A 144,179-nucleotide genomic window follows, 5' to 3' on the forward strand; every position below is an offset into this window, starting at 1 on the left:
GTAAGTGGAAGCAGATATTTGAAGGCAAGTCTGTCTGACACTAGAGCCTTTTGTCTTCTCTCCAGACCAAGTAGCCTCCTTATTTCACTAGCTATGCAGAAATTTAAAAATGTATTAGGATGTTTCCATAATAACTTGGGAAATACCATGTTGTAATGTTTCAAAAAATTAGGATGCAAACATGTATGTATGCTTTTTTAATATTTACATTTTTTAATGTAAATAGGAAAAAGTATTAATCTAAACCAAAATGATACAGTGGTTACGCCAAGTAACAGACTTTTAAGTAACATTTTTTTAAATTTTTTTTAACGTTTATTTATTTTTGAGACAGAGAGAGACAGAACATGAACAGGGGAGGGGCAGAGAGAGAGGGAGACACAGAATCTGAAACAGGCTCCAGGCTCTGAGCTGTCAGCACAGAGCCCGACGCAGGGCTCGAACTCACAGACCGTGAGATCATGACCTGAGCCGAAGTCGGACACTTAGCCGACTGAGCCACCCAGGTGCCCCTTAAGTAACATTTAAAATAGTTTCCAAATATGTGGTAATTTTTTTTTAATGTGGTTATTCAAATGGGAAGTTGCTGACACCTTGTTTATCTGTCATGAGGTGGGAGGAGAGCTCTGGAGATGTCTGATCTGTAATCTCATTTGGTTCTTCAATGGCTGGAAGGCAAGAGGAGGCTAGAGAATGAAAGTAGTTTTTCAAGCAAGAAGTTGGACATGGAGTGAGAAAGGTGGCGGGGGGGGGGGGTGGCTGGACAGTATCATGGATGACATCAAAATTAAGGCAGGGTCTCACTGGCAAGGGCCAAAGACCCATGTGGTCTGACCAACCTGAGTTAGTGTCCCAGGTTGAGGCTATTAGCAGGCAAGTGTCCCAAACCAAGATCATTCCAGAGGGAAAGTGGAGAATAAACTTGGTGCTCAGCCCCCTTTCACTCACAGGGCAAAATATTAGGCATGATTTCCTTCTGTCTTAGGTACTTTGGATCTGATGAGTTACCTGAGAAGCTCTCAATATGGCTCAGCCTTTAGATGCTCAACCATGAACAAGCTTTGTGTGCACTTTCAACAAAGTCTACTTTTCAAAGGCAAAAATTGGGAAATAGAGAAAGAAGGACTCGTCTTCAAGGGGAAATTTTATTGCTTAGGATTTTTAAATAGATTCTATGAAACAGAGTTCTATGGAACCCAGGACCACATATGATAGGTGGACTTCTATGGATGGCAGAATTATTGATTGCGGATTACCTTTTTTCAAAGGAAGGGAATTAGAAGTCTCTTTTTGAACACCATCTTTATGACAAGTTTAAAGACCAAAAACTATCCCAAGAATATTAGAGATAGGGAAGCTTGCATGTGCTTTGTCATGAGTTATTTTACCACTATTGCATGATATGTTAGCATAATAATGGCCTAGTGGAATCATAGATCATCCTGGAGAGATGGCAGGGTACACTGGAATGAATATGGGTGCTCCAGTCAAACAGACATAGGTTGAAATCCAGTGTCACAGTCAGCTCAGGCTTCCATAAAAAATATGGCATAAACTTGGTGGCTTCAACAATAGACATTTATTTTCTCATGGTGCTGAAGGCTGGAAGGCACAGATCAAGGTGCAGCATGATTAAGTTCTGATCAAAACTCTTTTCCCTCATTTGCAGATGGCCACCTTCTCATTGTGTCCTTATATGGAGAAGAGAAAGAGCAAACTCTGTGATGTCCTTTCTTATAGAAGTACTAAGCCCATCATGAAGGTCCCCACCCTCATGACTTCCTCTAAACCTAATTATTTCCCAAAAGCCTCATTGCCAAATACTATTTTATTGGGGGTTGGGATTTCAACATATGAATTTGGGGGAGGTAGAAACATTCAGTCAATAACACTCAAGCACACCACTTACTAGCTAGGGGGTCTTAGGAAGCCCATGAGACTTTCTGAGTCTCAATTTTGTCACCTGCAAAACTGGGAGACCTGGACAATTCCTCAAGTTAAATGAGCTAAAGTACATGAAAACCGCAACATAGTCCGTGGCACATGGGAAGCATCCCACATATGTTATTGATGCAGAACACTTTTCTTCATACAGAAGCACCATCTACACAGATAATAAGGGAAGAGCTGATTCTGTTAAGGCAGCCCTCACATTTGGGTCTCACTTCTCTCTGGAATCAACAGTAGCACCAAGGACTTCAGAGAACATCATTTAAAAATCACTCATCTGGCATAAGTCCACCACACCTACTGAGTAGTCATCCCACCCTCACTTCCAGGGGTCCTAAATGCAAAATGCACACTCACATGAAGACACTGTCATAGCTCAGGCAAGCCTGGACTCCTGGTGACACATCCACACCCTCAGCACGGGTGTCTTTCTCTGTACAACCATCTTATCCCAATGCCCTATGTTCTCTCTTCGATGTCCGTAGCATGCCTCCCACTCCAAGCATGGACTTAGATTCTCAGCCTCTTCCCACTTGTGTTTAACCCTACCCCCCCCCCGCACACACACACAAAAAGGAAAAGGAATCCAAAAGATTTATTTCTTTCACACTCCAGGTTAAAAATTTTGGAAGGGTACAGTGTGTGTATGTACCATGGGTCTTGGTATAGACAAACTTACTAGATTTAGGAGTCTTATTTTCTCTTAAGGAGTTGTACAGCAGGTTAAAAAGTGCATGATTCATAAGTTTTGCATTCATTAGCATCATTTCTGTGTTGCTGAATGCATAATTCTGACTCATAGTTCCCACTGAACCTATAAGGAAGAGGATTTATTTTATCCTTTCCTTTTATTCATTGCTTTTTCTTCATTTTCAGTGTTTCCCTAGGACTGTGTCATGGGCAAAATTTTGCCTGTGGTTAGAGATGGAATTATAGCAGTGGGAGTTGGGAATCCGGTTACCAGTCTCTGGTTGGCTGGTACTTAGACCTGGGTGGCATGAGGTTGTTTTGAGAAGAGTTGTGGCCTCAGCCAAAATGTTTCTTGCCAACGCAGAAGAAGACTTGACCCTAAGGTATTAGGACCTACTCCTTAATATTTTATATTTTTGATAAGCTGCTTAGACAATGTATCTTCCTTTCAATCCAACTATCCTAAAATTCATAACTAGTTTCCATCATGAATAGCAGTTCACAGAAGAAACATAAGATGTTCACTCACACATATAATGAAATGATTTTCATTTAAAACAACAAAATACCAATTTCTTTCCACCTAGCAGATGGCAAAGATCAACAAGTTTGATATAATGTTATTTTAACAGGTGTGGAGAAACATTTTGATGGAAGAGGATATTTGCATAGCTCTTTGGCAATGGCCGCCAAAATGTAAAGTGAATATGATCCCTGATTCAGCAACTCTGCTCCTGGGACTTCTCAGAGCTACAATGGCCCATGTGAACATGGCTGGAGAAAATCCCATGCCTGTGCAGATTGGACTCCTTTTAATTTTAGCTTCAAATCTCAAACAGCCTCACTGACCCTGCTCAGGGATTCTACCACTCTTTCCTAGTCTCATGACTTCCTGTTTCTCTAGATGACCCCATCATACAGGTGCCTCACTTCTTACCTTGAACCTCTCAGCTAGAGATCCCTCCTCAGTCTTCATGGAGAAAGAGATGCAGATACAAACTTGTTCTCCCAATTTCAAAATTATGGCAGGTCTATCATGGGAAAGGCAAACAGCCTAGGATTTGCTAGTCAGCTTTAGAGGTAAATAGGTTTAAATGTCACCTATTAGCATGAGATTTTGGCCAAGTCATGTAAACTCTCTGAAATTCTTCTTCTTTACCTAAATAGCCTAGGTAGATCCTGGACATCATACCCTTGAAGGAAAGAGAAGAATCAAGAATAACCAAGAATGACCAAAGTCTCATACAAATAGGTGGCATTTAAACCCATTTACCCCTGAGGCCAACCAATCACCAAATCCTGTGCTGTCTTCCATGCACAGACAAACCCTCCACCATCTTTCAGTATGTTTTCTTCCTCTGGGTTTTTTTGCCTACAGTTATAAGAAATAAACTAAATTCTCTAGTTATCCTCCAAAGCCTCTTGTCAGGAAGGGACTTTTCTTATCAGAAAAGAGATCTTATTAGGAGAAGCAGGGATGAGGCCCCAGGCAGGTCTTTGTACCTTCAAAAGCAAAGGTCTTCTACTAATTTCCTCCCATAAGTACTTTCACAGAAGGGAAACATTCAAAGATATAACGGGGAGAAAACAAAAAGATCCACACTCCCTCCCCTTGATTGTTTCAGGTTAATTAGCCAGAATTTGTGCAAATGGATTGACTATGATGGCCACATGAATCTGAGCCTGCCAAAAAAGATTACTCCAAAAATGAGCACAAAATGGACAAGTCAATGCCACACTCAAATGGGGTCATGATCTGCCTGTCACTCACTGTCTTCCTAAAGACATCAGATGGCATTACCTCCCAGGGTCTGGGCCATCAGATGGGCTGTTAAATCTGAATTCATTCTGTATGGATGCAAAATGTACTTGATTTAGTCAACTCAAGAGAGGCTGGAAGCCAGCAGTGGGTTCCACAAAGGTTTTAAAATTATTTGCTGATCAAGGAAACTGTGAGCCCCAGCCAGCATGCACCTGCAGAAGCTGGGGAAATATTCATGGGTGCTTGATCAAGGGATCCAGATGTAAGATTGGATTGGGCAGGACTGTGGGAGTCATTAATGTGTATGCATGTCATAGTGTAGGGTCCTTCCTCCTGGGACTCAGGCACCTCTTCAATCAAAAATTGGCTGAAACCAAGAATATGGGAAAGGAGATGTAATATTTTATGGAGGTGATTGCCCCCAGTCTTCTTCTCATCCATCCTTGATTTCTTCTGGTTTCACAGCTGAGCAGTAAGTACCCTTGTCGGATGCCATATATTTCATCTCTAGTGCCATTGTGTTCTATTACTTGTCTCCAGAACATTCTGAATTTTCTGTGGGTCAAGCCTCTTGGATTCCACTCCTGCCCTGGTCCTCATCATGATAAATGTGCCCACATGGCCTTCATTGTTCCAGTGCCCTCTCATCCCTATTGCTCTCAGTGTGCCCAGCTCAGTAACAGCTTCTCCTATCACCAGCTCTGGCTTATAGAGGAGTAAAAACCAGTGAACTTTTTGGTGATTCTGGTGCTCCCGAACCACTGGTCTTAGAAAATGGTATCTTTGAGACTTCCTTAGATAATTTGTTGAGTCTCCTGGCTTTACATGACATATCCACTTCCTAAGGGACCTACAGCCATTAATTTGCATAGGTGTACACCTAGAGAAGGGAATACTCAAATGTTTGGAGGACTGTTGGACACAGGTCTGAATTAACACAGATACTTACAAACCTAAAGCATCACTATCCTCTCCTGCTCTGTTAGGGAAGGGATCAGATGGGGTCCAGGTAATAAGTGGAAGCCTGGCCAAGTCATGGCTTACAGTAGATCCTCTGGGTCCATAGGTCCACCTACTAGTCACTTCAGGGCCCCAAATGCATATTTATGGTTAACATACGTGGGAGTTGATGCAACCCCCATATTGGGTTCTTGATCTGTGAGATGAGAACTATAACAATAGGGAAGACCAAGTGGAAGCCTCTGGAATGGTATTCACATTTGGAGGTAATTCCCATAATTCTGACATTTCTGTTCATCTTTCAAGCCAAAGGCCGTGCAGGAATGTTTCTATAACAGATAGCCTTAGAAGCTAGAAAGAGTGTTTTCCCTAAAGATAGAAACTGCAGGAGACATTCCAAGATGATAAAATCTCCCTCCTCCCAGGAGAGGATTTTCTTACCTTCCAGAGTAATGAGCCTAATCTGGAGAAGAGGATGGGCATGTTTGCCAGCAACCCTTATAAGATTCAGCATTTCCTAAGCTTAATGTTTCTTGGCTGTGACACAGACCTGTGTGTGTAGCATCTATCCATTCCACAACACCCATGGTATTTGGTGGGGGGGGGGGGGGGTGGGCAATGGGAATCCATGCAAATACATTGTGCCATGACTAATGAATTATCTAAATTTATTTTTCCTCATTTTTCTCTTACCAAATTTATGGAAATGTAGAAACCAAATTTTAGGAACTGCTTGGTTTAACACACCCTCCTCCAAAACAAGATAGTAAAATTTCTTTAGGATGGTAGAAATTAGTGACACTCTTAAAGACCTAAAGCTGGGGTTGGCAAATTAAAGTCCATAGGCCAAGCCCATTCTACCACCTGTTTCTCTAAATAAAGTTTTATTGGAACACAGCCATGTTCATTTGCTTATATATTGTCTATGGCTGTTTTTGCACTACAGTAGTAGTGTCAAACATTTATAACAGAGATCGTGTGGCCACAAAGCCTAAAATATTTATTATCTTGTACTTTAAAGGTTTGCTAAAATCTAAAGATTGCAGGGTATGAAATCCACATCATACCTCAAATGAATTCATCAATATGGCTCCTGGCAGAAACCAAATGGATCCTGAAAAATGACAATAAAGTGACACAAACTCAACAATAGTACCCCTAATAGCAGCTGTCATGTCAAATACATTGACGTTGTTAGGGCAAATTAACATGGGCTCAGGTACATGGTATGAAAAGAGGATCTGAAACAGTATTCATTCACACGGAATGGGCAACACTATATATTCACCATTTTGTCCCAGAGATATAGGAACCCTCCTGATAAAAGAGATAGGGATGATTTGGACATCCCACAAAGCCTCACATCTTCTACATTGATTACATTATGATAATTGGGCCAGATAAGAAAGAGTTGGCTAGCACACTGGATGCTTTGGTATGACACATGGTCCTGATGGTGGAAGGTAAACTGTGCCTATGCAGGGCCTGCTACATCAATACAATGTTTAGGGTTACAGTGGTTGGGGGCATGCCAAGACATCTCCTTCCATCCTTCCAAGTAAAAGATAAAGTATTACATTTATATCTCCAGCCATGAAGAAGGAAGGAAACATAGTGCCTGGTAGGCTTCATCGAGTTCTGGAGGTATCATATGCCACACCTGACATTACTGTTCCAGCCTACAGACTGGGTAAATTGAAACACTGTATACTTTGAGTGGATCCAGAACTTTCCATCATGATCTAAGTCTCTCAGACCCACCATGTCCTAAGGTTGGGCTGGCCCGGCAGCAGCCCATCATAAAACGGAAAAGAAGTGTGCCCAGAGGGCACAAGGAAGCTGCAGGAACAGATTGCCCAGGTGTCTATGACTCCTCCCTTAGCTCATGTTTGCAGCTGTATTGGAACCACGTATAACTGGTTAAAGGAAGAAAACAACAAACCTTGGTTTATAGATGGATCAGTACCATGGACTGCATGCTTACATACCCTCAGAATTCATACGTTGAAGACTTACCCCCAGTGTGATGGTATTCAAGGTAGGGTCGTTGGGAAGTAATTAGGTTTAGATGAGGTCATGAGGGTGTGTCCCTTGTGATGGGATAAGTGCCCTTATAAAAAAGGAAGAAGCACCAAAACTCCTCTCTCTACCATGTGAGGATACAGAGCGAAGGCAGCTGTCTGAAAGCCTCGTAAAGAGCCCTCACCAAGAACTGAACCTGTGAAAAATAAATGTCTATTGTTTAAGCCACACAGTTTCTGATATTTTGTTATAGTAGTCTGAGCTGACTAAGACAGCTTGGTACATAGATGTGAGCAAAAACTGGATGATGGTTGCTCTAGAGCCTCACTCCAGGGAGTCTTGAAAGACAGTGGTGAGGAAAATTCTCCTGACAAGTAGCATTTCCAGCAGCATGCTTCATTGTCCTCTTTGTACAGAAGGATAAGTGGCCAAAGGTGAGAATATATATGGCTCGTAGTTAGTGTGATTAGCCTGACTGAGTGGTCGGGAGCCTGGACACAAAGATTTGGAGATTGAGAACAAAGAGATTTTGGTAGTGGCATGTGGATGGGCATACGGCAGTGGACACAAGGTGTGAAGATCTTTACATCAAATGTTAACATCTACCAATGAGCACCCACCATGAATGAGGCACAAAACAACCAACAAGACAAAATGACTCAGCCATTTGAATCATCCACCCTGAGTTATTGGTCACCCCAGTGCTCATACAATAGGCACATGAATAGAGTGGCCACAGAGGGAGGGGTGAATGCTATTCACGGTCCCAACAGCATGGGATCCCACTTACCAAGGTTGGTAAGCTACTGCTGCTACCGAGGGTCCATTTTCCAGCCACCGAGAAAACCCTGAGTGCCTAATATGGCAATATAGTTTAAAGAATATACAGCTGGCCACTTAAATTCTTCCATTCTGGAAGAGCTAGAGATCCTTTTTAAGAGGAATAGACGTATATTCCAAGTATAGTTTTGCCTTTCTTGTCCACATGGCCTCAGCTAGCACCACTCTCCAAGGGCTTAAAATGTTTGATCCACCAACGAGGGATCTTACATAACATTGCATCATAAGAGGCACACTTTGCAGCAAAGGAGGTGTGGAAGTTGGCTCATATGGAATCCACTGGTCATATTACATAATGCACCACCCAGAAGCTGCCAGCCTTATAGAGCAACGGAATGGCTTGTTGAATATTCAGTTGAAACACCGCTTAAACACAATACTTCATGAGGATGGGGTACCATTCTCCAGGATGCAGTATACACATTAAATTAAAGACCTTTATATGGCATTGTGTGCCCAATGAGAAGAATGCATGGGTCTGGGAACCAAGAGGTGGAAGGAGGAATGATCTTACTTAACATCCCTCTCAGTGACCTGCTGGAGAACTTTGTGCTTCCCATCCCTGCAACTGTGTTCTTCAGAGTTAGAGGTCCTTTTTGCCAATAGGGGCACACTTTTGCCAGAGGCAGAGCAAGAATGCTATTGAATTGTAAGTTATGATTGCCACATGGGCACTTCAAACTCCTTCAGTCCAGAGACAAAGAAGAAAAGCAAGGAATCTCCATTTTGACAGAGAAAACTGTCCCTGAGTGTGAGGAGAGGTAGAGCTCCAGGTTATCTACTCAGTGCCTGTCAGCTGGTCTTCCCTTCCAAGTGTGAAGGTGAAGGGATGGTGCACAACCCTGGCCTAAGAAGGAACGGCGACAAGGGACTCAGACCTCTGGATCACTTTATCAGGTAAGCCACTGAGACCAGCAGAGGTACTAACTTATGGTGGGGGAAATCTAGAGAACAATGAGTTCCAGGTGGGGCCCCAAGACCAGCTGTCATAGGCCCTTCTAATCTTTTTCTCCTAAATTTTCCACAGGACGGGAGCAGCACTCTGGGATCTCGGCAGAGCTGCTTGGGAATGTACGTGAAGAAGTGAGTCTGGTGGTGCAAATAGTGGACTGTGGACACAGAGACATCCACTAAGATCCCTATGGAAGAGAAGGCTTGTTCCTGCAGCTGTGACGATTGCTCTCAGAGGACAACTTCCAGCTGTCAACTCCTCCAGGTTTTCTCAGCTGCAGAGAGTGACCTCACCCAAGGGCATGTCTTTCCTAGGGTACTACAACCAATGACCCATTGTGAGGAGTATAATATCTGTCATTTTCCACTCAATGGGGAAAAATCTCTGGTTGGCCAAACATAGTCAAGAGTTCCCCATGTAGTTGGCCAAGCTTTTGTTAGGTCCACATAGCACCACTCCCCCACTCCCAACCCCCAACCCAGCCTTGCTCCCTTTATCTCTTTTTTACTGTGGTTCACAGAGAAATGAGCTGCCCCAAGCCCTATTCAAGGAAAGATATGGTGTCCAGAAGATGCAGTTAGCAGCTCCAGTGTCAGCTCCTCCCTGCTCTGTGTCAGGGACAGATAGCCCCCAAGCAGAGGTCACTCCCCTCTTGGGGGCAGCTTGCATCCAGTGGCCCAGAAAGCTCGGCTATAGAGGCTCTGCCATTTCAGTCCCATTCCAGACATGTCTGATGGACAATATTTGCTCCAGAGTCCTCCCAGCCCCAATTAGATGAAGCTGTATTAGTGGACACTGTGATTCAGTTCTCTTTTCTGCCCAATCCTGTTCCCTTCCCTTCCTTTCACAGGTGTTGAACCCTGATGAACATCTTGCAAACCAAACTCTGTTTCAGAGAACCCAACCTACAATGAAGAGAAGGGAGGAAATGTGAATTAAAGTCACCCCAAATCACAATTTCCACCATAAATATAGAGTGTGTCTCAGACACATGATAGCTCTGTCATAAGTATATGAAATCAGCCAAGTAAATTGTAAACTGTTAAGTCACCCTTCTGTTTACTCAATGACAATGTCAAAATCTCAATGTTTTCATCAGAATAAAATATAAAAGCCTGTCAGTGCTGCATCTAAGTGATGTGTAGCCCCCAAACGTTTTAAGAATGCTGGATTTATGCCATCCAGACACATTGACGTCTACTATTTTCCTATATATACCTCTAGATCTCTTACCTGGGGTGTTAGTTATCTATTGCTACATAACAAATTACCACAAGCTTAGCAGCTCAAAACAACACACATTTATTATTTCAGTTTCTGTGAATCAGGAATCTAGACACAGCTAAGTTGGATCCTCTTTTTAAGAGTCTCCCAAAATCTGCAATCAAAATGTTGTCCAGAGTAGGGTCTCATCTGGAGGCTCAATAGGGGAAGCTCACTCAATGGTTATTTGCAAGATTCAGTTCCCTATGGGCTACTGGCTGAAGGCCTCAGTTCCTCACTGGCTGCTGGCTAGAAGCCACCACCTCCACCCTCACCCCCCCCCCACCCCCATTCCCTGCCAGGTGGGCCTTTCTGACATAATGGCTGTCTTCACCAATGTGAACAAGCCAAAAAGGCAGCATAGAGAGCCCAAATGCAAGACAAAAGTCACAATCTTTTGTAGCCTAATCACGGAACTGACATCCCCTCAGTGTTGCTGTATTCTATTGGTTAGAAACAAGTTTCTCACAGGAAGAGGGTTATACAAGGCTGCAACACCAGGAGGCAGACATCCCTGGGCACCATTTTGAAGGATGCTCACCACACCATGCATCTATGTGCATGTTAATAGTTGCAAAACTGGGGTCATATTGTTCTATAATCTTCAACTTACTAAAATGAAAAACAACTTCGATATATCACCTATTTATGATGATATAAATATCACCTATTTATGACTGCTAATGACAACATTGTATTCCACTGGATAGCTGTCACATGATTTGTTCATGAAGGCTTATTGCCAGCCATTAGGTTATTCTCAATATTTCATTTCTATAAATGACATTGTCATAAACATCATGTGTCTAGACGTGTCCACATTCAATTATGTACTTCCTAAGGAAAAAAATTTCTAGAGATGGGTGGGATTGTTAGGTTGAGGGAATTCTCTCTTTAAACACTTCTGTTATGTTATGGGATGTTTTCAACTCCAATTAATGGACTTGTTTGGTTAACGACAGGCCTCCACTCCTCTCTGTAAATCATACTGCTAACCACTTCCAGGGCATGCAGACTGTGCAGGAGGTGCAGACCTCCTTCCTGGTGGGTCTGCACACTTGTATTCTCACTGATCATCAATTCTCGTATAAGTGCCTCGTATAACAGGGCTTCCATATATCGCCAAATTGGCCTCCAGAGGTGCTGCTCCAATTTACCCTCTCTGAACAGTATAGGGGATTCTCCCCCACTTAATATCTATTATGTGAGAAGGTGCTAACCCATCCTTAGTGAGGTACACACTTTCTAGGTTCTTTTTCCTAATGATGCAGGTTTCATGTTGATCCAGTTCCCAGATGGCCCTGGAACCAGGCAGAGATCACAGTGTGTGAATCAGACTAGATGTAAAACAACAGGGAGTGGTGGAGCCTATTGAGAGCTGGGAAGCCTGTGGTCCCCTCGAGGTTTTCAGTCTCAAAAACATTTTCAAACACTTGGCTAGTCCAAGAAAATATTTGGGAGGCTCGATTAAACTTGGGCTATGAGTTTATGACCCATGATTTACACTTCAGAGAAAGACAGTGGAGAACAGTTATTGCCTCTGAACATGGAAAAAAGGAAAGAAAAAAAAAAAAAAAAAAAAAGCATTGCCTAAGCAAAGCCAACTGCCTCAGACAGGTGACCCAAAAGCAACACATCCTTACTACAAAAAAAAAAAAAAAAAAAGTCATACAAAATGGGCCAGCAGGAACTCCAAGATGGACAAAATGCAAAAATCAATAAGCCTTCTCTTCTTGGGAAGCAAAACGAGGTGTCATAAAAAGCATAAATGAATGAACAAACAGTGACAGCTTGTGGGAACAGTGTTCACTTCCTCCTTATCTGCCACAGGACCAGAGCTCTCCTGCTTTCAGAACCTGGGAGCAGTGGGAGACACACTTATAAATACTCTGCACTCGCCATGAATTGCAGTAGCTTCAATTCTACATCCCTGGGGGACTGACTATAGGAATCCATTAAGTTAATGAGGGGTTGGGTGCAGCTATATCTGTGCAACATGTGACAAGCGTCACCCCATAATTGAATCAGGGATCTTTTCCAAAGACTCTGGGGGAAGAGTTCTGGTTTCTATTTCTTAATACCATAGCACTGGGCACAGTGGTGGGCACATAAAGGGATGATACCAAATAGTGCCTCATGGCCAGTGCATGAGCTGTAAGGACATGGATGCCGTATTAATATCACCCCCGTCCTCCGTTCCCTAGGAAGCGAGCAGATTTGCAGTTTTATGTACCTTCCTTGGGGGAGGGGGGAAAGGCACCAAGAGGAAGGCTGATTCTTGGTCTAATTATATGTCGGGATAACTGGGAAAGTGGAAACATTTCATATCTTCTAACTCTTCAATTTGAATAGCTGGAAATGCACATCTACTGTTGTTGTGCCCAAATCAGGGACACTGCATTGATTTTCACCGATAGTGCAAAGTGTCCATCTATTATTGATTTCCATTATGGATTATCTGAAGAACTGCTCAAACTTACTTCCTCCACCAAGGCTGGAAGGGGCATTAATAAAAGGACCCCGCTGCAGAGATAACTTGGATCTTCCAACCAGTTTTAGGTGATCCATGGTCATCTCCTGTTTTGCTTGTCTTGAATACTGATTGCTGGAGATGCTATGTCTACTTCTCATCTCAATCCCAGTTACAAGCTTGAAAACTGGCTGATGGAAACTGGCTTCCGTGAGTCGAACACAGGTCAATAAGCAAAATGCAAGATTCTTGTCCCTCGGGTGCTCCTGTGCTCTCTCTGTTCACATTCCCTCAATCTCTCTTTTTGACCCTCCCTGGCCCAGGATCCACCCCGCACAGGCTCAGCCCTGTAATTCCATTTCATTTTTGGAGACCCTTGTCTAGCACGGCGCCACCTGGTGGCCCCTCTCAGCGATTGCAAAAGCCCAGAAAAGTCAACCAAATGAGTGAGGATGAGAACATCCTGGATTGATCGCATGAAAGAAATCAAATGAGGGATAAAGAGAGATAAATTCCTCCTTTTGCGGAATGGCCCATAAATCCCCAACCTGTATGACAGCACAGGAAGGACTGATTCTGCAGAGACTATTTTACAAATATCAAAACTATTCTCTTCTCCACGTCTTCTCTCAAAATACCTTTTACATCGTGTTTTGTCAGTGGACAAGGATCACTTTCGAGTGGTTAACCACTCCCAACGGAAGCCTTCTCTTTACTGGCTTCTGAAAGCAAAACTGTAAAATGGTTTTCTACTATCTAGCAAATTATGATGAATCATCAATATTATTGATACTTAATTCCTGCTTTGCACAAAGCGTCTGGCTCTCACGAAGGCTAGCTGCGTGCTATAGTCCTGGATCCCAGCAGGTACTCTGCTGTGAGAAGAAAAAAGGAACAAAGTGGCAGTTATCTTTTTAAGCAATTATCTGGTTTTTTTTTTTTTAGCTACGCTTTGGAAATGACAATGAAAATGTTTGTTGGATATGATTTTTACATTTCTCTACCTTTTAAAGTGGATGCTGCTTAGTGATTTCCACCAAATCATTATTTGTGGTCAATTACATTCTAGAAACAGAGAAAAAGAAGTTCTTTTCCATCAGCTTCCTCTTTCCCATTGGTTTCCTCGCCCAATGCATGCCCCTAATGGATCTTGAAATGAATATAGTGCTGCTGTTATTTTCTTCCTTTGTGCACACACCTCTGCCAGGGCCAGCCTCCATCTAAGCCATGAGGACACTCATCCTGCAAGGAGGACGCCTGCCCCTGGGGCAAGCAAACAGGAAGTAAGAAAGAGGAGGGGAAGATGTGTCCCCCCTTTGCTGGGCCTGGAACCATAAGAGAACGTTTTCTTTTGAAATGAGCCTCACTACAGAAAATAAAAGAGAACCAAGAAGTTGGCAATTCAGGTGGAAAGGTAGGGTGGCAATACTAGAAATGTGGGAGCTCCTTAGAAAAAGCCAGATGGGGACGCCTGGGTGGCTCAGTCGGTTGAGCGTCTGACTCTTGGTTTTGGCTCAGGTCATAATCTCATGGCTTAGTGGGTTTGAGCCCCACATCGGGCTCTGCACTGGCAGCACGGAGCCTGCTTAGGATTCTCTCTCTCTCTCTCTCTCTCTCTCTCTGCCCCTGCCCCACTCTCTCTCACTTTCAAAATACAGATAAACTTTACAAAAAGTAAAAGAAAAAGCCAGATGAAGCCCTTTATACCTTTTAAGTACAAAATTAAGTGCCAAATAAGTACTACAAGACTCATCTTAAATGGTCCACAGTAGGGATTATTCACACAGAGAACAAGGCAAAAGGAAGGATATTGTAAAGAAAGCGTTCTGAATCCAGCTGTCAGTGGTTCGTCGTCCGTTTTGCCCGCCCCCGAGCACTCAAGAACCACAATCCACACAAACAGCTGAATCCATGGACGTGAGCCAGTGTGTCCCTCTGGTAAAATTTAGAGACTTTGGCCAAGGATCTTATGGGCATTTAGAGAAGTATAATAAGCCTCTCTGGGGCCTTTCTGGATCTGAGACCCTGGCATTTTCCTTTTAGAATAAAACTGAAAGATCAAGCTGGCCTTCCTAATCTCTCTTGGATGTACGTTCTGCTGTACTGGGAAAATCACATAGCATTTTTCTGACTCAGTATGTGAGTAACTTAAATGCTCACAGGGACTGCTGTTATGTGCCCAATTTACCTCTGGTGATGTCAGGTGGCTGGAGGCCATGGCTGCTCCCAGGGCCACTCAGGAAAATTTACGAACCTGTTTTCAGAAGAAAGAATGACCCAGAACTTACTTGTCATGTCAGTGAATTTCCAGAAACCTGCAAAATGGACCATATTTCTTCCATTGGATCAAGGCTATCACTGGGGTTCTGTTACTGACCAGTGGGCTTGGAAGCAAATAAATGCTAGCTATTACCAATAATACGTGCATATAAAGGCAGATACACAGCTACAAATCTCCATAATCATTTAAAATTATCAAAATCATCTCCCTGTTGGTGAACATCTGCTCTTAAGCTTTAGTTATACACGGGATCCCAAAGCACTCTGAAGGATATTTGTAACAACAACAAGAACAAAACAAAACAAAACAAAACAAAACATGCAACACTACTAAGCCGTAAAGATAATCTTTCTCCCCAAAATGTCAACGATAATAAATGTTACGTAGTAATAATGCCTTTAGAATTTGGAAGAGTTTGAGACAATTTGGATTTTACTGTTCAGATTAAAAAAAAAAGTCTGGGGGATCTTAAATTATTGCCTTCTTTTTTCATCTCAATAAATTTCTTCCCACCAAAAAAAAAAAAAAAAAAAAAAGTGGGGAGGGGTTAGATATTCCAAAATAGGAAGTGGTCACATAGCTGCATTCAAAGTGAGGGTCATTCTTCTCAAAGAGAGCTGTGTACAATGAGATGCAAGGACTTTATGTGTGTGGATTTGAAAAGGAAGGATGTCTTGATTATGTCCCTCGTGTTTGTCTTTCCCCCTCTGCCCCTCATTTTAATACATCTTCAGTAGAGTCGCCTGCACAAAACCTTCAGTGGCAGAGTGTGAGCTATGGTGAGAATGGAGAGGAGAGTCAGTCCCTTCAGCCCCAGGAGCTGGGTGATTTGAAGCATCGTGTGGGTGGGAGGCTACTTCCTTCTCTCCCTGCACACCAGTCACCCCTTTGGTCCAGAAGCTGGGACTTGGCTGTGACACAGAGCCACAGAGAAGTCCGGATTCCATGCTGAGCAGGTGGCATCAGGTGAGAACGAGAGGAAAGCATCTCCAGGGCTCCCAATGACGGTGGGCAAAGTTTTATGGATTGTGTTTTCCTTCACCAGAATCGGCAGTATGAATATTAGGCAGCTGCTCACAAAACATCAAAGAAAGAAATTGCAAAACCAATTTTCTTTACTAAATACGTGTGTTTCTATTGGGTTATTAAGAAAGAATATTAAATTCTGGCAGAAAAAAATTCAAGGCAGAGAAAATAGGCGCAACAAATTGTAATGACTTTTTTTTTTTTCCTGATCACAGAGTAATTTATGGTCATTGTAGAAAACGTATAAAGTGGAAAAAAGTGTGGAGAAAATAAAAAGCAACCCAAATTTCACCACCCGGAGATAACCACGCCTTGCATTTTACATACTGTGTATCTTTTCTCTTTTTGCATTATCCTAAATAATAAACAAAAGCCCGGCTGTAACGAACACTTACTTTATGCAGGCATCCTCCTAAGTACTTGAGTTACCTTCTTACCAAAACTCATGAGCTAAGTAAGTGTTATTATCTCCCCCATTTAATATCAAGAAGACAGGAACTTAGATCAATATCACGGAAAAAGTGAAGTTCCAAACAGGAATCGGTGTGATCTCAAAATCAGCTCCTGTCAGGACCTTTCAAGGTGTGGCACAGGGGCCAGCGCCGGTGTGTGAACTGTACCTTCCTGGTCCATGCTGAGACAAGCACAGAAACCGAAGACAAACGTTTAGAAACATTCACAGCAGTTCCACGTTTTGCAGCATCTGTGTGTGCGATCAGGGACTCCCCTCGATGAAGAGGGTTTAGCGGTGCTCGACAGGCATGGTGAGCGGCGCTCAGTGTGAAATGCCCACTAGTGGGTGCTTTGCAATCAATGACACTTAAGAGCGAATAAAAACCCCGGTCCGGTTCCACTAATAGTTTGAGAAGCTCTACGCCAAGCCATGTCTTTAAATGTAGGTGTTATTATAATTCAGCTGTGGTGAAGCCAGTGATCAGGAGACCGTGACCATCGGAAAGATGCTTTACAGCTCCCGCGAGGAGAGCACAGGCCGTGCCACACAGGGCCACAGCGTCCCTCAGGAGGCAAAGGAGTGGGAAGAAAACGTGGGCAAGAGCCTTTATTGTGGTTTTCACGGGAAGGAACAGGTGGGTCAGGCTTAGGATTCACTTGTTTGTGTAATTTCAGGGGACTCTGGGGCACAGGGGCTGTTTCTGGCTGTCGGGTATGAGGCCTTGGGGTGATGAGGGCACAGAAATAGTGGCCCAGAGAATGAGAGTCCACAGAGGAGGTGGATGGGCTCTGGGCTCTGGATTGGCTGGTTTGCATACGAAAGGCATACTCCCAGGCAGAACCCTTACTATCTCTAGGAATTGACTAGTCCTCGGAGGGTACTTTCCAGGGTCAGGGAAGCCGTAGATGTCAAAGCATTAGAATAGAAAGATCTGCTTAATTCAGATCACTGTGCTGCCTCCCTAGGGCGATAACAAAGAGATAAATGTGGCAAACTAGGGAGCGGAGAAACCGGAAGACATCAACAACGTGGCACTCAGCTTCAGAAACAGCTCTGTTGCCACGGACTCGGGCATTTCTGGTCAGTCCGCACAATTATCTGAAGGCAGGGCTAATGAGGACTGGTGTGCAGAGCTGAAGACGGGAGAGAAAAACCCTGCGGTGAGTGGTCTCTTCCATTCCCTTTGCGGCAGATCCCGCCACTTACCCCTCACATCTGCGCTGCCCTTGTTCCATAATGGACTATTGAGCTGAGCGCCCAGAGAGCCAGAATCAAGGTCTGCTTCATGCTTGCCCTGCAGCTGGGTGAGGTCGTGTGACAGCATTCTTCTGGCTGAAGGGGACTAAGCAGAAGCACCAGCACCGTGTGGTAGGTTTCAGGAAGTTTCCTTGCTTTTTTATCTCTTCCTCCACTCTACTGCTTGGAATCTGGATGCGATGAGCCATGAGGAAGAGCCTCATCAAAGGGAAAGCTGGAAGGACCTGAATCCTAAGGACGTCAGGAGCACCCTGGCCTAAAGCCAGCCCTGCCTGCCTCCTTGGGCATTTGCACAGGAGAGAGAAATAAACTTGTTTCGAATAAGCCATTGGCATTTAGGGTTCACTGTTGCTTGCCGCTTAACCTAATCCAAATACACTCATGCAGCCCAAAAAAACCACTGTCTCTAGATCTTCCTGCAGTTTCCCAGTCTGCTTTGTCCAACCAGACTGGGGGAACTGGGGAGACAGGATGTGCAACCACAAAGACTCTGAGGCAGGGAGAGGTAGAAGACGACACCCAAAGGGACATTTTGCAAGAAATGCATTTGGGTCCCAGGGCACTCTCCTTTGGCCACTGCTTTATGCCAAGATCCTGGCAGGTCGATATACCACTGAATGCTGCCACCGCTTTGAAGACTATCCCATCTGGAGTTTGCTGTAGAGATGTTATTTCACCGGGGCGCCTGGGTGGCTCAGTCAGTTAAGTGTCCAACTTTGGCTCAGGTCATGATCTCCCGGTCTGTGAGTTCAAGCCCCACGTTGGGCTCTGTGCTGACAGCTCAGAGCCTGGAGCCTGCTTAGGATTCTGTGTCTCCCTCTCTCTGCCCCCCCCCCCCCCATCACTCTCTCTCATTCTCTCTCTCTCTCTCAAAAATAAAATAAACACTTTAAAAATTTTTCTTTAAATGATATTTCACCAGGGCACCTGGGTGGCTCAGTCGGTTGAGCATCCGACTTTAGCTCAGGTCATGATCTCACAGTTTGTGAGTTCAAGCCCTGCGTCGGGCTCTGTGCTGACAGCTCAGAGCCTGGAGCCTGCTTTGGATTCTGTGTCTCATTCTCTCTCTGCCCCTCCCCCACTTGTGCTCTGTCTCTCTCTGACTCTCAAAAATAAGTAAAAATGTAAAAAAAAATTAATAAAAAAATGGTATTTCACCAAGCATGCTCACCAAGTTCATTGTTGCCACTGGTCACAGGTGTGCTGATGGTGACCCATGCTGATTGCTAAACAGAGCCATGTAAACTCCCACTACATAAACTTATTAAACACAAAAGCCATACGTACTCAGAACTCATCACTTCCTAATTTTATTTTCTACCTTTTACTACTACCTATGCCCTTGAAATGATTTCATTTATCACACGTATGTGATGGACATACCATACCATGGTGTGCCACTGCCCACTCTTCCCAACATTGCCTTCAATGACATGATGTTGGTGGCTTGAAATTGGCCATGGGGGAAACCGGTATTCATTGGGTTTCTACAGCACTAGACAATGTGGGACCAGAAGAGGAATAAAGCTCTCTACCCCTTGGGAGTTTACAATCTCCTCGAAATGTCATGAAAAACGAGGTGAAATTGTGCATGTGTGGGACACCTGGCATGGAGTTTAGCTAGGGGACAAGACAGAGAGGATCCTGTTCTCAGCTCTAAAACTCTAAAACTAGCAATGGGCCTGTGGGTTGTCCCTTGATCTCTGGGTCCCAGCATTCTCTATCTGTAAAATCCCATGGGACCCCGAGCTCCACAAGGGCAGAAACTGTGCCTGCAGTTCACCACTGCCGCGCGGGCTTCTAGCATAATTCCAGACACACCATAGGTGATGCAGCAATATTTGTTGAGTGAGTGAATGGACAGGGGGCATGCTCTCCACCCAACTTTCCAGCTCTGACAATGGAGAGGTCTGTGATCCAAACAGAGGCTAGGAAAAGTGATACAAGAGGGAGAGCCAGGGATGGCTGACAAGGGCCAGCTTCCTTGGATGCTCATGGGGAGGGAGTCATGCTGGCATTTGGGCAAAGTTGGACGAGCTGATTCAGACATCCCAGTTGTAATTTTGCTCAAGCACTGTTGAGAATCATGAGAGCACATTCCTTTTCATTTATCTCTGCCATCTGGTCCTTGACTTCATGTTTTGGTTCAAAACCACCTTTAATCCTGACTGAAGACTTTGGAAAAATCCCAGCAAAATACTGAACCACCGCCCTCCCCCACCCCCCACCTTCTGCTATTACCTCCAGCTCCCCTGTGGAGCCCATTCCAAGTCCCTCCCAAGGTCTCTAGCAGATAATCCCAGAAACATTTACAGCACTTGCCTGGGTATATTTCTTTTCTTTCTTTAGCTAATATACAATTTTGCTATTTACAAAAGCCACAAATGGAATGCAAATGTGCCCATTTATTTTCCCATATTGTTATCAACGGGTTCTGATTTTGAAGGGGGAAATGTTGCATTTGTGAGAACATTCAAATTTGGTGTAAATTTCAAAAGAGAAGGCAGGTTCTCTCCTTATAGGAGGTGCAGAAATACAATAGCCTATTAGTCTGTTCCAACTATGATATTCTAAACTCTTTACCCCCTCCTAAACAGCCCCCTCCCCTCTACTAGGCTATTCATAGCTCCTCCTTCAGAGATGTGAAAACACAAGGCTATTACCACTCTAATTTTTCCTTATGCGTTCTAAACTGCTTTCTGAATGAGTTCAAGGGTGTTCAGGACTGGGTCAGAATTCTGGATAAGAAAATTATTATTTATCATTGAGGGGTTTGGGGTGTTTTTTTCTGTTTTGTTTTGTTTTTTGAGATTGGATTAAGGGGCACCTGGGTGGCTCAGTCAGTGAAGCATCCAACTCTTGGTTTCAGCTCAGAACATGATCTCAGAGTTCATGAGATCGAGCCCCGCATCAGGCTCTGTGCTGACAACGTGGAGCCTGCTTGGGATTCTCTTTCTCCCTCCCTCTCTCCCCCCACCTCTCTCTCAAAATAAATAAAAGGTTTTTTTTTTTAAAGATTAGATTAAAAGGACTGGTTTCTTCTGTGTGGACAGATAAAAATTGAGATTTATGATTACAGTCTCACCAGTGATGGAGGGTGTACTGTGAGTGAAGATAAATTTGTTCCCTGAATCCTGATATACCCAGGCCGAAGGGGATTCCATTAGAATCAAAGATGCTGCCTACTTATACATCCATTTAGAGCTGCCCAAAGTGCTGAGAGGACCTTGGCATTCCCACAATCCCAGAAGTCAATGAAGCCCAGAGGAGGCCAACTGCATTGCAATTCCCTCTCTGCCAACTGAGCTATCTTGGGCCATCGAGCCTCCTTTAAGCCTCAGTTTCCTCAAGTGTAAAATGAAGATGATGGCACCTGTGCAAAACGATTGCCAAGAGGTGTTTTTTTTGCCCCCAGGAAGTAGTTCAGATGGAAACTCGCCATATCTGGGGTGAGCGGTATAGAGAGTTTGTTGATGTGTCAGTGATACATACGGTTTTGGGGTTTTCATGAACTTCAGCTCTGGATGGGGGTCCCCACTGTTGAGGTCAGCAGCTGGAAAGAGAAGCACGCCCTTAGCCAGAGTCAGAGACAAGGAAGGGCTGCCTAACTGCTACGTGTGAATCCACTAGGTGCCTTGGGGGCTCTGCAGAACCTCCTGTTACTCTATCCCTCATTAATATGAACTTCTTAGGGCCTTATCAGTTGCCCAGATAACGAATATACTACCATTAATGTGAGTTAAAATGTTAATGTGTGGTAAAGACTTTTAATTTGCTGTCACTCCCATCTAACACCTGTGTTTTAACCCAAATACTAACTTAACCTAAAGATGTGATCACTGTGGGTTTTCCCAGTTTCTTGGAAAGACCAAGGCAGGAAAAGGGACATGTTTAAACGGAGGGGTCGGAAAGAGGGGAGCGGTCAGGATGGCTGAGCCAAGTATGTGTGCGTGTGGCAGTTAACTCAGCATCAGCAGCGATGACACTTACTGCCAATGCAATCATGTTCCCTCTTTCCAGGCTCCAGGAAAAACTCAGTGTTCAGAGACAGCTATGAGGCAGCGAGTGTGCACAGGGCCATGCAGATTCAAACTGCCTCCAGACAGCATTGCGGTCAACTGTCATGAGGGTTCCCTATCACCCTCCAAATAAAATCCCGTCCCAGTAACTCTCAGTGCAAGGATAGCCTCAATAACAAGGATAGCCAGTTTTTTCCCAGCAGGTGTAGTTGAAGATGTTGCTCTGTGGGTCTAGTTACAAGCATTTCTCTATAAGGGATGGAACTGTCCAACAGTGTCCACGTTTCCTGTCCGGTCCTAATGACTCGTCTCAAGTGAGTCCAAAGAAGGAAGGCCCTGATTTGGATGAATTTAGGATCACAATAATCTCTCCATGCTGTTCAGCATAGTAAGAGTGTAGCTGGTAGAGAAGCAGGGAGCAGAGAAGAGAGAGGCCAGCCAGTTTCTTCTTGCTCTCTTGTGTGATCTTATTAATTAGTTATAAGCTATGCAGGAGACCATAGCTATAGTGCAGCTCACTCACATCCCATACCATAATTACATCTGTCTTCCTCCTAAACCATGAGCCACTAGAGGGCAGGAAATGTCTCTCTCTCTCTCTCTCTCTCTCTCACACTCTCGCTCTCGCTCTCTCTTCCTCCCTCCTTCCCTCCCTCCCTCTCTCCTTCTCCCTCTCTCTCTCCTCTTCATAGCTCTAGCCTGAAGCACAGAGTTGCTAGCACTGGGTAGGTGCTCAATAAACATTGCTGAGTAATGAAGTGAATTAATAAGTGATTGAAATATTGAGTAGCGTAGCAGGTACAACCTGTTCTTTCTTACCTCTCCCTGTTCAGATGTCACAACCATTCATCTCAGAAAAATAAAACAACAACAAATGCGATTCAACAACCCCTTAACCACCCATCAAGCAAGACAGAGGGAAAGATCAAGGCGATCAGAAGATGTGGAGACACGATGGTTAGACCATGTGGCCAGCCACACACACAGATGGTAAGCCCTCTTTTGATGCATGTTACCACCTCTAATGGACTGGGAGATGGACATCCAACATTGTACCTCAACAGCACACTCCAAGAAAAATATGGGGTATTCTGGAGAAGCTCACTGTACGAATGGAGGTGCAAGAGGCTGGGAAAGAAATTAAATGCTGCCACGGGCATTGGTACACCCCTCCGATGGGGACAAGACGTCTGCTCCCCACAACCAAAGCTCTCCCCCTTTCTAAGGGCTGCTTCCCTTTCCTGCAGAACCGAACTTATCTCCACTTCCAGGATCAACAACAGCTGTCCAGCAGCCTCCTAGCTTGGAAGCCTTGGTCCTGTCCCTCCTTCCTAACACAAAGAGGCAGGATTCTGGCCAAAAGCAGTGCTTTAAAGGCCCTCTTACCTCCCCAAGGTGACCCTGAAAGGACTTAGCCACTGCCAGCCTCTCCCCAAACCCTCTGAGAATGGGCTCTGTATTGGTGGCACTGAAGAAATAGCCAATCTGCACCCCCCCCCCTTCATTCTTCAGTCCTTTCCAGGCAGTTAAGATATTCCACACAGCTTCTTGAACAGGACCCTTTTCCCCAAACTCAGACCTCAAAGACCCTTTCATAAACCCGACCATCACTTCTGGGAAGTTACATTTCCTGGTTTCAGGATTGTTACAATTAGTGCAAGAAAAAAAAATTAGGTAATTATCTAATTCCAGTAAAACTTAATGGGGTCCTTCCCAGGCTAATGGTTGGTGCAAAATGTAATTTGAGTTAAATTGTCTAAGGCTGGGGAAGCGAAAAATATTCGGCATGGGGGGCATTACCCCTTTGTGGGAGCCATATTTTCTAGGAGGCCTTTAGATCAAGGTAGGACTGGGTGGCGGGGGTGGGGGTGTTGATTTTGCAAGGAGAGGGTAAGAGCTGGGGAGAGGAAGCCCAGCCCAGAGTTAGAAGGGCGAGGGCCAAGGCAGGGTGGGCGCTGAGTCCGCCATTGTGGGTAGAGCCGCCACTCCGGCAAGAGCCCAGAGTTCTAGCCAAGGCTGTGTGACCTCAGGCAACTCGGGGAGCCTCTCCGGATCCACTCTCGGCTGTATCAGTGGTGACCAAGATGACCGCCCTGAGGGGGTGGTTTCTCACGGGCTGAGAACCTGGCCCTCAAATTGCAATCTGCATCTCCGCCGAAGTTGGCCTATCTTAGGTATCTTTTCTCTCCTCCCCTTCCCCCACCACCCCTCCTAATTCGTCAACTGCTGAAACATCTGCCTGGTTGAAACCGCCTCCTCGCCGAGCGCTGGGGGCAGTCCCCAGGTGTAGGTCTTTGTGTCGCCAAAACTTTGCAAGGAAGCGAGGGCGCTGGACAAAGAGCGAGCGCGGGAGGGCGTCTGCCAGCCGTCTAGGGACGCCGGGCGGTGCGCGCTCTTCCCTGGGCTCAGCGCGGTACCCGGACGCCCGCGGTGCCCCGAGCCCAGCCTCCCTAGGCGGGGAGTGGCAGGTTCTGGCCACATCCCAGCGCCCTCGGGAGCTGAGAGAAGAACCAGGCGGGAGAAGCAAAGGCGGATGGCTGGACATTGGAGTTGACTAGGGTGGGAGGAGGCGAGCTGAGGCGCGGAGCAAAGCTGTCAAACTGCACTCAGAGCCCCGCGCGGGGCGGAGGAGGGAGGGGAGGGGAAGGGGAGGGAGGAGAAGGGAGGGGAGAGGAGGGGCGGGCAGGAGCGGAGAGGGAGCGAGCGGGCTCGCCGCGCCTGAGCAACCCCTGTCTGCCGCTGTCGCCGCCGCCGCCGCTGGCCCGCACTCGCCCGGAGCGCAGGGTGTCTGCCCCGCTGCGCGCCGCGCGCGGAGGCTCCGGCGCCCGCCGCTGCGCCCTCCAGCCCCCGCTCCTCGCGCCGGCCCGCGCGGGTCCCGGCGGGCGCGAACCCACCATGCAGCTGCAGTTCCGGAGCTGGATGCTGGCTGCGCTCACGCTGCTCGTGGTCTTCCTCATCTTCGCGGACATCTCGGAGATCGAAGAAGAAATCGGGTAAATAGCTGCGCCCAGGCCCGTGCGGAGCCCTGGCGGGATCTCTCCCACCCCGGTACTCCGCCCCCCACACCCGCTTTGTGTGCGCCGCGCCCCCCTAACGCTCAGCTGGAGAAGTGGGGGGGAGGTTTCGGCCCGGGGAGGCGGTGCCGGGGGACCGGGACGGTTTGGGGAGCGGAGGATGGGGGGCGCGGCTGCCGTGGGGTGTCCCCAAGCGGGGAGCACGGGCAGCCTCCAGCTGGCCCGCGTCAGGGAGCAGACTCGCCCACCCTACCCCCCTTCCCTAGCTTGTCCGCGGGCGCTGTCGCCGGGTCGAGGGAGGGCGCCGGGGAGTGTCTGGGGTGGGCGGAGGGGCCGAGAGTGGAGGAGGCAGGAGTTTCTTTGTCTCCAGCTCGGCCGCTTTCTCGCCTTGGCAAAGTGGGCAGGGGGCGCGCGGGGATCTCTGCGCTGGGGGAGGGGATCCCCGGGTCGGAGCGGAGGGCGGGGGCTCTGCACTGGCTCCCGGGAAGGGGAGTGTCCCCAGTACCCACGGACTGGCACACGATCTTCCCGCCGGCCCGGGAGCCCGGCGTTGGGGCGCCGGCTGGTACCGCTAGAGGCGGAGCGCTTGGGGCTGCGCTGAGACTCTCGCTGTCGCCTGGCTTTGGACGCTCAGCTAACCCGGCGGCGCCCCCTGCGCCCCCGGGTTCCCGTGCGCTCCCCGCGCCGATACCGAGACCGAGACCTTTCGAGAAAGTCTGTACCGTCGCCGGGGGGTCTTCGGGGGCCCCCAGGCGCGCTGTCTCGCCCCGGCTTTTCTGGGATCTCTCCAGAGGTGGGGAGGGACCGCGAGCCCCTGCCCTTGGCGCGGGACTTCCAGGAGTGCGCACTTGCGGCTCGGGACGCACCCGCCGTGGGTCCGGGAGGCTGAGACTCGCGCCCCGCCCGGCCACCTCCCGCACGCTCCTCGCGGTCTCTCTGCTTCAGCGCCACAAAGAGCGTCCAACCCGCGGCGGGCAGGTGGGGAGGCAGCTAGGGTTCTGAGGGGCCCTGTGGAGAGCTTCCTGGCCCAGGACAGGGAAAAGGTGAGGTCGCCGAGTGGGCAAAAGGTCCCCTCTTCCTTGGGGCTACGGCCGAGCCGGAGCCCTACTCGAGTCTGCGCCGCGCGCGCCCCCTCCTTTGTCCCATTTGTTGCCTTCATTATCACAGCGAGTTTAGGGCCCGCTACGCCGACACGTCCCTCAAAAGGGGAATGCCAGGATCCCAAGGCCCTAAGGACCCAGACCCCAGACCCGGGGGGAGGCGCCCACCTCCTACTCTCTCCTTTTCTCCCTGCCCCTTCCCATCTCAGGAACCCAAGAATTCCTTCTGTGAACTCCACAGCACTTCAAGAACCCCTCTGTCTGCCTCTTCTTCGTCCTCGGTTTCCCCAAGAGCTCCGCAAACTTTCACAAATACTGTTTAGTTAATACATGACGTGCTCCCAAGCGGAGATAGAGGAACACGCTACTTTCCGGAGCTGTTCGCCTCAAAAACCAGGGTCGGAAAGGAAATCAGGCAAGCCAAGTCTTGGGGTGATGGATGACCCGGTGGGGAGGGCCTTCCTCCCAGTTCTCCCTCTCTCCTCCCAGATGTGGGCTTGCGTGGCCCAAACCACTTGCTGGCCTTGCCAGGTGAGAGGGACGGATCAGCAGCTGCCCATTGTTCTACTATAAAAACCTAAGGAGTGCTGCACTCATTCAGGCATCCCTGGCTTATCCATTCCCCAAACTTTTACTGAATAGCTTCTACATGCCAGGGACTTTTAATTTTTAAAACACAGTCAGGAAATCACTTTGTGCATAATGCTGCACTTTCCTGCCAAATGCATTATAGAGCCCCCACACCCCACATCAGGTTACTCCAACAGTGTATCCAGGAATAAGCCAGAAGGCCTGAGCTAAGGACATTTGCATATATATTTAAAACCCAGGGCTTTTCTGCTATGCGTGTGCCCCTGGAGACCTGTTTCATTGGGAGGTTCCCTGTTTAGGCTGACCCTGGGGAAAATTGTCAGACAGGTCAAATGTGTTATCTTCTGTGGCATTACCCTTCCTTCTTGGTGCCCCTGTCCTCAGGGTGACCCCTGGCTAGACCACTTGTGACCCAAGCTTGAGAATATCCTCCCACTTCAATCCCTCCCCCCAGGCTGCCCCACAAGTGTTTAAGTGGAGTGGAGCCGTATCTAGGATTCGCCGTGACTGGAGGAAGAAGGACATGGGGCAGAAGACTAGAATCCCAACAGGTCTGATATCTGCTTCAAAGCCAGGTTTCAAGCTCAGTCGTGTATATAACCCTTGGAACCAGCCCATCTTTGAGTAGCCAGTAGGGGCTCAGTGGGTTAAGAGCCCTGGCACAGTGGCCAGTAAGGGGCGCCAGGAGTAGGGTTCTGTCTTCCTTATCATAGTCCTTCCTGGGGGACCTGGAATCACACTGAAGACCATGGTGCTATTATACCAGGCATGCCCACCCTTCCCCAACTTGACCTCCCCTATGCTAGGGGAGATGGAAAATTACCTGCTGGAGAAGACGATGGTTCTGTAAAAGGATGGCTGTTTCTGGAAGGCAGTGAAGAGTGGGGACCTTGTGATTTTGGTAGGAAGGAAAGAAGGAAGGAAGGGGAAGGGGAAGGGGAAGGGAAGGGAAGGGAAGGGAGGGAAGGGAAGGAAGGGAAGGAAGGGAAGGAAGGGAAAGAAGGGAAGAAGGAAGGGAGGGAGGAAGCAAGGGAGGAAGGGAGGGAAGGAAGGAAAGAGGGAAGGAAGGAAGGAAGAGAGGGAGGGAAGGAGGAAGGGAAGGAAAGAGTGAAGGAAGGAAGGAAGGGGAAAAAAGGAAGGAAAAAAAGGAAGGAAAGGAAGGAAGGAAGGGAGGAAGGGGAAAAAAGGAAGAAAGGAAGGAAGGAAGAGAAAAAGGAAAGAAGGAAGAGAGGGAGGGAAGGAGGAAGGGAAGGAAAGAGGGAAGGAAGGGGGAAAAAGGAAGGAAGGAAGGAAGGGAGGGAGGGAGGGAGGGAGGGAGAAGAAAAAAAGGAAGAAAAGAAGGAAGGAAGACTTGTCTTTCTGGAGTAAATATTCAAAGGATTAAGGAATGAGAAGTGAACAAGGAAAGAGAATTGTATATGCATATCAGCTTGAAAAAACTGAGATACACTTTTCTTAAGTTCTCCATCCGCTTTCTTGTAAAATGAAGCTTCTGGTATGGTAGTCTCAGAGGTCCTGTCCTGCCCAAGTAATCATATGATGGGTTATGAGGGGCAGGATTTTCTTTCCGAAGCTTTTTCTGAGAGACTCGTTTCTTTTCCTCGGTGATGGTTTTCAACTTCTAACTTGCGCACTTGTGAAAATGCCTCCCTGGGGCTGGAAGAGAAAAGGAAATGTAGAAAGATGAATTCTCTGCAAAGCACTCAAACAAAGAGCAAATTCAAATTCTACATCCAACGTTGGATGGGGCTTTGATAAAACAGCCCCCATGGATTCATGCCATGCCCCAATTTTTAGACCCAGTTGTAAGCTACAATGTTTTTCTGATTGTCCCCTGAGCTTTAGTCTTACATGTAACCCACAAGAGAGGAGCGTGAGGCACGGCTGTCTTGCCCACCATGGTGTCCCCAGAACCCAACACACAGAGCATTCAATACACATCTATTGCACTGGCCCAGTGATGGCCGTGCATGGCATCCTTGGGCAAAGCAGACACCCACACAGCCTTAGGATGGAAAGGAAGTGTGAGTTTCCCCCTAGGAAACCTCCTCCCTTTTTACAGTTAGGGTAAATTTGACCCTGAGAAGCAACTTCACCTATCCAACATCACACCCTGACCTGGTAAAGAGAGGCCAGGCCCGCACAGATCTCCATATTTGCAACCCAATCCCCTCCTCCCCAGAGGATCTCCATGAACATAAAAGAGTCTCTGGTTTCAAAGGAGGTAACTGGCAATAATAATAGTCATCGTGATAATGGTGAAGATGAAGGTGATGACGATCATTAGCATTTATTGATTTACTGAGTGCTTGCTAGGAGCCAAAGGCCATTCCAAGTGCTTCATAGATGTTAATACATGTTATCCTCATGGCCACCCAATGGTCACCTCCCACTGGCAACAAGAGCTACTATTTGTTGAGTTCTGTTGTGTCAAACATGGGCTAATTGCTTTAAAGTACCACTTCACTCAATCCTTACTGAACCTCCTTAGGCTAGGTACTTGTGGCTGTCTCCAAATTATCAATGAGGAAACTGAGGCTGAGAGGTTTGGTGATCAAGCAAGTGACCCTAGTTCTGTGAGAAGCCAAAGCCTGTGCCTTTTTTTTTTTTTTAATTTTTATTTATTTTTGAGAGAGAGCGAGTGGGGGAAGGGCAGAGAAAGAAGGAGAGAGAGAGAGAGAGAGAGAGAGAGAGAGAGAGAATCCCAAGCAGGGTCTACACTGTCAGCACAGAGCCCCACGTGGGGCTCAACCTCAGAAACTATGAGATCAGGACCTGAGCCAAAATCAAGAGTCGGATGCTTAACCGACTGAGCCACCCAGACACCCCACAGCCTGTGCTCTTGCTAGACTGCCCTGCCCTGTGGGTTCTTTCCCCCTGTGCCAATAGTAGGGAGTGGGTCTCAGAACTTAACCCATTCCCCAGGGATCTTCCACAGGCCCAGAGATTTCCTGAGAGACTGGTCTGGCCTCAGAACCTTATAAAGAGGGAAGGTGAATAAAGAAGACTGTGGAAGCACTGAGCGCCTGTCTCCCCAAAATGCCCCATTGGTCCAGTCAAGTTCAGTAATGGCGCCATCCCCCTGGCTTGCCAGACAAGCTCCCATGCCATAGGCACGGGCATCCTAGGCTCACAGCTGGGGCCTTGGCTAAAGCTTCCGGAGGGAAAACTCTCATCCCTCTGCAAATCTGATTCAGATGTCAATTGAAAGAGAATGCTGGCATCTATGTGCCATATGATTGGGCATCCAGGGGCCTGGAGCAGGAGTGATAGTAAAGATATTTAACAACGGGTCTATTGGAAGAGACATCCAACTGGTCAGAATGGATGCCATCCAGTCACCCTGGCCAGGGGTCCCAGTGCACCTCAGGGAGACATCAGACCATGTCTGGGGAAAGTAAAGGCAAGTTGGGGGGCAGAGGTGGGGTTCTACCTCTGGTCCTTGGCTGTGACCAGATCTGGGAGCAGACAGCAACTGTGGCCGTCAGCCAAGAGTGAGGTGAGGTGCACCTTTTGGTGGTGGATGAGTCCAGGCTGATGTGAAAGAAAACAAGCTCTCCTCTTTGAACATTTGAAGTGCAGGCACTTTGTAAGAAGCATACATATTTGCTCAAGACGATACGATCTTTTTTTTCATTCTTTTTTTTTTTTTTTTTTTTTTTTTTGGAAGAAGCTCATTCTTCTCCCCAGTCATGGTGTACTTCCCTCACCTCGCGTAGAAATATGACTGGAGGGTAAAATAAGAGAGAAAGCTCTGGTTTTTAAGTCACTTGCTCCAAGTCCTCTTGCCAACTGTTCCTAGCATCAAATTTAAATTGTAAATACAGATCCGTCTTAGAAACCAATTCACCACTCAGGGCCTCTTTCCCCTTATAAAGCAGGGTTGCTAGGTTTTTAAAAATTATTTAGGTTTTACAAATTGGGGATGTTGTGAGTTGCCAATTATAAATACTTCTCAGAGAGAGTGGAATTCCAGAAGGGCTCTCATGGCTTTTAGCACGGTGTACAAGGTAATACATAATCTGGCCCCTGCCTCCTGTTTCAGCCTCCCTGGGTTCCAGCCATTCTGTTTTGCTTACAATTTCCCGGGATGAGCCATGCCTCCATGCCTCCATGCTTTTGCACATGTTCTTTCTCCTTTCTGGAAAAGCCTTCTTGCACATCCTATCCCTCCTGAGTCCCACCCCACCCTATCCTTCCTTCCCCTGCCTCCGCTTTCAAGGCTGAGGTCTGGTATCAGTTCCTTTGTAAAGCATTTCCAGACCCCAGACCCTCCTTGGACAGTCCGCGGTAGCTGCCCCTCCTGTGTGTTCCCTTAGCATGCTGTCACGCCAGTATCCACGCCAATGAAGAGAGACTTGATTCTGTTTTAGTTCTCCCTGCCCCCAGGCCCCTGGTGATAAGCATATGGTCTAGTGCATAAAGCCCATAATATATTTTTTTGGATGAGCAAGTTCAGGCCTAGGACATGGCGAAAATAAGCTTTCAGTCTTTCTGCCCCCAAAGGTCTATACTAGTCTAATAACAAGTAAACACCCTCCACTTAGTCAGAAGGCCCTGCTTTTTCCGCCATATGCATCCAACATGGAGAGCACAGCCCTGTTAAGGGCATTGTTCATCATCTTAGAATGTTGGAGGCGGGCCAATGGAAAAGCCTTTCTAGTTTGTAAAAGAAGGAGACCTGGTGGTACGTTCAGAACTGCCAGTTCAGATAAAAACCATAGCTGTAGAGACCCACCTCCAAGCCTCTGTTTAGCTCTTTATCCTCCACTGAGCCCCTTCCAGCCCTGCCACTGCCCAGAGTGCCAGTGCCCCCAGACGTCGTCCTTTTGCCCGGAGAGAAAGTGCCAGCCCTTGTGCACCTGCATCATCTTAATGCTCCCATACGGGTGCTAAGAGCAGACTTCACTTAGAGCCAACTATTTCCTTCCAAGGGCTGATCCCCAGAGAGGATGCTGGAAGTTGCATGTTTGAAACACTGGGAGGGTAAGAGACGTGAGGTCAGGTCAATGTGTGTGATCTCCAAGACTTTTGTTATTAAGCATTTTTAACTGGTGTTCTGATTTTCAAACACTGAGCAAACCAGGGAATCGTGATGGATGGGTCAAGACTTGTGGCAGCTGTGTGGACCCTAGAGAAGCTCCAGAGATTCTGGAGGAAGTTCTGGAGACAGATGGAAAGACAGAATGAACATAAATGCCATGGTGGGGGGGAGGGGGGCGCAGGAGGGGTGGACACATCAGGTGGCCATCTCCTACCAGGGGATGGGGTAAGTCCATTTGTCCAAGAGAAGCCCCAGGGTGAGACACTTGGGTGCCATCTGGGTCCAGGAAAACTGTCTCCTGTGTCTGAATGACTGCCGGTCTGGGGCTTCTCCTTAAGTGTTGAGATTACTCACTCTCCTGGGTGGCAGCTGGGTTGGTTTTAAATTCTCCCCAGTCGCCTGCAATTCGTCACTAGGCTAGGAAGCTGCCCGGTGTCCTGACGGGACCTGTTTGTCCCCGCGTTTTCTCGGCTTCAGCTGTCACAGACTTCACAGTGGCAAGGGGAACTGCTCCATCTGGGGAGAGAGCAGTGGCTGTGACGAGACATGTATCCTGGTGACATGCCAGCAGGAGCGGCCCTTCCGGACACTTGTCCACTTGGAATCCTGATTCGCTGCTCTTGGAAATCCAGCGTCTGCCTTGCGGGGTGGGTGTGGGTGTGAGGTCCTAAATTGCTTTGCTCTGCAAACAAGGAGGCTCTTGCTTTGATGCAGACTTTCCCCCAACACTTTTGTGTTCTTATTGGAGGAACATGGAGGCCCTCAGCCCTGCCTCTAGCCCCTTTTTGAGGCTTAAAGTTTTTCCTTCCCCTCTAGCCTCTTAGTCAATGACTAGGGGGTCGAAATGATCCTTAGATCAGTGGTCCCGAAGGCTGATCTGCAGACGGGTGGTGATCTGAAAGGGAGAAGAGAAAGAAAAAAGAGAAAAAGCACAATGCATCCATGACAGTTATGTTCTTTTCAAGTTGCTCGTCACCATTGCTGACAATGACTCTTCTTTGTTCAGAGATGACGTCCTTTTTTTCTTTGGGGTATTCCTCCCTGAGAGAGGGTGTCAGTAGATAGTGATTGTGACAGTCTTCCTTAGCCAAAGAGGTTGATAACCCTATGACTCCCCAAATCCCAATCTGGGGGAAACATTACCCATCCCTGAAATCAAACATACTGGGGTCCGAGTTTGCCTTGAAAGGTAAAGGGAGGTGGTTGCTTCTGGAAGCATGGCTTCACTACTCACACATCTTTTCTGCTCAGAGGCTGAAGCCAACAGAGAATAACGCATCACCTGTGGGTGTCTGCTCTGCGCTGAATGATACTCTAGACCCGTGAGCCTTCTTCACCCCTGTAGCCTTCCCAGAAGTCCTGTGAGGGCTGTGTTACTGCCTCATCCACAGACGAGGAAACTGAGGCACAGAGCAGTTAAACAACTTGGCCAAAGTCACACAGCCAGTAAACTGTGCAGAGCTGGGATTTGAACCCAGGCTCCGGGAAACAAGGAGAACTATCCAGAAACGATGTGCTAAATAGCATCCAGTAGGGAAGCAGGCATGCTCCTGCTCCAAAGGCTAAAGCTGGGAAACACAAAGGTCTGTGGGAAGCACCAGTGCCAAAAGAGACCCGCGGGGCGGCGGGCCAGTGCCGAGGCCGGGATAGCATCCTGCAGCCTAAGGACCACTGCCGCGTCGAATCACCCTGTGGCACGACGGTGCTCCCGCTCTGCCTTCCGTCTTTCTGCCTCCCCCAGCCACCTGCTTGCCCCGCCAAGTCTCATCACATCGGCTCTGGAGCACGGCATTTGTTTGCCTGTCTCATTACCAGACAGACAGATACACACTGAAGGAAGAGAGAAACAACACAAATGATTAAGGCCTGGAGGAATTTTCTTCTGGGGAAAGACAGAAGGGCTGGGGCTTTCAGCTTCCTCAGGCCGCGGGGGGGGGGGGGGGGGGGCTGGCGAGAGAGGAAGGAAGCTGCCAGGGAAGGGGACAGGCTTCTGCCGGGAGGAGGTACCCACCCAAGGAGCCCTGTGGCCTGGGGACTGCCTCTGGGCCCCCCGTTCTGCCAAGAGCCCCACGGGTCACCCGCTGAAGCCTCACAACCACCCTCTTTGCCCATTTGCAGAGGAGGAAGTGGAGGACCGGAGAGGTTCCAGGATTTACTGAGGTCACGCAGGTGGGGAAACTGAGGAGCTGGGGTTCCAGGCCGGTTTGCCTGATTCCACGGCCCACGCAGGCTGTAGCCGCTTTTGTGCACGGCAACTACAAGGCGGCTGGTCCTGGTCTTCCAGCTCCCGAGGCCTCCTCCATACGCTCTGCGCCACACAGTTTGTACAGGGGACTGGGGACATCTGACACTGCACACTAGACTCACGGCAGGGCAGGTGAGCCTCCGAAACGCAGCGATGGCCTTTGCCCTTGGGCGCGCCGTTTCGGCAGATGCTGGGGGAAGGGGCAGCCGCGCTCAGACTCTGCCCGGTGAGGCGTGGGTGTGTGTCGCTGGTTACCCATCTCCGATTTCAAGAACAAGAACATTGGCTGGCTGCACTCGGAGGAGCGATACCCAGGATTAATTCACACCTTCTCTCTCGGTAAATGCCACCGTGGCTTAAATAATGAAGGGAGGAGGCAGAAGATATCCAGAGAAAATGAGTTGGTAAATTCATCAGGCCAGTGGCTTTCATTTGCCGTTCTCCTGTGAGAAGCAAATCCTCTCCTATTGAACCTCTGCAGTTCCCAAAATTTGGGAATTGGTGCTAAGAGGACCCTGGGTGATGTCTGACTATACCCTGATGGGTAGATTTAGTTCCAAGGAGAAGCAAAGAGAAGGGTAAGAAAGAAACCTGCAATGGTGCCTCTATCCCGGCCCTGGGCAGGATGCCTCTTGTGCTGCTGTGCATGAGCACGGCATGCTGACAAACGGCCTTGCATGGGCCCACGTGGTCCAGCCTTGGGGGTAGAACCAGCCAAAGCGCCATGGCCCCTTCTCCAGCCTGCCTGGTGCTGCCCACCAAAGCTCCGACCTCTAGCAGTGTCAGAATAACTCATTTAGGTCTTCCCTGCAAATTTCTCTCAGCTGCCAACCTGAGGGTTACTGTGAGAACATTGAGGCTCTGGTCTCTTGAGAAATACTTATTGCCTGTGTGACCGCAGGCGGGTGCCCTCACCTCTCTGAGCCCCACTTTCCTAATCTAAATAATGGGGCCAATAATATCCAACTCACCGTGTTGTGAGGATTAAATAAAACACGGACTATGGGAATGAAAAATAGTGCAGCCGTTATGGAAATCGGGACGGTGGTTCCTCAAAAAATTAAAAATGGAATTATCGTATGATCCAGCCATTCCACATCTGGGCGTCTACCCCAAAGAATTGAAAGCAGGGGCCTGGACAGGTGTTTATATTCCTATGTTCACAGCAGTATTATTTACGGTAGCCAAAAGATGTCCATGGGTGGATGATAGGATAAGTAAAATGTGGCATATACAACGGGATATTACTCCACCTTAAAAAGGAAGAAAACAACGTGGATGAGCTTTGAGGACATGATGCTCAGTGAAATAAGCCAGTCACAAAAAGACAAACAGTGTATGATTCCACTTACAGGAGGGGCCTAGAGTCGTCAAACACATCCAGACAGGAAGTAGCAAGGTGGTGGCCTGCGGCTGGGGGAGGAGGGAGCTCCTATTTAATGGGTACAGAGTTTCAGTTTTGCAAGACGAGGAGAACTCTGGAGACTGGTTTTACAACCACGAGAATGTACTTAGCGCTACTGAACTGTGCAGTTAAAAATGGTTAACATGGTGAATTGTATGTTATGCGCACTTTACCACAATTAAAAACACACATACAGATGCGAGCCGCCGGAAGAGTGTCTGGCAGGTGCTCAACACCCATTGATTTATTTTAAGAGGGTAGTTACGATATTAACCGAGCAACATCAATGGGCACGTGCTTTAGTTCAAAAAATAATATAGTGACTAAAAGCGTGGTGCGGAGGAAGTAGGGGGAGAAAAAGAAGAAGGGATGTAGACGTAGATTTTACAGAAATACAAACTGGTGTTTGTTATATTTGGACACACTTGCTGCAGGTGAGCAAATACCCAACACCTGGGATTTAGGATTGTGGAAAGTGCAAACGCATAATTTGTGTGTGTGTGTGGCGTTCTGTAAATACTTGTTGGTCTGCCTGCCTGTCTCCATTCAGTGGAGGAGCCCATGAGGTCTCGTAAAAGCCCAAGCCACATGGAAGGCACCAAATGGTGGGGGAAGACAGTAGGGCGGTGGACAGCCAGCTCATCCTCCCTAGCAGAACGAGGTCCCTAGCTGCCCCTTTCCTTACCACCTGCATTGGGGTCGCCTGATCTAGTGTTTGGGGGTCAACAGTGAATCTGAAAACAGAAAAGAGCCCCCACATGCTAATGCCCAGAGATTTGGCTCTTTCTGGCCTAGGAAGGGCTGAGACACAGCTGTCTCTTCCCTTTTAGGCTCAGGCCACATGGTTCCCATAGCACAAGAGGAATGAGCAAGTGCGGTGGGTGGATTCCAGGGACGGGAAGTGCCAGAGCTGTGGCTCAGCATCACATGAGGGTGTAAGAACACACACACATTGCTAGCCCCACCCCGGAGGTTCTGATTCAGCAGGTCCCGAGTGGGGTCTGAGAATCCAAATCTCGAACAAGTCCCAAGGATCCTTGGTCCTTCCAGGCACCATCCTTTGAGAACCACTGGGCTAGAGCCTTGTCACTCAAAGGGCAGTCCTCAGACCAGCCACATGGCATCCTCTGGAGTTTTGGTGAAAATGAAAAATCTCAGGCCTCACCCCAGACCCAGACTTAATGAAATGGAATCTGCATTGTAACAAGACCCCAGGTAACTTGTGTATACACTCTCTCCATTGGTGGGAATAGTTGGTTTCTGCAGAGTCCCAGCCCAAGGCAGTGATGTAGGCCCATGAGACAAGGGGAAACCTATCTGAGTATCCCTGTTACCCATCACAAAGTTGGCCTAGAGTTATGTTCAAATGGATGTCAAAAGACATTAATCATAATTATAGCCACTTGCTGGAGGCCTGTGTATGCACCAGGAGCCTTTCATACATTATTTCACACATTGATCATAAAGCCCCTGCAAAACCCACTTTATGGAGAGGTAAACTGAGACTGAGATAAAGTAACTACTTACTAAACACAAAAAAAAAGAACTGAATTTTCTCAAGGTCTAGCTGGCCATTTCCCAGGTGCTGGCAATTTAGCCCTAGAGATTAACCTGCTTCTCTCTCTTTGCCCCTCTCCCAGATGAGGCAAGGCAAGGAGAAATCCTAATCAAGTATTTAACTGACTTACTAAATCAGTTTTTAAGGAGGCTGCGGCCGGTCTGTACCAGAAACAACTTTGACCCAGGCCTAGAGCACGTGAATGAAATTTCTGGAGAAGCTGGACAGCAGAGCACTCCTCGACTGGATCATTAAGCCCCCTCATGAGCTTGACTGAGAGGTGGTCATTCACACAGCAAATGGCACTCCCTTTACAGTTGGCACATACAATAACACTCCCCTAGAGTTCTTGGGGTTCCCGAGTGTTTTTGGTGACCTGCCCAGCCTACAGTCTCATTCCAAACTGTGCTCTGTTCTGGAAAGCAGAAGATTTGAGGGAGGAAGCCTCTGGGGGCGATCTAAGACAAGTATAATGGAGCCTTTTAGAACCAACCTGCTCCTTCAGGTAAAGACAGCCTCTGGGCAGGTCGGTAGCAGAGAATTTAACTGCGTTTATTTTTGCCGTTACTTTCTACTCGGGGCAAGGGATATTGGTATTCTATTTATGGCAGTGATATAAAGATTCCTTTTATGATAAATTCATTTAAATTTTTAAGTGAGTCACTGCAAAGTAAAGTATTAAGTCAATAATGTGGAGCTGGCAGAACACGTGAAGGTGGATCCAGAAAACAATTGACGTCTATGCAGCGACCACGTGCTAGCCTTACTTCTTCCCCCTGGTCACTATCTGCCCCTTTGGTAGCAAACCTTCGACAACTCCTTGCAAAATTCCTATAGAGAAGAAGTGAGTTAATCTTCCCCGAAAAGTACCTAGTGACGGATACATTTTCTCACTGTACCTGGGAAATTGCCCAGCGTACAGATAAGGAATGGTCCGATGAAATAATCTTGTGAATGACTCAAAAGACAAGGACAATTTCGACTCGAGAGACCTCCCCACCCCCAGCAATGCCACTAGGTTAGACCCCTATCTTGCCGTCTTAGGGCATGCTCTCCTGCTTTTTTGCACGATTCCTTGGGCTTTATGGGTCTTGTGTGTTTTGCATGGTATCTTTCTTGCCTGCTAGATAGTAGCCCGAGGAAGGCTGGGACCATTGCAGACCTGGGCTCCATTGTACTTCCAGCTCCCTGCAGGGTGCCTGGCAGAGAGTAAGTGCTGGGTTGGAGAAAAAAAGACGGAAAGGAGGGAATTAGCTCCTTGGGGTTCAGAAAGGCCCCTGACATCGACATCCTGAGATCATGTATATGTTTCTCTCCATGGCCAGAGGTGAGAAATGTATTGAGTTATATGAGCCCCTGCCATAGAACTGTCTTCTGTGGAATCCTTAGAGTTCTATCTTATTTATAGATGAAGCCCCACTTTCCTTCTTCCTGATTCCATGAAGAAAGACCAGCCCCCTGCTAAAGTATTCCTTGCAGGGTAATTCACGGTTCTATACCGGCTCCGTGGCCTGGTACACAGAAGCCAGAGGACTGGAGGGATGTGGCCAGAATCGGGAATCAGACAGGCTGGCTCCTGGCAGGCTGAGATGAAGCTGATAAAGAAGGAGATTAATAAGGGTCTGCAACCTCTTCCATCCTGTAGCATCAAGGAGGGATTTTAAATCAATGCTGGTCTGACTGGCTTAATGGTACCTAATCTTACCTTTTGAAGCTGGAACATTTGGGAGTTGAGATCAATTGAGAGAAAATAAAGTAAAACGTGTTGACTTTTGGATTTCTTAGTCTTCATCAGAGTCCCATTGTGTAGCGTTGTTTTTATTTTCTGTCTTGGAAGCAGGCGGAGATTAGCCACAGAGAGGGTCATTCAGCCTGGACGAGGCAGTGGTCTGTTTACTTTTGTTCTTACTGTTTTCATCTGCCACAAGATGATCTCCGTGAGGGACGGATCCGTTTCTGTCCCGTTCACCAGTGTGTCTCCAGTGCAGGGCACGCGGTACAGGCTCGAGTGTCAGTTTCTCACATGCAACATTTCAGCGTAACCAGGGCATGCTATGCACCACGGGCCAGTCAGCTGGAAAAGTCCATCCGTTCCCGATGCGGGGCCGGGGCAGAAACAGCAGCCTTACTAGGCATTCACGGTGCCCCTGGAGAAAAGCCCCGGGAGGCTCCTTGGTGCCTACTTTTCTGTGACAGTGACCATGAGCTCCGTGCAGTCATCACAAAGCTGTGTGAGTAAAATGCATCCGACTCGGTGTATACAGGTGCTCACAAGCCCTCTGTTGGATGCTGGCGCCGTGCAAGGCTGAACCCAGTACAGAGAAAGGACTCAAGGCGTTTGTGGTGTGACGGGGCAGAGAATCCTTAGGGGTTGATGACAGGCGTGTCTGGAGTGAGCAACAATTTGGAGACAGGGCTTTGGTTGTGGATTCGCCACCACCGGGCCGTTACCTTAACGGCAGGCCCTAAGCTTTCTGGGCCTCAGTTTCCCCATCTGTACAATGACCATTCGATGAACTCACACATCACAACTGGGTGCCTCCCTGGATGAGCTTCCCTGCTGGATGGAGTCCAGACTCCCTGGAAACAGCAAATCCTCTTGCTATGCCTCTGAATTCCTTGCCCTGAAATTTTAGAGCGGGGCAGTAATAGGTGCTGGTCTATTTTCACCCACCATCTGCTCTCTCCGTTAAATAGAATAAAAGGGCCACTGTCAGAGCAGGCAAGCTAACACACGGAGCACCTGCCACATGCCAGGCATTACAGTAGACACTTTCACATGTCAACAAAGCGCCTTGATAAACTTGCAAGAAAGGTGCAGTAGCACTGTTGTTTCCCACCTTCCAGCACCACTTGGAGACTCGTTCTATTACGGCAGGATTGGCGTTCCAGATAAATTATGCTCAATATTCCATGTTTCAGAAAAGCACCTGAGTGTGTGCAATAAAATACGAAAAAGCTATTATCGAACATAGCTAGGTTGGCGGATTTGGAAAGCCTTCTTCCTTTGGTTTTCAGGAAGATTCATCGTCACCAACCAACCTCTCGGGTGTGCAACGGCAGAGCCTGTCCTCAGCGGTGAGCCCTGCCTTGTAATAAAAATGAAAGTGACATTATTATGCTAACGGTACTGATGATTCATACTATAGGAGTTCCAAAGAGGGAGTCCCCACCAAGGGCTGGGGACAAGGTAGACATTTTCTAGAGGAGACAGGATCAGGGTGGGACTTACAGGAAGGGTCCAAGGACTTAGCTGGAAAAAAAAATGAAGGTGGTGATCCAGATGGGGAGAATGGCCCAGGGCAAAGAAGGTATGAGTGACAGCAAGGGGCTTGGCTGGAGTGAAGGCTTCTGGGTGCCTGGAGGTGGAGGGAAATATGCCAGGTCAGAGGGCTCAGAGCCAAGCTGTCTGTGCTGAGGAACTCACACTTGGTTCTTTGGGGAGTCACTTCAGCTTAAGCTGGGGTCCAAAGACCTCTAAAGAGTCCGTGATGGATCTCAAGAGATCTGTGAACCTCCTGAAATTGTAGGCATTTTTCTGGGCAAAGGATACATGTATTTTAAAGGATTCTCAAAGGGATCCACAAAACTGAAGACAAGATGCCATGGACAGTGGGGACCCCTGAAAGGTTTTGAACAGGAGTGTGCAGAGAATATGTGAGTTGCTCAGAAGGGGACAGGCTGGGGAGACCACTCAGGTCGTCTACAGGAGCAGCTTGGAGGGTGTGGGGTGTGGTCATGTCAATGGAAAGGAAGACAGAGTTAGGGCGTCTTGGTACAGAGAAGAAGTGACAGCACTTTGGGGACCATCAGTGGTGGCCGGGACAATGGCTTGGTCTTAAACATGATGGTTTTAACAAGATGGAGTTTATCTATGTGGGAATGAAGACATTTAAAAATAACTGAATCACCAATTATTGGAGCTCAGGGACAAAAGGCCAGGTGGTCCATTCTCCTTTATGTTTCAAGTATGGCCACAAAGGCGCTGAGATGGTGAGAGATTGTCCATGGTCACCAAGATGGTGAGCAACAGGGGACCAATCCATGAGAGAATTATATTCAGGAGGGAGGTCATGGAAGATGGAGATGGAAATTGGAAGCCATTTGTAGGGAGACATTGACTGAAGCCACGAGTAGAGATGAAATTCCTAAAGTAGCAGAGACCCTAGGATTAAGCCTTGGCCATTGCCCTCATTTAGAGGGTGGGAAGGAGAGGCCAAGACAGCAAAGGCCATGGAGAAGGATGGCCAGAAAGATGGGAGGGGAACCAAAGGAAAGGCAGTGAGCACGAGAGGTGAGTGCTCCTGGCAGGAGGACCACAGGAATGAGTGTCTCGGCTGTTGTCAGGCCCCTGGTGACCTGTGAGACAATGATGAGGTAGAAGGAGAGTTCGAATCACGGGAATCTACCCCCAAAACCAACAGCACACTGTACGCACTGTATGTCAGCCAATTTGACAATAAATTATATTCCAAACAAAACAAAACAAAAAGAGGTCCCTGATCAAAGGAGCAGTGATCACAGTCTGGCCGCGCCAGAGGTTTGAGAAGGAAGGAGAAGCAGGTCAGGGGCGGGGAGACCAGGCAGGAGGACACTATTTTACAAAGGGAAGAATGCGTTTGTAAAAATAAGGCAGAGAAACCAGGAGTGGAAGGAGAAATGGGAGGTTCTACGATAAAGCCACAATGTTGAGGTGAAAACAGGCTCAGTATCAGAGGTGGGGAGGAGGAGGGGAATGGGAATGAAGGTTCAGAGACCATATTCTGGAGTGGGGAGGGTCCAGAAACATGAATTTTAAAGGAGAGAAGGGGCGCCTGGGCAGCTCAGTCGGTTAAGCGTCCGACTTCGGCTCAGGTCATGATCTCACGGTTCGCGAGTTTGAGCCCCGCGTCGGGCTCTGTGCTGATGGCTCAGAGCCTGGAGCCTGCTTCGGATTCTGTGTCTCCCTCTCTCTCTGCCCCTCCCCCACTCGCACTCTGCCTCTCTCTCTCTCTCTCTCAAAAATAAATAAAGATTTAAAAAAAATTAAAGGAGGGAAGATTCGGGATCCACTGACCCATCAGGAGCTTCTTGCCTGCATGCTCTGGCCTCAGCTGACCCCTCTGCCTGGGGCTCTTCCCACAGTCCTTGGCAAGGCTGGCTCCTCATCAGATTCTAGGATTCTGACAAAATGTGGCTCCTTTAATAGCTCTTCCCCGACCAGTGCCGAGTCTCCCCCCAGTCCACAGGCTCACCACTCCCCCTGTTTTGTTCTCAGGGCCACTCTTCCTTTGCTGGGACATTTGCTTTCCTCGGGTGTGTATGTGTGCACTTCCCGTCTCCAAATGGAGATGCTAAGCACCTTCAAACGGGGAGCTCCCTGTCTATCCCCACTGTGCCCCCAGGGCCCAGCTCAGGAGCCTGTCACATAGTAGGTGCTCAGTAAGTGCGTGCTCATTGGCACAAAATGACAGGAAGGCAGAGGAATTCAGCCGTGACCAACCTCTCCTCTCCGAAAAGTTTTAACCAGAACAAAATAAAACAAAGCATCTGCCAAGCTGTTTGTATGTATTCACCATCTCAGTGACTCTTCAGAGTTTACTCCCTTAAAGGAGTGAGGAGGCTCAGTTTTAAATACTCTGCTTGTGAAGGCGAAGCTAGGGAATCACCCTAAAGCCTGTGTTCTTTTGCTATTCATTTTTTGACAGCATTGGATCAAAGACGCCTTTCTGTCAAAAAAAAAAAAAAAAAATGCCAGGCAGTGGTAGGTGCCCTGTCCCCACTCCTCCCCACTCCGAACATGCCATGCAAAACCCTTCACATGCCGGGGTGTTTTACCAGAGCATGAAAAGGGTTACATTCCCCATCCACTTGTCAGTCCGCTCTGGTCACATGGAGAGGAATTCTCTTTGCCTGTGGATTATTCTCAACTCCAGGGAGGGGCAGACTAGCCCTTCCCCCTCCACTTCACCCTAGCTTCTTCCCTGGCATATTCCATGGGAATTTGGTGGCAGGAGAAGTGGGGAGAGGGTAGTGCTCTCAAGCAGCCCCAGTACAAAGCCCAAAATTGTACCTTGAACCACTGTTCCCAGAGCACCATGCAGAGCCACCAGCCCAGACGCTGGAGGCAGACAGGCCTGTGACTGTGATGCTCCCAGGCCCCAATCTCCCCCTCTGGGAGTCTGGACTGAAGCTCAGGGCAAGAGGAAAAGCAAAGGAGGGGCTAGTTTCCAGTCCAGCGTTGCACCTTTCATTTGTGCATATTCACAACAGACACCAGGCACAGCCTGAACTCCCTGAAAAGCTGCTAGAAACATTCCATGCATGAGGGCCAAAGCCTTCTAGAATGAAAGGGGAGGAATCCAGTCGGATGGACAGTCCCAGACCCCTGCGCGCACACCCGTTATAGGACTTGGCTTCATGCTTCCTCCTCTCCACTCTGCCCGGTGACGTTTTTTGGGCATCTGTCTGCAGTCAGGTGTAGTGTCCCAGGTACAACGACTGCCTGGCCCTGCTCTCTGGATTCTCTTCTGGGTTTGTTCCAGTCACACTAAGCCCCAGTTTGGACTCCACTCAGGCTTTGCCAGGCTTTACCTGCCCCCTCACCCCAACCCTTTACACCACGTTCCTGATTTGGAGACAATCTGTCAGACAAAGCCGGGTTCAGATCCTGCCTCCAGCCCCTCCTTGCTGTAAATCCTTGGATTCAATGCTTACCATCTCTAACTGAATGGGAATACTAAAAATGTCCAGCTCACGGGGCTGTGATAGAGATGGAAGGAGAAAATCCTCAGCGAGGGCATGGCCTGTGAGTGCTGCATGCTAGGTGCCCAGCAGTAGTAACTCTGCATGATCACTCCTCTGGGCTCTGTCCACCCACACAAAGTTCTTCTTAAGCCCCCATCCAGACACCTGTTTCTAGATCAACCTGACACCCCCTCTGTTGCCACCATCCTCCCTACGCCTATCCCTACCCCACCCCCACCTGCTACAAGCTTCAGTGATCTTTGTTGAGTGGACTCATTTTTCCATGCCCTAACTCAGCATGGCTGGAGGTCGTGTTTTCCACCCTGAGCACCATCTCTGGGCTTTTCTCTAAGGCAATCAAGAGTGGGCTCACAGAGAGGACCGAAGGAGCAGAACCCCACCGCAATCCCTCCCCAGAGCCCCAGACTCCTGCAGAACACAGGGCAGGGTTGACGATGGAGGCCACGACTGTCACCTGAAGACAGTGGGGCTAAGTATCCTTCCGGAGCGTGGGCTGGCTTCCTCTTACTGTTCTATCAGTTGGCGATTCAATCAGTGAGCCTCAGGGAGCAGCCTTGCACTGTACTGTAGGAAGAACAAGGCTCCCAGATATTCCTTTCCAGCAGCTTCGTCTTCTACACGTTGCAGGGGGCAAAGGGCTGGGGTCCTGGGTGTTCCTCTTCTGTCTATGGTTGACTTGGTCAATAAGCATCTTGTCAGTTGTCCCTGAGGAGCAAGAAATTAGTACCCCCCAGCCACTCCCTGCACATCATCAGGTCCGGCAGGCTTACTCTGCCTGGCATAAGATGGGCTTCTGCATCAGGGGAGTTAATGGAGAAGGTGACGTGCACGTTGCTACCTGAGTAACAAAGAGTCAGTCCAGGGATCTCAAACTTCAGAGTCAGGTGGGACACATACATAAGTGAGGCAGCTCAGTGTAATACAATGGGGAGTGGAGAGGACTGTGGCATATCCCCTGCCCCAGCTCCAGCCAGTGTGAGGCATGGCTGCTTCTCCTGTGTGTCCAGTACATGTCACTGCAGTCCCACAAAAAGACCCCACTTTATCAAGAAGGGCATCAAGACCTACAGAGGTCTAGAGCTGCAAAGGTAGAACCATCAGGAGCCAGAACCCCTAGTCCCCTAACTGATGGTCCTGGCTGGCCTCCTTCTTTCTTTTTTTTTATTTTATTTATGTATTTTGAGAGAGACAGAGTGTGCAAGTGGAGGAGGGGCATAGAGACAGGGGGAGAGAGAATCCCAAGCAGGCTCCATGCTGTCAGTGCACAGCCCGACATAGGGCTCGAACTCACGAAGCCACGAGATCACGACCTGAGCCAAAACCAAGAGTTGGACGCTTAACCAACAGAGCCACCCAGGTGCCCCGTGGCTGTCCTCCTTCTGTATGACACAAACACTCCCTGCTGTTGACCACTGGGCAGGCAGGGTGGGGACACATCTGACACCCAGAAAAAAACGTGACTTCAAAGTCCTCTGTGACACTGGTGCCCTCGGGGGGGTTTCCTCGGGAAAAGGCCACAGCTGGCATTAATGGGAATGCTGTTTCTGAATGTGGCTCTATCAAGAAGTGAACAAAAGACGGGGAAGAAAGGCCGGCTTAAGGTAGAGGCCTTTCAAGTGCTGGCGAGGTGGGTTCAAGAGCAAAGCACGGCACGGTGGACGGGCATTCTGCTTCTCTTTAAAGAGCACGGATTTATCCACAGCAGGCCACATGAATGAAATGAGAAGTCTTCAGAGCTGCCAACCTCTTGCCTCAGGTTTTGCAGGAGTATATTTCCAACACAATGCGAAAGGGAAAAATGACGGCCAAGTTTAACGCTGCGTCTGCAGCAGGAGGCCCAGGGACTGCCGATGATGGACGCTAAGTAACTGGCCAGGGGAGGCACTACCATCTGAGTGCGTGTGTCCTCCCCCAAATTCACAGGTCACAATCCTAACCCTCAATGTGATGCTGTTAGGAAGTGGCACCTTTGGGAGGTGATCAGGTCACAAGGGTGGGGCCCCCAGGATGGGATGAGTGCCCTCCCCGTAAACCCCATGGAGCACCCTCACTTTCCCCACCACGCAAGGCTAGAACAAAGAAGGGGCCTCACCTAACTGTGCTGGCTCCCTGATCTCAATCTTCCAACCTCCAGGACAGTGAGCAATAAATTTCTGTTTATAAGTTCTGTTTATAAGTTCTGTTCCAGCAGCCCAAACGGACTCAGACAGTAGGATCGAATGAATTTTCATATAAAACCATTCCTGACCGTAGCTTCCAATGGCTGGATCATGTTTTGTCTTTACTGGGGCGGTGTGGGTAAAGAATCCAACTTGAGTATTTCCCCAGTTAGCTCACCAGCTGCCTCAAGACTACTTGTTGAGCTAACCTTTGCTTCCTCTTAACCCCCTGGAGCCCCCTTGACAATATATTAAATCCTTACTTGCAGCTGGTGAAGGGTGGGGGTCAGGGACTGGCTTCTGTGGTCACAGGAGATCCCAATGCCTGCTCTGTCAGTGTTTGCACTGGGCCAAATCTTTTGGGGCCCAGTGGATCTTATTTTTAAAACCAAAATATGGAAATTAATATGTCTCTTGTACCCAGCCTGGCACATGGTGGGCTCAGGCAGATGAGGTTACTAATATTTTGCACTGATCTCTTGGAATCTGCATCCCCGTCCCAGGAATATGTTTGTTTGTTTTTTAAGTTTATTTACTTATTTTGAGAGAGACAGCGTGAGCAGGAGAGGGGCAAAGAGACAGGGAGAGAGAATCCCAAGCAGGATCTACCCTGTCAGCGCTGAGTCCAACACAGGGCGCAAACCCATGAACCATGAGATCAGGACCTGAGCCGAAACCAAGAGTCAGACACTTAACCAACTGAGCCACCTAGGCGCCCCAGGAATACGTTTTATTAATGTGTCCACCTGGGACAGGGATTATCACCTGGATTGGAGAAAGCATCACTCTTAGGAAGTAAATTTTGGTGGGAAAAGAGACTTTTTCATTTGGGAAAAAAAAAAACATATTCTGCTATACTGTGTATTTGAAAATTTTACATAACTCATATTTTGTGAGAAAAACCATAGAAAACACTGCTGGACAAAACCTTGCTGAGTTTGAATATAGAGAAAAATCAAGACTTTTAATTGGGGGCACCCTGTCAGGGGAGCAGTGAGAATCAAGGAGGGATTTTATGTCAGTGTAAAGTGGAACCTTAAAGTGTTCAGAGGAGATGATTTAATATAATAATGGATTTTCTGAGCCAGAAGGAATCTTAACGATGCCCTGAGGACTCTAACCCATCTCTTCATTGGGGATCATTCATCATGTCATTATCTAGTAGCATATTTCCTCCAGAGGGAGAAGGTCTGTCCCATGGCCAGACCCAGGAAGCCCTGACTTTACCTCTTTACCTCTCCAGGAAGGACGCGGCCACTGGCGTCACACAATGACGGGGTTCAAATAAGACGGGGAATGAGTAACGTCCATTGCGAGATATTCACACAAGAGCTCTTCTGATGGTGTGATGAGGACGTAGACCAGATGGGAATGATGCCAGGAGGGGATGGAATGAGGAACACAGATGGTTAGCATAGACAGTGCATTAAGAAGTTTGCAAAGTGCTGGCAAGACACAGAGAAAGAACTGAGGGGAAATGTCAAATTAAGGTTGGGGTGTTTATTTCAGAAAAGCAAACATAAGTATATAAATGTTAGTGGGTATGAGCCAGTAACTTGGCAGAGTAATCAGGAGCTGGGCTCCTGAGCCAGTCTACTGGGATCAAATCCTAGTGTCCCTACTTTGTCCCTGTGCTACCGGAAAAAAGTGTTTCAACTTCTCTGTGCCTGGGTGTCGTCTTATATAGAATGGATAAGATAAATATCAGAAGTATTACAGAGCTGAAAGGAGGCTGTTGAATATAAGGAAGGGAAAAGAAATAGTAGAACAAGAGTCTCAAAAGGCAGGAAGCAATGCAATTCAGAGCCCAGGTGGAAGCAGTGGGTTTGGATAAGAGATCAGCTAGCTTCTCTGTTTTAACAAAGGAAGGGAGGGGGCAGGCTCCTTCTATTTACAAATATTCATTGGGCCCTGATGACGTCCTGGCACTGTGCCCAACACTGGGGGCGCAGCAGTCAACAAGACAGACACAACACTTCCATCACAAAGCTTACATTCCAGGGGCAGAAGCAGACAGGGCGCTTAATACACAAACATGGTGATAAGAAGACAAAAGGAGATAGGAGTGAGAAGGGCCAAAATGGGGGAGGGGGGTGGGAAGAGCAGAGCAGATGCTATTTTATGGGATGGATGGAGAGGTCTCTCTGAGAAGGTGACATATGAGCCAAGGTTTGAACTAGCAGGGAGAGAGCCATGGAGATATCTGTAAAAAGAGTGTTCTAGGGAGAGGGCACAGCCAGTGCAAAGGCCCTGGGACTGTAGCACCCCTGGGGGAACATGGGTAGGTGGGCAGTAGTATTGGAGGTGAGGCTGGGATTTCCCTTCTTCTTCCCCAAGCCATGCTTCTGGGAGGCTGAATCCTCTTCTCTACAGCAGAGGGACACTTTTAGCTTTTCTGACTCATCTATTCATTCAGCAGCACTCTCCAGAGCATGTTTGATGTGCAGGAGAAACACACCCCACCCCTCGCAATATGGAGATGAGCAGGACCTTGTCCTATGCTTGGCCGCGTTCTGGCAAAGCCACATGCTAGGCGACACTGCAAGTGGTAGGGAACACTTGGGTACAGATACAACCAGGACACTGAGTAGGACCAGTGCACTGGCTCGCTGTAAAGTGGGGTCTTCAGAATGGGGACAGGAGTCCGGGGGACTTAGAAAAGCCTCCATAGCCATGAGCAACTTACAGAAGTCTTTTCTGCCAACAGCTTTACTATTTCCAGCTCAAGCAACACAATAAATATGTCTCCTCTCTGACTTACAGCTGCTTTGGTTTCTGGGTTTTTGAGTGCTCAGGATTTTGGAATGAAGCATTCTCTTAGAAGTCTTTCTATTATAAAGTCCATCGCCTTTATAACATGGGTGTGGATTGGACCATCGATGAGTCCCACATGGATTGGTAATCGGTGCCTCAGTGTACTCTGAAAAGGATCTGGTTTGGATGATAAGTCATATGGCCCCCCTCTCCCCCACCCCATTACAAGGGACAGTTCGACGATGAGAAAGGATCAGGAATAAACATGGTACAAAATGTTTGGCGTCCGAGTGACTTGTTTACTTGAATTTTGATGTGCAGATGCCTCGCCGCACCTTTATATAAAGATGAGGGAAATTGGCTGGCACATAATCAAAGCCCTAAGTTCACACAGATGTTTTCTGAAGTTGAGCAAAGGGAAGAGCCATGAGCTGGTTGCTTTTTGTACACCGACAGAAGCTGAGTAACAAGCAAAAGTTTGCTGAAATCAAAGCAAATGGATAAAATTTAATAATTTAATCATAAGCTAATATGTAAAGTGAGGACAGCAGAGAAGGGAGCTGAGTAGCCAACAGGGAGAGCGCAGGGGCATAAGAGAGACACCCACAGGGGTGTAAGAGCGACACCTGCGAGCTTGCTGACATAACCCTCCTCCCTGGCATCTACAGCAGATATCTCAATCGCCATGGCAACACCATGATCAAGGTGGAACCCCACACAGGTGTCTTCAGAGCTCTGTGCCCAGGGTGTTTCAGTATCTGTGAGGTTCAAGAGCTTCTGTACAGTAAGACTTGCTGTACAGGAAAAGGTGTATCAGAGACTGTTGGGCACATCAGTAAAATTTTAGGCTTACCTGATGAGCAAGAAGCTGAGTTTATGGAACCAGAGGGGAGGGACAAACTGGTGACAGACATGGGTGGCATGGAAAATAAGTCTAAATTTGATGGAAATACCATACCCAAAGCGTCACCTGCTGCCTATAAAGTCAGAGCTGCTGTGACCTTTACCGTGACACGCAGTCCTGGCTGGCAATCCAGAAGTGATTGGTCAGTTCCTGCTTTCTATGTGATCCACGGTAGTTGTCATGGTGGGGAAGAGCTGGCAGTGCAGGAGGACATAGTCCTCCTGGTTGGAGCTGTGCCCAATCAGAAGGACATCATCAAAAACAAATATGGCAAAGACATCTCCCATGTGCAGGATGAGGGGCATTTTGCTCTTGACTTCCTAGAGCAGAGGTCAGCAAAGTGTGGCTCACAGGCCATAATCCAGCCAACTACCTGTTATCACGTGGCCCTCAAGCCAAGAATATTTGGACATTTTTTAAAAGCCAGGGTAAACTCCAAAAAAAAAAAAAATAAATAAATAAAATAAATAAATAAAAGCCAGGGTAAAAAAAAATCAAAGGAAGTCTAACACTAATATCAAGTGCTTTATAATATTCTGCAGTGTTCTAAAGCCTTGCATTCATTAGCACATGCAATCTTTACAAAAACCCCATGAAGTAGGTAGTGTTACTCATTTTGTAGACGGGGAACCCAACGGAAGCTTCTAGATAGGTTAAATAATAGTCAAAGGTCGCACCACTAACGATTAGTCCAGCTAGAAGTCAGACCCAGGGAGTCATCCCAGAGCCTGTGTTCTCAACCCGCATCCCCATACAGAGTAAGGGTAGGTAGAGTAGAAGTCTGAGAGATTCGAGTCTCATGTTCCAGTGGGTTCATGGGAGGGAAGATAACAGTGTGGTGGAGAAGCAAGAGAAGGTTTTGTGGAGGAATGATACAGGAAGACTATTAACTCTGAACCTCAATTAGGCAAATTCTAATCTCCCCCAAAAAGAACTATATTCTTCTCATTGACAGACCTATACCAAAAAAAAAAAAAAAAAAAAAAAAGTAATTACTTTTTCTATTTCATCAATGAGAAATATGTGGACATTTGTTTTTTTCTCTTGTTTAAGTTCTTCAATTTTCCCTCTTGGACCACAAAGCCTAAAATATTTTCTGTCTGACCCTTCAAAGGAAAAGTTCGCTGACTCATATCCTGGAGAATATAGAACCTTGGAGCTGCAATGAAATGTGACTAGAAAGGCTGGCTCCATTGGGGCACCTGGGTGGTCCAAGCAGTTAAGCATCTGACTCTTGATCTCAGCGTTGTGAATTCAGGCCCCACATTATGAAGGGAAAGAAAGGGAAGGGGAGGGGAGGGGAGGGGAGAGAGGGGGAGAGAGGGAGAGAGAGAGAGAGGGAGAGAGGGAGAGAGAAAGAGAAAGAAAGAAAGAAAGAAAGAAAGAAGAAAAGAAAAAAGAAAAGAAAGAAGGAAGGAAAGAAGAAAGAAAGAAAAGAAAGAAAGATAGAAAGAAAGAGAAAGAAAGAAAGAAAGAAAGAAAGAAAGAAAGAAAGAAAGAAAGAAAGAAAGAAAGAAAGAAAAGGGGGCTACATTTACATGGTGGTGAATGATGTGAATGCAATAGCCTCTAGTTCTTAGAGTTTGGAAAATATGACCTTTAACTTCAGGTTTCTTGATGACCCCAGCCATTGCCTCACTCCTGACTAGCTGGTGACTGGGTGCAAGTACTTCATCAAGGACTACCCAGTGGTGTCTACTGAAGATGCCTTAGACCAAGATGACCAGAAAGCTTGCAGGTAGTATACAGGTTGTAGGGGATGGTCTCACAGCAACCAACCCAAAACGGATTACTAAGCCTATGGACAAGAAGGCCTGCAACTACCTTCTGCTTAGAGTGAATCAGAGACCAGTGACAGAGAATCTTCAGGAATGCAAATTGGCTTAGTCCAAAGGATGGGGTGCCATGTTTCCCACTGTGCTAGGGCAACTGAAGATACTTTTATTGCCAGACTCATAGTGATGATCTGCACTGGATCAACAAGGCCGAGCCCCTTGCCCATCTGAGCACTTGGCCAAGAACAACGAGCTCCATGGAGGAGGAGATGGACAGCAAAGCTTAATTTTCTGGCAACAAACTCAGGAAGCTCCTGGGCAAGAGAGCCCCCGAGCCATTCAAACACTGGTCAACCAGTAGAACCCCTGCTCCTATTCTAATCACAGGTGCTCAAGGATCAAGACATGAACGCTTTGGAGGGAACTTTTCTTCTCTGGTCTCGATAACGTTCTGCCTCCTTACAACTGCCACATCAAAAGCCAGGCTTCTGATACATGCAAGTACATGGAGGAATCTTGAAAACATTATACTAATTGAAAGAAGCCAGATACAAAGGACAAATATTATATGATTCCATGCATATAAAATATCTAGAATGGACAAATTCACAAAGATAGGAAGTAGAGGGGCGCCTGGGTGGCTCAGTCGGTTAAGCGACTAACTTCAGCTCAGGTCATGATCTCACAGTTTGTGAGTTCGAGCCCCATGTCGGGCTCTGTGCTGACAGTTCAGAGCCTGAAGCCTGCTTCGGGTTCTGTGTCCACCTCTGTCTCTGTTCCTCCCCTGCTTGCGCTCTGTTTCTCTCTCTCTCTCTCTCTCTCTCTCTCTCTCTCTCTCTCTCAAAAATAAATAAACATTAAAAGAATATTTGGGGAAAAAAAAAGGAAGTAGAATAGAGGTTGCCAAGGGCTGGGAGGAGGAGGGATTGGGGAGATATTGTTTCATGGGTACGGAGTTTCTGTTTGAGGTGATAAAAAAACAAACAAAAACCTGTTTCTGTGTGAGGAGAAAAATAGTGCTGATGGCTACAGGATTTTGTGAATATACTAAGGCCACTGAATTGTACACTTTAAAAGGGTTAAAATGGGAATTTTATGGGAGCACATTTTAGCACAATAAAAATATTTTTTAAGAAACCTGCTCTTGAACTCTGTAGGGAAGCCCTAGCTCGGTCCATGTGATTGATCCCAAATGATTCATCCCTTTCATGACTGTCCTCCCAACCATGCGTCTGTGGAGCCATATACTTATAGTGTGTCCCTTGGATGTCAACAAGTAGGAACCCCAAGTGGTTTTAAGGAAAAATTAAAAAACAACAACAACAACACATTTAATATCCTCCCAAAACTCTGAAGGAAGAACCATCTGCAGATTCATGAATTATGCTTTAGTTTAATCTTTTATTCTCAAGACTAGTCAATTGCTTAAGTTGGGTCTAGACTCTTAATTAAAGCTGACAGTTTGTTTACTGAGCCTGACTCTCCAGTGAAAAACAGAGAACACAGGAGATTCTCACACAGCTACAAGACCCCAACGTGCCGGGTGTTACCTTACCCATAAACAACTGGGCTTGGGTGAAGAGGCAACACAGAAGTGCAGTGTTCAGGTTTGCTAATTGCTTTTCACTAAAAACAGAGCTAACTGTGCATGATGTATTTTTTTAATATGTCATTTTTATGTATTGTCTTAGTTGACCACATACACTATACTCAGAGGAAGTATTAGGTCAGTGGTGGAAGGGAGATCACTGTGCTAAAATGTAGAGCTTTAAAGCAGTCAATCTCTATTGTCGCTGTGGCTGAGAATATTTAGCAGGGTCAAATGAACAGTGGTTATTACTAGTATTATACCTTGTTTTATAGGGTTCTTTATGTGTGCGGAGTGTTTTCCCATATATTTTCTCCTTTGCATGATCTAAGCGCCTTTGTTTCTATGACTTAAGGACACTGTGAATTATCTTTAGCAAACCTTTCCCACTTGATCACCTTCTTATGTCACTCACCCAAGCAGATATCAGCATTCCCCTAGCATAAGGAAGGTAAGCTTATTTTAATAACATTGAAGGCAAAACCTAATGAGGAAAAAAAAAAATCCCTTCTTAATTCATGTGATTCTTGTTGAGCCAAAAATCTGCAGTCTGTTTCTTTGAATGTCTGTCTGCCCCATTCTATGGACATGTGAGAGGTAAAACTATGTCTGGTACAGGTGGAAATAATATGCAGGAAAACAGTGTGCACACTGAAGAGAAGACTTTGGAAGAAAAGTCCCACTAAATCTTGAAGTCAGATTTGATTCACTGAGCCCCAGTTGGGTAAGGCTATGAAGGTGAACAAGGCAGGATCCCCCCGTTTTAATATAGGTTTTATTATTATTTAGATATGGTCAGGCCAACAGATCAGGGGACAACTGCCATTAAAAAGATACTGGTTATACTCCTAGACCCCAAGAGGAGAGGACATGGTGCACCATGCAGGGCCACATGGACGAGTGCCAGGTCACTCAGGAGGCAGGAAAATGGGGAAAACTGTGGACAAGAGCCTTTACTGTCATTCTCACCAGAAGGAAGAGTGAGGCAGGGCAAGCAGGCTGAGGGTTGGCTAATTTGAATAATTTCAGCAAGCTCTGGGACATAAGGGCTGTCCTTAGAATCTGACACCTAGCTCTGGGGTAATTAGGGCAGGGGAATAGTAGCCCAGAGTATGAGACTCCAGTAAGGGAGGTGGCAGGGGTGTGGGCTCCAGATTGGTTGGTTTGCACTCCCAGGTGAGTTGTTTACTGTCCCTAGGAATTGGCTAACCCTGGGAGGGGCAGTCCCTCCAGAGTCTACAAGACCTCAGACATCAAAGCATCAGAATACAGAAAATAAAAGATGTGGTTAATGCATGCCCTCCAGGGGCTTACATTCTAGTGTGGTGAGCAGCCAAGAAAGCTGCAACCAGGACCAAATCTCTAGTCCCTGATTTCAACTCTAAGAAGAGGAGTTTAGATGATACAAATGAGATTTTTTTTTTAAAGCCTCCCATCTGTGAGTCCATGATATAATTAAATACGGAACTAAGGTGACAAATGCTATAAGAGAATTGAATGCTCTGGGAGAAGGAAAAGATGGTGGAGAAATGAAAATGGAGATGGTTCAGAAGGAAGGTGCAGGCATTGGCTTGGGGTTTAGCATGGGAAGGTGATGTGGATGGGCTGGCTGGTGGGGGATTCATCTTCCCAGGGGCACCAGGCAGAAAACAGGAGTTAGAGCAGAGATCCTGAAATGGAGACAATTTGGCCCCACGGCCCCAGGGGACATTTGGTGATGTCCAGAGACATTTGGGGTTGTCACAGCTTAAGGGGAGGGAGGCCTGCTACTTGCCGAAAGTGATGGAGGCCAGGATGCTGCTGAACACCCTACCCCAGAACCCGCCAACAAAGAAATATCCCAACCAAATGTCAACAGTGCTAAAGCTAGGAAGACCTGAGGTAGAGGAAGCCTTGGTAGAAAGAATGCATGGAGGTGTGGTGCCACGTTGGCAAATCTGGGTGCCACTCAGCACCTGGCCTGGAGGCAGGTGAAGAGAAAGACCAGGGGCAGCTGTTGTCTGGCATATGGTCCTCTCTAAACTCGGGTCACATTAAACCAGAGGGTTCATACAGACAGTGCTCTCTCACCTGGTGCCTGCTTCCATTTCATGAAAGACACTGTGCATGGAGTTTGTTGAGGACTGTTTTTTGTACAAGCAGAGTTTTACATTTTTATGAAGTCAAATCTGCTTGTATTTCCTCTCATGATTTCTTCTTACCCTTCTGAATGTAAAAAGTCCTTCATATACACTCTTCATACCTCAACAAGTATATGATAAATATTCTCTTCCATTTTCTTACCAATTTCTTATGGGATACCCTCCTTAAATATGTAACTATTCAATTCAGTCTTTCCCAGAGGGTGCTATAAGTATTCCTGGGGATAATATAAGATGCTTCTAGGAATTCTGTTGATAAATACTTTTGTGTTAATGATTTTGTGTTGTCAAATAGATATATAACCATCATATCAAACCTGTATTTTCACAGATGGCATTGCTTAGGACAAGGAGTTTTTAAAGATGAGTCCATTTTAAAACTTATGTAGATAATGGTGTGAGTGATAAACAAAATCCAGCAAACTGGTGATAGGGGTATGAGAATGGCTGAAGTTTAGGAAACACTAGTTAAATCACTTGAAATTTATTTCACGGTGTAGAAGAGAGCAACACTCAACTGACTTCCCTCCACCTCACCTCCTGGTTGTTAACCAACTACTCTGAACCATTTATTGAATTTCTCATTGATCATGATTTTTTAAAGTCGTAAATCAATTCTTATATGTAGCCTTTTGGATGATCTTTTTTGTTCCATTAACATTTCACTAGTCTTGAGCTATTACCACAGTTTGAATTACTCCATTTTACTTAATATCTGGCCATGCAGGTCTCCTCTCCCCACAAGGAGTACTGATTTTGAGGACAGGGGTCAGGGTAGGGGTGTGAAAGGTCAGTGACATGTGGACAGCAGTACACCCAGGAAAGCCCTTGGGGTTTGACCTGAGTAGCTATAGTTACAGGGCCAGAGCCCTGAGTTACAAGGACCAAAGATCTGTCATCCCAGGGAGAAACCAGGAGGAATAAAAAGGAAATATGAGAAATTGATTTAAAATGTGAAGAACAAATGATATTCCATGTAATCAAGAACCAGACAGGAAGTGATGAAATCTGAGATCTGAGGGAAGAGCTGGGAGGAGGCTCTGGGTAGGACATAGCATGCTTCCTCTTGTCTGGCTGGCTGTGAAGTAGGAGGACATTGCCATTGCCAAATAATGATAAAAAGACATTTCAGTCCATCAGGAAAAGCCATGTATGTTTTCACAGATACACACACACACACACACACACACACACACACACACACACACAGACTTATACCTATAGATATGCTAACCCTAAAGAAAGTAGACAGAAAAATTCAGATATAAAGCCAGCATAGAGATAGGCATTAACATCCCCTGAAGAGTTCTCATTAAATCATAGGATCCCTCAAAACACAGAGCTTTGCTAGTAATTTAATCATTTCTTTGGATTGTACCAACACCCTGACCAAAAAGCTAGATGGAATTTTAAAAAAATGAGAAAAGTATGAAGAAATAGCTCTTCAAACCACATAGCCTATATAGATCAGTGGGGAAAAATTGTTCAATTTAATAAAAATAACTCATCTCACAACTTTTCAAAAACACACACAGAGCGCAAAGTGGACTAGGTACCGGGGATGGATGGATTCATCTGTTCCCTGGCCCATTATGATCGCAAAGCGGGGTGAAACTTCATGGCCTGAGAGTCCCCTGAGAATGGAATTTTCCAGAACCGAAGGGATCATGGGGCTAGAAAGGGCCTTAGAAAGCTTTTATTCCAAAACTTGATATGCCAGAAGCAGCAAAGGACTCCATTATTCCCCCAGCTCCTGCTCCCCCCACAAAGTGACACCACTTAGTATTTTTTCTGCCACCAAAAAGCAAATCATTATTACATTCGGTTGGAGGCAATGACTGAGTCGATCACTGCTGCCTCTGTTGAACTTCTGGTGTCTCAGTTTTGGAAAGAATGCGATGGACCACATCCTAACACATTTGAGTGAGAGCAAGAGAAGACTAGGGGCAGAGGCTGAATCATGCTAGCGTGAATGCCAAGCCATGCTGAGTCATACTAGAGCACATGCTGAGTCATGATGAGTCATGCTAGAAAGATGCTGAGTCATGATGAGTCATGCTAGAAAGATGCTGAGTCATGATGAGTCATGCTAGAACAGATACTGAGTCATACTAGAGCACATGCTGAGTCATGACGAGTCATGATAGAGCACATGCTGAGGTGTACCTGTCCTGTGGGATTAACTACCGGAGATTAATCTCAGAGGAGTTTGTCTCAAGAGTCAAATGAGAGTCTCAAGTGGAAATCTTTGTGCGGATTCAAACAGTGTTCAAGTGGGAGGCAGGGAGGATCTGGGAGGCCTCGTTCCCTGAAAAATGCTTGGGTCTGTAGCTGGGCCAGGATGTTACCCATTCTGGAGAAGCCAAAGTAAGATCTCCTTCTCCCTCTGTAGTTCTCCAGGCGGGCTGCAGGATCTCCTGGTGATTGAAGAGGGCTTTACAAAGAAGAGCTGGGTTTATAAATAATGCATTTCCTTTGTCTTGCAGGGATTCTGGAGGCAGAGGTACAATCAGATCAGCTGTGAACAGCTTACATAGCAAATCTAATAGGTTTGTAAATTAGATTTTGTGTTCATTTGTTTTTGCTGTAAGGCAGCTATTAATCTGCTTCTCCTCTTTGCTGGATGGTGCCCTTCTTCCTTAGCAAATAGATCTGTTTTGTTTCACTTTGGCTTTGCATTTCCCTAATCACTTTTGGGGAGGAGCTGTCGATAGAAGAGCCCATGAAATGGCCCAAGGTCTAGAGGCTTCAGAGGTGGAAAACTGAGATGGGTAAGCGGTGCTTTCTGGAAAAGAGCCCACACTCTTTGGAGCACTTGAGCCGTCAATGTGCTTATTCAGAAACTTGGCATTTTTGCTGAACAGTGGAGGCTCTGAAGAGAATCCGGACTTTCACTCCATTTCATTGTGGTAGGTGGCTTGTCCAAGAGATTAAGACAGAAAATAAAACATTCGGGAACTTCACAAAGATCTCTTAACATTTTTAGGGAGCCCACCCAGTAATGTTAACCTTGATTATTGAATGCACAATCTAAACTCTCAAAAAAGCATTTTCTCCTGTGATGATCCCTGGCCAGGGGCAGCTGGGTATGGAGGCGTGAGCACATGTTTTGTAAGCCAACAGACTCACACCTGCCACTGGCTATGGTTGGACCATGCCTCTGAGTCCTCATTCTCCATTAATGACAACTGCTCCATAGCTCTGACTTACAGTCTTAGGAGCTCCAGCTAAAGGAACGGTAGAAGGGAGAAAAGAATGCCAAGTTACTTAACATAGACAACCACTACTGAAAATGAAGGTCTTGCTTTACTTCCTGGTGGTCAGTCTTGGAATGAGAGACCTAAATTATTTAGAGCAGGGTCTGTTATTTGCTCTTCCGTAATTTTTTTTAGGTCTCTTCACCCTATTAGACCTATCAGTTGTGTCCCTCCCTGACCCCACATGATTCAGGAAACTGACCCTCTCTCCCTGATGTCATTGCTTCTGGATATCTAATGACCCCTTAACCACCTGGGAGCTACAGATGAAGCTTATACTGTGCCTGGTAAAACGCAGAAATAAAAAAGGAGGCCATGCGACCCTAAGTTCCTCTCTCTTCTACTGTGGAAAGATGTCCCCCATTGGAGAAAAAAGATCTTGCCCCCCGAGGGGGAACCCTGTGCCCCATGGTAACTTCAGGGTGGAAGAACCTTTCTTGAAATAGCGTGAGAAGCGGGAAGAAAAGTCTTGGGAGCCAAGCAGACCTGGATTCAGTCCCCATGCTTGTTAGCTGGGGCTGTGGGCAAATGATCTCTCCCCTCTGAGCCTCAGTTTCCTCACTCAATTAGAACAACCCACCAATCCAGGTGTGTTGGTGCAACATACAGCACGTAAACCAGTGAGCTGAAGTGGCTCCTGGGGTCACCTAGTCCATCCCCTCGATGTTATAGAGAAGAAGGCAGAGGCGACAGACCCGAGGTGACTTGACCGAGTTCCCCAGCTCAATAGCCACAGAGCCAGGTTTAGTCCAGGAAGACCATGGCCGGTGGTGGTAGATGATGTCCCCTCTGAAGTTTCACTTGGAAGTGGAGACAGAAACAGAACATTACCCCCAGCCACGCCAGTGTTTATCTCCTTCCCTTTATTGCCTCCACCACACTGTGTCCCAGAGAAGCCTGGAAACTCCTTCTGGAGTGTTCCAAGCAAATCCCCAGGGCAAGCAGCCATGACAGATCCCTCTGCAGATCCCTCTTGCCTGAGATAGCCTGGGGTCACCCAATGTGCCCCAGTTTCTGAGGAGCTTCACCTTAGACTGAATCCACTTTAGGCCACAAATACCAGGTTCTAGTCACCTGTTACTGATGAGAACATCAGCTAGCCTCTTAAGAAGACAACTCCCCATCACAAGTAGTCAAGTGTTTCTATCATAGATACCGTCTGATGTAAGCTGCAGTGAAGTTTGGGCTCTTGGGGTGTGACAGCTAAAGCTGTGGTCCCAAGTGTCATTGCTCCTGCCTGTGCCCCGTGCAGAAGTAGGCTGTACCAAAGGTTGACAGCCACAAGCAGCTCCTGCTGGAACCTCATGAGAGTGCAGTCAGTGACAGGTGCAGGTGACACCATGGTCCTCACTGAATTCCAGAACCTTAGAGGTGGATATCTGCCTCTTCCACACCTTCTTTCTATAAGTGGGCAAACTGAAGCTCAGAGAGGTAAAGTGGTTTACCCACAGTCACACAGCCTGTGAAATCTTTTCACTACGCCTTCTGCTCCCTTTCATGAAAACAGCAAAATTTCCAAGGGTCCGGTCTTTGGTTCCCTTTTCTAGTCCTCTGCAAAAGTTACATATGTTTGAATCCAGGGCCAGCTGTATCATCCAGAGGAGTCAGGAATATAGAGAAATGGAGGTGTGTGGAGAGAACGTGCAGAGAAAATTTGCACCCCCAACTTCTCTACCTACAAAAAGAAAAATAGAGCATTGACTGTATACCTCCTTAAAAGGCCTGCAGCTCTTTTTAACTTAGGTGCTCTGAGATAAACGCCGAGGACATAGATGTTTGGTTTGAATTCTTTTTTTTTTTTTTTTAATTTATTTATTTTGAGAGAGAGCGTGCACGAGCACAAGTGCAAGTGAGGCAGGGCAGAAAGAGAGGGAGGGAAGGAGAGAGAGACAGAGAGAGAGAGAGAGAGCAGGTGAGGGGCAGATAGGGAGGAAGAGAGAGAATCCCAGGCAGAGTCTGGGCTGTCAGCATGGAGCCCAACATGAGGCTCAATCCCACAACCGTGAGATCATGACGTGAACTAAAATCAAGAGTCGGATGCCTAACCGATTGAGCCACCCAGGCACCCCTGGTTTGAATTTTTTAGAGCTCCAAAATTTGGCATCACAAACCCACTTATTCTAAGTGGGAGAATCCACTTAAGTGGGAGAACCCACAGCAAAGGAAATTCTGCATCTGTACATATCCGACAGAGGCAGGGTGGCTACCACACTGCCTTTAGAGATGTAATTGTAACCTAGTTTCTTAGAAACCTACTAGCATAGATTGCAACCCTCAGAATTCAAGTGGGCCCGAAATGCCTGGCGTTCCAGCATCAGGCGGAAAGACCGTGCGCAGCCAGAATTGTGATTTGCCCCGAGGCAGGCAGGGCCAACCAGCTCCTTCACACATCCAGGCTCCCCCCAGGGTGAAATTCAAACTCAAATTCAACAAATGGTTATTTATTGAGCACCTGCTATGTTAGACCATCGGGGAATAAAGAAATGAATGAGGGAGCTCCCCTGCTCACAGCCTAGTGGGAGAGACAGACCCAACACCGATAACTCTGGAACAAGGCGGATGTGTGAGGTGGCATCAGAGAGTACAAATGAGGCAGTGATAAGATAAGGGGGAGGTGGGGGAAGCCACAGGCTGCATCTCATTCCCCTGGCATGAGCTTTTGTTTTCTCTTTATTAAGTTTGCAGACCGTCGTATAACACCCAGCTGCTAATGCAACTGCGGAGTTTCACAAAAGTAACTCGAGAGAAGACGTATTACCATTCTGACAGTGACAGCTAGATCTCCCTGGGAGGAGACGGTGGGGCGGAGGGTGGGGAGAAAGATAGTTTTAATACCCCCTCCCTGTCTCCAAAGCGTAAGGAGCTTATACCTAAGGGAGAGAGCTCGGGCATTCCAGAGGATAAATAGACTTCCTTCTCTTCTCAGGTAATAACCTCAATTTTGCTCTCCCGAAGTTTACATCCAAGCCCGTGCAAAAACAAAACTATTAGACTTGTCGTCGGCATGCTAACACATCATGTCTACCCTCTTCCTCTTTTTTCCCCCCCATCCAGAGCTGAAGTTGTAATAAATGGTTCCTCGTCGCCAGCTGTTGTTGACAGAAGTAACGAAAGCATTAAGCACAACATCCAGCCCGCCTCGGCCAAGTGGAGGCACAACCAGACGCTGTCTCTAAGGATCAGGTAGTGGTAATTACCAATAGGACAAGAGACAGACCTGGCCTTCTTCAGCACAAGCCAGCAAATTGCCACTCTCCATCATCTAAAGAAGTCAGGATAGAAATAAAATGTTTACCTCCCACCGAGGCAGGTGTCATCTGTAAGCGATCAATTGGAAATAAAAACCCGAGACAAGCCGAGCCGGCCAGCACGTGTATGCAGCGACCGGGGCCTGAGAGGGGGCAGGAGCACCCAGCTAGGGTCCTGGGTCTGGAAGGAGTGAGGCTCTTGGGCCAGCAGCAGCAGGAGCCTGGGGGCTAGAGACCACAGGCGGCTTCTCCCAGAGGATCCAAAGGCAGGAGTCCTTCTCTGGCAGGATATGTCTCCTGCTTGGGCCAGTCTGGCACCCATGGCCCCCTTTCTGTGCATGACCCAGAGTGACGCGACACCTGTTTGCCAAGGGAGAAGGCTGCTTAGCCAGAGAGCAGCTCTTGTCCAGCACTTGGACCGCGTGACTTTGACGTAGCCATGACTGACCCAGCAGAGGGTGGTCAGTATAACCCAGCATCGTGCTGGGGGCCCAGGGTGCTAACGTGAATCAGACATGCTAGCAGGGAGACACAAATGTCAGACAGGAGGGGGCCACGTGACGTACACAGATGGTGTGGCTTCTCATCAATAGGTGGAAATACAGAGATCGTGCTGAGAAGAGAGCACACTTCATTTTGTAAGGGAGCTGAGAGGGATAGCAGAGAAAGGAGCAATGTGTTTTGAGCGGTAATTAGGGGTTTGCCAGGCATGCCAAGCTGCGTCCCGCTTGCACACAGGCTGACTTCCGCTATTCGCGCTCAGTGCCTCTGGAGCTCTAAGTAGGAGGTAGGGGATACGGGTGGTGAGGTGGGCACAGTCGCCTGGACCAGACGGGGAAAGCCTCAACTATGGTGGCCAACCTTCCCAGGCCTTCCACCATGGGGAGGGAGAACAGGGGGCCCAGCTACCCAAAGTGTCACCACACAGAGAGGGGGGCCCCTTCCAGGTAGGCTCATTGTCAAAATGGAAATGCCCCCACCCCGTAGCTCTCAAGGTTTTGTGTGGGGACATGAGAGGGTGTCGGGGCTGGAGAGGCCTGAGACCCAGATGGCAGCTGAGAAGCCATCTGAAGGAACGGACTTCTGCTGCCCCCAATCTGCCACCCTCACCAGTGCCCCTCCTGGGGCCCCCTGGGTGGACCAGCTGCAGGCCTTCCTCACTCGCCCTTGGATCAGTCAGTGAGAACAGCTGTGGCAGTAACCAGTTCCCACCCACTTGGGGGCTTCAAACAATGGGAATGTATTCTCTCTGAGCTCTGGGGCTAGAGTTCCAAATGCTCCCTCTGCAGGCCCTGGGGAGATCCTTCTTTGTCCCTTCCAGATGCTGGGGGGGTGGGGCAGGTGAAGGTTCCAGCCCTTTCTCACCCTGTGGCCTCATCACTCCAATCCCTGCCTCCATGTCACATGGTCTTCTTCTCTGTGTCTGCGTATTTCCCTAGGCTGCCTCTCGTACAGACACTTATCACTGGATTTAGGGCCAGGTAATCCAGGACTATCTCAAGATCCTTAATTTCATTACATCTGCAAAGATGCTCTTTGCAAATAAAGCCACATCACAGGTTCTGAGGGTTAGGGATCAGAAATATATTTAGCAGGTGGGCACTGTTCACCCACTGCACCACCTATGAGTGAAATCCTTTCCCTGGCCCTTTCTCGGCCACTGTGTAGAGAAATGGACACTACACACACACACACACACACACACACACACACTCACTTTCAGAGAAGACCAGCCCATGGGAGCCTACACACAGCCACCCTGGCAGGAGCAATGTGCCTTCACCAAGGGGGAAAAGAATTTCCTTTAACTTCCTTCAATTAATCACCAAAATTATTCTTAATAAAAGATGCTGGGAGTGATTTGGAATGATGTTTAATAATTGATAGTAATTTCTCATAATTAGTTATAAATTAATTCACTCACAGAGGTGTTTATTTATGGACTTTCTGGGGGGCTCTCCTTAGTTTTAAATACTATGGGGTAAGTGCCTGCAGAGGCTGTAGCAATTTCCATACTGTGTCAGTTTGCCAAATTGTATAATCCCTGGTAAAGGGCAGGGTGGTAAATAAAATTAACGCTTCTGTTTCCTATCAAGAGATACAAATTATTCAGCAAAGGGTGTCTCCCCTGCATGATGGCAAGAGTTCCCAGTCATTCATCAGGAAAGACTAGCAGAGAGGTGGTGCCCTGCCAAGCATTCTAGTTACTCCTTGGCTATTCCAGAGGCTCCCAACCCTGGGCACATGCTGGAGTCACCTGCTGAGCTTTGGGAAGCATGCTGGGACCTGGGCCACTCTTGGAGTTGGGATTTCTCAGGTGGGATCCCAGAACTTCTGAATTCTTTATAGTCCCCTGAGTGACTGAGTGGGCACCCTCCTGGGATGCACTGCAGGTTGTAAATATCTCACATCTCACAGGCTCTCAGGCATCAGTGTTACCATCTGCACAATGGGGCAACCATCTTGCAAATTCTCACCTTTGCCAAGTGCAGGAAGGTTCTATCCCTCCAGTGTTCTGTGGAAAAGAAGACTGCCATCATTGTATCTATTCTAGATAGGGGTTTGCTGTAGGAAATGAAGTGCACTTAGGCTAGTGTGGGTACCAAGTTTCTTTCTATTACTTGAATCATTTCTTTTTTTTAATGTTTATTTATTTTTGAAAGAGAGAGAGAGAGCACAAGCAGGGGAGGGGCAGAGAGAGGGAGACAAAGAATCTGAAGCAGGCTCTAGGCTCTGAGCTGTCAGCCCAACGTGGGGCTCAAACTCACAAACCACGAGATCATGAGCTGAGCTGAAGCCAGACAATTAACCGACAGAGCCACGCAGGTACCCCGACTTGAATCATTTCTAAAGATCTTTTGGGAGATTTAGACAGTTCTTCATGTCACTGCAGCCGCCCCCCCCCCCGCCCCCGACTAGGATCCCCTACCTTGGCCTGAGTGGTTGGAGTAAATCTCCCCAGGTGATTCTAAGAGGACATCTATCCTTTTTCTGACCATCCCCCGTTCCAACTGTGTACTTTACCAGATGATTCTAGAACTTTCATCCTAGAGCCTAGAGAGCTGTCATTTGCTCACCTTTGTTCTGAAACAGCACAAAGGAACTTGCTCAGAGGGACCAGACAGGTATCAATATTTACAAACTCCAAACTAGACAGCAGTGGGTTCAGGCAGCACACTGCATGGAATGGACCGGCTCAGGGACACCAGGCGGCATGCTCAGTCTCTCAAAGGGAGAGCAGTTGACGCACCTCACAGTATCCATTCCCATTCACCCCATAGGAAACCCTTTGCGCAGAGAAGAAAACAGACCACTGAGGAGGGAGGGACAGGTGCCATCCTGGTTCAGGACCTCCCGTCAGATGATGGCCCCGAATCCTACTGAGAGGAGAGTGTGATGTATGCTGACCGCTGTCTGGGTTTATCCGAGACACGGGTTCCCTGCCACGTGGGATTTTCAGTGATAAACGCAGGTCCTGGGCAAACCAGAGCAGTAGGTCACCCTTCCTTCCAGGGCCTTCTGTGATGAGCTCACAGTGTGTCCTAATGGAGTCATTTCTCTGGGCAGTTATCACCTCTCACAGGAAGAGGGCGTAACCACAGCAACCAGACTGGCCACGCCCGTTGTTGCCTCTGGGTCATTTCTGATACTCCCCACCTGGAACCCATTCTCAGAGGGCCTCCGAACTCAGCTTCACCCGGGGGCTGGCTGCAGCAGGCCACAGGGTGACACAGGACTGGGAAAGCCGGGTTGCAGGGCAGAGGGCAACTGGCAACAGGACAACAGGAAGACCTTTTCTTCATGTGTATTTGGTGTTTGTAGGAAGCAGATCTTGAAGTTCTTGGACGCTGAAAAGGACATTTCTGTCCTCAAGGGGACCCTGAAGCCCGGAGATATTATTCATTACATCTTCGACCGTGACAGCACAATGAACGTGTCCCAGAACCTCTACGATCTGCTCCCCAGAACGTCTCCACTGAAGAACAAGCACTTCCAGACTTGTGCCATCGTGGGCAACTCGGGGGTCTTGCTGAACAGCGGCTGCGGGCAGGAGATTGACACACACAGCTTTGTCATAAGGTAACGGCTGCAGGGGCTCTGGGCCCAGAGCGACAGGCAGGTTGAAGTTGAGCCTGGCCACTTGTCCCAGTGTCTCTGCAACCAGAGACACTGTTTGGGTTTGTCCCCATTCTCAACCTTGTGCATTAGAATTTCTTCAGGTGCCTTTAAAAGTCCTGGTGTCCAGACTGCACCCCAGTCCGATTAAATCAACCTGAGGGGTCAGGGGCATGTGGCCTAGAATGCTTTTGGTGAACAGCCAAGGTTGAGAATCTCTAATCTGACACAGAGGTAGGCAGACTATGGCCCACAGACTGCTTTTGTCAATAAAGTTTTACTGGAACACAGTCATGCCCATTCATTTTCATATCCTCAATGGCTGCTTTCTCTCTGCAAAGTAAAGTTAGATTAGTTGGGCAGGGTTGAAGAGTTGCAACAGAGAGAGCATATACCAGAAGCCTTTATATCAGGTCCTTACAGAAAAAGTTTGCTGAGCCTTAGATAAAGCCCGGGCTGACCAGTTAGTTGGTTCAAGTTTGCAAACCTCTTTTAAGCATTCGTGAAGGTGGTGCTCCGCTCGTAACTATTATCCTGCAGTCAAAATCTGGAAAGTGAAGGGGCGACAGAGAAACTTGGGCTTGAACTTGACCATCATTCTGCTGAAATATCAGCTCTCATTGTTCAGGCTCCAGGGACACATTTGGACACAGTTGCCAATGGCCCTGATACCTGACCCCCAACCCAGACAGACTTGGAAACAAGGCCTTGCTGTCCTCTGGTCAGAAGTAGGGCACACAGAGCCTCGAGTTTCGTCCCCAAACAGTGCCCCAGCCCTGGCAGAAGTGCATACGGCATCTCACGTTTCCATCGGGGCTGTCCTGATGCAAAGAGAGCCTTGTCCTGAGGCTTTGGGAAATGGCCTTTATCACAGAATTCCCTGGGCCTCGGGACATGGGATTTTAGAAGGTGTGTTTACTCCTGTGTCCACTCTCATGGAAGAGCCACCGCAACCTAGCAGCCGAACTTGTGTTAGTGTCCCAGGCTTTGTCTGTGCCTGGCATAGCCAGTGGCTCAGTCCTTCCGGTCTAAAGACTCAGGGACAGAGGGGGAGAAGAAGGCGGGCAGAAAGCGGAGCAAATGTCTGACAGAAGCCAAAGGAGGGTCAGGGGGAGGGAAGGGGACAGAGGTGTTAAAGGTGCAGGCGGAGGGTAAAAGCAGGGGTGCCAGGCAGCATGGAGGGAGGCCTTTCTGATTTGGTGTCACACATATAAGCCATGCCTTTGTCACTAGTTTTGATGACGAGGTTTCCCTCTCTGAACTAGCCCTGCCCTAGCAATTTCCAAAGGCAACAGCTGATTCCAGCCAGAACTTTCCCTTGTGGGCACTGACACAGCAAGATGAGCAGTGTGGCGTCAGAGTCCCATCTTGGCTCTGTGGCTCATTTTTGTCACACGACTCGGGAGTGTGTCACTGCCCTTTCTGGACCTCTGCTTCACCCTCTGTAAATGGAGCGGGTTGGACTGGTTGTCTTTGAGGTCCTTCCGTTAGGAATACCGGCTGTGCTCTGGGCCAGACCCGGCAAACTTTGACCTTCACAGGAGCCCCCTGAGCTTATCCAAGGGCAGAGTCATCCAGTCTGGGGCGGGGCCTAAGACCATGCATATCTAATGCCCTCCCTGCTGCTGTGCGGGCTGTACTTGGAAAGCCATGCTTTGCCTCTCCCGGGGGTCCTGTCCACACCTGTCCACACGTGCTTAGAAAAGAGGGAGCTGAAGCACCAAGGAGAGAGCGCCTCAGAACCTTCGAGCTTTACACTCTGCACGTGGCTCTCACACACCTGTGTGTTTGGGGGGTGGACTTGAGTGGTCTTTTAGGACAAGATCACAAAGCTGTTCCGGGTACAGACCCCTGCTGGTGCCGAGTGGCAGCACTGGCTCCTCCGCCCCAGCGGGGCCATTCCTCTGGGCTCTTCCCATCTGGAGGATCATCCGTGTCCTCCCCCGGGGGGATCCCACAGGCCAAAGGCCCCATAAAGAGTAAACGGGGTGTGATGCTGTGGCCACTGCCTGAGTTGGCATGTGTGAGTGTGCCTGGGCCATGTCTCCCACAACAAAGCACAAGTGTTCATCTCCCCGCTGCCTTTCCCTCGGGGTGCAGGGAGGTCACCCCACAATTCCACACCATCTCTCCTGTACCATTTGCCTCTGCAAATGAGAGCTCTCCGTGGACCCTGTGTCTCCACCCCACCTGCCTCACACTGACCATGAGCTCCCCTAAAGCGGACTGCTTGTGTCCATCGCTGAACGCCAGCCCAAGCCTGTGCCTGGCATAGATGAGGGGCTCGGGGCTCAGGCTCGGAGCAGCTTCGCTGAGAGAACAGGTGCCCGGAGGGTTCTGATGGGATGTTCTTAGTCTCCATCAATTGAAGTCTTCAATCGCTTTGCCTTGCTCTGTGTCATTTGGGCCCCTCTTCTGCATGGGAGACAACAAGACCTTGCCCCCTCTCAGAAAAGTCAACACTGAACCATGGGAAGACACCCCCATGCAAAATGCAATGAGGTTGCAAAATACTCAGCCTCCTGGGGGACCTGAGGGCAGGCTTCTGGAAGAAGGTGGCTGAGTTTAGCACATGAAAATGGTGAGCATGAGGATGTAGCGTGAGGAAAGCCATGGAAGCAAGAAGCTAGACTCATGGATCCTGGAAGCTGGTGCCTGAGTGAGCCTACGTTGTCTCGGGTGTGGCTGGGAAATGGGGCCAGACAGGAGGGCTGGTCCCCACAGGGTCCCCATGAGCCTGCAATGGCAGGTTGAAGAGACTACCTAACTCAGGGTCATATATGTACAGAGTATATTCCCAGATGTTTAGGGATCAAAACTTCACTGTTTGCTCACATTCACATGTGTGCGCATGGACACACACACACACACACACACTTTCAGTAGGGAGAGTCTTACGAACAAACGCCCTTTCACAGATAAATCCCCATCATTATCATCATGCTCATTAGTTACTTAGCATACACCAGGTGCAAATCTATGCACTTCGTGTTTATTAGCTTATTTTATTCTTGCAACAACCCTGTCAGGAATGTTCTATCTTGCGCTGGCTTTTGCAGGGAGGAAATCGAGGCTGAGAGAACCAGAGGTCCATGGCTCAGGCTGTGGGCCTCACCCTGTGCCTGTGGACATGCCTGTTTCTGGAATGGATGGACTCTTGTCCGGCCCACCCACAGCCCACCCAGAATTTGCTTTGGGAGGCCGGGCCTGCTGTGGGATAAGATAGAGCTGAGCAGACTTACTCTAATGTCTCCATCATCCTCACTCAAGACGTGGCCCTGAGACATGGTCATGGGAAAATCCTGGCCTTTGCAGCCTTCCCCTGCCTGGAATACCTTCCATTAGCCGGGTCCCATGTTGAATGAGGTTGGGAGCCTGCCCCAGGGAGGTTGAAGCCCCAGGGCTCCCCAGAGTCTATCGCACCTTACTTGGACGATATCCCGAGTGACCAGTATTGTAGCTGGGTAAGGACTTCCGTGGTTTCTCTCCCCTAGCCACCCAGAAGCCTCCTGGGGTCAGGCTCCACATCAGTTCCTCCTTTGCCTCTCCCACAGCCCTCACTGGCCCACGATAGACTCAGTACACCTGAACTGCACTGAGGCCCCTGCTCTCGGGGCCTGGTGGTTGGCCTGGAAGAGGCCCCAGGCCTTCAGGAAGCCCTTAGAAGCCTGGTTCAGCTGGGCTATAGCACAATAGGAGTAACTGTCTGTAACTGGTGGACATGATGAGATGCTCTGTTCCTCTAAGGTCTGCAGCAGGGGCCCCTGAAGGTGTCTCAAGTCAGTTCTGCCCCCTTGCAATGTGTAACCACAGTCAGCGATAGCAAGGCCAGGGTGGGAATGGGGAGAGCGGGCATTTTAGGGGGTCTAGTCTGAGCAGCAAACAGGATTTTGAGCCCGACACACCAGAGACTGAATCCTGGAGATTCCCTTACTAGCTCTGGGACTCTGGGCAAGTTACTTGGCACATTCTGGGCCTTGGTTTCCACATCCATAAAGTGAGGGTGATTAATACTGAGCCAGAATAAGATGAGCAGACCTGTGTTAAAGGACCAGGGGCTGGCACACACCCGGAGCCCCAGGATGTTAGTTTTCTTTCTGATGATCCTACTTTTTCTCCCCAATCGTTGAAGGAAGAAAGTCCTGGCTTGAAAGGAGGGTAAGTGGTGTCTCTCTGGATCTCATCATTTGGCAATGACCTGTGACCCTGGTCTTCATGTCTCCAGCCTCTGTTCTATAAATACTTACTCTAATTTCTCAGACTTAACTCCACTGGTCAAAGGGCTCCTCCACCAACAAATCTTCCAGGCAGACAGCAGCAAGGCCTCCCCAGCAGTGCCCTTGGCCACCCTAGTCTGATCAGCTTGCATCACAGGCAAGAAGCCCCAGTGTGCACATGCAAGCTGGACCCGTGAAGGTGGGAGAGTTCCCCGCAAAGCAGGCCTCTGGTGAGATATCAGAGGCCACCCACCCAGAGTCCCAGGCTTGTTCAGCAAGAGATTGCAATGGCCTTTTAGTTTGTCCTCCTAGATACAATTCCATCCACTCTAAATACCTGTACAACTTCATCTTATTGTTGTCTAGCTATTGCCTAAAATGCAAATCTGTTACTGCCCTGCTCGGGAATCTTCAGTGACTCCCTATCGCCCTTGGAGCCACATCCCTGACATATAGGCCCTGCTGACCTCTCTAGATTCATCTCCTCCACACAATATGCCCCAGAAGGCATATCGCTTGCCTTCCCTTAATACCCACACTGCTCCACACCTCTATGCCCTTACATACATTTCTTGTGCCTACAATGCCAGAGCCTGATGTTTCCCAAACTGCCTGGTTATAAGAATCACCTGAAGAGCTTGTAAAACTAAGTATCAATTCCTAGGCTCACCTGCTGAACCTGGATGCCCAGGTGAGAGACACAGTGAATCTGTATTTTTAACTACTGCCTGAAGTGATTCCTCTGCTTGGGCAAGCTGGAAAAACACTCTTCTAACTGCCTCACCCACAAATGGACTAATGCTCACCCATCCTTCTAGATTTCTCTCAGTGGTCACCACCTCTGGGAACACGACCAAACATTCCTCCTTCCCATACCAATATGGGAATATTAATAGGCCAATAGTTTGCATTTACTGAGATCTTGGTGTGGTCCAACAGGGTCCTAAGTACTCGATATGCAATGACTCCTTTAATCCCTGGCATGGGGTGCTGTTGCAATCTCTATCATAGCTAAAGAAACCATTGGGCATATTCCTTAGCTGTAGGGAAAGCTCTTAGGAAGCACAGAGAGGTTGAGCAGGTTGCCCAGAATCACACAGGTAAGAAGTAGGAGTGTGCCTTCAGAGCCCTCACTGTTACCTAACGTGGCCAGGTCACACCTGCAATAGCATGGTCATCTTGTGAGCTGAGGGTGGCTTACTTGCCTCCTTCCTCTGCTACATCCTCAACTCCAGAAGGCAGGCACTGTACAGCCCCAGGGACCAGCAAAGTTGTATGTGTGTGGTAAGAGCCTAGCAAATACGTGTGGCAGGGAAGAAGGAGCACGGGTGACAGGAGGGGCGGGTGGGTGCTGGAAGATGCCCTGGGTCTTTGGGGATGAGGAAGAGGTGAGGGGAGGCAAAGGTTGGACAAAATGAAATACAAGCAACAGCGTCTCATCTTGCCCCAAAAGGACCATGATGCTTTTCTCCCTGGCAGGTGCAACCTGGCCCCCGTACAGGAATATGCCCGGGATGTGGGGCTCAAGACAGACCTGGTGACCATGAACCCCTCCGTCATCCAACGGGCCTTTGAGGACTTGGTCAACGCCACTTGGCGGGAGAAGTTGCTGCAGCGACTGCACAGTCTCAACGGCAGCATCCTGTGGATTCCCGCCTTCATGGCCAGGGGCGGCAAGGAGCGCGTTGAGTGGGTCAACGAGCTCATCCTGAAGCACCGCGTCAACGTGCGAACTGCATACCCCTCTCTGCGCCTGCTGCACGCCGTCCGCGGGTGAGCGGCCTCTCCCTGGGGGTGGGGGCCGTCACCAAGTATGACAGGTGCTTGGTGGGCAATACTCCTTTCCCAGATGCATTTCCATTCCAGCTTACCCCCCTCACTGGTTGTATGACCTCAGCACGTCCCCGGCCTTTCTGAGCCTTCCCACCTGGAGGAAGGAGGGGCGCTGGCAGGTGGGTTCCATCTGGCATGCCAGTTTTGACCAATCCGTAGTTGCCAGCCTGGAGAGCTGTGTTGAGAACAGTCCTCCCCTTGCTGCTGCACGAGTGATAAACCATGAAGGGCAAGGATGGAAGGAGGAACATGTGTTGGAAGCTCTTGCAATAGTTTGGGTTGGGGCTGACTGTGGCTTTGACTGGGACAGTGGTGGCAGATAGGCAACAGTTGGCTCAGATTTGCTGAATACTTTGGAGGAGAGGCAGCAGGATTTTCTGGTGGGTTCTGCTTAAGGACCTCCAGGGTGTGAGAAAGAGAAACATCCAGGATGGCAGTTAGGATTAGAGCTTGAGCAGGTGGATGGACAGTGGCACCATTTTCTGTGAGTGGAGAGCTGGGGAGAACCCCATGCATGCCTGGGGGTATTGAGGAAGAAGGATTTAGGGCATATTAAGCTTGAGATGCCTGTTACAAACATGCCCCTGCACACTCCTGACCTTGCAGCTTGGGTCAGGCCCTACAACCAGATGCCCATCCAGTCACATGGCAGGGGGTTCACTGTCCTGCTCTGGGCATAAGCGAGCCCCTTGTACAGACCTCCTGTGAAACTGAAATGCTCTTTACTGGGGCCTGAGCATAACTCAGTGTGACCCTGGGAAACTCTCTAGCCAATCAAAGGACTCTTGCTGTCCTCACCAAGGTGACCCCTGAGGCACCCAAGCCTGCGACCAGCTCTGGTCTCTTTAGGGTGGGTGTCAACACAGAAACCCATTGCCCCCCAAAAAGGCCTAAAGAGACATTCAGGAAGAGGCAGCCATGCTCGTGGCTGATGGAGCACAGTGACTCCTGATGGACACAGGGCTCACTGGGGCCACATCCCTTATCCTGGAGGTTCACCTGTCAGGCCTTCCTTCAGCATCCACTTCACCCCTGTCACAGCGTGGGTCTTGCCCCCAGAAACCCCCATCTCTTGGATTTAGGTTCCAGGCCTTAAATGTTGCCTCTTCCTGGAAGGAAGAAATTCTTTGCATGGTTTGGAGGTCAGACGGGATAAGAAAAGAAGAAGGACTGCCCCTTGGTAAAGAGAAACAGTCCCTTAGACAGGGAAAGGGCCACTACCTGGAAGAGACGTACACAGCCAGAGCTATTTCCAGCTATAATTGACTCACTTTCATCTGTCAAAATAGCATTAAGCACCAGTAATAAGCCCTTTAAACAAACAGGGTGTTAATCCTGGGATGGCAACATTTTCTCCTGCAGCAACTCCCGGGAGGAAATCCTGCAGGAGAGAGAACAGGGCAGCCTTCTGCTTTTAGCAAGGGAAAGAGGTGGGGGGCGGGGGGCGGAGAGGGCTTCAGGGGCCTTGGAATGGATTTCTGCCAATGAGCCTCTCCCTCTGTGGGGTCTGGGGTCCAAGAGGGTGTTACAGGAAAGGTGGGCAGCATCTGTAGTGAGAGGGAGGGCTTGCCTTGGACTTGGTGGGAATTTACCTGGGGTTTGCTTCAAGAGGAGGAGTGGGCTGGTGGGGGCGGGGGGCACGTGGAAAAAAGCCACAGGAGAAAAGACCAAGGGATCACAGAAAAGATGGCTGAGGAGGAACCTGGCCCAGAGGCAGACCCGTCTAGCATGAAAATTATGGGCTTTGGAGTTAGGGAGCCTTGGCTTCAAATCCCGGCTCCGCTACTCATGCGGTTGAAGAGGCCCATTGTCTGCCTGAGCCCTGTTTTTTCTGTCCCTTCGCTGGGGAACACTTCCTACATCTGAGTGTGTGTCCTGTGCTGACGAAGGAGACACACAGTCAGTCAACCATAGCTCCTGCCACCATGCCAGCTGCCACCAACCACCCACCAAGGGATTAGACTTGACCTATAGACTTAAGAGGTAGAAGTTAGGGGGCGCCTGGGTGGCTCAGTCGGTTAAGCATTCAACTTTGGCTCAGGTCATGATCTCACAGTTCCTGAGTTTGAGCCCTGCATCGGGCTCTGTGATGTCAGTGCAGAGCCTGCTTCAGATCCTCTGTCCCCCTCTGTCTCTGCCCCTCCCCTGCTCATTCTCTCTCTCTCTCTCTCTCTCTCTCTCTCTCTCTCTCTCAAATAAGCAAACTTAAAAAAAAAAAAAAAAAGACCATATTTAAAAGGAAGAAGTAGAAGTAGGACCAGAAGGTGAAACCACAGGAAGGAGCCATATTAGGCTCAATTTTGATAAAGGATCCTGTAGTAGAGTGATGGATGAAGTCAGAGTCACCTGTCGGGAGTTCTTCACCTCAAAGTTCCAGTATAAACTAGTTCACAGGATAATCTTGTTCCTTATTTAAAACTCTGTAATTAAATTCTGTTTATGAGGTGGGAGGGGATAAACATTTTCGTTGTGATAAAATATATACTACATAATATTTACTACTTTAACCAGTTTTAACCGGGCAGCTCAGTAGCGTTAAGTATATTGACACTGTTGGGAAACAGATCTCCAGAAGTTTTTCATCTTGCAAATCTGACACTCTGTACCTATGAAACAACAAGTCCCCTTTTCTCCAATCCCTCCAGCCCCTGGCACCACTTTCTACTTCACTTGCCATGAATTTGGCTACTTTATATACTTCCTACAAGTAGATTCGCACAGCAGTTGCCTTTCTGTGACTGACTCATTTTCACTTAATATAATGTCCTCAAGGTTCATCCATACTGTAGCATATGTCAGAATGTGCTTCCTTTTGAAGACCGAGTAATATTGTTTGTCCATTCACCCATCAAAGGACATTCAATTTTCTTTCACCTCTTGACAATTGTGAGTAGTGCTATTATGAACATAGGTGTGCTCTCTCTTCAAGACCCTGCTTTCTTTTTTTTTTTTAATGTTTGTTTTGTTTATTCTTGAAAGAGAGAGAGAGAGCAGGGGAGGGGCAGAGAGTGAGGGAGACAGAGAATCTGAAGCAGGCTCTATGCTGTCAGCACACAACCCAGCTCAGAGCTTGATCCCACAAACTGGGAGATTGTGACCTGAGTCAAAGTCAGTTGCTGAACCAACTGAGCCACTCAGGCGCCCCAAGACCCTGCTTTTGATTCTTTTGGCTACATACCCAAGTAGAATTGCTGGATCATATGGTAGTTCTGTTTTTAATTTTTTAAAGAACCTCCACACTGTTCTCCATAGTAGCTGCACCATTTTACAATCCACCAGCAGTGCCCAAGGGTCTCGGTTTCTCCACATTTTCACTGACATTTGTCATTGACTTTTCCCACATCCCTGATAACACTTGTTATGTTTGTTTGTTTTTTATATAGTAGCCCATGTTAGCTGCTTTTAAGTATACAATTCTATTATAAGAAAGTTGCTATTCGAGGAAAACGTAGGGGAAAATCCTTATGACCTTAGGTTAAGCCACGGCTTCTTAAGAATGACACCAAAAACACAGGCAACAAAAGAAAAAACAGGTAAAATGGACTTCATCAAAATTAAAACTTCTTCTGCACCAAAAAGCTAATATATTAAAAGAGTGAAAAAAAATTCACCCACAGAATGGGAGAAAATATTTGCAAATCACATATCTGATAAGGGATTAGTATCTGGAGTACATATGGAACTCCTACAACTCAGCAACATAAATAAATCAAACAGCCCAATTTAAAAATGATTTGGATAGACATTTCTACAGAGCAGATGTACAGATAGCCAAAAAGCACATGAAAAGATGTTCAACATCACTAGTCATTGGGAAAACACGAAACCACGGTGAGGTACCACTCTACACCCACTAGGATGATGGCTATCAAAAAAGTGGGAGATAGCAAGTGTCAGTGAGGATGTGAAGAAATCAGAATCCTTGTGCCCTGCTGGTGGGAATGTCAAGTGGGAATGAACTTTGAGTCATCCTAGCGTCTTCATTCTGCAAATGAGGAAGTCAATGCCCAGACGGGTTGGGTGATTTGTGGGAGACCACCCAGCCAGTGAGAGGCACAGCCAGGCACTCAAGCACATCACCCCACTCTAGCCAGTGCATGAGATGCAGCAAATTTACACCCAGCCCAGTCTGGATTGGGGGCCCAGTGAGCTCAGTGGGCCGGGCACTGCCGCACTGGGGAAGCGGTGTTAGGAGACCACAGTGGGCAGCAGCATATATGAGCACAGTGCACAGGGCAGTTCTGAGTATGGGGCAGCTTTCCCACCAGGCACAATGCACCAAAAGGTGAGAATACCTCAGGGTCCCACCAAACACCCGCTGGCACCTGAGGCTTGACACAGTCTTGTGGAACCCCCTGTTGAGGCTCTCAGTGTCGTTTGCCCCTTGACCTCACCTTGGTCTCTGCCCTCCCTCATTCATTTGGCTGTTGGGTGGCTTACAATGCCCAGATATGTCCACATGCAAGTCACTGTGCTCCCAGGGCTGGTTTAGTGTCCGCAGTCCATCCATTCATGGGGGAAAAAATTGTGGGATGCTCTAGTAGCTGCCAATAGGCTTATTGTGAAGACCACATGAAATCATGTATATAAATCACTTCTAGAGCCAATGCTGCTTGTGTTAAGTCCATCCAGCACTAACACCTGGCACATGGTAGAGCCATGTCAAGAGACCAAATGACCATGGTTTCAGTTTCCCTGGTTCAACAATCTCCTAGTACACATTTGTGATTATTAACCTACTTCTGGTCACTAATTGTTTCAGGTGTAAGTGCCTTGAGGCCAGGGTGATGCCACTTCCCGCTGCACAGTGCTGATACTCAGAGAGCATCTGGCGACTGGTCAACAGGTCTCCAGTGACCTCAGATTTAAGAAGGACATGTAGGAAAAGAGACAAGGGCCACAAGTAACCATCCCTAACACTTCTGTGCCAGACACCATGCTAAGCATTGTGTCACGTAATGAGAGAGCTACTACAAATATCCCATTTTAAAGATAAGAAAATTGAGCCTTGGGTGGTAAGTAACTTGTATAAGGTCCCATGGCTGGCAAGAGACAGATTCAGGACTCCTCCCTTGCTCCGGATCACCCCCGCCCCCCGCCTGCCCCGGATCCATTTGCCCGCTGTTACAATAACCAGGGAATAATGACAGAGGCCCTAGAAGAATAATGTCAGGAAGGCCAAAGCCTGAGTTTGAGCTTAAGAAATAAAAACAACAGAAAGGGCATCTTATGTTTCAAGTAAGGAAAACCAAAAAGATGAGGGCAGGTGGTGCAGAGGCTACAAAAGACAGAGGGAAACTGGACTCTTGATTTCTCTTCTACATCTGTCTTCTCAGCAAAGAAGAGCTGTGGATAGTGTAACAAAGCCTTTGGTATCATTACTTACAATCCCACCCAACTGCTTGAAACCAGTGCTTCTCAACATGGTCCCCAGACCAGCAATATCAGCATCACCTGGGTACCTGTTAGAAATGCAAATTCTCGGGCCCAACCGGGCTTACTGAATCAGAAACTGTAGGACTGGGGCCAAGAAATCTGCATTTTAACAAACCCAGTAGGTGATTCCGATGCATGGCATAAGTTTGAGAACCTCTACTCTCAACAACACCAAGACCAATTAACATCCTGGGAGAAATCGTACACTAAGACCACTGAGAAGCTGGCTGTGATCTTCTCCAAATCATACAAAAATTGGAAAAGGACAGTCTGGAACAGCCCATCCTTGCCCCAATTTTCTAAACATGGGTGAAATATGGACTCCACTGGGCTTGTTGTCAACCCTAAGCCAGAATTTTAAAAAGGTCAGCAGTGCAATCAATGGCTCATGAACACCTGAAGAAGTAAACACCGAGAGCAGTTGTGCTCACTGGACGATGCCAGGGCACACTGTCCTGCTCTGCTTTTCCAAGGAGGATGGTAGACAGGTAGAGCCAGGATCAATACGTTGACAAAGTATTTCTTGATGGAGGAAGAACTGCGATCTGATGGATGGTTCAAGGAGTAAAAGGGAGCAAATGTTAACTCTCTTCTCAGAGAAGCCTTGTAAGATAGACACTATTTTCATCCCCATTTTCCTCACAAGGAAACAGGCTCAGAAATGCTAAGTGGATCACCCCAGGTCACTCAGATGAAGAGCAGCGGGACTAGAACCCATGTGTATAGGCTTCAGTTGTCTCTACTCTTCCACTGCCATCCCTCCTCTCATGTCCTTGACAGGCTGACCACTGTCTGTTGACCGCTGATACCCAAAGACACTAATTAATTAAAGGTTGATTTCATGGGGATCTCTAAGAACATTCCACCAGCCTCCCATCCTGCCAACTATCCCCATTTTTACCAATGGCTTAGATGAAGGCATCAGTTGTCTCCTCAGCCAATGCACAGAAGACATGACTTTTGGGACATTCCTAATATTTGGGGCTCAGAGTTGAATCCACACTTCTTTTGATGGGCTGAAACAATTAGTCAGTCAAAGAGGGAATTTAATATGGATAAATGCAAGATTCTGTACTCAAGTTCTAAACAACTGTATAATCTAAAAATCTTAGATCTTATACAAAATGTATAACATTTCAAGAGTCTGGGAGATCAGCAATGACCTTGGTCAAATCCCACTTGGAGATGTTTTAGGTCCCAGGCCCAGGCATGAGAAGGACCACAGTGGCAGAGAAGTTCGAAAGTTGAAAGCTTTAGACAGAGAAGTCTCCAAAGAGCATGAGAACAATCTTTCTCTGATTAACAAGTATTTATAGGCTCCCAGAAGGCTCCAGGCCTGTCCTGGGGGAACACAAAAGTCAATGAAGCAAGGATTTTGCCCTTGAGGGGCTCAAGGATTTGGCCTGTGAGGCTCCAGGTGTAGAACTAAGGTTGAGAAGGGATATAAAGGGAGTCAGGTTTCATCTGGACACTGGGAAGAACATTCCAACAAATAAAGGTCATCTGAAATGAGCTTGGTTGCCTCCTGTTCAGGCGGCAGTGAATGCCTCTTGGTGGGCCATGACTTGGGAAACCCGCATCAGGCAGAGTTAGTGTATTAGTTTGTGAGGACTGCTATAACAAAGGACCACAGGCCGAGTGACCTAAATTGACAACAGGAAATTATTGTCTCACAGATATGGAAACTGGAAGTCCTTCCAAGAGCTCTGAGGGAAGAATCTGTTCCAGGCCTCTCTCTTGTGGAGGACCAGCTCCATCGTTCTCCCTGTGTGCCTGTGTATCTCCAAATCCCCCCTGCGTATTATGACATCCATTGCATTGGAATAAGGGCCACCCTAATTACCTCATTTTAACTTCATTACCTCTGTAAAGACCCTGATCTCCAGATGAGATTCTGAGGTTGACTTCCACAGACGAGTTTTGAGGGAACATCTTTCAGCCCACAACAATTGGGCTATATGGTCACCTTTTCCACTCAGAGAGTCTTTGATTCATTGCACCTGTGCCAGGAGAGTCTCTAACCACTGGCTACTCTGCAGATGCTTGCCCATCTGAGGTAGTTCTTGGGCAGGGGCTTTGCAGGGAGGGGGCAGCCTGGTGCTAAGAAAGCCTGCCCTTGACTCTTCATACTGGCCCTGCCCCTGACTGAACAGCTCTTCCAGAGGGCTTCTGGCTCTGCCACACTGCAGGATGGCACAGTGCCCCAGCTGGCTGCTGGCAAGGGAGATGAGCAACCCAGCGGAAGGACACCCAGGCAGCTGAACGTGGCTGCAGGATGGGGAACACTCTGGTCCGCAGCTGGTAGTGAATGGCTCAGATTCAATGACAACAATTTGGAAGGCTGTGACCCACTGAGAGGGTGGCCCTCGGGCAGGAAAGCAGCCTGCTGCCTGGCCCGTTTAGCTGCCCAACCGTGGGCCTGGTGCAGAGGAAGCCTGTGAATTGGTGCTTAATTGGGCACCAAAAGTGCTGAACGTAGGCCGTAGGATGGCAGTGATCCAGCGGGCGTCCCAGCCAGGGCTGGAGCAGCAGATCTGCAGAGCGGGCACTGCTGCCTGGCAGCCTGGAGAAGCCTGAGGTTGGATGGGTGAGAGAGCAAGCCTGGTGGAGAGAATAAGAGGCAAGACCAGGGCAGTTGGGAGGTGGCCCCTCCCACACATGCCCATCTCAGTCCAAAGAACGTGTCCCTAGGGCCAGTCCAGGAGCCGGGTTCCAGTCTCCTCCAGGGACGTGGAGTGTATATTCCATGACGGCGTTACATGGAGGAAAGGAGAGAGGTCTGCGGTATTAAGTCATTTTTCATAGCCTGTCTCTCTATTTTTTAAATAGCAAATGCACACAGTAAAAAGAAAAATCCAAACAGTCTAAAAGGATTTAAAGTGAAAAGCAAGCAAGCTTTCCTCCACAGAGGCAGCCTGTTAAACTGGTTTTCTGTGTATACTCCTCCAGAAATAGCCACTTTTAAACATAAGGGAGCGTGTTTTAAGCACCGTACCTTGATATATTCTGGAAATCATTCCACATCAGTACACAGCACCTAGCTCTCCTTTACAGTGTCTGGGCAATAATTTCTGTGAGCAGAAGCCATTGGTGGTCACCGTGGGTTTTTCCAATCTTGTCCTAGTATAATCACTGCGACAGTGATCATCTTATACTGACACCTGCACACATACATGCATGTATAGGCTTGCTCATTAGATGTGCCATCGCTAAAAAGAGATGAATGTGGGTATTGTTAGTTTGTATAGAGGTTACCAAATTGCCCTCACTAGAGGTAGGTACCAATTTACACTCCCACCTACGATTATTGAAAATTCCTGTTTTTCCATAACCTTGCCAACGTGGTATATTATCAACATTTGTTATGTTTCCAATCCAGCGGAAAATGGCATCTGACTGTTGTGTGAAATGGGATTCCTTTAGTTATGAATGAGGTTAATTATTATTTTTTTTTCCTGTCTGGAGTGGCGTCAGTTTAACCTCCAGGATCCAGCCACAAGTTTTCAGCCCCCAAGAGGTGGTCTTTCTGTCCCTGCTGGGCCAAAGGGTGATCCCTGTGCATGAGCGACAGTCTCTTGACTCCCCAAGGGGCCCTCCCTGTAGCAGGAGGAAGCCCTGAAGGGATCAGCATCGTGATTTTTCCTCATGTTTTTTGGCATCATACCGTTAGCGTGCCTCTCTCATGTGCAGGCCTCGTGGCTGCCTAGAAGGGTCTGTGGTAAGGCCAGCCTCCTTCACTTCTCTGACCAGTGCCCCCACCGGGAATCACTGGCCTCTGCTTGCTCGTTTCCACTCATTGCTTCATTGAATAAAGATTTGTGATTCACCCACTCTGTGCATGAGCTATGCTAGGATCTGGGGTCATAAAGAAGCAGGAAGTCAGTCCACTTGCTCACAGAATTTTTAATTGTAGGGGAGGAGAAAGACAAGTAAATGAATAATTATAGCATAGGGTGATAAGTGCTCTGCTAGGGAAAGAACAGCACATAGGCACAGACCCATCTGGGGAGGTCCGGGAAGTGACATCGAAGCTGAGACCATACGAAGGAATTGCCAGCCAGGAGAACTGGGAGGTGGTGATGTCCTGCTAGAAACCAAGAAGTACCTTGTAGCCATGTGGCTGTGTATGCCAGGCGGTAGGAGGGATTTCAGGCCCAGTTCACAAGGGCTTCGCAAGCCTGGCTGAGGCCACTGGACATTCTCCCGGGGACTCCGAGAGTCACTGGGGAGTTTTTGGTGGCATGGTCTTACTTGAGGTTAACCTTGCTGACTCGACTGAAGAGCATTGGTTTGGGTAAGCACGGAGGCCTGAGGACCAGGAATGGGCCTCAACCATCCACGGGACTTAGCTCTGCACTGCCCCCCTTCCAGATTTTGAGACAAAATCCCCAGCTCTCCATCGTCACAAAGCTGGGCAGCCTCATCCTGAGATGTTCCCCAGGATACCAGAGCCCTACGCAGAGGGCTGTGGTCAGAAAAGACAGCTGTGGGCCCTCAGATCAGGGCCGAGACTGTTGATGTGGATAATGGGAGACCAGGAGTCCGAGGGTCTTGTCCCCTACTTTGCTGCTGACCTTGCACAAAGCGACACCAAGTGTCCCATGGTAACTACCTGTAAGGCATTCCTGCTCCTTAAGGACAATATGAGCTATGTCCCACAAAGTGCTTTTAGTGTCTTAGAGAAAGCCCTTTTGGCGTCTTTTTCCAACAGTGGCAACCATTGCGCTTGCCACATCCCGAGCCCAGGGAGCCAGGAAGAAGGACAAATGTGCTTTGGAGATGATTTTGGCAATCCTCATCTATTGCTGTCCATGCTCATAAAATACGGCGCTTAATCGTCTTGGCAATTGGGGTAACCAATTTGAAAAATAATTACTGCCTTCTTTGAGATTACTTTGCCTTCTAATTAAAATCTCAAGACTGGGATATTAAAGGTGCATTGTCAATACAACATCCCGGATGCACCCAGCTAACCTCATTTGGGAAGGCAAAATTAATTAGTTTGTGTTTTAACACCCAGCTGTTATCCTAAGGAAGGAAATAGTGTACAAGTCGGCCACACACACAGTCTCTAAATTGGCCAGAGCAACTGAGGAGATAGAAAGGAAATCAAGGGTGATTTGTTCCCACATGACTCAGTCAGCTTCTATTACAAGCTGCTCATTAAACGGCACCCCCGTGTCCCTGTCAGACATCGCTCAGGAGTGTTCTTGTTTACCCATGGCTGCAGGATGGGAATTAAGTGGGTCCCTCTGTGCCCCTGAGCTCTCGATTCAATCTGGAGCCTCCTTTGGTGTTAACACCTTCCCCAGTGATTGACTCTCGGTGGAAAGGCTGGCAGCAGATCCGAGAGGGCAGGCATCTCCGGCCCCGGACCCGCCAGCCACAGGTACAAGGCCGTGTGCGCTGCTGGGCGTCCCCCTTTCTGCTTTTTGACTTCTTTGTATTTTCCAGTTCCATTTGAGTCAAACGTTTGCTGAGCACAATGGAAGCCAGGATAATAGTGGTTGTAGGCTGTGCTACAGTAACAACCCCCAGACCCTTCATGGTTTAGCACAACTGAAGCTCATTGCTCATTCGTGCAAGGTGTGGTGCAGGTCGGCTCCCAGCCTCTTCCAGCCAGTGATTCAGGGATCTAGGATTCTTCCTTCTTAGGCTGACACCGTCTTTATGAGAGGCTTTGAGGTTCTCCAAGGCAGAAGAGAAGAAGGGAGGGCCAGCTCTTAAGAAACATTGGCCCTGGGGCGCCTGGGTGGCTTAGTCGGTTGAGTGTCTGACATCAGCTCAGGTCATGATCTCGCAGTTTGTGAGTTCAAGTTCCACTTCGGGCTCTGCGCTGACAGCTCAGAGCCTGGAGCCTGCTTCAGATTCTGTGTCTCCCTCTCTGTCTGTCCCTCCACTGCTCGCACTCTGTTTCTCTCTCTCAAAAATAAATAAATATTTTTTTTAAAATTAAAAAAAAAAGAAACATTGGCCCCCAAGGGACACATTTCTTGTCACAGCCTATTGGCAAAAACTGGTCACATGACTCCTGTCCAATTGCAAGGGATACCGGGAGATGTAGGAGGGCACATGGAGTGTTTGTTGAGTGCTGCTGTCCTCACCACAGTGCCCTGGCTGCCCCGTGCAATGAGCCAGGTGCCTCTGAAGCTCCTACCAGGAGTATAAGGCACGGCCCCTGCTCTCGAGGAAATTCCAGCACTGTTTAGGGGGGGAGACCAACCCATACACTAGCGAATTATCAGGCCAGATTGATAAGCACCACAGGAGAAGCAGGAGCAATGTTCATAATAGGTGGAAGCGATTACCTCAGTAGGAACTGGGAAGGAATGGAACAAGAACATTTCCAGGAAGATGTGATTCATGTGGTTAGTTTGGGGGAGGGGGGCAGCGAGGGGAGGGGAAAGACAGTGTTCACCAAGGAGACATGGGGATGAAAGTCACATCTGCAAGGGAGGGCAGAGCATGTGTCTGTGTAACCTCAGACCTCCTCCTGATCAAACTCTTCCCTCCCCGTCTCTGAGCACAGCACTGATGTCCTGAAAAGAAATTCATATCCAAAAGCCTTCTCAGGCGAAAGGTCTTACAATCAGAAAATAAACAAACCACAAATCCCTTAATCTGGCATGTGGCCGGTGTTAGGGCTTCAATTTGCTCAGGGAGCAAATGGAGCTATGCTCTCGTGCAGGGACACTGCGGTGGCCCGCACACCCCTGGGTAGGGTCAACAGCCTCTGTGGCCAGCTCGGTCCTAGCCTCGACCCTCTCAGAATCACCCTAGGGCGGAAGAGGCCCAAAAACCAGGAGTGGGGAGGCAGCGTTTTATCTAAGCTCTATCTAACCTTTTCTCAGGCACATCTAGGACTGCTGCGTTTTCCCCTGGAACCTGAAAGAAGAGGTCAAGTTCAATCTAGGAGACCCATCGATTACCCACAGATACAGTCTGTTGACTCACCCAATAGGGCCTCACATGATGTTTTTAACTTATTTTATTTTTTTTGAGAGAGAGAAAGAGTGTATGTGAGCAGGGGAGGGGCAGAGAGAGGAGACACAGAACCTGAACCAGGTTCCAGGCTCTGAGCAATCAGTGCTTAGACAGACACGAGGCTCGAACCCACGGACTGTGAGATCAGGACCCGAACCGAAGTTGAATGCTTAACTGAACCATCCAGGAGCCCCTGTTTGTTTGTTTGTTTTAATTAGTTGCCAACATTTAAAAGCTTCGAGAAATTGCATAAAAATCCAGATCTCTGATACTCTTGGGAAAAAAATCAGAAAATTCAGCAGCACCATACTGGACAATGGTAAAACTGAGTGCCCTATTAGATGCCACAGTCCCATCACTGGCAAGCCTGAGGGTGGGCACTGGTTTTCTCTACACACATCCCAGCTCCCAGCTCACTGTGTCACATCCCCTGCCAGGCTGCCGGGCTAGATGAGTTCTCTGGGCTCAATCGTCTTTAAAACTCCACGATTATTCCTTTTAGACTCACTCGTTGCCCATCTTTTCTCTAAATATACCTTCCTCTTAGTAGAACCACCTATCAGTGAGAGCAGGGCTTTGTAGCCTTGGCTGCACATTTGAACTACTGGAGAAGGTTTTAAAATTCCCAGTGTCCAGTCTGCACCTAGAGGTTGCATTCAGGTTCAGTGCTCTTAAAGCTCCAGGCCATTCAGTGGACAGCCGAGGTCGAAAACCATCGAGTTAGAACCGAAAATGCAACAGGCTAGCACAGGAGTGGGAGAGCTCCCTGTTATCAGAGGTAGTTAAGCCAAGGTGAATGACCGCTTTGTTAAAGATGTGTGGGGCGATCCAAACATCAGCTGCTACTCTGCTGGGATTCTTCTCCTCCTTGTACTCTCCCTGCTTTTGCCCCCGCTCCCCCAGGCCCTTCCAAGCTCAGCTCAGCCCCGTTGAACATACAAGGAAGGACACCTTCTCTGGTGAGCCTCGACCTCAGCACCAAGCGCCCACTCTGAGCCGGCTCCATGACCCCCACGTATCAGCTGGGAGTAAGCTTCTCAGCCGTGCAGGGAAGAAATGATGAAGGTCTGCACGATGTCCACACAGGTTTTCCCCCTATTTTTTCCCAGTTGTGTTTGTGGTTAGTGGAGCCATTGTCTTGCTCTCTGCCTGTGTCCCCTTCTTCTGATTCTGGGTTGAAAAATTCAGCCACAGGGAAGTTGCTTGGCCCAGACAGGATGAAACAAGAGACCCAAGCACAGTGGTCTTCAAGTGACAGGCTCATGAGATAACAGCAGTTGCCTGTACCCGCCTCCCCCCGGAGCACGCGGTGCTCCAGAGAATCATGTTTGCTCTGATTCTGGCCACCTGGGACCACAGCCTCCACCAGCAAACTCTAAGGGGAGATTCAAATCACCCACCCTGACAGGATGGACCAAGGGAGGGGGGGGGGTGTCCTGGAAATAGGTTTCATTATAGCAAATATTCCTGATATACTGAAATTATATGGGTTATTAGGAATCTGTAAGCTTGTCTGAGCCAACGGCTAATACCTCCTCCCCCCCCCCCACAAAAAAAAAAAAGGATTTTAAGGTTAACTTTCTGGAATGTCTTGGGGTTTCCCTTTAGGGGCTGCAGGAAGAACCACTTGCAAAAGACAGGGCATACCTGAGCTTCAAGAAAATCTTCCCCCTGCTCGCCCAGCTTTTAGCTAAAAACCACTGTGACTAATGAAGCAGTTTCAACTTCCAGCAACATGTAAATGTTCTGCCTGGCATACTTTTACTTCTGGCGTGAATTCAGTTGGTGTGTGTGACTATACAGTCACACGTATCACTGTGCTCAGGTGTCATCAGAAGCCGCACTGTGGCTGGGGAGTGCATGTGTCTCACAATGGCAGGTGGAGCACATGGGGTGAGGCCCCGAGAGTGTGAGGTCAGAAGAATACAGTCAGTGTCTGGCGTGGACACATGGTCGTGTGGAGTCGGTGGTAAGGAATTCTGTCTTTCCACCGAAGCATATGTACTGCATGTAAAGGGATTCAGCCTAGGGTAAAGAGAAACTTTTACAAGAAAGAGGTTATACCACACACCCCAGTGAGTTTGAAAACCAAGCAGAAGAACCACAGTGGAGGGGCGCCTGGGTGGCTCAGTCGGTTAAGCATCCTGACTTCGGCTCAGGTCATGATCTCAGGTCTGTGAGTTCGAGCCCTGCATCGGGCTCTGTGCTGACAGCTCAGGGCCTGGCGCCTGCTTCGGTTTCTGTGTGTCTCTCTCTGCTCCACCCCTGCTCATACTCTGTCTCTCTCTCAAAAATAAGATTTAAAAAAATTTTTTAATTGTCCCCTTCCTGGAACCCTTTTGTACTATTGGTGGGAATGCAAACTGGTGCAGCCACTCTGGAAAACAGTGTGGAGGCTCCTCAAAAAATTAAAAATAAAACTGTCCTATTACCCAGCAATTGCACTACTAGGAATTTATCCAAAGGATACAAAAATGCTGATTCTAAGGGGCACATGCACCCCAATGTTTATAACAGCATTTTCAACAATAGCCAAATTATGGAACTATCCAAATGTCCATCGACTCATGGATGGATAAAGATGTGGTGTATATATACAATGGAATACTACTCAGTGATGAAAAAGAATGAAATCTTGCCATTTGCAACAATGTGGATGGAACTGGAGGGTATTATGCTAAACGAAATAAGTCAGTCAAAGAAAGACAGGTATCACATGATTTCAATCATATGTGGAATTTGAGAAACTTAACAGGTGATCATATGGGAAGGGAAGGAAAAATAAGATAAAAACAGAAAGGGAGGCAAACCACATGAGATTCTTAAATACAGAGAACAAACTGAGGGTTGATGGGGGTGGGGAAAATAGGTGATGAGCATTGAGGAGGACACTTGTTGGGATGAGCACTGGGTGTCATATGTAAGAGATGAATCGCTGGGATCTACTCCTGAAGCTAAGACTACACTGAATGTTAACTAACTTGAGAAGGAAGGAAGGAAGGAAGGAAGGAAGGAAGGAAGGAAAAAGGAAGGAAGGAAATCTAACATTTCAAACCTTAAAAAAATAAAGAAAGAAATTGTTCCCTTCCTGGAAAAGTGATTCACAAGCTCACGTTTCTTTTTTGTTCCTCTTCTCACTTTTTCTTTTTTTTTCAGATACTGGCTGACCAACAAAGTCCACATCAAAAGACCCACCACCGGTCTCTTGATGTACACCCTGGCCACACGTTTCTGCAACCAGATCTACCTCTATGGCTTCTGGCCCTTTCCACTAGATCAGAACCAGAACCCCGTCAAGTACCACTATTACGACAGCCTCAAGTACGGCTACACCTCCCAGGCCAGCCCCCACACCATGCCTTTGGAGTTCAAGGCCCTCAAGAGCCTGCATGAGCAGGGGGCTTTGAAACTGACTGTTGGCCAGTGTGACGGGGCCACGTAAGCTGGGCACCTCGTGGGACTCAGTGGCTCACATTTCCTGCCAGCTACACCACAGGCAGATGGGAGTCGGGGTGGTACAAATTATACAACAAGCAGGCTAGTGGTTTTCTTTGTTCAAGTGTAAAACAGTGACCAGAATATATATATCTATACCTGCATATATATATTGACCTGAGTATTTATAACTGTGTGGTGTTCATCTAGCATTAGGCAGATAAGCCACAGGAAGAAGGTGTGGAGAACCCACCCAAACCAGATGGAGACTCGGTCCATCTTTAAGGGCAGAAGGACTTGACATGAAAAAGAAGCCAGTCCCATGACTTTGGATGACAAACTGCTTCCTGGATTGGAGAGATCTTTGGGCTCATGGATGGATGGAGAGCCACCTGTTGGCAGCTGCCCCAAGCCTCCGAGATATGTGGATCCTGGGTGAGCCAAGACCCAGAAGGGACATCTTGACCCAAGTCTAAAATGGTGCTGTTCACAGAGGAGAAGGAGGTTGAGGGGTCCAGCCTGGCAGAGGAGTATAGGGACACTGGGAAGCAGAGGCCGCTTCAGAGCCGTGGGCCTTGTTCCACAAACTTGGAGTTTAACTCTCCCAGGGATGATCCCCGGTGGACCCACCTCTCCCAGCCAGGCTTCCACAGCTGTGGAGGGAAGGCTAGAGAAGAAACTATGGTCAGTGCATATTCTGGCTTTGCAAGAACCACCGAGGACCTGGACAGAGCAGGCAGATGACACTAAAGAGCCTTGCGTTTTTCAAAATTTGAGACCTCCTGCTCAGGGGAGCACTCCGCCCCACAGTAAGGCAGAAGCGTGTCCAGAATGTGGTGGTTTGGCGGGTGTTCTTTAAAGCAACTAGAGTCCACCAAGGAGCAAGGGGCCTTGGGATTCCACCCTCTGGGTTAGCCCCCTTCCTGCTCTGTTAGAATGTCACTGGAGGGACCGGACTGTCCCCTTCTGCCACCGGGGAAGCCATGGCAAAAGCTTGAAAGGGCACCATCAAGATAAATGTCACCCTTTTTAAAATATACATGATTGCCTTTCTGGGTGCCTCACAGAGCCCCAGAGCGTGAGACCTGAAAAAATGTTAAGCACCCAGCTTCATTTCTCTGTAACTGCTCTGTTTGCTTTCTGCATCATGCACTCGGGGGGCCTGTGCAGCCAGACTGCCTGTGTCAATGTCACTTCCTTATCATCTTCCTATCCTGATGGTCACATTAGCCGGCGCTGAGCTCCAACACTGAGGCTTTCAAGTCTGCAGGGAGCAGTTCCAATGTCCACCTCGACCCCCACCGGCCCACCCTCCCCCACGGAGGCAGTGATTTTAGAATTTCACGAAGATCCTTCTTGCCCCCTATTAAGATTAATAGTTAAGACTTTTTTTTTTTTTTTTTAACCCAAAGCCAAATGCAGTATCCAAATACTGGACACAATCTCCCTGGGGAAATCTGGGCTCCATGCCAATCACTTAGGGGCTAGAATCAGAGGTCACATATAGACAAGCATCAGCCGGCCTGATTAGTTAGATGTATTCCCTCAACTGATAAATAACAGTGTTTTCAAACATATTTGAAAGATAAGTAAAAAACCATTATCTTGAAGGTGAAGGGAGTTAAGAAAAGTAACCCAGATCTGCTCCCAAGCGCATGAGACCGGACATGATTAATCAGCGGCAATTCGGAACAGGACGTTGGCTCTAAATTCATGACTGAGGGGAAGAAGAGGCTGTGGGAAGGGTACGCAGAACCATCAACCCCCACACGTGGATACCCCAGCTCCAAACCGCGACTACGATTGCCACCCTGCATCTCTGTGTTTCTTCCCTGGTTGTTCTTGCCGTTGATGCTTGAAGTCTGAGATTTGGGATTTGCATTATAAAATGAATATTTTAAAAAGCAACAGCCCTAACAGCCTCTGTGGGAACTGAGTGGTTGGACTCCCTCACAAGAAATGGAAGTAATTAGTATCGTATTTTACACTTCTCCAGAGCCTTTCATCTTGAGGATCTCAAAGGCCCTGGAAGACATTTAATGTCTGAAGCTGGCAATGCCCTGGGGAACAGGTAGAATTGCCTGGGTCTCGGTGGATTAACTAAGGCTTTGGTCTCCAGAACGTTCCAGTGGTGAGTCCTAGGGAAGCTGGGATGCCAGGTCCTGGGGTTGGCCCCGCGCTCTGTGTACCGGCCAGAGCTCCGTGGAAGAGATGATTTTCCTTCTGTCCCATATTGAGCATTGTCCCCCATTGTCCCATAGTGTCCCATTGTCGTGGCTCCTTTAAACTGACAGTGGCGGCTGTTGAAGTAGAAGGAGCCCTGAGAACCTGTCCTCAGCTTCTCCCCAGAGAAGGGCTGGGGAGCCAGGACCATCCACACCCTTCTGTTCCCCAGCTCACAGGTCCTGCGCCACCAGAATGCTCTGGCCACTGATGGCAGAAGCTCCAGGGGCCTGGGCGCCCCCACCGGCTCCTGCTCCTCCAGCTGGGCGCACAGTCAGGAGGCAGCCTGCCCCCTCTGCCCATTCAGAGAAGTTCAGTTTGACTGAGGCGACACCGTAGCCTCTGGCACAGGCCAGCTAGCCTGGGTGGCCCCGAGTCCCAGCCTGCATCCGTCCCTACCACCTGGTCCACCACCTTGTGACGACAGTGGGCATGGCCATCCTCGGAGCAGGAGACCCTTCCAGTCACCTCCTGTTGACCGTTAGTCCCCAGTACTCTGCCATCACCCACCCTGGAGCCCCCGAGACCCCCATGCCCCTCAAGTCCCCAGATGACCACCGCCCTCCAGCAGCCACCTCCTTGGCCGATGGAGCCATCCAAAACACCATCTCTCCTCCAGATCTCCTGCTCTCTTTCCTCCCCGCTCCCCCCCTTCCTCCCATTTCTGGGAGGAAGAGACATCTGTCCTCTGACCAGTGACATTTTCCCCAGCCACTCCTCTGCCACCTCTGTCCTCACTTCCCCCAGCACACACCACCCATCCCGGCTTCTGCGGCCTCTTCCCTCCCTTCCCATCACGACCAGCCTTGGGAAGCGGTCTCTGGTGCTTGAGCTGAGGTCCCCCCAACCTGGCCTCCATGCTCCAGGGACCTGCAACTCAGCACCCTCCACGTGGCCACACCAAAAGACCCCTTGTCATCCCCAAGCTCCCCACATGGCTTGGTTCCACAGTGACCCTTCCTGGATAGCCCTGTCCCCTTGGTGCCCAGGATGCCATGCTCTCCTCCCTTCCCAATGCCTCATCATGTATTTATGTATTTATTTATTTATGTATTTATGATTTATTTATTGCCACCCTTACCTGGATCCAAAAAGGACCCGAGGAGGGTCAGACCATCATTTCCTTCTCTCCACCTTGCCCCACCACATGGACACTCTGTACATGGGCGCCTTCCGTGGCATCCCCACACTACCCCTTGGTGGCGCCACAGACCTCATGCACCCAAAGGCAAGTTCATCATGTCTGCCCCCCCTTCTGCCACAATCCTCTCTCTTCATGAGAAAAGCCCCACGACCTTCTCAACCACCCAAGTCTGAGACCCAAAAGTCATCTTCGACTCTTCTCCAGGGGTCCCCTTGTCACCCCTCCCCACCAGCTCTGTCCTTGCCTCCCCGTGGCTCACACAATTGCAGCAGCATGCTCCCTTGCCCTCACTCTGGGAACGTTGGCACACCCCCGGCGTCCTGCACCTGCATGACGATTTTTATCTCCAGCCATTCACAAAACTTTAAACATTCCCCTGACCCACAAAATAAAGTACAAGTCTTCACCCTGACACTGTAGACCACCCAGTAACACCCCATTCCTTCTTTACACCTTGCACTGGTCCATCTAGAATTGTTGCTACTTCTGGAAGGGGTGCCCAGGTTTCCTGTCTCTGTGCCTTTGGTCTTGCTGTTCTTCTCCTGTTCCCTTCAAGGCCCATTCAGAAACTACATCTTCCATGAAGCCCTCCCTGATCTACCAACCACTGGGATCTCTCCCTCCGCTGGACCACCATAGCACTTTATTTGTACCTTTCTCATGGCACTTACCATACTCTGCCTTGTATTATAGTTATTGTGCACTTGTCCTATGACCGTTCTTAGATTGTAAGCTCGCCAAGGGCAGGGACTGTGTTTTTCTCATCTGTGTCCATCACAGCACCAGGAGAGGTGCATAGCACACAGCAGTTGCTCAATAAATGTTTGTTGGATTAAATCCTGAATGCCTGTGGAGGGCTGTATAATTAATGAAGTCATTTTGCATCTGTAATGTCATAAGAACCTCCAAAAAAATCATATGAACTGGGCAGATGCAGAAATCATTATTCCTATTGGATGGGTCATAAAACTGAGGCAAGAAACTGCATGAAGCCCCATAGCTCACTGGCAGAATTTGCACTCAGGTCTTACCCCCTTATGGAATCTTCTGTTAATCCTTGTGGCTGGGTCACTGCAAACAGGAAACTGACCTTAAGCACAGTCCTGGCTGCCACAGGTCTGGGCATTGCCTTCACAGAGTCAGACATGAACATGAATCTCAACACAAACCCCAGATTTTGCACCCACAAAGGCAAAGCCTCCCTCCTTTTGGGGGGAGGACAAAAGCCATTCAGGTTTTACCAGGTCCCTGCGGGACCTCATAAATCATTCCCGCTGTTGTTGTCACAGGGTACGAAGCCATCCGTCCAGATGGCAAAGAGACCAACAGCTCCAAGGGGCCGCCGTTTGATAAATCTCTTCATGCCTAATTAAAGCCCCCCTTCCAGAATGAACGGAACAGGGACATTTGTTGATGCCAGTCAGATGGGACTCCAGACGTGTGTGCTGCCTCATGAATGCCCTTAATAGCATCCCCAATGACACTGACAGCCTGCCCTAGCCCGCCTGTCTCTCACCAGCACTGCTGGATGGAATCATCTCTTCCCGTCTCCATCCGCCTCCTTCTGCTTCCCCTAAGCAGGGCTCTTCCCTCTGGCATCCACCAAGAGCAGGGTGAGCCTGGGGAGCCAGGTTGCAGCTCTTCTCGGGTATCTGAGCCCTGACTGGGGCAATGTGGGGGGGATGGCAGAAAGGGAGGAGGGTGGGGAGCACCCTATGCCATTTCTCTGGGAAGCAAAATCCCAAGGGATTCTGCTCCAGTGGCAGGTTATCCACAGCAACAGGCAGGCAGCGGAAGGAGGTCTATCCGGAAGCAATTACCGCCCTTGGGCTTCATGGTGAGGGCAGGAGTTTCACCATTAGTGGTCCTGGTGGTGAGGCCGTATTCTACATACTACACATCGAGCCATCTATCCCCAAATCATCCAGTTTCCAGAATCATCCCCGTTGTGTATATCCAGAACCCAACAGAACCACCCAATGAGGACACTAAGGGTCCCCTGTGACTGTTCTTAGTCTTCCTCTCCATTTCCTCAGCTATCCCTCCCCTCCTGAGAACCTGGGGTGAGAAATGGGTCTCCCAGGGGATCCAAGCGCTACGTCAGGAAAGACCCAAATGCTCCAGCCATGATGTTCTAATATTAAAGAGGTTTCTCCAAAACTGACCCAGCACCAGCTGTGAGCAGCCAGAACTTGGGGAATTAATATAAAATGAGAGCCCACAGCCAAGCAGTGGGGAAGCTGCTCAGTGGCCGCGCGGACCCTGGCAGGGCAGACTCCGTGGCCAAACATGGAGGTGAGTCAAGTCGGGGTTGGCTCCACAAAACACCTCTTCGATTTGGTTTAAAGCACCTTCATGTTCTAAAACGAGGTGATTACAGGGGAGTGCCAGAGAGAGTCTGTGAAGAGACGACTGGCAATGAGAATAATCAGCCCTTCATGGAAGGTAGACGTTGCAAAGGAGACCACTCTGGGGCAAGCTGCTTTGCTCAAGGAAAGCCAGCATTGTGCATTCCCCTTGCAAGGGCCTGGGGTTGACAAGAATGTACTTCACTGTAGTAACAACTGTGGCTGCCGCTTGAGCTCAGGAGCAACCCATCTCCCCGCAAGAGCTCTGGGACCCGCACCTGCACCAGATGATCGTAGAAGCCTGCACTCAGAGCAGCAAGACACAGTCAAGATGAAGCCAGTCGACTTGGGCGCCATCTCTTCTGTAAACTGGAGAAGATGCCTACCTACCTCTTTCACCGAGTCATTGTGAAAATGCATATAAAGAACCGGGTAGAGGGGCGCCTGGGGGGGCTCAGACAGTTGAGCGTCTGACTCTTGTTTTTGGCTCAGGTCGTGATCTCACGGTTTATGAGTTTGAGCCCCCCGCACTGACAGTGCTGAGCCTGCTTGGGATTCTCTCTCTGTGTCTGTCTGTCTGTCTGTCTCTCTCTCTCTCTCTCTCCCTCCCTCTCTCCCTCCCTCCCTCTCTCTCTCCCTCTCTCCCTCTCTCCCTCTCTCAAAGATAAAGAAATAAACTTTCAAAAAAAAGAACGGGGTGGAGAGAGAAGCTGGGTGAGGGGAGTGGGGAGGTTCAGTGCCATAAAGCAAATGAAATGGGTGCAGCTATGAGTTTGTAGGAATCTCCCCATGTCATTGCCCTGCTCAAACAAGAGCTAGTTTCCTTAGCTCTTGGAAAAAAAAATGCTGACGTTTCCGAGACTGCAAAATTCCACGGCTTACTGGGGCTTGAAACCCCCTCCCCTTTGGCTCATGCCATTCCAGGCACACAGCTTTTTCGGCTTCTCCTAAAACTTACCGGCCTCATTCCAGTCTCAGGGACTTTGCACTTACGGTTCCCTCTACCTGGATCACAGCTTCCCCTGCCCCTTGCAAGCTGCCACCTCCTCATGTTTCGAGTTGCAAATTGAACTTCACCTCCTGGGGAGTCCATCCCTGGTCTCCCACAGCTAATTGCTCTCTATTACCTATCACATTATCCTGCTAGGTAGCCTCTATAAACTCTCTGAATTGTCTCATTTATCTTGTAGTTCTCAGCTCCAAGAAACGTCATAAAAGGTCCCAATGCCCAGGCCACACTCTGGATAAGTTTCATCAGTTTCTCCGGAAACTCATCGGGGACGTCAGTATTTTTTAAAAGCTCCTTCTGGTGCACAGCCAGGATTAAGAAACAATGGCATTTGCTCCCTTGTTTGTTGCCTGCCTGCCTGCCTTTCTAGAATGTTCAGTGGGAACTCGTTTCTGACAGCAATGTCTTGTGCCCCGGGAGGGAGAAATGTCCACCCTTCATCATTGTTGTTAATGTGTCTGCCCCGGGTGCTGGCAACAGGCTGGCAATGTGACCAGTTCTCTGGCACTCTTAGGAGGCACAAACCAGCTTTGCACTCTCAGGAGCGACACTTTGTCCCCTGCAGCCGCGTAGGTGGCTGGGTAGCAGCTGGGCAGGTGGCCAGCATTTTATCCCGTTAGCCGAGTTGGGAGTGGAGTTTTTCCGGTGCCCTTTTCACCTACTCAGAGAACTTCACGACTCCTGCCCTACCCGGGATCCAGCTCGTTTCTGGTCTGAGCAGGCTTGAGAACCCCAGCCCCATCCCACTGCAGAAGCTGGGGGCGCTTTCAAATGGCTGGTACCTCAGCCCTGCACCCAGCAGGATTCTGATACAGTTGGTTCTGAGATGAGACCTTGGCGTCTCTAGAAGGCCCCCAGGGGGCACTGAGGTGCACCCCCACGGGAAGGGCTGACCCAGACCCAGCTCAGGAATCCCTGCACCAGTTCATGGCAACTTCCCTCAGGCTGCTGGTTGGAGGTCGTTCTTTTGTTTCTGGCTTCTGGAGTTTTCCTTCCTCGATGTCAAGCTTGGTTCCGTTGCATCTGCTGGGTTCTGTTGATGCTGCTGCTGATGAAACACCTCCAGGGTTTGAGATCTCTGTATGCTTGCAGCAGGAGGAAAGGCCTGGCCTCACCTGCCTCCCCTTCCCAAATGTAAAGCTCTGTGAGGCCCGGGGCTACCTGGCATGTTCACTGAAGCATCCCCAGCACTGGAACTATGCCTGGCACAGAGAAGGCACTTCTTGTGGCCTGAATGAACAAACGGGCCCGGGCTGCAGGGAGTGAGTGCTTTAAGGAAGATTTGCACCCCGTTGACCCCCAGAGTGGGAAGGACTCCTATCTTAATGGAAAGAACACCGGGGCCTCCTGAAGAGGAACAGAGATTGCACCCATTTCTCCTTGTGGGCCCTGCATGCTGGGCCCTGTGCTTTCTGTAACACTTATCTTTACAACAGCCGTGTGAGCTTCATGCCCCCATTTTATAGATTAGATCACCAAGGTCTCAGAGGCTAAAAACTTGTGCAAGATGCCAAAGCTCATGAGCAGATGGTTTGATGCCAAAGCCAACACTTAGCACAAGTCCCTCGAACCCTCTACTCTCTAGACACAAGCTGAGCCCGCATACAGGAAGGGGCTCAGGAGCACCCAGACCCCTCCCGGCCTAATGCTTGCATTGGCTCTTCCCATGGGCACAGCTGCTATAGACCCAGAACACACTTGCACACAATGTCAACTGTTAAAAGTACTTCCTTAAACGTTAAAAAAAAAAAAAATTAAAGGGGCACCTGGGTGGCTCAGTTGATTAAGCATCCGACTTCGGCTCAGGTCATGATCTCACGGTTCATGGGTTCGAGCCCCACGTCGGGCTCTGTGCTGTCAGCTCGGAGCCTGGAGCCTGCTTCGGATTCTGTGCCTCCCTCTCTCTCTGCCCCTCCCCCAGTTGTGCTCTGTCCCTCTCTCTCAAAAATAAATAAGCGTTTAAAAAATTCAAAAAAGAAAAACTACCTCCTTGCCAGCTGGTTACGAGCTACCATGCTGAGCCCCCCCGAGTGCGCCACGCTCCAGCACCATGACCAGAGTCCACTCTGACTGGCCAGGGCCCCTCACCATTCCCCACGTCATCCCCTGCTCCCAGACCCTCCAGGCAAGAGAGCGGTTGGAGCATCTGGACCACAGGGCAGGACACCGCAGCCTCCTCTCTCCTTGGTGTTTCTGTGGCAGCCAGGCCTGCAGACGTGGCTGGCTTTCCCCCCTCTTGTTTCCCGTGGACACACCCTCGACCCAGAGCAGATGTTCTGTGCAGCTCATGTGAGCGTGGGTGGTGAATTCAAGTGCAGAAGCATCAAGAGACCTAAGAAGCAGGAGAGGCATCTTAGGGCAATCAGCCAGGACTGGTGGTAAGAAATGATTGCTGGGGCGCCTGGGTGGCGCAGTCGGTTAAGCGTCCGACTTCAGCCAGGTCACGATCTCGCGGTCCGTGAGTTCGAGCCCCGCGTCAGGCTCTGGGTTGATGGCTCGGAGCCTGGAGCCTGTTTCCGATTCTGTGTCTCCCTCTCTCTCTGACCCTCCCCTGTTCATGCTCTGTCTCTCTCTGTCCCAAAAATAAATTAAAAAAAAAAAAAAAAAAAAAAAAAAAAAAAAAAAAAACGTTGAAAAAAAAAGAAATGATTGCCTTCACGAGTATATGTGAGGCGCAAGTGGAGGGTGGGAGGTGGGCCAGGAACAGAGGGGTGGCAGGGGACCAGAAAAGGCAGGCAAGGTTCACTGACCACTAACTGAATGCTTTACGTGGACTAACTCCTCACAGTGGTCCTTGCAGGTGGACATTATCATCATTCCCACCTCACAGATGAGGACACTGAGGCAAAGCGTTTATTAATTTGCCAGGGGTCAAAATTCCAGGAAGTGACTGAGTTGGGGTTTGAACTGAAGTCCACAGATTCCAAAGTGGTGCGGGAAGCCCCTCACCATCACCTTGGTCAGCATATCTCAGTGGCCTGGGGGGCTGCATTCCTCACTGCTGGATGACCAGCCTTTTCCCACAGGTGCTGTTCCCACACCAGTCGCAGCCACCAGCCCCCGCTGACCCCCAGCTGTCACCACCAGGCCCACCGAGTGGAAACGCTCATTAGCACGGTGACAGTGACAGGCTCTGTCTGCACAGGGCCCTGCGGATGCAGCTGTTGCTTTTTGAACTTGGCGAGGGAGCGGGGACTGGACATTTCCCTCTGCACACGCCGAGCCACTTGGCCCGTGTCCGGGGATGACATGGGGGGACAGCCAAGCCACAGGCTGCTAGGAAAATGTGGAAGCGCCCTCTGTCAGAGGCTAGCCTGGAAAGGGACAGTGGACAGAGGTGAGAGGGTAAAGAGCAGGAACAGAAGAGACAGAGCATGGAAAAGGTCATGGAGCTTTCCTGTGAACTCTGCCAGATGTCACCAGCTGTCTTGCCAAGACCCTTGCTCTAACAGCCTGCCTCAAAACAACCATTCATACGAGGCTGAGTTATAGCACACAAGGGACCTCCAGACCTGCTTTGCAGCACTGGGGAACTGGGGCACCCCAGATGACCCAGCCCCAACCTTTCCTCCACAGCGTCCTGTCTGAGCTGCTGGGTCCAGCAACTTCATCCCCTGTCTGTGTTTCCCCATCAGCAAACTGGGAAAATGAAAATTTGCTTGGTTTAGATGCCCTTGTGACTAAGTCTGACCAGGCACCTTGAGCCCTCCCCCACCCCACCTCGAAAAGCCAGCGAGGCCTTCTCCAGGGCACTCAGGCCACTCGGGTGAAGCCTAGCCTGTGATGAGTTCTGCTTGGTCCCCGCCTGGCTCAGCCTCTCTGCTAAGCTGTCGCAGAAGTGAGTGGCAGGGCCTGGCGTGAATGGATGAATGATGCTTCCCGGTTTCCTGAAACCACTTCTCTCCAGCTCCTCAACAGATGGGCTCCCCAGCCTTGGTTTCCATACCTGAACAAAAGAGGTCCATTCCTCTGCCTTCCTCTACCTGAGAGCCACAGCTAGGATCATAGTAGTGCAGCAGATTACCATGGGTTTTGAATGCCAGTCAGAATCCCTAAATTCCCTCCCCACTGCACACCAGAAGAGGGCTTTGTCTAAGTGGCTTTGTGTCCCTGCGACACCCCGAGTCATGTAGTCTCAGGACCTGCCATTTGTTGAGTATCTACTGTTTGCTCATTGCCGCATCGGGCACTTTGCCCTCTGGGGTCAACAGTACTATCCCCATTTTATGGATGAGAAAGCCAAGGCCCATGCCTGTCAGATGGCTAGTATGGCAGCGCTGGGATCTAACTCAGAGGGAGAATTCCTTCTATGAATCTCTCCCTCCCTAATCTATGCAGCAGGTGGAGTCTGCTCATTCATTCATGCATGCATGCATGCATGCATCACTCATTCATTCATCTTTTCACCCACTCAAGAAACACTGGGGAGTTCCTCTGGGTGTCAGGGCACAAGAAGAGCCCGTGCTCACTCCTGAGGGGCTCACAGTCCAGGGTTGGGCATGGCAGAGGGAGGGCAGACACACAGCACAGCACTGTAAGGGTACATGTGAGGGGAATGAGCAGATTGCCCAGGGAGAGCAGAAAGAAAGGAGGGAGGAACCTGGCTGGCAGGAAGGCACAACAAAGAGAAGGGCCCTTGGAGGGGCAGCTCTCAAATGAGGAGTGCTTGAGTTCTTACAGTAAGTGACTGTTCCCCTTGTTGCCAGTTTTCCAGCCCGCACATGTCAGCTCCTTCCTCTCCTGTTTGTCCATTCTCTTTGATGACCTTCACTACGGAGGGGCAGTGGAACTCTAAAACATGCCCTAGGGACTGAGTTTGCATGCCTGTGAAGACAACTCTCCTTTCCTCTACAGACACAGGACCCCAGTGGGGGCTGGGACCCTCTGGATCCTACCTCCCCACACCCTGGAAGCTTGGTGACCCTCTGGCTCTGGGAGTTGGGGGGTGTAGTCCATATACACAGCACACGGCCCCCACCAGTGAGCTCACCAGTAGGAGCAGGGCAAGGAGAGGGCCCCAAGTGGTGCCTGTGTCTGCTTGTAGTTGTTCATTCATTATCAGACACACTGAGAGCCAGCAATGAACTAGCTTTCTCTGGGCACTGTGGGAGACACAGAACCTGCCCCCAGAAGCTCAGGTCTGATGGGAGGGACAGTTCTGCACAACCAATGGCAGAATGAAATACAAGGGAAACGCCAGTCCAAGCAACTGGAGAGATTCAGGGCAGGCTTCGCAGAGGGGAGGATAGATGAGCTGAGGCTTGAGGAATGAGTAGGATTTTGGTAGTTGGATGTTGACTTTCTTGATTGGCCCTCTGGGATGGTTCCACCCTCCTTGGCAGCAGTGAGGAGCAGGGGAAGGTTCGGGCAGCGGACTGCCACACTCCCGCCAATCCCCACCAATTTACGAAAGCCACCAAGGGAATAAACCTTGCCACTGGCCTCCCCGCTACATTGAAATGCTGCCCCAGGTGAGGTTACCTGGATTCATGAGACCCTTGATCTGTGGATAATGGTCTCTGCCATTGCAGAGGGAGAGAAGGCAAGCAGGTGCCCACCCAAAGTGCTACAGTTTCCCAAGAGTGCTGTAAACTACGCAGACCACTGAGGCACTGATCTGCTTCCTCCTGCTCTTTCTCAAGGAACATAGGGGCCTCTAGCTTCTCACCAATGGGAGTCAAGCAGATAGAAAGGAGAAGCTAAGGATAAAAGTAGTGGCAACTCCATGGATCACTGAGCTGGGTGAGCAGGATCCTGCACTTTTTTTCTTCAGCCCTGGAGGAAAAAAAGACCTGTCCTGGATCTGAGGAGCAGCCTCAGCACCTAATGATGTCATCAGTCGGGATCCCACCAAGCTAACCAGAATCTCCAGGAGACATGCTATCCTATTCCTGCCTGAGAGCATAAAGGATATGTGACAAGGTCCTAAATCTGAGCCCCCACCTACAAGAGGAAGAGGTGGATGGCAGGAGTAAATGGGGCATGGTAAATAGTGGGGTGCCTCAAAATTTGCCTGCTTGGTTAAAAAGAAAGGAGAAATTAACAAGATGACCTACCCTGAATTATATCTGGAGGTGGTGGTGGAGGACGGAAGAGAAGCCCATTCTACAAAGTGGCACCTTTTCCCAACATATTTAAGGTACTAAGACTGATGAAAAGGAGGAGGAGCAAGGTGAGTCAAGACGCAGAGACACATGGCTAAGTGGTGGCGCTTTGCTGGTGCTTACAACCTCACACCCAACAACGCAGATGCCAAAAGAGCTCATCCCTGCTTGCATTTCCAAAGGGAGACACGAGCTACACTTCTGTCTATAACAGATGGTGACTTTGAACTCAGCCTATTTAAAAACAGCATGCACAATGTGGGGTCTAGCCTTTCTCAAGAGCTGGGGCACAGAAGGTAGCCCTGCCTACTTTTGACTCAGGCATTATCTTTGCCAATCATGAGAGAGAATTTTAAGGACAATGGGACTTCCATTATGGAATTATAAAGAGGCTTCCCAGGGAAGCACTAAGTCATAGACTAGATTCAAACCCGATTTTTCCTCCTGCATGTGCCAGTGACAGGAAGCTGGCCTAGATGGCTCTATAATTCCAGCTCATGTTTCCTATGCTGAACACAGGGCAGCTGCCACCAGAGCTTAACTCAGAAGGGCCTTAGCTGTACATCAAGGGACCGGAGAATATCAAATATTCACATGTAAATCTGTAGATAGGGGATGGGCTCAGGATGACTCATATGTACCCAGAGTAGGTTTAAAAGCAGAGTTGATTAGCTGAGTCTCAACCATATTCTAAACAAACTCCAAGCACAAAGCATGTGTTTATCCTCCCTTTGAAAAGCACAAACAATGACCCATTTCTACTGGAGAGTCTATTTCAGGCTGTACCTTCAATATAGTGTCTCTGTGTCCCACAGACACCGCCCCTCCCCTTGAAATCTCCTTTCATTCTGCCATATTCTACAAGAGAAAAAAAAAGATAAATTACGATGTGTTTCTGGAAATAAGGTCTTTTATAACTCCCTATAAAGAGAACAAAGTGGGCTCTCATCAAGCTTTCCATAAACCATTAAATAAACTCTTAAAACATTAAGAGACACTACGCGTCTTCCAAGTTGAAAAAGCCCATGATAAAGCCACAATATGCTACCCTGAAGGTTTATGGTACCAGAGTCACAGCACAACAGTTTTAGGGCTTGAGGGCATATGTGGTGGATGAATTTGTGCTCCAGGTAATGAAAAAGAAAACTCTCTCTCCACATTCAGTGGTCCTACTCTACCAAGCTCCTTTGAATTAACTATGGTTTGTCATCTACAAAAATACTCCAAAGCTAAGATACCTACTTACCACTCTTACTACAGAGAAGGAAGGCAGGGTGAGTAAAGTGCCCTGTTTTGCTTCCTGAATGGGAGTAGGACAGAGCTGTCCCAAGTTCCGATACAAACAATTTTAAATGATAAGATGTATGTAAGATTCCAGGAATTGTCATTTAACAAGAAAGGGAGATTTCTAAAAATTGTGAGAACAGGTCTTCTGCATAAAGATGGGGATTGAACGCATCCATTTACCTCTATTGACTTTAGAAATCCTATTAAAATGATTTTTAAAAAGGATACAAATCCGGGCGCCTGGGTGGCTCAATCGGTTGAATGTCTGACTCCAGATCAGGTCATGATCTCATGGTTCATGAGTTCGAGCCCTGCGTCGGCCTCTGTGCTGACAGCTTGAAGCCTGGAGCCTGTTTCAGATTGTGTGTCTCCCTCTCTCTCTGCCTCTCCCCCACTCGTGCTCTGTCTCTCTGTCTCTCTGTCTCTCTCTCTCTCTCTCTCTGAAAAATAAATAAACACTAAAAATTTTTTTTTAAAAAAGGATGCAAATCTTCTGGCACATAAATCATGGGAAAGAAAACAAGAGAAATTTGGAAGATGAAAAGCACAGGGATTAATACAGACTGACCTGACTACGTTGTAAGCTGGCATAGGAAAGGTGGCACCAGGTGCCTGTGAATGTGGGGTGAAGATGAGGCTAAAAACAGGAAAAATGGTTAAGAGACATTACAGTAGTGATTAAACCCTCTGATTCCCTCTGCCCTCTGGGAAACTAGATGACAGCTCCTCACACATGGAGCACTGGAGAGGATAAAACCAAAGAACTGTGGATACCAGGCAAAGGTACGGGACAGAGGGACTGAGTGATTCTGGGCATATTAAATGTTGAGATTTCCCCTCCACAAACCCCGTTTTAGCCTTCTTCCTCCTTCCAGAGCATTGGATATGGAGAGTCACTCTATAGGTAAGAGATTAGAAGAACTTCTTTTGGAATCTATCTCAAGAGAAAAACACAGAAAGATATTAACACTGGGGTCCAGCCAGATCACTGTACAAGAGCCCACAGTTAAAAAGCTTGTGGCAGAGGCAGTGCTGGTCAACAAGCATTCCATCTGCTCTCCCACATTTTCCAGCCCACTTGCAGTGAGGCAGAACCTAATTCTAACTAGATATGGCCAATTGACTTTAGGCAGAAGTGGCATAATACTTCTGGAGTAAGACATATAAGAACCAGCACAAACACACACACACACACACACAGCCATCTGGTTGACTATTCCTGTACTGTGCCCAAATAGACAACATGACCCAGATGAAACAATAGAATGATGGAAACTCCCTCAAGCAGGGACCCTGAGTGCAGAGCAGAGCTCTAAAGTAACCTTCACTAAGTATGTTCTGTTAAGTGGCTCAGAAGTGGAGACTGTTTCCAAACATAAGTCTATGGGAGCTCCCCTCTACTTGCTGAATGGTATACTACCCAATTCATAAATTACTTAACAAAGCCAATTAGATCTTCAAATTAAAAGAAGAAAAGCATAAGTGTAGTCTCTCATGACTAACACAAATACACACACATATACACATACACTGACACATGAGTTTTCAAATGCTATTTTCGTTCACAGTGCTAACACATGAGCATTCAAGGATCACCAGGCGTCGGGTCCATCATCCTTCCAATTGTACCTCCTGGGCAAAGTTTCCAGACCAAATCTCCTCCTCACACCCATTGGACTCACAGAAAATTCACAACATTGCCTGCCAGCAGCCTCCATCCTCCCAGCTCTGGTGCCTCAATCTATAACTTCATCTTTAATCCTTAATCAATAACTCCAACATGTATCAGGTCACAGTCCACTGTGTCACCCAATTCTAAGGAAGAGCAGCATTCCAGGTGGTCCTCCAGAGGCTTTTCTTACTTGTTTTGCCTCCTCTCCCCTGTGGTGTGTGGATTGGGGTGGGGGGCGGGTCATATCACCTACCAACTCTACCCCCAAATATCCTCTTTCCAATTGCCATTTTCCACAATTATATGGCCTTGAGATGGGCAGTGGGTTAAGGATCAGGACACTGGATTTAGGTCACCCCCTTTGCAAGTCCTGAGTGGATGTGTAGCTCCTGGCTTTGGAATGCGAGAGTCATGTTCCTGGCCTGTGGCATCTCAGCGAAAAGAGAAATAGAAAGTCACATTTTATTTATTTTTTTATTTTTCTCAATATTTATTTATTTTTGAGAGAGAGAGACAGAGTGCGAGTGGGGGAGAGGCAGAGAGAGAGAGAGGGAGACACAGAATCCGAAGCAGGCTCCAGGCTTTGAGCTGTCACGGGGCTCGAACCCACAAACCGTGAGATCATGACCTGAGCTGAAGTCGGACACTTAACTGACTGAGCCACCCACGCGCCCCAGAAAGTCACATTTTAATGTACCGTTACAGGTCATGGTTCAGGCAGCTTGCTTGAAAGCCTGTTCTACAGGGTCAGGCAATCTCAGGGCCTAGATTTCTTAAAGCTCAATCTCCAAGGACCCAGAAAATAGACATTTGGTAACTCAAAGGCCATGATTATAGCTGACTGAAACCCAAAGAGCTACCAGAAGAGACGGGCCACACCTCAGGGATCTCAAACAAGATGAGATTCCATTATCTAACCCTTGCTTCTGGTTTACAATCTCATTAAAATCAGAATTCCAGAGTAGCTGCATCTGTGTTTCCATGACATCAAACGGTCTGTTGTTGGAACTATTCCCTGTCTGGGCAGGAAAACCTCACAGCAATGGGCAGATGGACATAGGGGTTTGTGTACAGGCATTCCTCATGTTCGAGAATGCTTTGAAGAAGTCCGAGCAGCCTTCTTCAGTCACTAAGAGGTTTCCAAATGGTGCCCAGGATCCTCAAGGTCAATCGTTGGAACAAACTGAATCGTAGTTACAAAATGTTACTGCTGGAAAGGATCTTGGAGACATTCAATTCTAAACCAAGTTAAGTGGTGGCCATGCTCACCTCCAGGCCCCAGGCTCACAGCGAACATCTAATTCACCTTACCACCATGCACACTAAGCCTCAGCCAGTACCCACCAGTGCAAGATACCATGAGAGATGAAATCCATTTGCTATTGCCAATTCTACCTAATTCCCGTATCTTATAGGTGAGGAACGTAATCCCAGCACTCGCTCAAAGTCACACAGCCAGTCAGCAGCAACATGGGTAAACAGGAAAATGAGCCCTTCCTTCTTACTACCTTTACTCTGTCTTTCCTGTCAAGTTTCTCCAAACACTCAAGGCTTATTCTAGTTGTAGATATGATCTAGATGCCATATTTACCAGTCTCTCCTGAGCCACAGTACTTCTGCTTTTCCATGCTGAGATCACCCCAAGAAGCATCAAATTAAGTTCAAATGAGTTTGAAAGGACTAGAACAAGCTAACTCGTTATTTACAGTCTTCAGACTTTAACAAAAAGTCAAATGTTATGCTTTCAAGTGAAAAGGCCCAACATTCTTGGAAAAGTAAAAATGGAATACTTCCAAGTGCCATATTATGGATGCACTAAATTCTTAGAACTGATTGCATTTGAGGTCTTGAGTCTAGAAGGAGCCAGAGAAAACAAAAGCCATCTCTTCAGACTTTCAGCATCTTTCTGAATCTTTTCCAGATAAACTTGCCTACCTCTGTCCAGAACAGAAAATGCTTATGGGTTAGAGGTGACCGACAATGCAGACGTAGAGAAATAGTGCATTCTATTCTTGGATTGAATATCACTGTTCCATATGTGGGGGCAAGCCAAAACATATGGCGTTCCATCTGCAAGATGGGGCTGGCTGGGTCCCATGAATGGCTTTTAATGCGAGTAGATTCAGCCTGACTTGGTCTGCCTCCAAAGGAGAAGAAAAACCAGTGATTCAAATATTGTGTAAAACCATTGAAATTAATGGCACAAAACAAGACTCATTTGTATTCCGCCTAATTTAAAAGATGTCTGCTTGGTGTAAAGTAATGAATTAGTTACGGGGGTGTTTGGACTGAATGTTTGACATTCTCCTTGAAGGAATAAATGCCCTTTTTCCTTCTCTCAAGCCACTCTCTGTTATTTTGTGTTGTTTCCCCCCAGGAAATGCACTAAGCATTTTGGCTTCTGTAACAGGCCAGATTTCATGAAGTTCACAACACTAGGCACAGCGGATCCTGTTTCAACTCCCTAAGATGAGGTTGGGAGAGAGAATTCGAGTAGATGTTCTTTTAAAAACTGCCTAATGGGGAGTTGAGTGCAAGATGGCAGTGTAGGAAGATCTTGAACACACTCCTTCCCACAGACACAATAAATGTACAGCTACATACGGAATACTTTCCTCTGAAAAAGACCAGAAAACTGAGTAAACAGAGGATCCACAACAAAGGACAAAAAGGATAGCATCAAGACAGGTAGGAGAGATAGAGACACTATGTCACCAAAAAAAGCGGGGGGACCATCCCAGGCATTTCAATCCACAATTGGGAGGGATCTCAAAAATACAGAACTTTATCCTGAGGAGTAATGGGTTTATGTTCCACATCAGGCATCTCAACCCTTAGATCCTGCACAAGAGGAACAAGCCCCCTAAATGGCAGGCTTTGAAAAACACTGGGGATTATGTCCAGGGAAATCATCGAACTGTAGGGAATAAACAACCCAGTCTTAAAGGGCTCATGCACAGGAACTCACCCTAGGACTCAGCACAAAACATCAATTTGAAAAGCACCTATACCATATGCGAAAAAGACCCACTTATTAACCTTAAATCACCTGCCAAAGAGGCAGGAAACTATTAGGACTTCCTCTGGGGACAGAGACGCTGAAAGGCACTATATTTGCAACTTCATTGTATTTTGCCAATGATGGCACTGGCACATGCCATTTTGAAACTATTTCCCCAACATGCTAGAGGTGGTGGGCTTACCCAGCTGAAAACACTGCCCAGTGCAACAGCAAGTCACAGATGGGCCAATTACTAGCCCTTCCTGTCCCTACACCACAGCACAACTACACACTACAGCCAAGCAGGTGCCAGTCTTACTTGCCTCTATGCCACAGATGTGGCCCCACCACAGCAGACAGGCATGTGCATCCCACATAGGGGATACCCTTTAAGTGACTAGCTCTAATAGTCAGAGGTAATTATGTTTCTGGGCTCCATGTGACATCTCCTACACAAGACCACTCCCTCAAGACTGGGAAAGGTAGTTGATTTGCCTAACACATAGAAACAAACTCAGAAAGTCAGGCAAAATGAACAGACAGAGGAATATGTTCCAAGTGAAAGACCAAGACAAAACAATGGAAAAAGAAATTAATGAAATGGACTAAGCAATCTCCCTGAGGAAGAGTCAAAGTAATGATTATAAAGATGCTCACTGAACTTGAGAAAAGAATGGATGAGCCAAGTAAACCATCAATAAAGAGCTAGAAAATATAAGTAAGTTCCAAACAGAAGTTACAGAGCTGAAAATACAATAACTGAACTAACAGATACAATAGAAGGTTTCAACAGACTGGATGAGGCCAAAGGTAAGATCAACAAACTGGAAGACAAAGAAATAGAACTCATCCAGACCGAGCAGGAGGAAAAAAAAAAAAAAAAAAAAAAAAACCTTTTAAAAAATGAATATAATTCAAGGGACCTTTGAGACAGTACTAAATGAAATAATGTTTGTATTATAGGGGTCCCAAAAGGAGAAGAGAGAGGGAAAGGGCCAGAAAACTTATTTGAGAAAAATGACCCAAAACTTACCTAAAGAAGGAGACACCCCAGGTCTAGGAATCCCAGAGAGTTCCAAATAAGATGAATCTAAAAAGAGCCACACCAAGACTCTTTATAATTAAAAAGGTAAAAGTTAAAGAGAGAATCTTAAAAGCAGAAAGAAAGAAAAACTTACCACATACAAGGGAAATCACATAAGGCTATCAACAGACTTTTAAGCAGAAACTTTGTAAGCCAGAAAAGACTGTCATGACATATTCAGAGTACTAAAAGGATAAAACGTCCAATTAAGAATTCTTTACCCAGGAAGGTTATCATTCAGGAATTAAAAGAGATTATTAAGAGTTTTCCAAATAAGCAAAAGCTAAAGGAGTTCATTACCATTAAGCCAGCCTTACAAAAAATGTAAAGGGACTAAAGAAAATGGCACTAATTTATAATAAGAAAATACAAGAAAGCAAAAATCTTACCAGAAAAGGGAAAGGGAAATATATAGTAAAGGTAGTACGATCAATTACTCATAAAGCAACTAAGAAGGTTAAAAGACAAAAATAGTCAAATTAACTAAAGCTATAATAATTAGTAAAGTGATGCACAAATTAAAAGATGGGAAATGTGACATTAAAAATATAAAATGGGAGGCAATGTCAAGTTTATAATGCAATCAAATTTAAGTTGCTATCAAATCAAAACAGATCTTTATTTACTTAGGAAATTATATGTGAACCTCCCAGTAACCACAAAGCAAAAATTTATACTAAATATACAAAAGAAAATGAGAAAGTGGTCTAAGCATAACACTAAAGAAAGCCATCAAACCACGGGGGGGGGGAAAGAAAGAGAAAAAGAAAGGAAGAGAAAAGAACTACAAAAACAGCAGAAAACAATTAACAAAATGACAATAAGCACATACTTATCAATAATCACTTCAGATGTAAACACACTAAACTCTCCAATCAAAAGACACAGAGTGGCTGAATGGATTTAAAAAAAAAAAAAAAAAAAAAAGGCAAGAACAAGACCCATCTGGGGGCATCTGGCTCAGTCAGCTGAGCATGCGACTCAATTTTGGCTCAGGTCATGATCCCAGGATCATGGGATGGAGCCCCACATGGGGCTCCATGCTGAGCATGAGCCTGCTTAATAAGATTATCTCTCTTTCCCTCTGCCCCTCTCCCCTGCTCACACTCTCTCTCCCTCTCTCTAAAATAAAATTTTAAAATGTTTTATTAAAAAACAACAAAATCAACATACAGAAATCTGTTGAGTTTCTGTAAACTAATAGCAAATTATCAGAAAGAGAAATTAAGAAAACAATCCCATTTGCAACTGCATCAAAAAGAATAAAATACCTAGGAACAAATTTAACTAAGAGAGTGAAAGACCTCTACACTGAAAACTATAAAACACTGATAAAGAAATTGAAGAAGACACAAATAAATGAAAAGATATTTCATGCTCACATATTAGAAGAATATTGTTATAATGTTCATACTACCCAAAAAAGTCTATAGATTCAGTGCAATACCTATCAAAATTCCAATGGCATTTTTCACAGAACTAGAACAAATAATTCTAAAATTTGCATGGAACCATAAAAGATCCCGAATAGGCAGGGCAAACTTAAGAAAGAAGAAAAGAGCCGGAGGCATCATGCACCCTGATTTCAAACTATGTTATAAAGCTATAATAATCAATGGGGCACCTGGGCTCAGTTGGTTAAGTATCTGTCTCTTGACCTCGGCTCAGGTCACGATCTCACAATTCATGAGACTGTCCATGCTGACAGCTCGGAGCCTGCTTGGGATTCTCTCTCCCTGTCTCTCTGCCCTGCCCATACTCACACACACACGTGTTCTCTCTCCCTTTCACTTTCAAAGTAAATAATATAAGCACTTTTTAAAAAAACAGTGCTACAATAATCAAAACAGACACACAGAACAATGCAACAGAATTGAGAGCCCAGAATTAAACCCACACATATATGAGCAATTAATTTATGACAAGGAGCCAAGAATATACAATGGAGAAAGGACAGTCTTTCAATAAATGATGTTTGAAAAACTGGGCACCCACACACAAAAGAATGAAACTGTATCATTATTGCATGCAATACACAAAAATAAACTCAAAAATGTATTCAAGACTTGAATGTAAAATCTAAAACCATAAAATTCCTAGAAGAAAATATAGGTAATAAGCTCCTTAGCATTGGTCTTAGTGGTATTTTTATAGATGTGACTCCAAAGAGAAGGGAAACAAAAGCAAGAATAAGCGAATGGGATTCCATCAATTAAAAAGCTGCACAGTGAGAAAAAAAAAAAAAACATCAAAATGAAACGGCAATCTACTGAATGGGAGAAAATTTTTGCAAGTCATATATATGACAAAGGATTATGTATCCAAAATACATAAAGAACCCATACAACTCAACAACAACAACAATCAACCCAATTTAAAAAAGGGCAGAGAGGGGCGCCTGGGTGGCTCAGTCAGTTAAGCGTCCAACTTCGGCTCAGGTCATGATCTCATGGTTTGTGGGTTCGAGCCCTGCGTCGGGCTCCGTGCTGACAGCTAAGAGCCTGGAGCCTGCTTCGGATTCTGTGTCTCCCTCTCTCTCTGCACCTACCCCACTCACACTCTATCTCTGTATCTCAAAAATGAATAAACGTTAAAAAAAAAAATTAAATTAAAAAAAAAGGGCAGAGAACCTAAATAAGCATTTTTCCAAAGAAGACATACAACAGCCACAAGAAAAGACATTTAACATCATTAATTATTACAGAAATGCATATCAAAACCATAATGAGTTATTACCTTACACTGGTTACAATGGCTACTGTCAACAAGAGAAGAAATAACAAGTGTTGGAGAAGATGTGGAGAACAGGAAACCCTCATATGTGCTGGTGGGAACATAAGCTGGTACAGACACTATGAAAAACAGTACGGAGATTCCTCAAAAAATTAAGAATACAACTACAATATGATCCAGCTATTCCATTTCTGGGTATTTCTCCAAAGAATACAAAAACACTCATTCAAAAATATATAGGCACCACCACTCATGGCAGCATTATTTACAATATCCAGGAGAAATGGTAACAATCCCAATGTCCACCAATGGATGCACGGATAAAGAAGATGTGGTATATACACATTTCATATATACAATGGAATACTAATCAGCCATAAAAAAAAGAATGAGATCTTGCCATTTGCAACAATATGGATGGACCTAGAGGGCATTATTCTGAGTGAAACAAGTCCGATAGAGAAAGACAAATATCGTATGGTATCACTCAAATGTGGAATCTAAAAAACAAAACAAATGAACAAACAAAATAACTCAAACTCATAGAGACAGAGAACAGATTGGTGGTTACTAGAGGGGACTGGGGTGGGAGGGTGGGAGTGAAATAGGTGGTGAGTGTCCATAGCAGATGGACAGTAACTAGACTTTTAATGGTGACCACTTTGTAGTATTACTGATGTCAAATTATAATGTCGTACACCTGAAATTTATATAATGTTGTATACCAATTTTACTTCAATGTAAACAAAAATGCATCATGGGGTCTTCTTGGTCATGCCCCTCCAGCAAAACTCCATGGGCTGCTTATCCTCAAGGGACCAGTGGGCAGACTTGCCCTTCCTAAATGTAGCAAGAGAGAATCTGGAGTTCTTCCTTGAACAACTGCGCTGTGCTTCCATGTCACACATTTCACGTCCCAGAGGGCTCACCTGCAGCCCCTGTGATGCTCAGTCACTGACCCACAGGCCATCCACTCCTGAGATGATGGTGATGATGATGATGATAATTCAGTGAGACTCTGATCTGTGCCAGACAGCATGCTATGCGTTACATGTGAATGATCTGATTCCGTTTTAGAAGAACTTTGTAAGTTCTGTCCTCCCCGCTTTTCAGATGAAGAAAGTGTAGCTGCCAACGTCACGGAGTTAGTGAACGGTAGGCCAAGAACACCAGTGTTCCTGCCCCAAGCCTATGCTGGGATCAAACAGGAAAAGGTGGGGTGGCATCCTCTGTGAGCACCCACGTGGGCTGCTGCATCTTGTGATGGGACAGCCCAGCATGCCTAAAGTGCCAGTTCACTCAAACCAGGGCTAACAAGAAAATCAACTGCTCCCTAGTCATGGTCCTTGGTCAAAGCAGTACAGGGCAGAAGCCTACACAAAACATCGATGGTGTCATTCCCACCTGGACGGGACTGGCTTCCTCAACACTGTAATATGACTCCGATCGAGACATTTCTGGGGCGCCAGGGTGGCTCAGTCCGTTAAGCACCTGACTTCAGCTCAGGTTGTGATCTCATGGTTCATGAGTTCAAGCCCCGCTTCCGGTTCTGTGCTGTCAGACCTGGAGCCTGGAGCCTGCTTCGGATTCTGTGTCTCCCTCTCTCTCTGCACTCCCCTGCTCATGCTGTGTGTGTGTCTCTCTCTCAAAAATAAATATACATTTAAAAAAATTACCTTTAAAAAAAAAACACTTCTGATCGAGGGGCGTCTGGGTGACTCAGTCGGTTAAGCATCCAACTTTGGCTCATATCACAGTCTCAGGGTTCAAGGGTTTGAGAGTTCAAGCCCCAAATTGGGCTCTCTGCTGTCAGCACAGAGCCCATCTGGGACTCTCTGTCCCCCTCTCTCTCTACCCCTCTCCCTCTCTCTCTCCCTGTCCCTCCCCCTGTCTCTCTGGCCCTCTCCTGCCTGTGCAGGCACAGGTGCAGGTTCTCTCAAAAAAAAACGTTTAAAAAAAACAGGGTGCCCAGGTGGCTCAGTGGGCTAAGCATCCAGCTTCAGCTCAGGTCATGATCTTGCAGTCCACAAATTCGAGTCCCGCATTGGGCTCTGTGCTGACAGCTCAGAGCCTGGAGCCTGTTTCCGATTCTGTGTCTCCCTCTCTCCCTGCCCCTCCCCCACTTGCACTCTGTCTCTCTCTCTCTCCCTCTCTCTCTCTCTCAAAAATAAATAAAACATTTGAAAAAAATTTTTTAAAGACACTTCTGATTGAGGCTGAAGTTAACCAAAACCCCACACTCAATCTTTCCCTATGGAGTGAAGGCTTTTGTCCATTCGGGGCTTCCTAGTCACATGGTTTTCAAACCTATTTCAGCAACAGAGACCTTTTCCTCTCCAGATGAAATCGGCAAAGAGAACCCCTCCATTTGAAAGGTGAGTGGGGGGCTCATGGCTTCCTTCTCTGAAAGAAGGAAATCTGGAAATCTGTAGTTGTAGACCCATTTTTCACCTTCTACCTGTAAGAGTCCTGACAGACCAGCCATGGACACATCTCTTGGCTTTTTGCAAGAAAGCAGAATTGTTGTGGGAAGCAGCCAGGCTCGTCGTTAACAAGAGCCATTTTCATAATTGTGTGCATTAAGGGAACCGTATCATCCTACATGATCACAGAAGGTGGAGTTCAAGGGAGTCCCCACCTGCATCATTTCCAAGAGAGAGTGTTACTGAGCCCTCTGTCTGGAGCAGCCCTCACTCGGGTAGCAGACCAAGCATCATGTGCAAGGTGACTGTGCCTTGCTCGGTGCTTGATAGGAAGGAGGTCACAGAAGAAGCCGCTGCATCTGTTTGTGATGTGTCTTCTGGTGTTTTCAAGATCCAAGTGAAAGATATAAGGAAATTAAAAGAAGACAGTTTTAGCTCCCCGGTATCCATTCTAAAAGAATGGATTCTGAGAAAATGAAATGTAGATTTCTTTTACTGGAAAATCGTGGAGTTTTTGTTTTTTTTTTTCTGGTTCCTTCTCGTTCCTCATTTTGACACCCAATGTAAGGCTTAGCACAATTTATTTCAGGTTTCCCTATCACAGAACACACCCATCAGAGCATTAGTTGAGAAGCTATTTGTCAGCAGCTGATCCAGGAAATGCCACCACAGGGCCGGTAAATGCAAAGAAGCTGCACAAGAAGTAGGAGATGCTGAGCAGAGCTGGAGGCCCAGGAAGGCGGCCTGACGCACAGGCTCCCAGCTTTCTCCTGCCTCCAAAAGAAAGCTCCTTGTGGTGGCCATGTCTGGATAATTTACGTTATGCTGAGACACTGGCCTCTGCCCCCTCCCCACCTCCCCTGGGACAAAGACACAAAATTGCATCCGCCCACCAAGCACCCCCTCCCCATCCGCACTCACCCTCTTCCTATACAGGCCTGTATCCCCCTCCCCTAATTCAGGACCAGCCCCTGCTTCCTTCTCCAACATCCAGTCTGTAAAAAAGGCCAGAGTCCTGCCCCCTGAAGAAAGGGCCTTTAAGTCTGGCAACATAGGTGGCAGACATGAACTGTAGTCCCCCACTCGGTGTGCAAATACGGAGACCTGCTTGTCTTTCCGTAACTCGGAACTCGGGTTTAGTTCTGTTTGGAGCCATCGCTCCATAAGGCTGGGAGAAAATCTGACTTAGTTCAGAATGCCCTCATCTCCCTGTGATGGCCCCCAAATCCTGAGGACCTCTGCGGTGTCACCATCTGGTCCTTGCTGTCAACTGCCAGACGTCTGCCCACATTCCCTTTGACCCTCTCTCTCCTCAATGCCCTTGGGGCCAGCTCTGCACCGCTTCTATGCCTGTTGGAAGGTCTGGAAATGATTTCGCTCTTCATGGGGCCAGGGGGTGCTGGGGGCAATCACCCAGCCTCCAGGCTCTACCCTTGGTGTGCCCATGAACACGCTCGCTGCCTGGGGCTCTTGCCTCCCCTGGAACACAGTTGCCTGTGGGCCCCCACTGATGTTGTCTACTTTGAGGTGACTTGGTACCACGGTTTGCAAGGTAAGCGAGGTGGGGCAGGGACGACAAAGACAGGGATTGTTAAATGACAAGAACACAACAAAATCTCACGGTCCGTGAGTTTGAGCCCCGAGTCGGGCTCTGTGCTGACAGCGCGGAGCCTAGAGCCTGCTTTGGATTCTGTGTCCCCCTCTCACTCTGCCCCTCCTCTGCTTGTGCTCTGTTTCTCTCCCTCTCTCAAAACCCTCTCTCAAAAATAAACATTAAAAAAAAATATTTTTTTAAATATGTTGTCACCTTCCAGGTGGCCACACAGCAGCAGCCCCGGGCTGGGATCTGTTTTCCACCCTCTTTTGAAGGTGAACCAAGCCTGAGAGGACGGGAAACAAGGATGCCTGTGGTCGTGGTGGGGACGACCCAGGACCCCCTCCTGATGAGGCAGGTTGTAAACTAGAATGGAAGGAATGTCCCCGTGCAGATGGCGCTGGCCTTCCCCAGAGCTCCCGGCCACTTACGTGGCCAGCTCCTAAGGAACTTGGAATGTTTGCAGCCGGCGTGTTCCTTCATCTGCCACAACGCACACCATGTGCTCAGGATGGGCACCCCAAGACTCCTGGGGTCCTTCCTACAACCCAGGGAATTGAGACTGCGGCTCCTGTTGCACTGAAGACGTTTTTATTTGTCAGTCTCCACCTCTCAGGTATGAGCTTCTCAAAACTGGCTCAGGAGAGTTCTGTCTCTACCCGCTAAAGGAGAGAGTAGTGAGAACCTATGGGCCAGAGCCCTGGACAGGGCCAGTTTGGGAATCAGGGAATCAAGGTTTAAAGTCTGGCCATGCCTCGGGGCGCCTGGGTGGCTCAGTCGGTTAAGCGTCCGACTTCAGCTCAGGTCACGATCTCGCGGTCCGCGAGTTCGAGCCCCGCGTCGGGCTCTGGGCTGATGGCTCAGAGCCTGGAGCCTGCTTCTGATTCTGTGTCTCCCTCTCTCTCTGCCCCTCCCCCGTTCACGCTGTGTCTCTCTCTGTCTCAAAAATAAATAAATGTTAAAAAAAAAAAAATTTAAATAAATAAATAAATAAATAAATAAAGTCTGGCCATGCCTCAAGCTAGCAGTGTGATCTGGGTCTCCTGGAGTCTCCCATTTCTCTATCTGTTAACTCAAAGGCACCTGTAAGAATGGGATGAGAACATTTGTGTGCAATCCTTCGGCACAGGGTCAGGAACACAGTGAAAGCAAATGACAAAGAGAGTTCAGCCAATTCCAATGTCATGATCACCAGCTTCACCTCCAGCCCATCTCCTTACTCCTCCCTCTTCCTGGGCAGGCAGAGCCGGGGAGGGGTTCTCCAAGACCCCCTCCTCACCTCCTCTGAGGAGGGGCATAAGCCCCGGCTACCTCTACCCCAGGGAAGACCTGTCTCTATGAACTGACCCAGTGAGCCCTGATTTTGTCCTGTATCTGCAGAGTTAAGAGAAGGGGTGGGAAGGGTAATGACCACCTAAGACTGGCTCTGGGGCCCTCTCTTTTTCTCCACTCCACTCAGGCTTCACTCTGCACGGGGACACGTTCTGAGTCCCCCAGATAAGCATTAGGGGCCAGAGACCAGGCGGTTTCTGTGCCAGGCACACCTCCCCCCCGCCCCCCGGGCATCTCCACTGCCCCTTGCTATAAGCTGAGCCTTTCTGGGCCAACCCACTATCCCTTAATGTCTTAGAGTGCCACCTTGGCCCTAATTTATGGGTAAAGAGACCTGCAAAACCAGAGCCCCAGACACTGAACCCCAATATCTCTGAGGCTCAGAGAGCTAGAAGCCAAAACCTGGAGCATTGATTTCTAGTGGCTTTGGGCAGAAGTTGTGGTTTTTCTTTGGGGCAGGACCTTCCTGGTGTTGGGAAAAGTCACCACAGTGGCTATTTTCCAGGGTGCAGACCCAAGTCCTCATGTAAGTGTCCTGAAATAGGGAGTGCTTAACAATGCAGAAGCCAATGCTATGACTGGGATGTGGGTCACCAGGTGTGATAACCTAACAGGAAATCTTCACAGAAGGTGAGGGATACCTCTCCGAAGACAGTTTTGATGCCAGCTCTGACCTTCCCAGGCACAGGGGTGGGGAGGCTCCAGAACGAGGTAGGGGGCTAAGTGGATAACACCAGATTGACTCAGCTGTGCAAGGAGAAGCCTCACAAGCTGGGGACAGGCCTGAGGCTCAGCAAATAGATTGCTCTGGAGATGGGAGGGAGCCGGAGGCAGGTCTGACACCTGGAGGTAACAAACTTTGAGGAAGTGAAACCCCAGGACCACTTCTAAGGTTTTATTTTCTTTAATACAAATCCTTCAAGCTTCAAGTGAAGCTTTTAAAACAGATCCATGTTCGTGTTTATCTCTTAGAAGACAAAGGGAAGAGTCAGTGGTTAACTCTGGGCCAAGGCAGCTGGAGGAGGTGGGGAGTCCTCTCTGGTGGAGGGTCCCCCTCTCAGCACTTGTGGGTAGATTTCCCAGATGGGGTGAGGGTGGGGGTGCTGGACACTGACTTACCAGAAAAGCACTTGAGTTGTGGCCATTTGTTTTGTAAAAGAGGGAGGAATAAGAATGCATATAAACTTACTTATTCACCGTTTAGTTTGTTTATTTGTTTCAAGTTTTTATTTAAATTTTAGTTATTTAACATACAGTGCAATATTTCAGGACTAGAATTCGGTGATTCGTCACTTACCCAGTGCTCATACGACAAGTGCCCTCCCTAATACCCATCTAGCCCAGTCTCCACCCACCTCCCTCCATCAACCCTCAGTTTGTTCTCTATAGTTAAGAGTCTATTATGGTTTGTTTCCCTCTCTCTCTTCCCCCCTTCCTATATGTTCATCTGTTTCTTAAATTCCACATATGAGTGAAATCATATGGTAGTTGTCTTCCTCTGACTGATTTTGCTTAGCATAATACACTCTAGCCCATCCACGTCATTGCAAATAGCAAGATTTCATCCTTTTTGATGGCTGAGTAATATTCCAGACTCACCATATTTTTTTTAGCATTTTTAATATTTACTTATTTTGGGGAGAGTGCAAGCAGGCGGGGGGAAGGGGGCGGTGGGCAGAGGGAAGGGGACGGAGCATCCAAAGTAGGCTCTGTGCTGACAGGCTTGACAGCAGTGAGCCTGATATGGGGCTTGAACTCACAAACTGTGAGATCATGACCTGAGCCGAAGTCGGACGCTCAAACAACAGCCACCCAGGTGCCCGTAACCATTTATTTTCAAGTACATGCCGTGTAAAGTGGTTAGGATACAGAGTGAAGAAAACAGTCACAGTTCTTGCCCGGATGGAGGTTCCAACACCAGAAACGAATGAACAATAATCATGCTGTACGCAACGTATTAATTAGGGCTCTGTGGAGTGCAACAGGAGAGATCCGAGAGCCCAAAGAGAGTGTAATGAGTGACCTCACCTACAACTCCTATTTATTGGAACATTATGCTTTGTTATATTTTTTTAATGTTTATTTTATTTTTGAGAGAGAGGGAGAGACAGACCACAGAGGAGGGGCAGAGAGAGAGGGAGACACAGAATCTGAAGCAGGCTCCGGGCTCTGAGCTGACAGCACAGAGCCCGACATGGGGCTTGTACCCACAGACTGTGAGATCACGACCTGAGCCGAAGTCGGACGCTTAACTGACTGAGCCACCCAGGTGCCCCTATGCTTTATTATATTTTTAACCGCAGATCATTATATTATTTAAACATCAAATTTTGTTAGCATTTCATCATAATGGCAACCAACATCTAGTAAAAATGAGGTTCCAGACACTGTACCAGTTTTCCGGTTTGCTTTTGAGACATGCTTCTAGAACAGAATCCTGGCGATTCTCCTCAACAAACACAGCATGGGGGCAAGGGTAGCCCAGTAAAGATGACTGGTCAGGAGCAGGTGACTATTTGGGACTGAACTGAGTCCTACCAAAGTTCTTATGGGGAAGTCTTAACCCCGAGCACGTCAGAATGCAACTGTATTTGGGGACAGATAGGGTCTTCAAAGAGGTAAAATGGGGTCATATGGGTGGGCCCCAATCTAATCTGACTGGTGTCCTTATAAGATGGAGTGATTAGGACATAGATATTCTCTTGGGAGACCATGTGAGGGCTCAAGAAGAAGACAACCATTTGCAAGCCAAGGAGAGAGGCCTCAGAAGGAAACAACTGTACCATCATCTTGATCTCAGACTTCCCACTTCCAGAAATGTGAGGAAATAAATGTTTAAGCTGCCCAGTCTGTGGTATTTCATTATGGCAGGCCTATAGCAGACTAACACGGGGGTCAGGGTGGGGAAGACACTCTGGGAGGAGGTAAGGACCAGCAGAGTTTGCCCACATCTCCAGCCCCTCGTCTCTGCACTGGCCAGAGGGTCAGGCCTCCCTTCCTCTCAGAGCAGATGTGGGGCCTCTGCTTCTAAAGGCAGGGGGACCCGAAGACTGATGGCAGCACGTGCCCTTTCCAGGAGCGACCTTTATCTTCCCCGATGCCCAATCATCCCTTTCGCCAGACTGACTGTTGGCAAGGGATTGAGAGCCTGATCTATCCTCCTGAAGACTCTGTGAGCGTCACGTATTTTTTGCCTTCTCCCCTCTTCTTTTAACCATGGGGTGAATACAAAACAACCTCTTGAAAGTCCCCAGCAGTCATTGTGCATTCCAGCTCCTCTCCCTTTACAAGAAGCACCGAGCTTGTAGTTTAAAGGAGATTATCTCCTCAGATTTAATGAGAGTCACAGTGAAAACAGAGTCCCCAGGAAAAGAAGAAAAACACAATTAAAAAAAAAGGAGGAAAAAGGAGATCCGTCCAATTAGTGTCTCTAACACGGCCTCATTATACATCCACTTCTGACATTTGCCAGTGATGTTCGAATTGAGCTGCAAAAAAATGGCTTCTAAAAGGCAAATTGACATTTGCCTAACTATCCCCCACCCCTTCGCCCCCTAAAATGTAAGCATTTACCACAACAGCTGGGATTAGGGCAAGGAGAAGCAGGGCAGGGACCGGATTCATGGCAGAGGAGGAGAGGCTGGTAATCAGGGAGCGAGACAAGGCGAGAGCACATCATGGCTACATGTGAATGACCCTCATCGCCCGTGTCTCTGTGTGATTTCCTTTTTAGGGAACATTTAATAAGATACAGAAGCCAGATTTGGTTGAGCTGAATGCAGGATCGCCATGGCAACCTTCCTTTGGAGGTTATCCAAGTCAGGTAGTGACAGCAAAGCTGAGTTAAAGGTCACCCCTGCAGAGAAAGATGGGCATTGATAAAGTATTTTAACAAGACCCAGAGGAGCTGGTATTTGAAAGCTACCTGCAGAGGACCAGCGAGGCCCCAGGAATGGGAAGCAAACAACAGCAGAGGGTGGGGGTGTCCTGGGGGGGATCCCACCAGAGCCAACACTGTAAACACCTCGTCCTACAGACAGAGAACTCAGGTCTCCACCGAAAGCTCAGACTTGCCACAGCCTGTCCCTGCTCAATGGAAGGTTTGACAAGCTTTTTTACCCAGGCATTTGGATAGTAAAGAATCCTGCTTGCGCCTAAGACATGTATGCCTGAAAAGTTCTCAACAAGCCAGAGTTTTGCAAATGGAACAGCACTGACCTTCTTTATCACTCCCGAAATGCTTTATTTAATCTCTTTTCTATTAGAAAGTCACTTCAAAATCGTGGAGTTCAGAAGACCCTGCTTTGCATGACACTGAAGCCAGGAACTTGCAGAAACCATATAAATATGAATGTCTGTGTGGCTGGCCCCTCAAGAAAGGTGATAAACTACATTTTAAGCATAAGAAAATATGGAAAATTAACCCAACCTTCCTTATATATAAGTATATGCCAATTTAAATGGTGACAAAAAGATGTACATTAAAATAATAATTTTTTGCTTCTCCAATAAGCAAAAATCTAGATGTGCGGTACTACCTTGAGCTGGCGGAGAATGGGTCTCATACATTCTCGGTGGCAATGCAAATTAGTATCGTTCCAATGGGGAATAATTTGCAAATAACTATCAAAATTCTAAATGGTTCTCCCTTTGAGCTGGAAATTCCACTTGTACATATCTGGTCTCACACAAAGATGTGTGGACGTAGATGTTCACTGCGGCCTTGTTTATATTAGCAAAACATTAGAAAAAACTTCAAGGTAGAGGAGACTGATGGAATACATTATGGAACATTCATGAAATGGAATGATATACAGCTTTTAGAGAGACTGAGATTCGTGGCTATGGACATAAAGCAATCTCCCTGGCATTCTGAATGAAAAAAGCAAGTATAGAATCATGAGTATAGTATGCCCACCTATACCTTTCCACAGCTAGAAAACGTTACTAAGTGCATGTATTAATTTTTTAATTTTTTTTGAGAGAGAGGGAATAAGCTGAGGAGGGGCAAAGAGAGAAGAAGAGTGAGAACCCCAAGCAGGCTCCATGCTCAGCATGGAGCACGAAGCAGGGCTCAATCTCACAACTGCGAGATCATGAACTGAGCCGAAATCAAGAGTCAGGCACTAAGTGACTGAGCCACCCAGGTGCTGTTTAATTTTTGTATTTAACAAGTTGCATTTAAAAGGTCATCTGGGTTTGAATTATGGGCCATTTGTCCCATGTAGTGACCTTTGCTGGTACCTCTCCAGCTTTCATTTCTCTCTTCCTGCCTCCCAGAATCTCAGCTTTATGCAGGAGTCCATCCCTCCCTTAACTACTCTATGTGATTCAAGGGACATACCCACTCAGCTCCAGTGGTGGGCCCTGAGCCAGTGGGTTTCAGGCTTGAGGGGGCATTTGAACCAGCTGGAGGGCTTATTAAATCAGAGAATTTCTGATTCTGTAGACATGCAGTGAGGCCCTGAGAACTTTTATTTCAAAGGAAGGTTGACGTTGCTGTTCTAGAGACCACACTTTGAGAACCCCTGATAAGCCAAGAGTATAATACCCCTCCTTTTTGCCAATGATGGCTTCTGGGATAGGTCACCTATACCTTCTGAGATACAGTGAGATGTTTGATAAAAGTTTTTTGGAATAAAACTTCCTTAAGATAGAGCCACAGGGCAAGTCAGACTTTCTCTCCTTTTTTCCTGCCCTGAACACGAAACAAGAGGAGAGTTCTAGGTGTCCTAGAATAACAAGAGAAATCAGCCTTAAGATGTTGTCGATACTCTGAAAGGTGGAAAGATCTCAGTCCTTGATGTGAAGCCCAACCCATTGCTAGACCTACCTTTACATTAACCAGTACCCCTGATTACAGTTTAAGCCCCTCTGCATTGTGTCTTCTGTCACCTGCAGACAAATACATCATCACTGACAAAAGTTTAGGAGTCAGTATTTTAAAATATTTAAAATTAAAACAATTTTTCCTTCGTGGCAAAATGTCATAAGCAATACAAAGACTAAGAACAGATGAAGGAAAATGTTTGCAAAATGCACCTCACTTGCCCCATCTCAGTTAATAACCTGGTCAAATGAGTCTTCTGGCTCTCCTTAAATCCCGTGTCACATAGAGCTAAGTACTAAAGAAATACAGCTCTGTATCAAAGCTCAAGAAAAGAATTTTATTGAATAAAAAGCTCAGGGAGGAGGAGGAACCAGAGTCTACAAAGGAAAGGTTACAACACTCAGAAAAACGTTCTTTAAAAAACTGTTTGGCCCATCTATCTTCCCCACACCCCAGAGTGGAGCTGCTCCCCTCAATCGTCTCTCTTTCCATTTTCCTCCATTGATTCTTCTCTTTATGCTTCCTGCCTTCTCTGGATTTGTCACTATTATGTACAGACCCAACCCTCTTGGCTGCTACCAATGCCATCTCTCCCAGTTGTCCCTGGAGGGGTGTGGTTGAGAGGAAAAACTAATATTTTATACCTCTCCAATATGGACTAATTTACAGATGAAGAAGTGACAGCAGAATTTAAATATCTTAGTTTGATCTCGAAAACCCAAGCTCTCAGCCACCACTCTAATCTGCCATCAACAAAGGATGGAGATCCCTAACACAAAAATAACTCTTCCAAATCAAAGAAGGGGGAGAAAAACCACCCTAATGGAAAAATTTGTAGAGAACACACACAAGCAAATTAAAGAAGAAAAACAAATTGGAAAAGATGTTCAAGCTCACTAGTAATAAAACGAATGGAAATTAAAACAATATTTCAGCTAGCAGACGAGCAAAGATTTTTTTTTAAATTAATTACAGCCAGTGTTGGCGAGGGTACAGAGGAAAAGGAACTCCACACTGCTGACGAAAGAATTAAGTAATTAGAAAATTAGGTAATACCCCTCCAAATTTAAAATTACCATACATTTGACCCTACAATTCTGCTTTGAGTAATTTATCCTAACGAGTTCATCAGACAAGTAGGAAAGAAATACGTACAAGAATGTTTACAAAGCCTGTGTTTTAATAGTAAAATATGGAAACAATTTTATGCATCCATAGGGGATTAAGGGAAAGAGAGAGAGAGAGAGAAATACTGACTATGGCTTCCCAGTACAGAGCCCCACCACTGACTGCCTTGCCTACTGGATCACTGGCAACGTTGGGCAAAAGCAGGCTCCCTCAGCAGGACCAGATCCTGTCCCTGTAAGACTCACAGTAGGGAGCCCCAAGGCAGAATGGGGGCTCTCTGCATGTCTCAGGCAAGTGGAGGTACTGACTTTTACAGGCCCAGCATCTCCAAGCCCCTCCTCTTCAGAGGACTAAGTGAAGCATTAGAGAAAGGCTAGAGTGTTCCTCTAGTCCAAGTGTTACCATGTGGAACCACAAACAGCAGAGAAAGGAGGTTCCCTCTACCCACACCCTAAAGTAGATATGTAGTCACAGAAAAATGTCTGGAGGTGGATAAATATCAGAAAGGGAGAAGTGGTTATCTCTGAGCAGTGGACCCATTTCCCTTCCTGTAACCCACTATTGGAGTCAGACGTGTGACTGCCTACTGAAGAAAAAGAAGGGAAGGAAAATTGACGTACTTTTTACACCCACTATGTCCTGGGCTGCCTTGCCTCCAAGAGTGTAAGTTGGACACATTAGTGTCTTTCCCCAGTGAGAGAGCAGCCAGAACTTTCACCCTGGCTTACCACTGAGGAAAGCAGGAGGAAGTAGAACATTGTAAGCCAGCAGGCCTGCCAGGAGACTGCAGTGGTGAGGGGCAAGGTGCCACTGAAGGCAGAAATTGATAAGGAGATGGCCCAAGCCATGGACAGATGGAAAGTGAAGAGAATATCTGCAAGGCCCACAAGAACCCTGGTAGGACCATCAAGAATCCAGATGATGACAAAAGCACCCTCCATGAACCAGTCGCCTGCATACTAGCATGAAATCACATACACCTATGCCTACACCCAGATGCCATCTTGAAAAGATGGAGAATAGACAAAAGCACTTGAAAGAAGAAACAACTGGCCCAGTAGAGGCTGAACACGAATTTGATTGGATAGTTATAGATGAGAGTTAGAACTAACTTATGACAATTGTTACAAGACTACAAGACCGTGTAAAATTTTTTTGAATTTTATTTGGTGTGTGACTAGCGTATGGAGGAAAAGGAATGCCCATACTCTGCTGGTAAGACAGTAACTGAGGAAAAATTAGGTAATACCTCTCCAAATTTAAAATCAGCATACATTTGAGCCTGCAATTCTGTTTCTAGTCATTTATCCTAACAAGTTTATCAGGCAGCAAGAAAGAAAGCAATACAAACCTACTTACAGAGCACTGTTACAGTGCAAGCGTCCTCAATCTCCTCTAGAATCGGCAGTAACTGATGGTGCCACATGTTTTCTCACATCTGAGTTAGAGTGTGTTCATTTCTACCTTATTATTCCACCATACATTAGTCATATTTAAAGAAAAAAAATGAGGGGGATTAAATGCTTTGCTGGTTGACCTCTATTGGCAAGCTATGAAGAACTCATCTCGAGAAGGAGAAAATGATGTGTGAGTCTTTATGCAAAAGGAGAGGAGTGAGGTGTTAGAGGCAACTCACACCGTGCCTTCAGGTAAGCCTGTAAGGATTTTGTTCCTACTCCTTGGCCCTTGCTTTTTCTCACTCTGGGATGTGTTTAATGTGATTCTCATGTAGGATACTGTTTACAGTACACAGGGTTGGTTCCCTGCCCAATTCCGTTCCTTTCCCATCTTTCCTGATGGCAGAGCAAAGCTCAGAGCTCCCTCAACGTAGAGCGAGCGTGAAATTTGACACCCTCCACAAAAAGCTGGGACCCCAAAAGCCATCCCTTAGTGTAAGAATGATTTAGAAAGAAACCCACCCGTCAAGAGCTGCAAGGAAAATGACCTGTCTCAAATCTCTGTGGTGAGTAGAGAAGAAAAAACATCTCCCCTGAGACTCTGTAATCCCAAATCTGACTCGTGCATGCATGTTCACAGACTGAATTAAAACACCTGTTTGATGTTAAGAACCTCAAGGAGAGAATGCAGTTCAAACAGTCCCGGGTTGGTGATTCCCCAGGCACCTGACAGCAAGGGATGCCCTCCCTATCTGAGGAACGTCATCTTCAACCCAGCTCTCAGAGCATTTCCTCAGATAAAGGTCCAAATAATATGAATTCACAATCTATAGCGAGAAATCACGAATAAGAGTCAGCTGAAAAAACAGCAGAATGAGACCTGAAAATATGGTAGCTAAGGGGATTATTGGATGCAGAATATAAAGTAAGTTTAATATGTTTTTGAAAAGTAAAGAAGAGGGATGCCTGGGTGACTCAGTTGGTTAAGCATCTGACTTCAGCTCAGGTCATGATCTCACCATTCCTGAGTCCAAGCCCCGTGTAGGGCTCTGTGCTGACAGCTCAAAGCCTGGAGCCTGCTTCGGACTCTGTGTCTCCCTCTCTCTTCCCATCCCCCACTTGTGCTCGCTCTCTCTCTCTCTCTCTGTCTCTCTCTATCAAAAATAAACATAAAAAAAGTAAATGAGAGTCAAGTAATAAACAAGCATATCTAAAAATGACTAACCAGATTTGAAGAAAAATGAATAAAACCTCTAGAAATAAAAAATATAGTAACTGAAGTTGCAAATATATTACATAAACACCACACACCTGCTACAACAGCTGAACTTAAAAAAGACTGGCAATATCAAGTGTTGACATGGATGTGGAGGAATTGAAATGCTCATACATTGCCAGCAGGAATGCAAAATGGTATGGAAGCTTTGGGAAATGTTCAGCTGTTTTTTATTCTTTTTTTTTTGAATTTTTTTTTTAACGTTTTATTTATTTTTGAGACAGAGAGAGATGGAGCATGAAAGGGGGAAGGGCAGAGAGAGAGGGAGACACAGAATCGGAAGCAGGCTCCAGACTCTGAGCCATCAGCCCAGAGCCCGACGCGGGGCTCGAACTCCCGTACTGCGAGATCGTGACCTGAGCCGAAGTCGGACGCTTAACCGACTGAGCCACCCAGGCGCCCCATGTTCAGCTGTTTTTTAAAGCTAAACATACATTTACTCTACAATCCAGAAATCCTACTCCTAGGTACTATTCATAATAAGTGAAACAAACGTCCACACACAGACCTACAAGCAAGTGTTCATAGCATTTTTATTCATAATAGCCAATAAATTGAAACCACCCAAATTCTATCCATTGAAAAAAATGGATCAATAAATCATGGTACATCCATACAAAGGGATACTATTCAGGAATAAAACAGAATGAACTATTGATGCATGGATGAATCTCAAAAGCATGCTAAGTGAGTAAAAGAAGCCAAACATGAAAGGCTATATGCTATATGATTCCATTTAGATGGCATTCTGGAAAAGGCAAAACCATAAAAAAAGAAAATAAACCAGTGGTTTCCAGGACCTGGGAGAGGACAGACAGAAATGAATATGAAAGATCTTGAGGAAACTTTTTGAGGGGATGGAAATGCTCTATGCACTGATTGTGGTGATGATTCCACTATTGTATAATTTTGTCAAAACTGATCATATCAAACTACTAAAAATGGTGAATTTTACTGGCTATAAATTATATCTCAATAAACCTGACTTTAAAAAAACAAGATAACATGGGGGCACCTGGGTGGCTCAGTAGTTTAAGCATCTGACTCTTGATTCTGGCTTAGGTCATGATCTCACAGTTGTGAAATCAAGCCCTGCATTGGGCTTGGCACTGGGCATGGAGCCTGCTTGAGATTCTCCCTCTCTGCCTGTCTGTCTGTCTGTCTGTCTGTCTCTCTCTCTCTCTCTCTCTCTCAAAAAATAAAAAAGATAACATGGGGAAATTTTTATTTTCTAAAAACACACTACAGAGGTGGAGCACTTTAGACACTGCTGAAGAGAGAATTAATTAACTGGAAGTTACAGCTGAATAAATTATCTAAAAGGCAACACAGATGGTAAGGAAAAACAGGAAAGGAAAAACAGATGGTAAGTATGAAAGAAAAAAATAAGAAATATAGAGACATGCATCTAATTAGAGCCCAGAAGAGAGACATAACCTATAAGACTCATCAGCTTGAGACTTTCTCTACATGACCCTTCTAACCGTAAAGAAAATATACTTCAAAATAAGACATAATTTCCCAAATCAGTACAACTAGAAAGTTTCTAAGAAAAAGGTTCATCAAGAACACACAAGACATCTATGGTGAAACTTTAAAATTCAGTAAAGAATATTCAAAATTAATTAAATGAAGAGATATTACATTTCATTTTCTTGAATGATATTACTTAATATAAAATTTACAGTCTGCCCTCAGTAATGTATAAATCCTATGCAATCAAAATTCTGTTTCGATTTTTTAAGGAACTCAATAAATTTACTTTAAAACATACATATAAAAATAAAGATTTGTGAGTAGGTAAATCACTTTTTAAAAGTACGGTTAGTTAAGGGACACCTGGGTCGCTCAGTCGGTTAAGCATCCAACTCTTGATTTCAGCTCAGGTCATGATCTTATGGCTCATGAGTTTAAGCCCCGTGTCAGGCTCTGTGCTTGGGATTCTCTCCCTTTCTTTCTGCCCCTCCCCACTCACCCTCTCTCTCAAAATAAATAAATAAACCTAAAAAAAAGTACAGTTAATAAAGGGTCTTTGCTTACATAAGACAGTCTCCAAAGACATACTCACATATTAACAAAAAAACATTTTGGTAGTAGAGAAAAAATAGTTAAGTAGACCAACAGAAGAGAATGAAGAGCTCAGTTCAAACCTACAGATTTGGGTTAACCTTATGTATACATCCACATGCATACACACACACATATAAATGCCTATGTACACACACATGTGCATGCATTGGAATTGAATATGTGACGAAGGTGTCACCATGAATCAGTTGGAAAAGAATGGATCATTAAATCTGATTTTAAACCTACTACTAGAGGACTTCTGATGGATCAAAGACCTGAATATGAAACGTAGTATGAACATAAAATTAATCAAAGAAAATGCACAATAACATTCTTGTGATTTGGGGGCAAGGAAGGACCCTATAAACAAATTTTCAAAAGTATAAATCATAAGGCAAACATGTTGATAAAATCAACAATTTTTCAATGTCTAAAATCAACAAGAGAATAATATCTAGAATATACAAGGCATGTGTGTAAATCAACAGGAAAGAACAGAAACCCAATAGAAAAATGAGGAAAATATAAACAAGCATTTTACTAAAAAGAAACCCCAAAACCAAAAAGTACATGAAGAGATGCTCAAACTTATTAGGATAAGAAATGAAAATGAAAATAACAATGAAATATCCATTTTCATGTGTTAGCTTGGCAAAATTAGGAAGATGGCCCATGCCATGTGTTGGAGGAGATGAGGACACAGAAACACCATACACCACTGGCAAGAGGGGTTCTGAAGCCCCATGCAGACGACTTCATCAAATTAGGAATATGCAGGGCACCTGGGTGCTTCAGTCAGTTGGGCGTCCAACTTCGGCCCAGGTCATGATCTCACAGTTCATGAGTTCAAGCCCCACGTCGGACTCTACACTAACAGTGTGCAGAGCCTGCTTGGAATTTTCTCTCTTTCTCCATCTCTCTGCCCCTCCCACACTTGCACTTTCTCTCTCTCAAAATAAATAAATAAACTGGGACACCTGAGTGGCTCAGTCGGTAGCGTGGTCAACTTCAGCTCAAGTCATGACCTCACAGTTCATGGGTTCAAGCCCCACATGGGGCTCTGTGCTGACTGCTCAGAGCCTGGAGCCTTCATTCTGTCTCTCTTGCTCTCTGCTCATCCCTCATGAGCTTGTTCTCTCTTTCTCTCTCTCTCTCTCAAAATAAATAAACTTTAAAAAATAAATATATAAACTTAAAAAAAATTAAGAGCCCATGATTCCACTCCCACCTATGGATTCCAAATATACTCTTACACAGGTCTATAAGGAGATATTTATAGAGATGTTTGCTGTAACTATTTGTGGGCAAAGAGGTTTTCTGGGCATGTGTTACTGAGAAACTGAAGAAGCAAAATACGATAGATTTACTATGAAGCAGTTAGAAACTATGGATTAAGTCTTCACACAACGTTTAACATAAAAAGAAAGAAACCTAATGACCTATATAATACAACATATTTGTGTAAACTAAAAGTATATTCCCACCAAACAATAACATCTTCCAAAATACATACAAAGGAAAACATGTAGATTAAACATGCTGAAGCGATTGTCCCTGGAGTATGGGGAGGGCAGTGGGAGTATCAGAAATGGGGAATAAATAAATAATGCAAGAGAGGTGCTTTGCATGAATCAATTATGATAATTCACCATTCACCATGAACTAAGAAGCATAAATAACTTGACCCTCTGCTCTTGAGGCCTCAAAAAAACAAAACAAAAAAAACCCAGAATAATAAAAGGAATTTTCTTTCTCCAAGAAAATAAATAAGGATTGGAAAGGAAGAAACAAAGCTATCATTGTTTGCAGAATATACTATTAGGTATGTAGAATACATAGCATCTATAGATAATTAGAATTAATATGATAGTTTAAGGTTACCAGATTTGAAATCAAAATATAAAAATATTTTTCATTTCTACATACCAGCAAAATAACTGTTCAAAATGTAATTTTCAGAAGAAGCTATTTAGAACAGTACACAATTTACAGCATATGTCAACATATAGACAGTATCTAAGAATAAATTTAATTAAAATTGTGCAAGACTGGATTCTTTCCCCAGTTATTTACATAGTATTGCACTACATGCACAATTACCTTGGCCCCCTGAATCTTGTCCTCAGAGCAAATATCTCCAGCTCCTTCTATGGCACACATCCAGACTCCTGTTTACCTTACTCTTGAAAACCCCAGCTTGTCACTACCTCTCTTAAAGTGTATTGACCAGGGATATACCCAGTTCAGGCCTGGAAAGTAAGCCAAGGCAGTTAAGGAGGTGATTTTCCTGGCATAGCACTCAGTAGCAGGGCGTTATCAAGGATTTGGCCACAACCCTTTCTGGACCCCAACTTAAAATTCCCTTTTCAAGATGCTGACAACAATTCAAAAGTACTGTCTTTTGACCTTGCATTCTGAGCAAGTCTTCCTCCTCCTGCCACCCAGAGCTGGCCTTCCGATCCAGACTTCGCTCTTTCTCGGCCAAAATCGAACTCCCTGGCCTTAGCTGCTTAGGTCTGGTCTGACCTCCAGAATTCTTCCAGGGTAGCTTATATTAAAGAGCTCAACCTCGAGCGTTAGCATCGCCTTAATAACAAGAAAAGTATTAAGATGGTAAATTTTGTGTGATGTATTTTGTACCACAATGAACAAGGGAAGGAGGGAGAAAGAGATGGAGGAGGGAAGGATGGAAGGAGGGAGGAAGGGAGGGAGGGAGGGAGGGAGGGAAGGAGAGAGGGAAGGAGGGAGGGAGGGAGGGAGGGAGGAAGGAAAGAAGGAAGGAAGGAAGGGAGGGAGGGAGGGAAGGAAGGAGGGGAGGGAAGGAAGGGAGGGAGGAAGGATGATGGATGGATGCTGGCTAAGCATAGTATCTGCAGCACCCAGGAGAAGAGTGTTCCCCACCCTAGCTTACCCTCTTTCTGTTCCTATCCTGACTTCACGGGGACATCACAAAAGGCCTCCTATGCACATTTGTGCCCAGCTCAGTACATACATATAAATTCACATAACACTCCTCTCCCTAAACGTGGCTATCCCTCTGACCTTGACGTGTACAGCCCAACTTCTCAGGCCCTGGAAGCAGGCTGGAGCCCTGTGCAAAGAATATTCCTGGGCCCTGAGGCTCAGAACATGGTCTAGATGAGGGCGCAGGCACTGGGTGGGCAGCGGTTCAGCTGTCCAGCTGTAAGGGGTCCTGCACAGAACAGCCCAGGGCAGCGGGGTGACCATGGTAAGAATGGCTCCCCAGAGGAGTGAATCTTCAAGGATGGGCAGAAACCAGCTCATTCTAGGCAAGGAGAAAATATCAGGTGCAAAGCCATGATGGTAAGAGAGACTCAAGAATCCTAGGCACTGCCAATGATCCTGTGCAGAGCACAGGGGGCAAGTGGAATGGGTGGGGGCGGGGGTCAGGGGTAGAGCAAGGAATAAATGGCCAGGAGAGCAAAGGCCAGATCAGGCCTGAGAGGCCATGCTTGGATTCTGTCCAGAAAGCCGTGCGGAAGCATGACTAATTTTATGCTAAGGGGCGATGTGATGGGATTTGTATTTTAAAGAGGCAGCACCCTGCCATCGAGGAAAATAATGGAATAGAAAATGAACATGAACAAAAAGATAATGGCTAGAAAAATACAGCCTGCTGAAAGCAGATGTTGTAGGGGGCAGCCGGAGAAAGAGGGGGTCACCGGGGCGGGTGGAAGGCAGTCCGTGGAAGCACGCCCCACAGGGAGGACTTCAGCCCTGAACTGAATGCAAGTTCTTGCTCAGCAGAAAACTAGCCACATTATCTGACCTCCCTGAGCCTCGGTTTCCCTCATCTCTAAAATAGCATAGCAATTTCTGGAGAGAACTGAAATGAGAATTTAACAGAATATAAATTGCAAAGGAGGACGTTACTCATTGAAGGTGGTCGGAATCAGGAAACTCTCCCCCAGAAGACTTTTGGAGAGCTTCCACAGAGAGCAAAGGGGGACAGCAGGAAAGGCTGGGAGGAAAAACATCAGTTATCTCCCAATTTTGTCAAGGTCCTTGGCAAAGGGAGCCAGAGAAAGGAAATAGACAAGTTGGAGCTTTATGAAAATGTAGAGACGCAGACAAGCCTTTGGGAGGTGCTGTGCACTTCTCTGACAAATACCCTGGAACCTGCCAGTAACGAAATGAAAAAGGAATAGCACTGATTTATTAAGAGCACATCATTTTTTTATTAAGACTTTATTTCAGGGGCACCTGGGTGGCTCAGTCGGTTACATGTCCCACTTCGGTTCAGGTCATGATCTCACCATTTGTGAGTACGAGCCCCGCGTTGGGCTCTGTGCTGACAGCTCGGAGCCTGGAGCCTGCTTCAGATTCTGTGTCTTCCTTTCTCTCTCCCCCTCCCCTGTTCACTCTCTGTCTCTCTCTGTCTCTCAAAACTGAATAGAAGTTAAAAAAAAATTTTTTTAAGATTTTATTTTGATTCCAGTTAGGTAACATACAGTGTGATATTAGTTTCAGGTGCACAATACAGTGATTTAACAATTGTACACATCACCCTGTGTTCATCACGACAAGTGCACTCCTTAATCCCCATCAGCTATTTCATCATATCCCGCCCCCTGCCCTTCTGGTGACCAGCAGTTTGTTCTCTATAGTGAGGAGTCTATTTCTTGGTTCATCTCCTTTTTTTTTCCCTTTGCTCATTTGTTTTGTTTCTTAACTTCCACATATGAGTGAGATCATCTGGTATTTGTCTCTCTCTGGCTGACTTATTTCATTTAACATTATACTCTCTATCTCCATCCATGTCATTCTAAAAGGCAAGATTTCACTGTTTTTGATGGCTAGTACCCATTGTGTATGTCCATTCACCTCTCAGTGGACAGTTGGGCTGCCTCCATAATTTGCCTATTGTAAATAATGCTGCAATAAACATAGGGATGCATGTATTCCTTTGAATTAATGTTTTCATATTTTGGGAGTAAATATTCAGTGGTGCAATTACTGGATTGTAGGGTAATCTATTTTTAACTTTTTGAGGAATCTTTATACTGTTTTCCAGAGTGGCTGCACCAGTTTGTATTCCCACCAACAGTGCAAGAAGGTTCCCCTCTTCTCCACATCCTCACCAACACTTGTTTCTTGTGTTGTTGATTTTAGCCATTCTGATAGGTGTAAGGTAATATCTCATTGTAGTTTTGATTTTCATTTCCCTGATGATGAGCGACATTGAGCATCTTTTTATGTGTCTGTTGGCCACCTGAATATGTTCTTTGGAGAAATCTCTATACATATCTTCTGACCATTTTAATTAGATTATTTGGGGTGTTGCATTGTATCAGTTCTTGGTTTTTTGTTTTTTGTTTTTAATTTTAGAGAGAAAGACCAAACAGGAGAGAGGCAGAGGGAGAGAAAGAGAATCTTAAGCAGGGTTCACATTCAATGCAGATCCCAATGCAGGGCTCAATTTCATGACCCTGAGATCATGACCTGAGCTGAAATCAAGAGTCAGACGCTTAACTGACCGAGCCACCCAGGCACCCCTGTATCAGTTCTTTATATATGTTGGATACTAACCCTTTATCAGATATGTCACCTGCAAATATCTTCTCCCATTCAATAGATTGTCTTTTGCTTTTGTTGATTGTTTCCTTCACTGTGCAGAAGCTTTTTATTTTTATGTAGTCCCAATAGTCTATTTTAGCTTTTATTTCCCTTGCCCAGGAAACATGCTGCCACGACCAAGTTCAGAAAAGTTATTCCCTGTGCACTCTTCTAGGATTTTTATAGTTTCAGGTCTCACGGTTAGGTCTTTCATACATTTTGAATTTATTTTTGTGTGTGGTGTAGGAAAGTGGTCCAGTTTCATTCTTGTGCGTGTGGCTGTCCAGTTTTCCCAGTATCATTTATTGAAGAGACTATCTTTTTTCCCACTGCATATTTTTTCCTGCTTTGTCAAAGATTAACTGACCATATAATTGTGGGTTTATTTCTGGGTTTTCTATTCTGTTCTACTGATCTATGTGTCTGTTTTTGTGCCAGTACCATACTATTTTGATTACTACAGCTTTGTAATATAAACTAAAGTCTGGAATTGTGGTACCTCCAGTTTTGTTTTTCTTTTCCAAGATTGCTTTGGCTATTTGGGGTCTTTTGTTGTTCCACACAAATTTTAGGATTGTTTGTTGTAGTTTTGTAAGAAATGCTATTGGTATTTTGATAAAGATTGTATTAAATCTGTAGATTGATTTGGGTAGTAATAAACATTTTAACAATATTTGTTTTCCAATCCATGAGCATGGGATGTCTTTCAATTTCTTTGTGTCATCTTCAGTTTCCTTTATCACTGTTTTATAGTTTTCAGAGTACAGGCCTTTCACTTCTGGTTAAGTTTATTCCTAGGTATCTTATTATTTTTGGTGCAATTGTAAATAGGATTGTCTTCTTAGTTTCTCTTTCTGCTGCTTCATTATTGGGATATAGAAATGCAACAGATTTCTGTACATTGATTTCATATCCTGCAACTTTACTGAATTCATTTATCAGTCCTACTAGGTTTTTTGTGGAATCTTTAGGATTTTCTATATATAGCATCATGTCATCTTCAACTAGTGAAAGTTTTACTTCTTCCTTACCAATTTGGATGCCTTTTATTTATTTTTGTTGTCTGCTTCCTGTGGCTAGAACTTCTAGTACTATGTTGAATAAAAGTGGTAAGAGTGGACATCCTTGTCTTGTTCCTGACCTTGGGGGAAAAGCTCTCACTTTTTCCCCATTGAGCGTGATGTTAGCTGTGGGGTTTTCCTGAAAAAGTCTTTATTATGCTGAGGTATGTGTACCTCTAACCCTACTTTGTTGAGCGTTTTTATCATGAATGGCTGTCGTACTCTGTCAAATGCTTTTTCTGCATCTATTGATGATCATATAGTTTTATCCTTTCTTTTCTTTTTTTAATTTTTTAATGTTTATTTATTTTTGAGAGAGAAAGAGAGAGACACAAAGTGCAAGCAGGGAGGGACATAGAGAGAGAGGGAGACACAGACTCCGAAGCAGGCTCCAGGCTCCTAGCTGTCAGCACAAAGCCCGACATGGGGCTCGAACCCACGAACTGCAAGGTCATGACCTGAGCCATCCAGGCACCCCTGGTTTTATCCTTTCTAAGAGCATAGTTTTGTGAGTCTTGGGAGAACCACCTCGGGGACTGACAGCAACCCCCAACTCCCACACTCCCATCAAGAAACATACTTCCAGGGCACTGAAATAGGCCACATTCTTGGAGTTTCCCCCAAACAAGCTGCTCAAGGAGCTGTTCCCACAAAAATGACCACAGCTAGAGCCGCAGTTTACTGGTGCACCAAGCAGCCGATAACTCTCAATGACCAGGACACATAAAACAGGACAGTTTCAAGGAAGGTGCTGGTAAGAGCTGGCAGCAATGATACAGGCAAGAGTCGGAAAGGAAACAGAAACCCACTAGCTGACTAAGCTATTTATCAATTGTTCTTTTAAGCCTCTATACACAGAATTCCTTCATCCTGAAATAACATTAGACAATAAATGATAAAATCCCATTAGATCAAAATGAATTAATCATCAATCTGCCATCATTTATTTTGGGCTAAGTTAGAGCTTACCCTTAGCCTATGGCCACAGGACTTCCCTGCCATATGGCAGTTAGGATAGCAAGAGACATGGAAAACCAGCTCACACAGATGCTCCCTCCTTGCCAACTGTATCGTATGCACCAAACACACATTCTCTTTTTTTACCCCTCGGAGTAACACCTAAGGCAAAATTAACTTAAAAGTAGTACCCTCCCTCCACCGCTACCCACTTTATCAATAAATCCTTTTCTCGGTTGGATTGAATGTCTTGTGATTCACCAGGGCAGGAATGACACACGCAGCACACCTACCACGTCTCATCCTGCCTGAGCCCCCTGCAGACAAGACTATCTGATCAGAGCCGAAGGATCCTTCTCAACTCAGCGATGCAAAAGAAGCAAAGCATTCTAATTTTTAATTTCTTAAATGTTTACTTATTTTTGAAGAAGAGAAAAAAAGAGCGTGAGTGGGGGAGGTGGGGGGCAGAGAGGGAGGGAGACACAGAATCCGAAGCAGGTTCCAGGCTCTGAGCTGTCAGCACAGAGCCCGACGCAGGGCTCCAACTCATGAGCCGTGAGATGACGTGAGCCGAAGTCAGATGCTTAACTGACTGAGCCACCCAGGCGCCCCGAGAAGCAAAACATTCTAAGCATGTTCCTTCTTCTCAAATAACAAATGTGTTATCCTCCTTCCAATGAGAAAACATCTGTTTTGTGCCCAAGGTTCTAAGAGCTGAGGGTACTTATCCGGCAAACTTACCCTTTCCATTTCAGAAAGAACTGTCAAGGCAGGTGATAGAACAGGGCTTTCTGGGGGAGGCAGGGAGACAGAGGAAGGATTCCCTGATGCCCACTGGACTGAGAGTTAGCCTAGTATATGGGTTAAGCACATGGCTCTGAGTTCAAATCCTACCTTTATTATACTTACTGTGTGCCCTTGGGTATGTTACTTAACGTCTCTGTACCTTGGTTTCCTCATCTACAAAGTGAAAGTAACAATACCTGCCTCATAGCGTTGTTGTGCGAATTAAATAAGATAGCCTGTGAAAAGTTCCCAGGGCACACTGTTGTGTACAACAGTGTACCTTTTGTGTTGTTGTAACTCCTCTAAGCAGACAGCGTGTAAGGAGCACAGGATTCAGATGAAGGCGTTGGGTACCTCGCAGGGAGTCCAGAGGTAGGGAGTTCTGGACACAGCTGGTCACATCACAGCTGCTTTCATCGTCCGGAGTCTCGAGGAGGTCAACAATTGTTTCCCCACCATGATGAGGCAACCCTGCATTCCCAGGTGTCATGTGGCCGCTGGCAAAAGAAGGGAGGGGGCATTGCCAGCAAAGGAGACAGAGGAGACAGCTGGTGGGATGGAATCAATATCGTACGGCTCAGGCTGAATACAGTGGGGAAAGGAAAGATGTATTTGCGTGTGTGCGTGCTCCATATGCTTACGGTTGGTTCACGGGCCGCACCTGCGTGCCTTCCAGGCATCACGGGACATGGCAGAGGGGTTCCACCGGTGTGACCACCCATCCGGGACCGGGGACGTTTCGAATTGTCTGTCTCCACCTAGTCCTCTCTAGTGTATGTCAAGCCCTCAGCTGGATTTAGCCAGGTTACTTTGCTCTGGAGCCGTTAGTGCTCTGAGGAATCCATAGGCTGTGATTTATCACATGCAGGGACCTGTTTGCTGCAAGCAGAGTCTCACCTGGGTGCTGCAGCATATGAAAATAAAGTTGCCTTCAACCATGTACAAACACACTGTGACAATAATACAAGTAGGCAGCCTTCTTGTGTGGATTGTAGACTGGTTTAGAAGCAGAGGGGTCCAGAAATCTTTCAAGCAACAGTGGTTTAGAGGAAATGACTTATTTGGATACATCTAAAATGCTACAGGTGTAGGAATAAGATTTATGCTCTAAGTATATTTTCTGGCTCCCACTATTCTGCGACCTTAGACAAGTTACTTAAAATCCCTGAGAGCCAGTTCAGTTCCACTGTCTTTAAAACAGGTACACAATAGCTGCTTCAGAGACTTATTGGAGAGGTAAGTCAGGTAAATCATGGACATAAAGTACCTGACCTAATGGCTGGCACTGAGAAAATATTTATGTGGTGGGTTGAATGGGCTCCCAAAAGATATGTCCACCCTGAACCTGTAAATGTGACCTTATTTGAAAAAATGGTCTTTACAGATGTGATTAAGACACTCAAGATGGCGGGGGGTGGGGGGGGTGGGGGGGGTGGGGGGGGGGTGTCCCTGGGTGGCTCAGTCAGTTAAGCATCTAACTCTTGATTTCAGCTCAGGTCATGATCTCACAGTTCGTGGGTTCAAGCCCCATGTCAGGCTTTGAGCTGACAGTGAGGAGCTTGCTTGGGATTCTCTGTCTCCCTGTCCCTCTGCCCCTCCCCTGCTCTCTCTCTCTCTCTCTCTCTCTCTCTCTCTCTCTCACACACACACACACACACACACACTCTCTCTCTCTCTCTCTCTCTCAAAAGTAAACAAACATTAAAAAAAAAAAAAAAGACTCTCAAGATGGGATCATTCCGGATTATCCAAGTGGACTGTAAATCCAATGACAAGTGTCCTTATAAGAGAAGGGTGGAGGGAGATTTGGAGGCCATGTGACCATGGAGGCAGAGACTGGGGTGATACACACACAGGAATGCCATCAGCTTTTCCAAAGCTAGAAAAGGCAAGAGACGCTTCTCCCCTAGAGTCTTGGGAGGGATAACACCTTGGTCTCTGGCCTTCCAAACTGTGAGGGAGAAAAATTCCTGTTGTTCTAAGCCGCTAACTTGGTCATCATTTGTAACAGCAGCCTCGGGGTAGGAACACTGCCCGGTTTGTGTGAATCCCCCATGTTCCCACGTAAGCTCCAAGAGAGGAGAGACAGTGTCTCAGTTCTTCCTGCTGTATCTCCAGTAACATGCGCATTCATCTCTTGGGTTTTGTTTTGACTTTCCTTTGTTCTGGTTTTTTAGTGGTACGACCAAACCTATAACAGAGTTCGTGAATGACCTGATACGACACCACCTCTACCAGGACGGGCTTACAGACTGAAAACCACAGAAGATTATTTCTCGCTCACACCCCTTGTCCGGCCTGGGTTGGGTCTGGAGAGAGGTTTCGCCCTGTGAGGTCCTCACTCTGGGTGAGTTACTTCTGCTACTGGCCGATGATTCTGACCCATGCACCGGGATTAGGAAGGAGCTCCATATTGGAGGATAGTAGCACTGTCTTCAGTGGATATGAATCCTGCCATCTCTTCGCCTCCACATTTTAACAATTACAGAGAACCCCGATAGGAGCTGACAATGAATGGAACGATCGCAGGCCTGGGCAGGAGCCATCTGGTTATTGCCATCCAAATGTTGGCCCAGACTCCTCGATGAGGCGGCTACAGATAATAAGAAGTGCTGTGTACAGCTGTCCTTTTATCTTTCTTCTTCTAGACAACCGCTCGCCCCCACCACAAGATTCATAGGAACTCAGGTCCCAAGAGCCTATTAACCTTAGATGCTCCACGGGGTCTGGTGTAACGAGCCCCGGATCGATGCGGTCAAGCCAACAGTGTCTCAGAAGTCTATAACCGAAAGCAGACGGCTGGAAGCCAGCATGAAACACCAAGACGACGCGTCTTTGTGAATGGCTGGTGGGGGCCTGGGAAGCTGTCATTTTTCTAACAGGTCCTCAGAGTGGGAATGGATTTTTTACCTGCTGCAAGAGCCACCAGTTAGCAAACAGTGCTCTTCCAGGAAAACAAACACACAGCTGGGAGACTCATTTTTCTTCTGTTACTAAATATTGTTAGCTCGGCTGAAAAAGATTTCAAATACGGAGGCGCTTTAGAATTCCCTCCCTCTCTCCCGGGTCTTCCTCCCTTCCCCCCATGCTCCGGGCCCTTTGATGGAGATTCGGCACCTGCACGCAGCAGTGACAACTGCTATTTCATCTTAAATTTCTGTAGCAGGAAATGTAGGTCACTGATCTTAGAAGTGGCCTAGTTTTCCCAGCCCTAAATAGAAATCTTTCCCCAGGTCGAGGGATTTTTTTTTTTTTTTTTAAGGTTTGTGGCTAATAAAAGTGTCACCTGCTTAGCCGGGCCGAACAGACTGCGCTCCGGCTTCCTCTCCAGGCCGCTGTACATCTGGGAGTTGGAAGTTGGGCCCATAGGGCCTGCAGCCTGAGGAATGTCCAAGGCCACGGCTTTCCCTGCAAGAGGGCCGGTGCATGCCTCTGAGGGTGCAGGTGATAGGGCCTAACAAGGAGAGCCTGGCCACTTCTGCTCCACTAGGTTAAGCGAGGCCAGAGCAGCCAGGATTTGTCAGATGCCCACCTGCGTCCTTCATATGTCATCCCTGTCCAGGGGCAGTTCTGGATGCATGCCTTGCTTTCTTTCCTTTTCTTCCTTCCTTCTTTCCTTCTCTTCTTCCCTCCTTCCTTCATCCCTCCTTCCTCCCTCCTTCCTTTCTTTACTTTTAATCCAAGTTCATTACAGATGATTAGAAAACACAAACAAAAAGAAAAACAAAGATGATCCACAATACTATTCGAGAAAAACCCTCCTAACATTTCTTTGTGTAACTTTCCAGTTATTTTTCTATTCATATGTACTGATAATAGACTTATTTTAGACAAAATTGGGATCGTAATATTCTGTGACCTGGTTCTCTCCCTTATGTTGCAAATATAAACCCTTTTCCTGGTAAATTCATGTGAGTGTGTGTGTCCTAAAATTGAGTGGTGTTTTTCCTAAAATTATTCACAGAATTTTGTAAAATGAAATCTAACCCAAAAGAGTTGGCTGGTCAGTTTATTTAGATTATTTTATTTAGGGCGTAAAAACTCAAAATCACCCCTAATGTGATAAGTTAGGTCCCCAACATCCTACCTCTCCAATCCGGATTTCCACAAGTAACCACCGTTACCAGTTTAATGGACTAATAGACTCTAGCCAGATCTTTGTTCCTGAGTTCATACAGAACTAAAGATGCATGTGTGTCCACATTTTTTAACAGGGACAGGCCGTCTTTGTTTGGTTTGCAACTCGTCTTTTTCACTGAACAATGTAGCATATGGACACTTCCATGTCAGCACAGACGTGAGATTGAGCACATTCTTTTTTTTTTTTTTTAACTGTTTATTTTTGAGAGAGAGAGAGACAGAGCATGAGCAGGGGAGGGGCAGAGAGAGAGGGAGACGCAGAATCCGAAGCAGGCTCCAGGCTCCGAGCTGTCAGCACAGAGCCCGACATGGGGCTCGAACTCACAAGCAGTAAGATCATTACCTGAGCCGAAGTCAGACGCTCGACCAACTGAGCCACCCAGGTGTCCCTCAAACACATTCTTTTTAGTGATTGCATGGCACTGGGTTGGGAATGTATAACAACATGTCCAACCATTCCCTACTGAAGGGAATTTAGGACCTTTTGTGGTTTCCCGTCTTAAATCATGCTTGTAGATACTCACAAGCATAGGGTCCTATAGGATAGGGTCCTGTTAGAAATGCTTCACCATGGACAGGAGACATGTTACATTTTGACTGATTCTGCCAGATAGCCCTCCCAAAGATGCTACCACTTTATTCCCATAGCAACACATATTAAAATTTCCATTTCAGGGTGCCTAGGTGGCTCAGTCAGTTGAGCATCAGACTCTTGATTTCAACTCAGGACATGATCTCACGGTTCATGAGTTCGAGCCCTGTGTCGGGCTCTGTGCTGACATCACGGAGCCTGCTTGAGATTCTTTCTCTCTACCTCTCTCTCTCTCTTCCTCTGCCTCTGTCCCCTGCTCATGCTCTTTCTCTCTCTCTCTCTGAAAATAATAACAACAACAACAACAACAACAATAATAATAATAATAATAATAATAATAAACCCTGGGTGGCTCAGTTGGTTGAGCGCCTGACTCTTGATCCTGGGTAAGAGAAACAGCAGCTGTCTGCAGAGGTCTGGCCTGGCCAGCGTGAAGCAGTAAATGCTAATGCACATCCTCTACTCTCGTTAGTAGACAGCCCTAGGGGAGCAGAGCGATGGGGAAAGTGCACTCTAGACTCACCTGCCCAATGATGTTGACCTCTGACCAAAAGTTAACTCAGGAGGAGACAAAATACTCAGGTTGATCAATTCAATTTCAAGATTAGCCTGCAGAAACACCAAGACCCCTATTCAGAATCCTCCAGGGGTTCAGAATCCTTTACTGCTAAAAACCAGCAGAAGGAAGAAGCTTCCAAATGTGTAAATCTGCTCTCCCTCCCTCACCTTGAGCTGAACCCAGTGGCTTTCACCAGGAATTACAGGACCCATTGCCTCTCTTGGTAGAACAACAGTAGGCTCAAAGAGCCTTTCTTTCTAGGAAATTCAGGCCAGACATTCTTTTCAAGAGATTTAACATCTAAGCATTGTCCCTTCTTAAGTGAGATAATTTCTTGGGGCGCCTGGGTGGCTCAGTCAGTTAAGTGTCCGACTTCAGCCAGGTCATGATCTTGCAGTCCGTGAGTTCGAGCCCCGCGTCAGGCTCTGGGCTGACGGCTCAGAGCCTGGAGCCTGTTTCAGATTCTGTGTCTCCCTCTCTCTGACCCTCCCCCGTTCATGCTTTGTCTCTTTCTGTCTCAAAAATAAATAAACGTTAAAAAAAAAATTTTTTTTTAAAGTGAGATAATTTCTTAAGCCTACTAAAATTCTAAGCACTTGGTTTTTCCACCTAAAGAGAGAATAACATGGTGGCAGTGACGTTTTTTCTACTTGCTTTGGCCCCAGTTTCGCCCACATTGCTAAAAGGAGAGCATGGCTCTCCACGCTTTATGTTTATTCCACCTACAACATTTGGAAGTTCCTCATTTCACCACTTACGTATCTGTGTGCTCCTTCTCCTGGTTCAAAACCAGGGATGTGTCTTATTGCTGCTGCAGAAGCATTACACGCTCTCAGCTCGGCCTCCAAAGACCTTGGGACCCAGCATGAGCCGTGCTTTGTGCAGGACTAGTGTTCATCTTCAGTTGAGAAATGGAAGGCGTGGGCTCTGGGGAGGTGATAGTGTTTCTCAAGTTTGAACAATGTATGTATCCCCGTTAGCACACATTTTTTTTTGAACTCCCAATGTTGATCTAAATTATTTTTATGATTGTGTTAGTTGCAACAGAAAAGCCGATTCAAACTGGCTTGAACAAGAAAGGGAACTAATCTGGTTCAAATGAATGAGGACCCCTGGGGTATAATGACTTCCAGAATTATGTAGTAAGTCTCTGGCTCTGTGTGTGCGTGTGCATGTGAGTATGCGTGTGCATGCAGCACTAGGCCTCTCCCTCAGGCTTGTCCTGATCCCGTCACAGGGACTGGCTGCTGGGAATGCTTAGGGGTTATGTGTTATTTTGTTCATAGGAAGGAGACAGACAGGGTTGCCTAGCTTGAAACCACTGGGGCCTGGGGAATGTCCTGAGTTGTTCATCTTAGGCCAGGACTTATGTAACCAATCACTATGGCAAGGGGGGTAGGGCTACCATTCTTGGTTTAGACACTGAAACCAATCAGCGCCCACCCCTGGAGCTGGTATACCGAACCCATGTAATCAACCTAGCTGCCACACAGGGTGGAAGGGGAGACTATGCATGGAGGGAATCAACCACACATCCACACAATCATGATGAGTTTATCCTTAGATAATTTCTCTACCCTTCCTCTGCTCTGCTCTGCGATGCTGGGGACGAGGGCGGGGGGGGGGGGGGGGGCAGAGCTGTTAATCCCTACAGGATGCATTTCCCAGTTTCCTATGTCAACTGGCTTCTGCAGTTTTCAGCCAAAGAGAAACATTACTGAAGAAATGGAGGCAGGGAAAAGGAGAAACCATAGTATTTCCTCCCGTCTCTATCGACCTTGGGCAGCTTCTCTGGAAATAGCTGCATCTCCTGCAAAACTCCAGCTGCCTTTGGTCCCTTTGTTGTCTCAGCTTCTATCTGTTGGCCCCAGTCTAGGCTCTGAAGCCACCACATTTTGACCCTCCAGCCTCAGGGTGAGGGAGCTTCCTGCTGTTGCCAGCGTTCAAGCGCATATGCATCCATTTGGGTCTCTGCACCTCCGCTCCCAAGTACCACTTCCCTGTGTTACGTAGTCTTTGTCTCAAATGTCTGGAGTGGTTTCTATTTTCCTCGTCAACCCTGCTACACTCCTCAATATGTACAAACATAAAACCCAGTATAAACTCTATAAGCACAGGGCTCTTGTATAACAATAAAAACAATAAAATTCAAAATAACATTAAGTCAACGTGCTAGGCCATGGGCACCATATCATTTTGCAAAACTAAATCCCCTGCTGAAATGTGAATATAATCCTATCCACTCTGGTGCATGCTCTTGCTCAATTCGGCAGGCTTATGCCACCACATGTCACACAATAGGACCCTACTCTTCCGGTGATTTTCTCTATGTGAATATCTGTGAAATTTTAATTCATAGAATATGAACATGGATTGCTGGCTTTCACATCTAAAAACCAATGTAATAATCAGCCAATGTAATCTCACATTGTAGTCTCACCAATGTAATCTCACCAATGTAATCTCACAGCCAAACTCAGATCATCATCCAGATTTTCACATATATAATGTTTTAATTATTAAAATAAAAGCACAACAGTTTAAAATACACAGTGAAAGAAAAGGCTGGCATGGTTTTCACATAGATATTGGCACATGCAGAAGAGCCCTGGGCCATATTTCACAGCCCCAGAATAACATTATTGTGCTCTGACTATGCGCTAGGAGTGCCTCTGTAAATCCTAGTGACAATCCTTCCTGGAAAATATAACGATTTCTATTTTACAGATGAGGAAATTAAGAGACTTGCCTAAAGTCTCACATCTGGAATAAGCCAGAGCTTCATACATTCTAAAACCCATGCCTCTCCATTCACTCACTTGATGGACACATGGATTACAAAGTACATTCATTCATTCCATAAATACCATTTGGACCCCTACTATATGTCAGTCACTGGTCTAAGCATTGGGGGATAATAGTGAACAATACAGACAAAAAACTGCCGGCAGAGTTTGTATTCTAGAAGAATCAGAAAATAAACAACACTAATTAGTAAAATATATGGATAGTGTTAGGAAAGCAGGGAAGGGGTATAATGCTGTTGAGGTGGGGGGGGGGGCAGGGAGATAACGGTGAAATTTTAGACAGGGTGGCCAGGGAAGACTTTTGAGCAAAGACGTGAAGGAACAATTCATACAGATATCTGAGAGAAGAGTACTTCAGGCAGAGGAAACAGCCAGCACAGGGGAAAGCACACCTAGAGCCCGTGTGGCTGGAGAAGTAGAAACCATGGGGTATCTGAGGGGCAGCAGGGAGTCAGCCATATTGGACATTGGAGGTCATTGTAAGGATGTTGGCTTTTACTCTGAGCAAGACACAAAGCCACTGGAAGTTTCTGAGCAGGACTGCTCTG

At 47.1% G+C, this 144,179-nt stretch overlaps 1 protein-coding gene across 2 annotated transcripts; it reads left to right on the forward strand.

Moving 5' to 3' along the window:
• The first annotated feature begins 24,660 nt into the window (after nt 1-24,660).
• Nucleotides 24,661-91,708, forward strand: ST8SIA2 (ST8 alpha-N-acetyl-neuraminide alpha-2,8-sialyltransferase 2). 2 transcript variants are annotated; one of them, XM_060617732.3, is made up of 6 exons: nt 24,661-24,939; nt 57,458-57,520; nt 61,283-61,411; nt 65,299-65,556; nt 71,289-71,582; nt 87,219-91,708. In XM_060617732.3, the coding sequence occupies exons 1-6, from the start codon at nt 24,842-24,844 to the stop codon at nt 87,502-87,504; spliced, it is 1,128 nt and encodes a 375-aa protein (XP_060473715.1). In that variant the 5' UTR covers nt 24,661-24,841; the 3' UTR covers nt 87,505-91,708. The 2 variants fall into 2 exon arrangements, with proteins under 2 accessions (XP_060473715.1, XP_060473716.1); XM_060617733.3 differs by lacking the exon at nt 24,661-24,939 and adding an exon at nt 57,065-57,338.
• Nucleotides 91,709-144,179: the final 52,471 nt, after the last annotated feature.

The sequence above is a fragment of the Panthera onca genome, chromosome B3, assembly GCF_046562875.1.
Source record: "Panthera onca isolate mPanOnc1 chromosome B3, mPanOnc1 haplotype 2, whole genome shotgun sequence".
NCBI classification, from domain to species: Eukaryota; Metazoa; Chordata; class Mammalia; order Carnivora; family Felidae; genus Panthera; species Panthera onca.

Bases quoted from the DNA above. Each gene is read 5' to 3' on its own strand.
- ST8SIA2 (XM_060617732.3), top strand. From the start codon at position 24,842: ATGCAGCTGCAGTTCCGGAGCTGGATGCTGGCTGCGCTCACGCTGCTC. The intron at 61,412-65,298 runs GTAGTGGTAATT...TGGTGTTTGTAG, and splicing joins ACGCTGTCTCTAAGGATCAG to GAAGCAGATCTTGAAGTTCT. The intron at 71,583-87,218 runs GTGAGCGGCCTC...TTTTTTTTTCAG, and splicing joins CTGCTGCACGCCGTCCGCGG to ATACTGGCTGACCAACAAAG.